This window comes from Dermacentor albipictus, chromosome 1 (genome assembly GCF_038994185.2).
Source record: "Dermacentor albipictus isolate Rhodes 1998 colony chromosome 1, USDA_Dalb.pri_finalv2, whole genome shotgun sequence".
Taxonomy (NCBI): Eukaryota; Metazoa; Arthropoda; class Arachnida; order Ixodida; family Ixodidae; genus Dermacentor; species Dermacentor albipictus.
Genome location: NC_091821.1, coordinates 96,362,714 through 96,506,892, shown reverse-complemented (window position 1 = coordinate 96,506,892; position 144,179 = coordinate 96,362,714). Strand labels below are relative to the sequence as shown.

The 144,179-nt window shown below is 46.9% G+C and overlaps 4 protein-coding genes across 4 annotated transcripts; 2 read left to right on the top strand and 2 right to left on the bottom strand.

Moving 5' to 3' along the window:
* The first annotated feature begins 6,908 nt into the window (after nucleotides 1-6,908).
* On the top strand, nucleotides 6,909-20,736 carry LOC135902632 (TLR4 interactor with leucine rich repeats-like). The gene is made up of 3 exons (XM_065432825.2): nucleotides 6,909-7,606; nucleotides 9,259-9,413; nucleotides 20,554-20,736. Exons 1-3 carry the CDS (start codon nucleotides 6,966-6,968, stop codon nucleotides 20,712-20,714), a joined length of 957 nt encoding a protein of 318 aa, XP_065288897.1. The 5' UTR covers nucleotides 6,909-6,965; the 3' UTR covers nucleotides 20,715-20,736.
* Nucleotides 20,737-25,745: 5,009 nt separating this feature from the next.
* Nucleotides 25,746-31,545, bottom strand: LOC135902633 (uncharacterized). Its single transcript, XM_065432826.2, has 3 exons — nucleotides 31,222-31,545; nucleotides 27,975-28,167; nucleotides 25,746-27,196 (listed from the first exon to the last, which is right to left on the bottom strand). The coding sequence occupies exons 1-3, from the start codon at nucleotides 31,422-31,424 to the stop codon at nucleotides 26,918-26,920; spliced, it is 675 nt and encodes a 224-aa protein (XP_065288898.1). The 5' UTR covers nucleotides 31,425-31,545; the 3' UTR covers nucleotides 25,746-26,917.
* An 18,152-nt stretch (nucleotides 31,546-49,697) lies between these two features.
* LOC135902634 (solute carrier family 22 member 6-B-like) lies at nucleotides 49,698-116,979 on the bottom strand. The gene is made up of 10 exons (XM_065432827.2): nucleotides 116,803-116,979; nucleotides 109,938-110,307; nucleotides 94,566-94,669; nucleotides 87,389-87,540; nucleotides 75,522-75,690; nucleotides 72,731-72,875; nucleotides 63,436-63,533; nucleotides 60,451-60,665; nucleotides 58,516-58,697; nucleotides 49,698-50,769 (listed from the first exon to the last, which is right to left on the bottom strand). The coding sequence occupies exons 2-10, from the start codon at nucleotides 110,274-110,276 to the stop codon at nucleotides 50,350-50,352; spliced, it is 1,824 nt and encodes a 607-aa protein (XP_065288899.1). The 5' UTR covers nucleotides 110,277-110,307; nucleotides 116,803-116,979; the 3' UTR covers nucleotides 49,698-50,349.
* A 20,933-nt stretch (nucleotides 116,980-137,912) lies between these two features.
* LOC135902666 (uncharacterized) lies at nucleotides 137,913-139,522 on the top strand. The gene has a single exon (XM_065432881.1). It carries the CDS (start codon nucleotides 138,218-138,220, stop codon nucleotides 138,851-138,853), a length of 636 nt encoding a protein of 211 aa, XP_065288953.1. The 5' UTR covers nucleotides 137,913-138,217; the 3' UTR covers nucleotides 138,854-139,522.
* Nucleotides 139,523-144,179: the final 4,657 nt, after the last annotated feature.

Below are 144,179 nucleotides of genomic sequence, written 5' to 3'. Positions count from 1 at the left end.
GGTGACGCTCTGTATGCGTTTCTCCTCTGTCAAAATCTTTACGACTATGCTTCGCGCAAAACAGTCTGCGGGCCACCAGGAGCTCTTGAATCAGCGCACCTCATTAGGAATAATCAGCGACGCTATATCACGCTGAACACTTGTTGGTAACAAGGGCGGCTTGTTCAAACAGGCCACGCGCGCTCCTCACGCTCTCTGTAGCTCGCGAGGCGCCGCGCAGGATGATGGACGCGGCCCGAGCGCCGGACGTCTACGTGTGTGTGTTTACGAGACGGTCACGCGGCCCTCTTCGTCGTCGTGAGATGAAGAGTGGTGTGCGCGCGCAAATAGCGCCGTCTCTCGGCATAGTTTATCAAAAGAGCTCTGGCCGGGAATCCAGCGTCACGTACGCGACTGATTTAGGGAGGCCGCACGATTCCGCCACTGGCGTCAATGCTTTGTAGAGGGCACGAGCGCCGCACCTTGACCTCGCGGAGCGCGCTATGGACGCCTCTCCACTACTGAGCTTCTGTGGCCTGAGCGCTCCGCGAAGACTATAGCACTTGTTGGTCACTCGCTGAACAGAGCGGGTTATACCGTATGGCAACTGACGCAAGCGGCTCCGCACTGTTCATTCGGGCACATCGCACAAAACCCTCGTTACGAACAAAAGACCGGCATAACCAGCTCGCAGCTGCCAGGAAATGGCGGGAAAAAAAGAAAAAAAGATACAAATATGCGCAAGCTATGGCATCTTGCATTTAAGTGGCGTGGTTTGTTGAGACGGCCGCGGACATTTTCGAAGAAAGCTCTGTAGGCTTCACCAAAAAGCTTATTTGTAAAGCACCATTATACCTATAAACAATGGTATGCCTCCTTGGTTTCGCGGTTGATTTCATCCTAGCATTTGCAATCTACCACGTTCTCCACATATCTGTGGGACATCTATAATCTGCAGAGAGAGAGAGCAGGTCAGCTCAGCAATACGTTATCTTGTGATAGGTGAAGTTCTCAGTACTGCAGAAAGAATAAATTTTATTTGAAACACAACGTGAATATGGTAACTTAATCCTGCAGAAGCCAGCAAGATGGAGGGAAGCTCACCTTCCTCCACCTTGCGGGCTTCTGCCGACTGACTTGCCGCATTCTGTATCCCTGCAGTGCTTCGAGTTGTTGGTTGATTCGGCCTCGCTCTGCGATTCCTGGTTAGCAGAGATGGTAGAGCGATGGCGTTAGTCGCGTGTTCGATCCTCCGAACCAGGGCAATTTTTATGCGTTGCATATTGCAATCACTCAGTTCAGCCCTTGGGCGCGGCCGGGCAGCCACCATTGAGGGTATGAGCCACTGTTCATTGCTGCGCGTCTCATATGTGGGTCTATTCTCTTTTCTATGTTTGTTATTAACTTGCTTCTATTTTTATGCGTTGCATATTGCAATCACTCAGTTCAGCCCTTGGGCGCGGCCGGGAAGCCACCATTGACCTTTAGCGCAGCCACGTGACGTGACGTCACGACAGCCGGAGGAAAAGCTGGGCCCCAACTCGCGCAATATGCAACGCATTCTTGGCTTAACCAAGCTAAGCCTGGCCATTTTTTCTTCAATGCGAAGCTTTCTTTCTTTGAAATCCCTATGGTCTCATTTCTAGCTTCGTGCCACAGATGGGTGGATGAGAATTTTCCCTTTTCACGAAACACGTGATAAGCTTTTACTTACGGTACGCGCATGTTATGATAAGATGAAAACCGTTTCATTTTTCTGGAATCAAGCTATGGAAGTCGACACCTTTTTTCTATAAAATCATAGGCTACACATAATTTATTAAAAAAGCAAATAAATCGCCATTTGATAGAAAACTTTCTTGTACTAATCGCTGACGTTCATTAAAACATCTCAAATATTAAAGTAATACCGCCTACTTTGTCGCGTCAGTGCTTGTCATTTACATCTGTTCTTGCTGATATCGTTGTTTCGCTTTTTTAAATCTTAGCGGATTTTTTAACAATCCCATGTAGGAGAGAGCACTCCTTGACAGGGCTTAAAGTTTCCATCCGGGCTTTCATAGGGCGGTGACCGATATAGCGCGTGCACACTTACATACGCGCGTATATACAGGGTGTTTCAGCCAACACTTTCAAAATTTTTTAGAGGTTGCCTGTGGCAGATAGCTCAATTCTAGTTTATGAGCCGTGCTACTCGAAGCGGCGGACACTACTTGCACGTATATTTGAAATGCAAAATCGACTAATTAACAATAATTTACTAATTAACGTTTAGCTAATTATTTATGACCCATATTGCAATCTACAAATTGTAGCAGTGGACTTCGCAAGGCGAATCCACCTGGAACGAATTCTCAGGACGACGCCAGTTTCGAGATATAAATTCCCGAGCTTTGCGGATAGATTCATTCGCGTACCAGTTACTTGTGTGCTTCAGTGCATGAAACGACATTTTGTTGACAAATTAGCTGGAACGCCAATGCATTTCTCCGCAAAGTTCGGGAATTTATACCTCGAAACTGGTGTCATCATCAGCAGACACCAGTTTCAAACGTCAGCAGAAGCTGACGGCCGAACGCCAACTGTGCAAGGCCAGCATGTCAGCACGCTGCTAGCGCCGCCCCCGTCAGGTGCCTCCTCCCCTTCCACCTGTGTCGACCTCCTCTCTATCTCTTCTCTCTTCTATTGCAGTACACAAACCGACAGACCAGTTTTCATTCGCATGACCGTTCTAACGCTGACGTATTAAATTTCCTTTCTAGCGCCGATGTCTTGAAAACTCGCTGGTTACATTTGGTAACTGCAATATGGATAAGCAAGTAATTAGTTTACAGTTAATTACAGAATGCCAAGTAACCCAGAAGCTATAAACAGCTGCCTAAATCTACGTTTCGGAAAAATACGCATGTACAATTCACGGTATAACATGGAATCTTACAGATGTGGTTTCGCTTCATTGACACAAATTCTTTGTTCCCGTGTACTCGCTCACGTTTACTGGTTCGAACGCACACCAGTCAGATTCACTCGGAATCATGTGAATCACCCTCGCCATAGTCTCAAGGAGTCGAAGACTAATGGAATTGCAAATTATTCATACTTGCATCGACTCATACTGCACTTCCTTCCAAACCCCGATTGAGGGAGCCTTAATTATACTCAGACTTAGACGCACTCGAACTCACACGAGCTCACTGAGACTGAAACTCACAAGTCTGAGGGATTTTGAGTCAATATACTAATGAGTGAGTTCGCAGATATATGTCATTGACGCCTAATGGCAGTGGAGCTTGTTTGTTGGATTTTACTTTGTGAATAGCTTTAGTGCATGAACGTGTGCTGCATTCGATTTATTTGTTTATTCAATTAAAACACAACACAACAGTATACAACAGTATTCCCACAGTATACCAACAGTATACCCACTTGTCTGTATACCAACAGTATACACACAACAGTATACCCACTCAGAAAAAATTGCACCCTTAAGGGTGTTTGTCTTATGCACTCTTTAAAAGCTTTGCACCTTGTGAGGCTTATCTTGTCCCACAGCAACAATCATCTTCCTTGCCCACCTTTCCTTTCTTTAACACTGCGAGTCCGGTACCTCCAAGTCACGAACGGCATGCCCGTTATCAGCGTGACATAGCATTCTCGACAAAAAAGTAACGAGTGCAGCGTTATCGAAAAAAAAAACGCAAGCAAGGAGGCAGGTGACGATTATGATTTTGGGACAAATATACACTCCAAAGGGTGCAACTGCTTTAAGAGTGTGTTTATAACTCACCCCTTACACCCACAGAAACTGTGATAAAGGAAACCAATATACATCCATTTGAATGGTGATTTCTTTATTTGCACCCTTTTCCTTAATGTGTACATTGCCGAAGTGCGCACTACATTTTGTTTTTACAGCGATATTGTTTATGCTATCCGTACCCTAGTCTTTAAGACATCCGCCGAAGTAATCCCAAAGGAATTTCCGAGACTTATAAAACATTAAAGCGAAGAAAAAAAAAAGACATATCCGCGCCACCTGGATTCGATCTGTGGACCTTCAGACCGCCAGTCGGAAGTGTTAGATCGCGACCACTTCGCCCCTTTTATGTCTTTATTGCCTGCGTTTTCTCAGAATGCAATCATAAATACAATAAGAAGAAGAGATTTAAACATGTCACCCAATCAATGGCCGATTCAGAAGTTCAAAAATTATTTTAAGCATTCAAGTGACTCCAGTTGATCGAGCCATTCGGTTACACGCTTTTGTTGCCTATATACTTCAAGAAATCTTGCAATGAGTTCTCGGGAATACAGACTAATTGGTCTAATGTCAACATCTGCATTGCACACTGCGAAGCGCTTCTTTCAAAGGCTGTGCAGAGCAATCAGCATGATATCATCAACTGGTACATGATCTTCACACTGGCAAACTTCAATGGCAAATACCTTATGCCATATGCATCCAGCGGCAAGCTCGTTTTAGTATTTCTCTGCAATACGCCCCAACGCAACCGAAGGGAATAATATAGCACCTCAACAGTACAGTAGCGCCTCAAGCTGCTCTGATAAGGTTACGCCACACTATTCAGTGCTTCAGTTCATCTATAAATCAGCACCAGTACCAAACAATTTCAGCGAAGATAGCAGTGGGGTGTGAAATGCAGGAAGCAGAAAAAGGACAAAGCAGTGTCTTTCCACTTTACGACCAGGGCGGGCCACCTCCTCAATGAGTGCTGTGTTCTTATCGGAAGTAGATTGCTCCGCATGCAGCTGATATATAAGTAGCTGATCAATGTTTATTCGTATCATTACAGCTTGAATCAGCGCAAGACTTACAGCGCATAATATTGCACCGGCACGATGATACACCAAAACGAACATGCGCCTGAGGAACTGTGATTGGCTGACTCGCTATGACTCGCTGACGACTGGCAGCTTATCTATAAAAGAACACCGAGCTGAAATATCTTAAACAAGCCAGTGGTAAAAAGCGAATGCCAGGGTAGGAAGTAAAAGAATAAGCTATCTCTTTCCGCTTCACCACAGGGGACAGCATGTACTCATGAAGTACCACTTGACATTCATAGCCTACTGTGATTATATGACTTACTCTAACAAATACTTGGCGCAAACCACTCGTTAATAGACTCATCGCTTTTTATTTGCTTGAAATGTTGAAGTGCCCGAGCACCCTTCAATTTTGCGAGGTGTACGTATCGCACAAAACACGCTTTTAGCACCTTACCCCTATATTAATGAAACGGTGCACTAAGGGTTGTCTCCTAACGAATGCACCCATTTTCAAAATGTTCAGAGAAGTAAGGGTGCAAAAAAGGGTGTTTCGACATCCAGCTTACCCTCGGGGATGTAATTTTCCTGAGTGTGTCCTTTCCGATACCAAAAAAAGCAAAATCGGAAAATCGAAATTATGGCATACTAATATATCATTCCAGAAAGTATATAGCTAGTCACAAAAAAATTACAAGCCGACAAAAATACACACAAGAACAAAAAACGCTATTTTTGCACAACAATTTCAACAATGTAAATGCGCGGGATTGCGCAATAAAGAAGGGGGAAAAACAGTGCCGGGATGACATAGCACTTCTATTACAATGCTATTCCTTTTCGCCCTTCATCAGTGGTCCCAGCGGCGCTCCTTTCAACGTCATCAACGAGATCGGTTGGTCGTGATCTGCGGTTGATACGAAAGGAATCGAATCGAGCGAAAGGAATCCTTACAATATACCGGCCCCATAGCTCCTACTAGGTAAGCCAATTTATATGGAAATTCTATCCTAGTGCGCTTATTAAGAAAGCGAAGCAAATCACAAGGTAGAAAAACATGTAAAACGGCAGGCGACAAAGAAGATGTACATCCACTTCCGGATGTGCACACGCTCATATCAAAATGAAATCATTTGTGGCACAGCTTTCGCCGAACAACGATGCTGTGTCGTATGCGTAGTGATACCACATTTATGCTAGATTTCCGACTGACCGCGGGGTTAAATTGTTTTTAACGAAATGCTCATGCATTTGAGCCATTACCATTTATACTATTCTGGCGCAGCGGAGATTTATTATTGATTTTTTACAGCCGACTCTCAGCAGCGCATTCTTCTACGCCTTTGTACCTCAATACACAGTAACATCAACAATAACGTAAAAGCTATGGTAATATGCCCACTAAATAAAAAAACCCGATACAAAATTTTGCTCTAATATTTTCACGTTGTGCTGCGCACAGTGAAGCCGAATCCGTATATTTGCATAAAAGGGCATTTAAGGGGCATATGTCTAGCTAAGTACAGCCTCTGGCGGTCCAAAAAAATAGAAGAACAAAAGCAAAATTGATAGGAATAGTTCTCTCAACCGCTTCATCTATCTGTTATATTATCAGCCATGTGCTTGCTCACCAGTAACGTAAAACTCACTTTAGCAATTGCGTGAAGCTCACGGAAGCGCTGGCGTAATCGGGTATCGCATCCCTTACGACGGAATAAGTCTGCTTTCGCTTTGCAAATATTTTGTTGCAGTATTGCTAGTAGAAGCTGAGAAGTGCAGCTTTGATTCTCTGGAGTTTGACTTAAATTATTATAAGCCCACACACACTACAAAAAATGGACGCGTACCTCTGACGCGATGTTTTCGCGTGTGTGGTGCCTTATGGTAACAGCTATCGCCATGTCATCTCCTGGCCGAGAGCCTGCTTTCCTTCTCGCACAAACGCTGTGAAAGACCTTGAGTGGTGGGCGGACCTTCAAGATCCACTTTCACACTTCAGCTACAATCACGGAACCATAAGGCGATGTGTCCTATCGCGGAGTGTCAGCTTTCTTTCCACGAATGCGACAGCAAATTCACCAAGGACTTTTCCTACGGGTGTCATCTTACGGCCAGTTTATCACAGGCTTTTTCAAGAGTCGCCCAAACGGGTTGTGTTCGGCACTCGTCCCGCTGTTTCTCCCACACGCACAGCAGCCATGCTCGCTTTCGGACGGGTGGCCCTCTGGGCTCTCCTCGTGTGCTTCGTCGCCGCCACACCGACTTGCGTCGAGTCCGGGACATCGCGGGTCACGTACACCTGCTCCGGCTTCACAAGCCACGCCGATTTCAATACAGTCGTCCGTCGCGACTTCTCGCCGGATCGCTATTCGCGGGTTGACTTTCTTCTTCAAAACAGCAACCTCGACTATTTACCGGTGAGAGCACTTGAAGGCACTATGGCCTTGGTAGTGGAGCTCCGTAATGTCCGAGTGCATGGCCCCACTCCGACGTCCGATGGGCACCCCTTCACTGGTGTCACGTCGTGGCTCAAGAAGGTAATCCTTAGCGATGGCAGCACGGCACCCCCATCATGGGCGCTGCTAGCTCCGCTGACCAAGCTTGAGGAGGTCATCCTCTTGAACATGCACTACGTCAACCTCTCCAGCAGTTTCAACGAACTCCCGAAGAGTGTCAAGCGTGTGCGCGTCTTGAACTCGACTATCCTGGGCGTAGACGAAGACTGGCTTGCAGGTCTGGAAAACCTGGAGGAGCTGCACGTCGAGAACAGCAACATCAACCACTTCTCGAGATCTATGCTGCCTAGGCCAGCCCGCAACCTTACATCGTTGACGCTCAGGTATAAAGGCACAATGGTTAGGTTTTGTCACACAAACCTAGACATCAGTCGACACCCAAAAAGCAATAACACTAACTCACGAGCGCTTTCTTTATGTTCGTTACTTTCTTGCAACAGCTCGAATATCTGAGCCACTTGGTATGTAGCTGCTAGTATGCATTGTCAAGTGAAGCGACGCGGAAAAGTAACGCACATTTCGTGCCATTACTTTTGTTTGTCGCTTTAGCTGACAAATATAGTAACTATCCTTTATTCATCCTATCAATACTAATCTTGATATTTCCATATATTGCTTTCAGCAGGGAAAAAAAATTAATTTTCACCTACGAAGGATATATTCGCAGAATCCCGGTGAAGAAAACGAAGAAATTACAATTTTTTTTAGTCCTCGCTTTGAGGGCAATAATTTTTTTTTCAGCAAGCTTGAAGCTCTAAAACCACTTTTTGCCCGTAATTAACATGCACCCAAGCTGCCACCACTGTGAACAAATACAATATTTCAAATCAATGCCAACAAATTTAAACTATGGTGGACTCAGCAGCAAATGATTATAAACCGATTTTGTGTGCCTCTGCGGTCCTGACCAGGTTACATATCAGCGCATCATTCAATGTGCGCGGCATATACTTTTGCGTGGAGTAATCGTAAAATGCATATTATCTATCAATACTAACTGGGGCTCTTTGAGGCCACCAATCGCAGGTTATATAAATACGCAATCACCAACGAGTTGGTGAAAACTCCATAGTGGCCGTGCACGAACAAAGCCTTTAGGTATTATTGTAGGTTCGTTGTTATAATGTATAGGATGTGAGTTTTTCGATTTAGGTTGACTCATTCATGATCTTCAAACCTCAAGTATCGCTGTATGGTGTTTAGCACGTCGGACACGGTAACAATTGACGGTTTCTCACCGACACCGCTTTCCGGCCAATGCAGTCAATTGAGATTCATGTTCGACTCATGACGCTCGGTGTATAAGTTCTCAATTCCGCCGTAGGTGAGCCTCATAGAGATAGAGTTCGGATTGCGCACCAAAAGAAACAAAGAACTGATATTTAAAGAAACAAAGAAGGAGCACCACCGCAAATTATGTGATATCCTTTAGCTCACAGTGTGGTATGCACCAGTTGCTTAGGAAGTATACGTACGCCTGCGAGAACTGGAAACAAATCTGTTGTAGAAAGTTAGCGCTATGTGTTTTTTCTAATGTGCCATTCTGTGTTATAGCAAAACAGAAGATGCCATACCAGCGAGGCCACGTACCCTTATTAGCTTTGGGAAGCTTGTGCGGCTGATTTGAGCCACGGTGCTGCTCCTTTAGCGCAGTTTTTAGCTGCTGCAAAGCAGAAAATGTACTTGACGCTGTGTCTATAATCTTAATTATGGACTCTGCTGTTTGAGAACCGCGGTGGACCAAGCACAAAAGGATGAGACTGCTTGGCTTTCATTTTACCTACTCACTCGTATAATCTAACCACTCCAGAACATCACCCCTTGGTGTTTTTGCAGAGGCTCTGATAGCAAGACTACACGCAATAGTATAATCCTTGTTTCAGTGAACCTTTTCACTAAGCGCATGTTATGCGCAATGCAATGATGCGCGATGCAGTGACCTGACTGCGGCTGCGCCGCTTGCCACGTTGTGCAGGAACGCAAATTTGACATCTTTGCCGGCGGACCTCACCGTGGACGCGCCCCGGCTGACTGAGCTCAACCTTCAGCAAAACGCCATTCACCAGTTCGACGACCGCAGTTTCACTACTCTGCTCGAACGGAGCACCGATGCCGCAGCCTTTTTAGATGGTGAGATGAACACAATTTCAGGTCTCCTCCGTTGATATGCAGTCGGCCAGCGCCGAATGCGTGAACGTACGAAGGTGTTGTTCAATAGAACCAAAGTATTCAGTAAGCATTCGTTAAAATTAATCAATAAAATAGCTTAAAGCGATAAGTGAACATACCGAAACAAGGGCAACAAGTACCTATTACCATGGCCGAACTTTAAACTAGAAGTTTTTTATAAGAATGTATAAAAGAATTAACTACCCTCAGGCCAATACAGTCATTCATGATCATCATTCGATCGGAACATAAGCTCTGTCCAGTACAAGGGAAATACTTGCGGGAAGTATGTCGACGGAAGCATTGATGCGCTAGGCACATCATATGCGTGCTATAGAGAGGGGCACAGCGGGGTAAAGAAAAGTTCATACCTCTAGAGAGACAGAGAGATGCAAATGAGATAAAAGCAGTGAGGTCAACCAGACTTAAAACGTCCTGTTTGCTACCCTGCACTAGGGGAAGGGAAAGGGGAAGTAAAGATGGGAAGAAGAGCGGGGACAAAAGGAAAGGCGTGAAAAAAAAAAGGGACGGGATCACTATAGTCTTTGTAATAGGCCACTGCCACGTAAAAAGGTCCACAAAGCCTTGACCGACTTTCGGTGCGACGACAGTTCATGTCGGCATTCCAAGACTGTCCGTTCTGAAAGTGGCCTGCCGTCAAGGCGTGCCAACACGGCCGCTAGCGACAGCCGGTGCGCGCTGTACCGAGGACAGTGAAACAGTACGTGTTCGATAGCCTCCTCGGTGCCGTAGTGACTGCAAGCCGCGCTCTCATCCATACCGACTCGGAAGGCAAAAGATCTTGTGAAAGCGACACCAAGCCACAGTCGGCAAAGTACTGTTGTCTCGAGTTGAAAGAATCCAGATGAGGGGTTGAAGGGACGGGTCCAGTCGGTGCAGACGTGCGTGCTTCAAGCTTGGTGTGTTCCATAAATATCTTATGGCTTCATTTGCACGCACACTAATTTTAATTGCTGCGTCTGTTCTTGAGAATGGTATGGAGCCTTGCAAACCTTCATCGTGTGCAGACCGTGCTGCTGCATCGGCATGTTCATTGCCCATTATGCCACAGTGGCTTGGAATCCACTATAACGTGATGTGGTGTCCTTGCTCGACGGGCTGGTGAAGCAGCAGTCTGATGTCTAGAACTAGTTCTTCGAGGGGTCCCCGACGTAAGGCACAAACCAAACAATGAAGAACAGCCTTGGAGTCACTGAACACGCTCCATTTCTTGGGCAGTTCATAAGAAATTACACGAAGGGCAGAACGAGAAGCAGCGAGTTCCGCGGCAGTCGATCTAGTCTGGTGAGATAGTCGAATCTTTACGGACGTGGAGGTTTTTGCAGGAGAGATCACCGATCCTGCAGGCGCATTCACCGTGGTTGAAGCGTCAGTATATAGATGGTGATGCACGCTGTATGTCTCGTACAGCAAGAGCATTGAAAGCTGCTTGAGTGCTGGAGACAAGAGTTGTGCTTTTGTTCGTATTCCTGGTACCATTAGTCGAACTTTTGCTTCAGCCAAGCACCATGTGGAAAACGGAACTCTTGCTGGAGCTGTATAACCTGATGGGAGGTATGCACGATAGGACAGGACTGTCTGACAAAAGGAAGCACGTGGTCGATCCTTTGGCAGTGAGGCGAGATTATGGGTGGGGGCTCAAGCAAGGTAGCGGTGCCAGCAGCATGCCGTGGTAACAGTAAACTTACCATGTGCAACTTCGTGCTCCTGCAGGTCACCAAGGAATTCTTTTGAACTGGGCGAATCAATGCACAGTGCACGGTATATTGGTCACATTTAGCTTATTAAGAATTTTCTCAAGGTTAAAAAATAGCTATGCAGTGTGAGCAAGGTTTCCAACCAGCTGCACATGCTATTTCATACCATCGCAAGACATATGAAATGCAAACAGCTCGCAACGTATTCACTTATGTGACCTTCCACAACATCTAGCGGTAACCTGAATACCTTTACGCACGGATGAAAATGCACTATGTATGTATGTATGTGCCTTTCTTCTGTGTACATCTAGCTCGCACATCTTTATTCGTCCTTATGGAATACCAATGTGCCCAAACTGCCACCCATGAGAACGTTACGTGGGGATAGCGTTGTCATTGTGCCTTCTGAGTCACGAACCACTGTTTGCCAACTGCCCTTTTTCTTAATTGCCGTAACCCAAGCTTCTTGAGACACACGCATATAGTACGCGCCGTCTTTGGTTAATCTGTGTATACTACTGCTGAGTCCTTGTAGTGAAACATTGCCTCACTTATTTCCCGCATTGAAGTAAACCATCGTGCGTTTAAAAAAGAGATACATTTTCAGAAAAGATGTATTTTTGTTATGCTATGATTATTGTTTTGCTATCAAGTTCTTTGTAGCTCTAGCGAGGCAAAACTTCCAAACAAGGGCTTCTTCAATTTCTGCTCATTTCTGGTGTTCTTTGTTAGAAGAGTGCAAAGCTCAAGAACGGGAGTGTGAAGGGTAGGAGAAAACTGTGATGTGTACAGCACACTGAAAATATCACGCTACTAAACATGTGCAACTAAAGAAAACTGTCAGCAGTAGCGTGCGCCACCTCATAATGGAAAAAAATTAACGAATCATATTTCGCAGTAGACGGTCAAATGACAGTGATTTCGTCGATTGATTGTCGATTTCGTCGATTGATTTCATCGACTGATCTTGTGGGAACGTTTTCTTTCTCACCTGTCAGTTCAATGGAACTGTGTCCCTGGATACTATCTTTGACCCTTCCATGGTTCTGTGTGTCCAAAAGCCAATGACAGCACTTTAGTGGTACTATAAGAAAGGCCGCAGTTTCGCCCGAAAGGCGGAGAATCGATTGCAATAGCAAATTAGATGACAGCTGGACGAAGTAAGGATAGTACTTTTATCGGCTGTATAAACTTATAAGCATTCGCTTACTAACTAAATAACAGGCATGGGGTCATACACGCACACGTAAACATAAGCGCATCTCAATCAATGACCGCGCACGCTCGCTGTCAAACCGCTACAGCGATAAAGCGCGGCAGCAGCAGCGAGTGAATCGGCCTTCGTGCTGCTTCTCGCTTCAATGCGAACTAAGCGGCGAGAGTAGCGCACACGAAGTTATCAGTACTCGGCGCACCCTGTCCCCATCGCGGATCACTTTCAGTATAAACCACGCGCGGCCGCGCCATAAGTAGCCACTGCCAAGGTGGAACCCCCGCAACCACTCCCCTTCCACCATGCTCGCTACGGAAGACCTCCCCGCTTTCCTACTATGTGTACGCGAGATATAGCCACCGTCGTCGGCTCACCCTCGCAAGCTTTCATTCTCACATAAAGCAAACGGCGCGCTGCGACAATGTTGTCGCCCTTAGACTTTATATTGAACGTCACCGCGACGCCGACAACAACGGCAGAAATGCGGCTGCAGTGTCCACATCATTTCTATCGCAATAATATATTTAAAGTTAACTTCTGCACACACTTCACACTTGTCTTTACTGAATAGTTGACTATCTTCTGTCTTGCTTGTAGGGGTGCTAGGGCAATGAATACACTAGTAGAGCAGAGAAAGAGAGAAACAGAGGAGTGAAAAGGCAGGAATGTTAATCAGACGTGCGTCTGGTTTGCTACCCTGCACTGGGGGAGAATGGGATAAAGGGGCATAAAGAGAGAGATAGAGAGCACAGTTTCGTGCACATTTCAAGGTGCGCACCAAGTCTAAAAAGGGTTGCAGAGGTTGGTCGACTTCAGATACAGAAGTAAAGCCGTCGTTGCTTTCTGCGCCAGCGACATGTTTCCAATCCCTAAGTTTCCAACAACGGCCTCGAGTCCGGCCTGTTCAATGCTGTGCAGAGAAGTTCACGCTCGACGTCGTACCGGGGAAAAGGTATAAAAGACGTTCAATAGTTCGTTAGTCCCCGCAAGAGTTACGTATAGGCATATCACCCATTCCTAGTGGTAAAGTAAGCCTTTGTAAATACTTCCCTGAGTCACAGGGGGCAAAACAATGTCGCCTCAGAACGGGAAACTTGTGATAGCGATTATAGCTCTAGGGATCGGTCAAGTGTATGAAGACGACAACTCGATAGGCAAGGAGAAGACCAATAAATCTGTGTCATAGTTCAAGCCAAGAAATAGTTTAATTGCGTCAATTACAAAAGCGACAAGCAATGAGCGCTGACAGCAGAGCTTATACTGAGCTTTCATATTAAGCAGCTAAAGTAACCCCAGTAAATTGTTTGGGAATGAAAATATTACTTTGAGCACGGAAAACAAACATTTTGAGATAGCAACATACATTTCATTCAAACTAAACAAGGTTAGTCGGAGTTAAGACCTGTCCAAGCAAAAAATGTTCTGCATACGCATTTGCTTCTACATTAAATAGATGCATAATAAGAAATTGGGAATGTGTCGAAGTATCTTAAGATAAAATGGAAAATATCGTATCGGATGCAGTAACTGTGGTAGTATCTTTTATCTGTATCTCAAATACTTGCTGCCCGAGTATCTTGTATCGTATCACGATACAATTGCAAAGTATATTTTCCCAGCCATACCTATATAGAGCCTGTATGGTTATGCGCTAACCATTTTTGCAATCGACTATTACTGAGAAGTTTCATACAACAAAGCGCTTTAAACGTCTGTGGAATACAAATAGACCGAAGTAAACAGAATCGTAACGACTCTTTATATTTTTTCTATAACTTTCACGTAGACAAACGCACAGGTGTATATGAAGGCAACCTTGCTGCCATCTTCATACTTTGCTTATTTGCTTGCATTGCTGTCTGATTTGGTTGGCTGCATGACTTCTGTGGAAGCTAGGTTTGTCATTGACGCATGCAACGCAGGAAGCAAAACTGCCACGCCAGCGTAAGAAAACCCTGATGAATGAGGGGATTGTGAAAGAAGGATTCCAATTTTTTGTAGCCGTCAGAAAACAGTCAGAAAGCTCCGAAGATGACTTCACGAGAAAACAAATCCTATTCATAAGGAGGACCATGCCCCAATAGGAGCGTCAGACGCTATCGGAGCAGACGCTTTGGCGCGTTATTGAAATTTCTACGCCAAGCGAATTCTAGGGGGAGGCAGATAGGTTGGTAATATATGACTGTGAAAGCTTGCAAGCGTATCTGGAAGGCAGACACAAGGAAAAGCACTTGTGCGGTGTCTTCTTTCTGTTGTCTCTGTTAAACTTTCGCAATCATGGTAGATAGAGCTGTATAATCAATTATAACAATATAATCAACGCCCGAAGCGTCCATGATCACACGAGTGCTGCCCTAGAAAACGTAGAAGGACTTTTTTTGGTACTGTTGCCGCCGAGCACGCTTGTTGACCAAAGTGCTTGAAACCTCAGTGGTGGTGTTTGGTAAATCACCTGCGCTTGATGGCACTTATATTACCGCTACAATCAAGCTTGAAGTGTTCCATATGACATCAACGGCTACAGAGCTTGCTGCCCTGCGTGTTGTTGTAAGATACCTCTTGCAAAATCAACTTCGCAAGTGTGTCCTATTTTGCGACTCTAAAACAGCAGTTCAGTAATTTTTTTTTAATGCGAGGATAAATGCCTCAGGGCATACAAGGGTATGGGATGGGGGTGAATAAGGATGATTAAATGAATGAAAATAGATTTGCTGACCTAATGAAGTCCAAGAGGGATCGATAATGCGGTCCCTGCGTCCAAATTCAGTAATTGCAATTTGAACTACATCACAGTACTCATGAGCAGTTGGACCATCAGATGAAAAGGACCTCTATCAAACTCTTGATAAGGGGCATGACATTATATTTAAGTGGCTGCCTGGACGCATCGGAAATGCTGGTAAAGACTTCGCCGCTGAGACAGCCCGGCCCGCCTATGCAGGAGGCCCAATTAATTTATCGGGTTTTACGTGCCAAAACCACTTTCTGATTATGAGGCACGCCGTAGTGGAGGACTCCGGAAATTTCGACCACCTGCGGTTCTTTACCGTGCACCTAAATCTAAGCAAACGGGTGTTTTCGCATTGCGCCAAGGAGGCCCAAAATGCTCCGATTTCTTTATCCAGAACATAACCTGCTCTGCTCGCCGACCAGCTAGGGGGTCGCCATTAAATTACAAAAAACGTCAATAAGGCTTCACACGATGGCTCAAACACCGCTGAGGAGTTTTACCGTGTCCGTAAACGTATGACTGTTTCCGCAATATCGGATAACTGGACAGGTGTACTGTACAGCACCAACAACGCTGGTAGCGGCATTTTCTTGTGACGTATAGCGTATATAAAGCGCATAAAGGTGCAAATTACCTTTCACATTCTATTTATCTGCTGGCGAAAAGCATTCTTCAGCGACATATTCATTAACGTGCAATCCTCTTACGATTTTTCTTCTATGAGAAAGCCTGTACAGCCCAAAAAAGTTTCATGTTGTGTACTCCGAAAATTTGTTTTTTTTTTTTTGCGCTTGCGAGCAACAATCATGTAGACAAAATAGCCGCCTTTTGTATAAGTCTCCCGAAAGCAGCGCCATCCACGCTTCGGTTTACAGCAGCCAAACTTACATGGACGAGATCGTTCAAATCTCAGATGCGTGAAAGCCACTAGACGCAAGGCAACCCCATTCTTGCATTATTCAGACTTTGTAATAAAGCACCACCCAAAATAAAATCATGAGCCATTCCACTCTGTGAAGGTGGATCACCAGCGAAGCTGTGTAGCACACGAAAAAGAGGTGACAAAGAATTTTGAACAAAGTTACGAACACATTTAGTGTCTCGATCAGTGGTCATCGTGACGAAAGGTATACGCACACACATTTATTTTTACACATCCGTGTTCATTCATGGTATACATTTGTTATATGCATTCGTGTTTTTCATTTCGCGATATAGTGAGGCAAAGAATTTGTGACCGAAAGCACTGCACCGAATGGCAGTGGACCAGCGCCGTCAGCGCCTTCGCAAAGGCAGGAGCAAAAAAAAAATTAAGTTAAATTATTGGGTTTTACGTGCCAAAACCATCTGATTATGAGGCACACCGTAGTGAGGGACTTCCGAAATGCGGTCCACCAGGTGCTCTTTAACGTGCATCTGAATCTGTGTACAAGGGCGTTTCCGCATTTCGACCCCATCGAAATGCGGACCCGTGGCTGAGATTCGATCCCGCGACCTCGTGCTTAGCAGCCCGACGCCATGCCATGCACTAAGTAACCACAGCGGGTATTGGGGGAAGGGCAGTATAGGAACGCTAGTATGATGAGTGGCATCGGAGCCAGCCGTCGAAGAAGACGACGAAGAAGGCGCGAGCGATATATTGAGGCAAAGAATTTGATACCGAAATCACCGCACCGACTGGCAGTGCATGGGCTAATACCGTCAGCGCCTTCCCACAGGGAGAGGCACTGTGGGAACGCTGGAATGATGAGCGTCAACGGAGCCAGCTGCGCAAGACGACGACAACGACGAACGCGCGAGCAAGTTGCACGGCCGCGTTCGCGCGGTTGTGCCGAGGGGCGCCAACGAGCCAGCTGCGATAAAAGCCAGTGTAGAAGACGACGATGAACGCGTGAGCAGTGGCACGAGCCGTTGCTGATGATTCTTGCTCACACAAATTTGTTGGTGGACACGCAAAATGCTCGGAACCCTAGACATAAACATCTTCGCTGTAAAATTCCATAACCACACTATAGCGGCACCAGAATTTGCGCGAAAGACGCCGCCCGCATTAGCGTACACAGAACAGTACGGTGGCTGTGAGCAAGTGTCAGGGCACCAACGCAACTAAAAAATTTGGCAGTGGCTTAGCTCGGCTATGCCAGGATATACGTAGCGAAAGCTAAGAGCCAACGAGCCAGCTGTGATAAAAGCCAGTGTAGAAGACGACGATGAACGCGTGAGCAGTGGCACGAGCCGTTGCTGATGATTCTTGCTCACACAAATTTGTTGGCGGACACGCAAAATGCTCGGAACCCTAGACATAAACATCTTCGCTGTAAAATTCCATAACCACACTATAGCGGCATCAGAATTTGCGCGAAAGACGCCGCCCGCATTAGCGTACACAGAACAGTACGGTGGCTGTGAGCAAGTGTCAGGGCACCAACGCAACTAAAAAATTTGGCAGTGGCTTAGCTCGGCTATGCCAGGATATACGTAGCGAAAGCTAAGGCATAGCAGGGTTCGCCTTGTTTAATTTTGATTGCAAGTCCAGGTTAGTCTGGTTGTCTAGCTGTGTTGCGGCATTTAGCCAGTCGTTCGGCACGCTGTTCGTCTGTTTCCTGGGCGATTCGTTTCCTCTTCATCTCGTTCCGATGTCGATTCCAGGCCTCCTCCTGCTTATCAGAATTGTCGCCGTCCATACTGCCGCCTCAACTGTGGTTGCGGCGCACGTGAACTCTCCTTTTCAATCCTCTGACATGTTATCAGGAATGCGACGCAGCTAGCGAAGCGAGCGGAGGCAAGCGCAACGACGAGGAACGCGTGTGACGTCATACGAAACGGCTGCGGGAGAAAGGCGCGACGCTGCGCAGCGGCGGAACCTGTGGCTCGGTGCTACTAGTGGCGCATGCGCAGTAGTGACTAGGGAGCGAGTGAAAGAAAGAGAGAAATATCCGCGGCGAGGCTCGCGTTGTGACGTCATATGCCTCCTTGGAGCACCGCCACGGCGAAATCGCAAGTTCGCGGCCAGTAAGGGCTCAACCCCATGAGCGTGATTTTGTGCGCGACAGCGACGAGCTACGGCTTTGAGCGATGGATCGGGCCGTCGCTTGAAGAGATCGCTGGGAATTGTCGCGCGATCGCTCGGTTCTGCAAATCTAGAATTCGTCGCTCGTCGCCCGGAAGTGCTATGAGCGACTAACCAATAGTGCGAAGCCGGAACTGGATGTACATAACTCAAGTACTTCTGATTGTCGCACGGAACGAGCAAACGATTGAAGTTTTATACGTGCAAGGATAAGAACCTACTGCAAGACTTTCAGAAGTATTTTATGGTGCTTTTTACAGTAAAACACATCAAATTAAGTTAATAAAGCACGCGTCACGATAGTTTCGGCCCCTATATTGCTGTCCTCATACCGGCAACACTGGGGAGACGTCGCTCGAAGTCGTCGCTCGCATGGGGTACGACTTGTAGGCAACGAGCGAACGCGACAGCAATTTCCATCGCGTCGCTTGTCGCTGTCGCGTGCAAGGTCACTTGCATGGGGATCACTTAAAGCTTTCGCTTTAAAATAACAAATCAAAGCAAAACATCGGCGGCGCGCAGACGTGGCGCGCTTGTTTTCTGTCGAGACGGTGCGAGCGCCACCACGTGACTCTGGTCCACCAATAGGGACGCGCACGCCTCATCGCCTGCCCTCGCTTGAGGGCTCTGGCGGAAAGATAAAAAGATGTCGCTGCCTTTAGTTTTATTCAGGTGGCTTGGCAGCAGTATCAGCTTGAGAAGCGGAGTTCAGCCGACGTTTATATGAGTTTATACGTAGTTTCACATAGTGATGTTGCGATAGCAGTATCTTGTACCTTAAGATACACAATACATTTTTTTCGTATTGGAAAAACAGATACTGATACAAGTCTTTCCAGACGCATCTTGATACAGATACGATCTACTCAAAGCGTATCTAAGGTAGTATCTAAGATACATGTATCTTCGATACTAATCAGCACTGTATATAGACAGCCTGTAGAGTTGTTTATTAAGTTATTATACAAGCTGTGTATGGACTACCTGCAGACTTCATAGACCGGGGAAAAAACAAAACAAAAGAACGCCTCCATGTTTTCGAAGGACTGTCTAATAAACTTCTTGTAGGCGATTAATATGGTTTACTTTCAACATGGACGTGGCAGGAGTGCTATCGCGCGCTTCGATATTCAAGTGTCTCGACAAACTGCATTACAAGCAATATGCAGGCATGCACTTTGCTTGAATGCTTTATTAAATTCTGTTGGATCGTAGTCTATGGCCGTCTAGTCTTATGTGTGATTCTATACCGATTTGTATACTTAAGTTACATCACGCCTGTTCTACTGAAGGGACGAGACGATGTCGCGCGGTGTGCGCCGCCAATATGTGTGCCAGAAAACTGACCAAGCGTAGTTTTCATTCAGTGAGAAGTTCAAATACAACAGTGAGCACGAAATTTGAGAGGGTGGGTGCATTTTCTTGGTAAGCTGCCCACAATCTACTTCTCTGTACGGATGGTGCCTTACAAACGGGACATTAGATTTATGGGTAAAATACAGTGAAACACACGAAACACATTTAGGGAAAGGTAGAAGGTGGGACGAAAATTTTTAAACACATCTTCGACCAACTCCTTCCCGTTTCTATTCTGGACATGACACTTTAGAGTATCTTTCTGGTAAGAGGAGATTTTGCAAAAATTTTCTTTAAATTTATTTATGGTTCCAAATTTTCCTTTTGAAACGGAATGACAGCGCCAGGTGATGATTCGTGGGCTACAGCTAAAAATTATAAAGGCTAAAGCTGACAGAAATCTCTCAAATCGTGATGAAACACATTGTTACACGTGCTTACTTTTACATTTTTAGCCTGTGGTCGCTTCCACTGAGTTATCAGATATTCTGCTTATACCTCTCGCCGAATATAATCTCGCTGTATCGCGAAGTGCACTGATGGTTTCGCCCCTAACATGTGTGCAACACAGCCTTCTATAATCGGATCGTGTGCGCGCCACAGATGCAGCTGATTCCGATTTCTTTTCTTTTTAAGCGAATAGCTTTATTTGGCTCTTGTGCTCGTTATGGTGTCGGTGCTTGGCAGTCGGAGAAACGAACAAGGGACTTCGAGACGCACGTGCTATCCACCGGTTATACCGCTTGAGTTGTACTGGTTCCGTTCTCTCTACAGAATTACGCCATGGAACAACAAACGTTACCTAAATACCCTCACTGCAACAAATATACGACCTCAAGCACACCATTCCTTTAACAAAGTGAGTAGCTTTCTGGAAGCGTTCGGCTGTTCGTTTACATTGACAATCATCCTCGATGATTTTTGCACAAAATTTTGAGCACACTGAAGCTATGGGGCTATGGTTTGTTTCCTGTTACATAATCTACTTGCGCGCCTTTCTTCCTCTGCAGGAAACCCCCTGGACTGCGACTGCCACGCACGCTTTCTGAACCAGATTCCGGACAGCTGGACTGCACCGCCGTGCGTTACACCGGAGCGACTCAAGGGACGTCAGGTCAAGAACATCGGTATCTCGCAGCTCATTTGCGCAGCTGCCGGTGGCCGCCGCTAATAAAGAGGAAAGCAGCCATGCAGCCACACAAGCTTTATTTTGTACCTGCAGAGTTAGAATTTCGTGTGCTGTCTTCTAATACACAATTTATGTCAATATGTGCAGCATAGTTCGAGACATGCGTTAAGAGAGAAAAGAAGAAAATTCACCGCCCAAGCACTCCGTACAGATGATTAACCAGCTAAGCTGAAATGTGCGGCCCCGGTGTTTAATAGTGGGTTATCCCGACGATTCATTAAACGACGGCTTGGTAGGCTGCCGGATCCTCGGTACGCAGTTGCTGCTTGCGCTTGGCTGCACGAGCCTGTTCTTGTGCCCGGACTGCAGCATCGGCCATCGGCACGGCGTAGACGAGCTCGTTCGCGGTTCTGCTCGCGACGTCGCTGATCGAAGGCTGCCTGCTCCTGAGGAGTACGTATGACACGTGGCCCTTCTCATTTCGGAGACGGAAAGAAACTGCTGCGCGCGCTGGGCTGTAACGGAGAGCAACGACGTCACTACTGGCGCAGCCAATCCAACACGACCTAGATAGCACAAGGCCTATTCACTCCGATCCATGACATCGTGTTACCTGACCCGACTGCCATAGAATCTAATGGGGGTGCTCCCGAGTAGGCAACAGTGATTTTGGCATCACCGCTTTCAACACGCCAGCCTTGTCAATAGAAATTTCGGGCCAGGTAGCGTGGCGTCATGGACCGGCGTAAACAGGTTTTGTGCATCTAGGTGGTGTTGGCTAATCACATGCCTTTCTCTTTTTTGTTTCGCGCATGCCCATGGGGGAGGATTTTTTGGCATGCAGTCGACCGACATACGGACGGACGGGCGGAGGAATCGGCTAGCCATATACAGCTTCGCTGTAAAAGTAGGCCCATTTCTGCATGGATCCAGTAGCAAAGTCAGAATAACAAAAAGACTCGTGAAACATGTATCGCCCTTATGAAAAAGGAGCGGAGTGTTCGCACTGAGAGCTCAACGCCAGTATCTTGAATTGAGTTCGGCTGGTCACACACTGTGAAAACATTTAACGTCGCTATAAGACAGGGACGGAACACATTCAGCAAGACGAGTACCTGCGTGAACTGCGAATGTCTCTTATTGCATGTGCGATAGTCTATCTCGCCACTGCTACAGGATGTCGCACTCCATGTATTTCGGTCAAGAACACTGTATTCGATTTGCCTTTGACCGAAAGTATGAGTGCTTACCAAATCCTGGCCGTCATCGCCCGACAGCCACCAGCTTAAGAGGAAGCTTTACATGTAAAACGTTGAAATGTTTTTTTCAAAGAACTGCTGAACCAATTTTAATGGAAGGTATTGCATTTCAGAAAGCTAAATTCTAGTGACTATAGAAGCAGAATCTTTATTTAGGACCGAAATGCGTTACAAAAATGGCCAAGAATCGGTACTGTTAAAGAAACTAGAAACGCGAAGTTTACAAATTAGTGACTCGCAACAAAAACTGATACCGCAGTCTTGTGAATTATATCCGTTAGAACAGCCAAAGCGGACAAATGTGATTTCTAAATTTACATATTACGTGAATTTGTTACAACGTTGACAGAGGTTTGGTAAAGATTCTACTGACAAATACATGCTATAATTTAAAACAATCTATAATATTCAAATTTTATACGCGTTAAGCGTATTATTTGGTGCAGTTTACACAATTGTGATGTCGTCTTTCATTTCTGAGTTAGAGAGTTGTACATATCAGTTATTTCTAATTTTGCAGTTTTCAAACATATTTATGAAAACATTGACGGAATAAATTTTAAAAAATCTGCTTGCTACAGTTACTATAGATTAAGAAAATGTTCTTGTAAATGTAGTAAACCTCGTGCAATTCTATGCAGTGGTTGCCGAGAAAAGAACGATTGCTCCGTTCCCATGTATTTAGAGAGAAGCCCCGAGCTAAAATGTCATTTTCCTATCCTGACGAAGACAACAAAGAATACAGCTTCGAGGAGACAGCATCGAAGTACACGACAATGTAGAAAATTCTGCTGTACTGCGAGAAGAATGCACACAGTGGTGCTACAAGGAAGAGCTGCGGGAAGAGTACGACCACGTTAGAGGCCCGTAGACGTGCCTGGAGGCGTCAAACCTTACGCATGAGTGCTATTTAGGTGAGGGGTCCGCACCGCCTTGGAAAAACCTTGTTTAATGAAAGCAATGTGTTCGAGTCGTCGAACATCAGTGGTCTGTTATAAGCCATCTGCAATGAAGCAGGTATAGTACCACATCCTCGAATAAAATGCGGGAGAATTAAGGATTTTTTTTTATTCCTATGCATTTGTGGGGGAAAAACGAACACAGAAAAAACATTCAATTTGCCTTCACGTCAAAACTTTTTTACACCTCGGGTGAAATATTTCCAGTCGTGCCTGTGCTCCAATACGCAGACCGACGCAGAGGAGAAGCTATCTTCATAGACGTCAGTCAAGTCAGCTTTGCTTGCTGGAATGAATTGGAACACACTACTCACAAACGTTCCACCCGGCGGCCTACTTTCTTAGAGCTCTTTCCTCACGTCTGAGGATACCGAGAAAGAGGAAGCGGAGCTCTATAGGCCGCTGCATCATTTGCCGCTGCGAGGGCGTGGAATCGGTGGGCCATCTACTCTGAGACAGCTTCTTACTTCTCCAAACATGCCCGGGGGCGCTTATGATAATCCTAAATTTTGAGCACTTTTACTTGCATAATATTAGACAGAGGTTTGTAAAAAGTTTCTGTATTGTAGCGGCACATACCTGACTAAGTAAAACCAGGTTAGTTAAGGATCACGCGAACGCCTGCACATGCCTGAATGACGCTAATAATAATAATAATAATAATAATAATAATAATAATAATAATAATAATTTTATTTCCAAGTAAACATGCATTGTAATAGCCAGCCCGCTTGCGCATTAATGCTTGTGAGCGTGGCTGGACAGCACAGCGTTGTTGCTTCAGTGCAGATGCATGCACAAATTAAGCCTTTAGACATATTAGAAGCAGATATCGTTCACATCATAAGGAAACATAGGTCATGAAGTACAACATTAGTATGTCGCGAAACAGCTAAGAAAGAAACGAGGCCTTACACAAAGACAGAGCATGCATAAACGTGAGATTATCTTTTTTCCACATTATACATAAAAAACAATAGAAGATACTTTTTATAGACTGGACAGCATAGGAAGCCATGTGGATTCATTCAATTGATTGCACAAATGACCGTATGAATTGCTTAATTTGTCGGACAGAGGTGAGTGGGGTATTGATTTCAAATTTGTTAGAGTTTGAAGGTACATAAAAGTTACGGTTTCTCTTTGCGTAATGAGTGTAGACACGAGGAATAATAAACTTTTCTGTGTTGCGTAAATTGCGTGTTTGTATATTTCTCAATTTGAAAGAACCACAGAAATAATGTTTATGCAAAATTTCAAATAGTAACTGCTTCTCTATGAATAATACGTCGACACGATTCAAGCTAAGTAATACATTTTCACTATGAAATTGTGTTCCGTATGACAGGATACAGGCAATTTTTCTTGGAATATTATTTAACACAATTAATTTGTAAATAGATGCGCGGCCGTACAATGTAAGATCATATCTTATTACTGACTCGCCTAAGCTCTTATAAACTATTTTTCCTATATATGCATCACATAACTATCTCAGGGCATATAGATAAGCACAAACCGTTTTCAACCTATTTGCGACTTCCGCTATATGGATATTCTAAGATAGCGTTTTGTCGAACGTCATGCCTAAATATTTTGCACTATCTACTAACTTCACCGGGATACATGAACAATTCCCAAAGCATGAGTGGTGCAAGTAAATTAGCTTGGAATTTATTACGACTTTATGTGGATTGTGTAAACATATAAGGTTTGTTTTGGCTTTGTTAATGACTGTTGTATTAAGAGAAAACCGAAAGAGCACACATTGTATATCTGTTTGAAGTGCTATAAGATGTCCCAGGCAGTACAAGGGCAGTGTCATCTGCGTATAAGTACAGCTTGAATTTGAGCGGTAAGCTGGCTAGTTCATTATTATAAATGTTGAATAAGAGGGGTCCTAGGACGGACCCTTGAGGTACTCTCCTTATTTAATATCTGATAATGCACTATAATAGTCATCTATTTGACACACTGTTTTCGCTCTTTGAAATTATGAAAGAATGACCGATATGGCCCTCTGAAACCAAAATTATCTATTTTATGTAGTAGAAGTTCATGATTGATTATATCGAATGCCGTCTGAAGATTGATAAAAAGTTTTAGAACAATATGGTTCCGATCAATTTCAGCGCAGATAAAGTGCCTAAAATCTTCTAACAGATGAATTGTGCACTGTCCAGGGTGAAAACCATATTGAGTTTGGCTTAATAAATCATACTTTTGACAGAATGACATCATATTAGAACGAACACATTTTTTTTTTTCAAAAATACAAGCAATAGGCGAAAGGGTAGCAACTTGTCTGTAGTTGTAAGAATTTCCTGGGCCTTTTTTAAAAGGGGGTTTTACTGCGCTGATTTTCAATTTCTTATAGATATGTCCTGTCTTTAGTGTTTCGTTAATTATCTGTAGTATCATCGCTTTTAGTTTACCAAAATGTACAATGATATCCCTTATTCTAATGTCATCGTAGCCAGGTGATTTCGTTATTATTATTTACCTGACTGTATTCCAGAGTTCAGTCTCTGAGATAGAAGCTAAGTAAGCAGAATGAATGTTTGAGTTATTTGTTGGGTTACGTACACGCGGAATCCCGATGGACTGGGCGTAAGTAACTTCATCACCGATTCAATGAAGTACTTATTAAAATCGTCAGCCAGTTTTCTGTTTTCCATATTCGGGAAAGCGTCTTTTATTGCACTGTCAATTGTACGCCTAGGAGGTCTTCCTAAAACCGTGTTGACTATGCTCCGGGTTTTTCCGGAATCGTAGCGGGATGTGGATGTCTGTACCCGTGCCGTATTTGCATTTCGTATGAAAAGGCAACGCATGGAGAAACGGAGAAGCCCAGCTTAGCCCTAAGAAGTGTTTACTCGTTCCTCGATTATATATTATTCGCTCCTCGGTTAAGTACGTCCGTCTTGTAGAATTTTACAGCGCCCATACCAAAGACTTTCTCCGCCCTAGTACTTGGCCATGTCGCATCACATTTGCCGTCCTGTTGGAGAAAAGCAGTGATCTTATAGAAGTTCCTCTCATTTGCACTTTAGGACAGCAAATGCTTGCAATGCAAGCACCAAATCTTGATGCTTGACCATCGTCCATTATACAAGCGCAGGCGGGTTTGAGCCAGAGTCCCCAAGGTCATGCTGCAGAACGTCGCGGTTATTCATGGAAACCACGAAGGAATAAGGCTTTGTGTTACGTGACATGCGGTAACTCGCGTTGGAAAAAACAGGGGGAGGGGAAGTTGGAGGGCATTTGGATTGATTTGAGCCTAGACAGTGCAGGCACTGTAGTATACTTTAGCTAGCAGGCTCCTGCAGTAGCTTTTTGCACCAGTCACTTATTACGAAGCTATTTCTTCCCTGTGTCAGCCCTCGCTTACAGTTTAGGTACGATACCCCATTAAGACTGCAACATATTTAAAGCCTCGAAGAAACAGACAGAATAGTCTTGAGCCGCGATGATATCAAAATGAAGAACATGGCGTCTACATGTCAGGTTCAGATAAGAGTCTGGGCTTCTAGTCTGTTATCAGTCTTATGGTTTTTGTAATTTGATCCTCCAGAGGCATTACTTGACTCAACCAAGTATGCCAAAAATTCGGACAGTTTGCTAACCCTCACGGGACGTTTTCGCCGCCAGTAGACATGTTTTTGAAACTCACCATTGCCCCGAGAAGCTTACCATTGCGACCACTTATATTCTTCTTCACTTTCGTTACTTTCTCGAGCAAACATTGCGCCCCTGGACTTTCTCACTGCTAGGTAAGGCTACCTCAATAAAAAGCAGCCGTGAAGAGGAGCGAAGTGATGCCAAATCTGAACATCAAGTACTCATCCCGTTTATATAATATAACATTTTAGTATGTAGTTACAATTCCCTGAATAAACTCGGAGAAGTCGCGCCGCTGACTCCCCCTCCCCCTTTTTCTCCACTGTGAGCGTTTCAGACGTGTCACCGTGCTCGATCGCTCCCGTGCGTTGCGTGATACTGACTAAATGCCGGCGTGCCCAGTCTGCTACAGCGCGGCGTCATCATCGTCGTACGTCTCGACGAGCTCCTCTTCGTGTGTCTCGGCGTTCTCGGCCGTGGTGCTCGACTCGTCCACGTTCCGGCGGCAGTCGGTCTCCCCCGTGGGCGACGTCATGCTGCGCTCTTCTTCTTTGCGCGTCGTGGTCCGGTTGATGGTGGTCTTGCCCTGGACGGTGCGCTTCTTGGTCATTTTGACGCGCCGAAGCGTGCCCAACTGCAGCGGTGGCACCGACGCGGCACCCGCTCCCGGCACGCTCGTGTTGTCCTGCAGCGTGCCATAGCCACGACGGGCAGACGCAGTCGTAAAAGGATCGTACGACCGTCTTTGTGTGACCGAAACGCTAACATCTGAAAGATGGTCAATGCACCTTCCTTTGATTTTGTACTACGCGTGGCCCACGAGATACACCACAAAGCAGCAGGACAACGTAAGTTCACACCGTACGCGTCCACGTAGCTAGTAGGATACATCATTCAAGACCCTCAAGGAATCCGGCAATGTCTTTCTCTTTAATATTAGTCATTACCGAAGTGTGACAGTGGTTGCTACTAAAGAGTTTTTAGCAGCTTTTAGTTTTTACTCGTAGTGACTGATAAAGTGCTGATCAAATGCAGGGTTATAAAATTCATAAACAAGTGCTTATAAAGTTACCTTAAAAAACGTTACAAAGATCGGTGTATCTTTTAAAACTACAGGACCTGCAGCAAAAATTGCTGGTGCATTCTAGGACTTCTGAGATAAACCATCCTCGAGAACGCTTCTGTTCACTACATCTTATTGAGTATACGTGCATTTGTTTTGCGCACGCGAAAGGTATAAGAAAAATCTCAAACGCAAAACTGGTCGCAGCGCAAGTTTTAATTGACCAGTCTGTCGCCAAACGGGGGTGGGGGATGGGTAAAAGTACTTTTATAGCGCCTTGAAGCAGGAACTCCTGCTGGTTTATTGAGCCTTTTGACTGTCTCTAAATACGATTCTTCGCCGCCCTGTAAAAATAAAACATCGACGCACACCGCACGGCATTAGCTGGCGCCTCACTAACCTGGAACGAAGATTTTTTGCACTGACTCTCGGCAATGCGTTTCCGTTGCTCGCCGTCAATTTTCCGCGTGAAGGAATGCTCGTTGTCGATGGTTTCTTCATCGAGCCGCTTCTCGATGCCAATCTTCACTTCGTTTACGTCGTCCAGGTCCAGGGAGCGATCCCCTGGCGTCCGCCTCAGGGTAGAAGGAAGTCTGTTTGTGGAAAGATGGAGGCATTGTCCTCACGTTATCTCCATTCTCAGAACATGGATGTCACTACCCACTTGGATGTTTGACAGGTAAGTACCCAGGGGGGCGGGGCCGGGGAGCCCCCCCCACCCCCCCCCGATTTAAACGACACATCCAAAAGAACTGTGATTGTTCCGCAAAAGTATATTCCTGTATTATTCTTCCACAGCTAATTCAAAAAACGCTGCTATAGTCCGATACAACTCAAATGTACAGTGAGGTCCCGCACACGCCCTCATAACCACCAGCCACTGTTCCTCCGCAAGGCTGCAAATAATTCGTACTTCAAACTTTTCCTGTTACCCAAACAAGGCGGTAACCACAAAAATAAAATTATTAGGGCGTAATCTTATGCCTTTTGCCTCGCCTTTTATAGTGGAATGGCCAAATCCTAATTCTTTATGGAACTGAAATAACATGCTTGTTTTGCTGCAACTATTTAATGTCAAGTTTCACTTCAGTTGGCAGTGAAGTTTCATGAGTAAAACGGGTTGATCAGTGAAATGAATGGCACCGCAGACTTTGAAGATTTAATTATGGAGTTTTACGTGCCGAAACCATGAGGCATGCCGTAGTAGGGGACTCCGGCAATTCGGGCCACCTGGCGTTCTTTAATGTGCACCTGAATTTAAGTACATGGGTGTTTTTACATTTCGCCCCAATTGAAAATGCGGTCGCCATGACCGGGATTCGATCCCGCGACCTCGTGCTTCGCAGCCCAACATCATAGCCACTAAACAACCATGGCAGGTAGACTTTCGAAGAGTGAAATGCTCAGACTCCATATACTTTGTCCATGTCTATTGCACACGTCATTGCTTCCGTCGATGAAAAGACTCCAAGAACAGCAGACGCTTCGGAGGTATCATGTACAACGCCATTTTGAAAAGACCGCATGACGACGATTTTGTTTGCTTCAGTGATTGACTGGCGAAGTAACACAACCCCGCGTGGGCCATGTGCCTTGGTTGTCAACTGCTGTTTTTTTTTTAAAGTTCTGTGCTACCATAGAAATCTTTCTTTTACACTTTCCCTTTTTTAATTGTTCTTGGCATTGTTCTTCCTACGCTTCTTTCCTGCGCGAGTCCATTTCATGTGGTTCCATTTTTGCCTAGTAAAGGAGAGGTGTATCTCACAGGCGTACCTGCGAGATACACCTTATTTCATTTCTCTTTGGCAGGTTTACGCGTCTTTATGGCGAATAGCGGGCGCTATTAACATTTGTACTGGTAAAGGTACCCCCCCCCCCTGCAAAAAAATTCTGGGCACGCGCCTGATATGCGATGATTCTGTAATCTGGTACGTTCCCATAGAGAATTGAGAGGCGTCTCTGTAAGTGTTGGGAGGCCACAGCAGGTATGGTAGACGAAAACATTTCTCTGTGCACCGCAATGCAGTAGCGAGAAAATATTTTGGAGGAAGAGGGTGGTCCGAGAGAGGGGGAGAGGATACCTATTCCCCTCGCGCACCGCAAATAACAAAGTGTTCCTAGGATATGGCAGTGTTTTGTTATTTACGGTGCAGACCATTCTATGCCAGGTATAGTGTTCACATAAATTTCTAGAGAGGGCGGGGGAGATGTAAGTCCCTGGTGCACCGCAGATAACAAGGTGTTCTTAACACATGGCAGTGTCCGCTGGGAAAGTTTGCTGCTATCGTATTAAATAAGTTAAGAGCCGAAAGAATCACTGCAGTTTAATGTTTGTTGTTTGGCTTTTTGTTTGAATAAAGCTACCGCGCTAACTTGTGATTTTTCTATTCCATGATTAAACGAACAAGGTTATTGCGTTGTAAGCGTTGTAGCGTGCGTATGAATTTTATATACCACATAAAGTTCTCCATGCATTCTTACCGTATATCGTGAACCTATCTTGACGTGATACAGGCATTCGCATCAAATGGAAATTTCAAATCTTCGCGTGCCGTCCTCAGGTAACCTTCAAGCGGCGTCCTCGAAAAGACAGTTTACTTCATTACCAATATTAGTCGCACTAAACGTACATTGAAACACATTCGACCAATGAGGAAGTACAAGACCATAAAGTATTTGAGACCATAAAGTATTTGAAGGAATGATTGCTTATACAGTAAAGCGAAGAACGTTTATCACGAACGCAGGTGCATTATGTCGAGCTTGCACAAGAACCGCACACCTAAGTATTTGAAGAGTTTTTCATGCTTAAGAAGGCACTACACAGGCTACACAGTCTACACATGCTATTACACGTCGCTTAAAGAATCAGAATACATAAGTGTTGTTTTTCTTTTCGATGTCTTTCTTTTTCTTTTTGACATTTGTCATACGAAAGTAACTAGATAATTTTCTTTAATTTCAATCAAGTTGCAAGTTTCCACGAAGACCAGCCAAGTGTAAATATAACATACCCCAACCATTCGTTTAATAAGCGTGCAGTGCGAAATGCTGCAGGATATATGTGAAAGCAGAAAACATCCCTATTTAGACTCATTGCCTGTATTGGAACATGCAAAGTTTAGACAAGCTTCAAGAAAAGTGTTGCGGGCTCCTTAGGTTAGTTTCGTCGTCTTTCTTTCTCCAACAAACTTGGATGACTAACTATTCTTGCTGTCTGTCGCTTTTTTACGCAACACGTTCGTTCAATGAACGTGAGTGTCCCCACAGTTCCACTGCGCACCTTCTCTGCCCATCTGCTTGTGTAGTATGTGCTTCAGTGCTGTTACTGCAGAGTGGCGTTGCCGGTATAGAAGCCAACGTATGTGAGCCAGCCTACTTTTCTTCACGAGAGGAGAATGAAGTATGTAAACAAAAATTACATGGTCAGCAATATACCCCGATTTTTCAGGCTATACTACAATGAGAATTTTCACAGCATTTCTAAAAGTCTTTCACTCATTTGGTACGCGTGGATGGCGCGTTAATATTTACTGCGATGTCACGTGATCTGCGGGTCACATGTGGGGATCACATGAGCGCGCAGTGCACTGCATCCGGACCGGCAATCACCATCCATGAGCGCACTCGCAGCGCGTCGAGCTCACCTCTGCGTGGAGCGCTTGAATTCGGGGAAGGCAGTCTCGTACTGGCCGAGCAGCATGCGGGTGGTGTCGCCTTCCGGTGGTCGCGACCTGCTCACCGTATCGATGAGCGCCCGCAGGTCGGCGTTCTCCTCGACGTACGTCATGTTGGGCTCGGATACTACTTTGGCAGCGTTCTTGGAGTCCTCGTCGCCAGCTTTGGCCATGAGGCCGCTCCGCACTCGTGTGGCCGCGATGCCCACACGGGTGCGTCAGGGGGGACGCCGACACCGCCCTTGCGGCCGCATGTCGGCGCGACTTCGTTTTCGTCGCCTCCCATGAACTTCCATTTGCTCGCGAATTGCTTCTCCTGGCGATGTGGCTGATTGCAGTGTGCAGGCGGAGAAGAAGGCTCAACTTCCATGACGATTCCATGCTCTCGTTTATCCAAACATTTGCTCCAGGCTAAGCTCGCTTCTTTGAAAGCGAGCTCAGAGCTTCACTGCTCCTGGTCCATATTAATCTCAATTGTTCTTAACGTTCTCTTTGTCTCTGCAGTGCAATATATGTTGCTTGTCATCTTCTTTCGTTTCGTGGCTCTAAGCATGTGCCTGCCACCACTCCATGATGATAAATTAATGAAAATGAATGATCTAATTTGAATATGGACTAAACATCCCTGCTGCATGATGGAACTTCATTAAAGCGCATAATGGTTTTCTTTTCGCTGACTAATACTTGCTGATAACTGAAATATAAAACTTGCTTGTAGTCCTAAGTAAGCAACTTAGTACTGCAAGTCAGTTCTATGTATGCTTGATTTATCCATTCGGTATGTACCACTGGGCGTGTGCCCATTCTTGTCGAATCCTGTAGAATAGTTATGTACTGGACTGGAAAACTTTATTATGGTCCTGCAGGACGCACTTAGCGGACCGACAAGGAGTACCTGGCGGCCGCTTCGCGGGCCTGCTGACAGCCCATCGCTGGTCGGCGAATAGTGAGCTTCTGAGGGACTTCTCCCACTTGTCCAAGGTAGAGTCGGAAAGAACGTTTCTACACTCCCAGAGCGTGTGTGCAAGTGTCACCGTGTCTCCGCACGAGGGGCACGTGTCGATAGGGTATGCGTTGGAATAGAAAACGTGTAATTTAGCGGGGTTTGGATACATGTGCGTCTGTAGTAAGCGAAGTGTTGGCGCCTGCGGCCTGTAAGTTTGGGTGTGGTGGCGGAAAGAAGCGGCGCCCCAGGTAGAAGTGTTTTGTAATTTCGCTGTACGTAATGAGCGCGTCCCTATTGTCCTCTAGCTCGACGAGATGGGGTTACCCGGGGACGGTGCGGTCGGTAAGCGCACACGCTGCATCGTGGGCGATCTCGTTGAGGTTGAGGAAGGCAGTCGGCTGCCGGGGGACCATCTCGGTCACCCGGCAGCCGACCTAGATGGGCAAGGAACCAGATGACAGTGTGGTGCTTGAGGGTGCCCAGGTCCGTACTACGGAGGATGCGTAACGCCTGGTCGGAGACGACGCCACGTTCGAAGGCTTTAATGGCCAGTCTGGAGTCGCTGCAGATCACTTTCCGTTTGCCGTCGAGCATGGCCAGGGCTATGGCTACGTGCTCCGCCACCTCGGGGTCACGGGTGAGGACCATAGCGGAATTGAGGGTCCGCTGCGTAGATGAGACCGCGACCGCGGCGAAGGCTCTGTTTTTGCGGTAGGCGGCGGCGTCCACGAACGTGCCGTCGTCCACTTTCAATGCGCTGGAGAAAGGCGGTCGCCCGGGCAAGGTGCCTGCCTCTGTTGCGGTCAAGATGTACGTTTCGCGGAATAGGAGCGATCGTGATGAAGTATCGGATCTCACGGGGAACCGGCGTCAACTTCGGTGGATCCCTGGTAGTCGATCAGAAGAAGCAGAGCTCGCGCAGCATGTGGCTGCCCGCCTTGGTGGTCGTGAGTCGGGTCACCTGCGTTCGCTCCTGAGCCTCGGCGATCTCTTCTAGCGTATTGTGCACGCGAAGCTCTAGGAGTTTCTTCGTGGAAGTAGTGATCGAAAGGCTGAGGGCCCGTTTCACTACTTTTCGGATGAAGGAGTTGAGTTTATTGCGCCCAGCGCGTAGCTAATTGTGCATGCCAGTGACGTAGGTGAAGTGGCGGAGAGCAAACGCGTGTACAAAGCATAGCAGGTTGTGTTCTTTGAAGCCGTGGTGACAGTTAGCCACTTTGCGTACGAGTCGTATAGCGTTCTGCGTCTTGGTCGTGAGCTGCTTCACCATTTGGGTGTTATTGTTCCTAGAAACTTGATGATCAAGGCCAGGGCCCTGATGGAGGGTACCTTGGAGACGTTACGGCCGGCCCTGCTACGGAGGGTGATGTTGCGTTCAGCTGGGGGTTTCCACCCTCTGGGCTTGGCACCCCGACGTTTGGGCAAGTACGGTAACAGTTCCGACTTGGTGGGGGAGCACTTGAGACCAGTGTGTTCGAGGTAGGACTCAGCGGTTTCGACGGCCTCCTGCAGGACGGATTCGATGAAGCCATCCAACTCTGCGGAGCACCAGATGGTTATGTCGTCCACGTAAATGGTGTGGTTTAGCCTGTTGATCTTCGACAGTCGTTCGGAGAGCCCGATCATCACGAGATTGAAAAGCTTCGGCGAGAGGACTGATCCCTGAGGGGTGCCCCGCTGTACGAGCTCGGCTGCTTCCGACACAAGGTCCCCTGCGCGTAGGACGGCCTTGCGGCGGGTAAGGAAGGAGCGGGCAAAGTCATGGAACCAACGCCCAAGCCCAAGGTCTGTGATTGCCTTCAGGATGGACGAGTGTGCGATGTTATCAAATGCCTTTTCCGAATGGAGACAGAGTATGGCACGGATGTCCCGAGTGTTTCCTTAATCAAGAATCTGATGCTTTAGGAGCAACCTGGCGTCTTGGGCAGATAACCCGGGTCGGAAGCTGTTCTTGTGTTACGGGAGGCATTCGTGGTCCTCGAGGTATCGACCGATCCCGTTGAGGACGACGTGCTCGGCCACCTTACCCACGCACGACGTGAGCGAGATGGGGCGGAGGTGATATAGGCTAGGCACCTTGTCCGGTTTGGGAACGAAGATCGCGTGGACAAGTTTCCAGGCGTCGGGTAGCTCGCCTTTCTTCCACACTTCGTTGATGGTGTTGGTGAGGTAAACGATGGAGGGATCATCCAGGTTGCGCCGGAGTTATTTAACTAGAAATTCATTGTACTTCTCGGTGCCTACACCGATCGACAGCATTCTTTCTTGGACGAGCATTATACATCGCCTTCGTCCTCGTTGCATCACTACGTACAGTCGGCGTCACCCTTGGGTAGAATGCTGGACCGGTGGCTGCTGGAGCACCTTACGAGCCAGCCAGCGACATTTAACAGTAGTTGCTGTGCCCAGACGTGCCCATCAGCTACCGTTAGACATCGCTAGCTTCCTCAGGAGCGCCCCGGAGGCCACCGTTGCCGCGCTCTACGCAGGGGTGGCTGGCGCCGACCGTACAAATCCCCCACTGTGCATCCGCCTGATTTGGTGTTTGCCTTTCACCACATTTTGTGAGCGGTGTAGTGCATAAACATAAGAACTGCACGAGATTACAGTTCTGATCTTTGTGGTGGATAAACATGAACATTGAATAGCGTTGTACGCTGCATAGGTGAAAGTAAACACAATCGTACGTATCCCTGTTAGTCGTATAGGATTCAATACCCACCGCTCCACAAAAGGTTCGCTTCTGATAGATTCCAACGTGTGCTTTGGATAGGCATATTTTTTAGATATGTGACGATGCCTACATCTCTGTACATACGCGTCTCGACATCCTTCCCTTGACGAGCATCATACGAAAGGATGAGCCTTCGTCCTCGTGAGATTTGTGAGATCGTGAGACTCGTGAGAGGTTTCTGTCAACAACATGCGCTCGTGTCATCTGCTACTGCTGCTTTATCCTTAACTAAGACAACTTTCGCGTCATTTAGATTCCAACATTGCGTTGGATCTGCGTTTTGTTGATGTTTGTTTGTTGTTAGGACAAACGGCGGTTGATAAACAAACGCCACCCGAATAATTAAACTGTCCACTTGCATGCAAGGTAAAATCTGTTTTCGCTTACGCGTTACCGATAACACTCAATCAATAGGGTGCAACGCGAACGATCAAAATGCATCTTGCTGTCCCAACTTTTCCCGCCAAATTTAAGCGGGACTGTCCCCTTCTAGCAGACTCGTTTTAGCGGCCTGCTATTTTCGTTTCTCTTCGGATTACACCGGGAACTGATGACAGCCCTGTTCGGGCGCCGGTTCAAAGCATCAAAAGTCGCAGTTTCGGCCGAAAGGGCAAGCAATGATAGTGATAGCAAAGCATTAGACAAGTACACTAACTAAGCTTCGAAGTTTTTCTGTCGTTTGAATTGCAGTAGACAATTGCTTACCAATTAAATTCACAAACATTTTGTCAAACGCGCACAGGCAATCAGGAACAGATCTCACTCGATGACCGACAACTCTTGGTGCCACATCGCTGGCATCGTTGGCATGATGAAGAACGCCGGCAGCGGGAATCAACGCTGCTCCTCCCTGCCTCAGAAAAACTTCACTTTGGCCTAGTTGGTGTTTACTGCATATCATATTGACCGCAAATAAAGACGGAGACAGAGGGAGAGAACACATAAACAGCACGGGCGGTAACTTTCAACTGTTTTATTCACGGCAGCCCGTGGGCATATGTAGGCATATAGAACATGCGCAGATCGCAGCAAACAATAACACTCATCAGCCTAGCGTGGCAACCAATTATCAAAAAAAATTATTTCCGATTGAAACAACCTAATGGAGGTGTCACTAACACAGACTTGGTCTTTCTTTTTTTATGTGATAAGCCTCCATCAGGTCGCGTGCAGTCTGGCCATGGCTTCTCCCCAAAATCTTTATTTCCTTAAATAGAGGTGCACAGCGACAGGCATTGCAGCGCGCACGCAAGTACGCCAATTCATCTTTCGTTAACATTTGTTCTTGTTCCCTGGCTCGATCATTCAGGCACCGTCCTGTCTGCCCTATGTAGGACTTGCCACACGCCAGGGGGATTTCGTACTCAACTCCTACATTGCATTTTGCATACGGCTTGGTGTGGTTCTTGCCACAGCCTTGCCTTCCTTTAGAATCACGGGAGGTGCGGGGGCAGCGCCGTGCCAGCTTAAAAGGGGCTGAAAAGACAAGGGGGACTCCAAACCTGCCTGCCACCTTCCTTAGGTTGTGAGTGACCTTGTGAATATATGGCACCACTTCAGGTCTTACGGCCATAGTAGCCGTCCTCACCCTTGCTTTCCTTCTAGATCATTTTACCTTCTGCAGGAGGGTTTCCGCCACTGGCGTTACCACCGAGTCAGGGAACCCTGCCGTCTTAAGACGGGAAATCTGATTGTCAAAGGCAAGCTGCATCTTGTGCACACACGATTTGCGGAGAGCCGATTCTAAGCAGAGTATCGCTACTCGTCGTTTAACAATCTTTGACTGGGAGGAATCATATGACACCAAGCCCTTCTGTGCCCGAGGGAAGTACTGCCAGCACGCGTGGCCTTTGGCAAAGGAAATGCGTAGGTCTAAAAAACGCAGAGAATTGTCGATTGGAAGTTCATGAGTAAAAGAAAGCCCTTTACCAAGTTGTTTAAAAACAGCTAGAATGCTGTCACAAGAAGTTAAACTTCCTTGCCCGTTAAAAACAAATAAAAAGTCATCCATATACCAAAAAACTTTTAAAACGTTTAACCCCCCCCCCCCCCAAACGCCTGATCAAGCGATTTGTCAATGGTAGCTAAAAAAATTTTACACAAAAGCGGCGCAATACACGAGCCGATTCAGATTGCATGTTTCTGCAGATAGAAGTGTTCGTCATAACTGATAAAAGTGCTATTAAGATAGGTTTCTAAAAGAGTTAAAAAATCTTCCACCGAAATACCAACTGCGTTCTGGAAGGGAACAGTGCCGTTTTCTTCAATACACATCCCCACAGCAACAAACAAATCTTTATGAGGAACGGAGTAGAAAAGATCTTCTACATCAACCGAAAAGGCCGGACCTATGTCCTGGTTAGCCCTTAGAAAGTCAACAACCTCGTCAGAGCTTTTTGTAACAAAGGGGTCAGATATAACAAGCGTCTTTGAAGTCTTTAAAGTGAAGCGGCTATCTTGAACCTGCCCCGTTCCACACTCGCTAACTATTATCCTGAATGGGATGCCGGGTTTATGTGTCTTCGCAGTAAAGAAAACACTTAGCGCGGCGCCTGAAGCGCTACTGACGTCCCTAGCTAGTTTATCGAGACTAAGAGACTTGCACATTCTTATAACCTTGCTTTTTACTCTAGTTTCAGAGTTCCTAATAGGTTTAAAATTCTTCTTCAGTGCCTCAGAGGCTTTAGCACCAAACATGCCCTTCGGGAGCACGAGAAATTCCCCTCTTTGTTTGCTTCCGAAAGAACAAACTCGTTGTCTTTACAAAACGTCAAAGTCCTATGAATGGCGGATACTGCTCGATTGGAAGCCGGTTGCGAGACACTCCTGCTAAGACAGGCAACACCTTCCAACAGGCACCTGTCATGGTGATCCTGTTTATGTGTTCTCTCCCTCTGTCCCCGTCTTTATTTGCGGTCAGAATGATTTGCATCCTACCTGCCTCACTCGCTTCTGTGCTGCTTCTCGCTTCAACGCGTCCTCGAAACATTAGATTACGTGCCCTTCATCACTAGCCGCACATGAAGCCAGCTCTCATCTCGGCTCGCCTTCGCACGTTTTCCCTCGTCCCCACAGCATGCGCCGTGTACCACGGCGCGTGTGCGGTACGCTGGGGCGACCAGCGTTTTTAGGGAGTGGGCGGTTCGCTCGCTGGTATCCTTTCCCCAGCGAAGCGCGCGAAGCGCCATCGTGTCGGCATGTCGCAGCGCCAGCGGCATGTCGTCGGAATAGTCTTCAAACGCGGCGATAGATCGCCTCCAGGCGGAGAAGCCTCGGAAGTGTTTCACCACTGAAGAGAACCTCTGTATCGTGCGAGAGGTTTCAGCAACCAGGCCGTTTGGCGACGATTTGAAGTGAATGACAACTATTGAGAACCTGAAGCGAGCGTACCGATCTTTTCAGAGTTACTTCAACCTTGTTCGACATATTGCGCAACAAGGCGCTCCACTCACTCCGCTCGGCCGAGCGAAGGATCGCCGAGCTAATACACTTTCGTGCGGCCCTCCGCTACCGTCTCCGCTTATCCGCTCAGCCATACCTCAACTGTCAACACTAACTAATGATAGATGAGTTGGTATGTATGTATCTTCTCGAGCGCACTTTGCAAGGCCGCCACCAGTGGCGCGTCCGTCGACGCGCACACGCGCACTACGCGTATATACCAGATTTTTTTATAGCCTCGTAGCGAGTGTGTCAACCGCGCTGCTACCTTCAACACCAGGTGCTGCCTTGTGGCGAAGGCTGTGGGGACTGCAGAAGGCGGGAGAAAATGCACTCACTTGTGGTTTGTGTTCGCATGTTCTGTTTTAACGCGATAGCGTTAAGGAGCTCGTGTCGCAGAAAAGCCGGTGTCGTCGGCGTCGGCGTCCGCGGCGTTGACCGTGAGCGATAAATCACGGCAGGCACTTTATAAATAAAAAGCAACTTCCAAGATGGGCTGGGTGGGAATCGAACAAGGGTCTCCGGAGTGTGAGACGGAGACGCTACCACTCAGCCACGAGTTCGATGCTTGAAAGCGGTACAAACGCGCTTCTAGTGAACGCGGTGTTGCCTTAAAAACGGGCCGTAGAAAGTTATACTGCGGTGTATATCGGTAATTATGAGCATGTAACTTACAGAAGTCGCATTTACACGAGTAGCGAAGTACGTTTCCGCTACATTTCTTCTGCGCTTACCGCACACGCAGAGCCATCTTGCGGCAAACACAAAAGACCCCCTCCTCTCAATGTACAGCGCTGCCCCAACAGGTGGCGCGCCATGCGCGCATTGGGCCTTGCTGTGCGCGGACCGGTGCCAGGCGCGTTGCGGCCCCGACTCCCTCTCCCCTGACGACGCTTCGCCGTGCTCCCACGCGGGTTGCAGGATCAAGCGCCGTTCCTTTCTTTAGATTACTATTTGTCTATCTCTCTGCCCGTGCCGATCACGACGTTTGGCTGGCGTAGATCGTTTCCCCCTCCGAGACACCGAGTTCTTTGGTTCGTTCCGTTTGCTCAGGCGCACGTTTCGTTGCCGCGCCGAACGCTGCGTTGCTCGACGCTCTCCGTGTGATAGGTGGGCGCAAAGTCCGATGCGGGGCGCCTCGTAAGTGCTCCCTGCGCACCCCTTGGCGGGTCGATGGGAACGCTGTCGCGTTCCACTCTTGAAGGCGAAGCTTAAGCCTCCTCCAATTTTTTAGAAGTCTTCTTGTCGCATTTGCTGAGCTGTTTGATGTAGGCGTGTTCTTACCGCATCTGCTGAGCGATATGTACCAAGGTAAATATACCTGGTAGCGAAGCTTCCATAGGAGCCCATACGTTCGAAACATGGCGGTCCATCGCCGGTTCATGGGGCTTAGCGCCACCGGTATGTGGTGGGAACCTTTCCGGCGGAAGAAAAAATAACGTGACGCCATGTCCGTTAAAAGCAGAAGTGACGTCACTTTGTTTTAGAAGGCGCGAAATTTGTTTTGTTGTTCTTCCTTTGGAGCTATATATTCAAATGCCCCGCCCTTCGACTTGATGGGCGTTTCGAACTTTCAGCGTGGAAAGCGATGCAGGAAAAGGCCAGCCGTACGGTTGTCGAAATCGCATCCCTGCACAGAACATACTTTCTTTGGAGGCCGACGAAAGCTTTAGGTGTAGAGTGCTGATCCTATTGTTGGATGCCAAGCCCGTCGGCCAGCGCACTCGCACGAAAACAACTACACAATTATCTGGCGGTCGTAACTCACTACTTTTGACTGAAAAGATTAAGAAGCAATGAAGCTACCCGCGTCACCAAATTCAGACAAACTTCGACAAGCAAGAAAGCACAAACTGTGAGGGGGGCGTATTTCAACAGCTGATACGAGTGCGCCTTTCTGCCCATTTCAAGACGTGCATTGCATTGCGAGTGATAGTGGAGTCAACGCCCCCTGTAGCGATGGGCGCTGAAAAGAAGTGCATTTATTAATAATAATGAAATTAAACTTGTATTTTCTTAACTGCTCACGAATATATAAAATTGGCTATGAATTTTATTTTCGTTGAATTAAAATAACTGTGTCTCGTTTGAATTAAAAACGTTTTTCTTTCCCAATGTTTGTTCCCTCCAAAACATAGTCGCGCTTCAATCGCTGCTCCCATAACCCCCCATGCTGATGTCGGTGACAATCTGTACTGAACCGCTTTTCGCCCGAAGCTTCGCGACCTATTTGAATCGACCTTGTATGTACTACGAAGGTTACTCGCTCGAGCGGCACTGTGCCGTCGCTGGCTGCACCAACAACCAGCGAAAAAGACAGTTGCTCTTCGACGTTTACGGAGATACAAGAAGCTTCTTCTTGTGTAAAGTGTATTCGCTGCACAAGTTTCCTACGGCGCCTGAGAAACCAGACCGTAGAATACTGGCTTTGAATAGAAAAGACTCCACGCCGAGCAAGCTTGCTCGGGTGGGATTTCGTTTTGTTGTAGTAAACTACACGATAGTGTACTTCGTGCCTTCCCGCATAGCGGGCCTGCCTTAAAGGGAAGCTGAAGAGTCTGTCGAATTCAATAAGACGCTCATATACGGATGCGGGAACCTTATAAACCATGTAGGTCAAATTTGGGTTTTTTTTTTCAAATAGGAGCGACGTAATCGTCGGTTGAAATTGCGCTGTAGCTCCGCCCCCCGTCGAATGCCGCGCGCTGCTGCTGACGCTGACGATGCGAGCGGAGACCGGAAACCGCGGTGTTGTGAAGTCAACTTTAGTGTTTTGCTCCTTCGCAGCCTGCGCGACCGTGCCTGACCGTGCTTGTTTCTGCGTGCGGGGCGCCGTAATATGCTTCGATCGACCCTGCATTTCTTTGTTGGTGCGTCTGTGTGTATGTAGAGTGGTGGTCAACGTGCGCAGCATCAACTGATGTGGTGGGCCGATCATGCCGTCTTTCTGTGCAGCCTACGGTTGCACGAACACCAGCGGCCGCGACGATGTTGTCTTCCATTGCTTCCCACAAGACAAGAAGCTTTTAAGGAAGTGGGAGGCTGCTGTAAAGCGAAAGAATTTCAAGCCCTCAAGAACAACACTGCTGTGCTCCAACCACTTCCGTGACGACGATTATCACCAGAATTTCCACTAGCAGGCTTTCTAAACGCAGCGCGAAAAGATCGGAGCAACGAAAACAAAGACGGCACGAGTGCGGACTGACTGATGATAACTGGTGTTGGAAGGCCTTATGAATACACGAATTCGCCCAAACCTGGATTTTGATTTACTGCGAGCTCCTTCATGTTAGCACGCTGAACGGAAGGTGCATGTTTATTTCCCGCCCTCGACGCAGGTTTCGTCGCAAAGCGCCGCGAATTTTCTATTCGCACGTGTGTTGTAAAACAGCCTGCACGCAGCTACCATAACGCAGTGCAAATGTAGAGTTTGCATGTGCTGGAAAGCCGGCGCACGCCAAGACGCTACGCTCCCCCCGTCTCTCGCGCACAGCGAGAAACCGACCGTCTCGCGTAGCCGACGGAATTCGCCGCCTTTACGACTTCGGTTACGAGTAGTGTGCGGATGGCGCACAGATGAAGGTCACTACACGTACTGCATGAACCGGGAAGCTTTTCACGCGTTTGAACCGTCTTTGTAGGTTCCCGACAGCTTTGGACAGCGCACAAATGCCGACGATCGCATCCCCGCTTACGTTCCACGAGGAGGCATGCAGGAACACAACACTACAGTTGTTTGACCGGAAACGAGCTCACTAAATCGGCGAAAGATCGGCGAGATCACTAGATCGTTTTGCAAAAAACATACTCATCAAAGAGCATTTCCAACACGAGGAGATCCCAAGACTTCGCTTTCGTTCTCGTCGAAAGCACTGCTCGCACCAGCATCGTTTGCTTCTTCGAGAGGCCGGCTCTTTGCAATCGGCTCGTACATGTAGGGAGCAACGCCGAACTCTTCAGAAAAACGCAGTCTCTCTAAATTTTCTATTACCTCTTAATTTTCCATTACGGAACCAAACTACCTGGCACCGCGCTTCATGTGGAGCGGCAGCGGTCGGTCGCTAAAGTTGACGTCACTGGTCGCCCGACCAATCACAGGCGGAAACGAGACGCGCGAGCTGGGCGTGTCCGCTGCTGCACTTTTCGTCGAAATAAAATATATTTGCGCTTTCTTTCGCTCAACTTCGATACGATATTCGAATTCAGAGGGTTGAAAACCATTATGTACACATGTTCACTCATTTTTTCTGGAAAACCTTTCAGCTTCCCTTTAACAGCATAACAGGGCCGTTCCCTACCTCTCGGCGTCCTTAATTTCGGGCCGTTGGGTTTACTTTCCAGACTAAAAGTGCACTGTGGTCAACCCATGCCGTAAACTGCGTTTCGTGTACGAATGAAAGGTAAGTATAAAGCGTTCGGGTTCGCGTGCCGACTTCATAACTCGCGCAGTGATTGTTCCGTTACGTCAAATAAACAAAACGTACTTGGCAGTTTCTGTGACCTGTTTTTCATGCACGTGAATGAGGCGCATTCGAGGACTCGTGACCGCGAGATAAAGCATATGACAACGTACACAAAAACACGATTGCGCACGCATCAATGCTTCTTTATTTTTTTAATTACGCGCTGTGTGTGGGTGTTTGAAATGCTATAACTGGGATTATCACACTCGGCTACACGAGAAGCATGTTCAGTCGTTCCTAATAGGGCTTGTGCCCCCCCTTCAGTGATGTCGTACATGGATATGTTCTAATTATTGTGTTCTCTGTGGACTGCGAGAAAAAAAATTGGAGGACGCTTAAGCTTCGCCTTCAATAGTGGAACGCGATAGCGTTATCGCACCCCGTTCGCACCACCCCCTCATTCGCTCAGCATGCTCTTGAGTCACACAAAGACGAAAGGTGCGCCTGAGCAAGCGGAACGAACCAAAGAACTCGGTGTCTCGGAGGGAGGAACGATCTACGCGAGCCAAACGTCGTGATCGGCACGGACAGCCGGGCCGCGACGCGCCATGAAGGCGGACGCGATCATGGGGCTGACGCCTCGACGGGATCGTCCTCTATCTCGCTTGGGAGCACCACGCAGATGCATGACTCCTCGCCAGCAGCACGGCACACTTCGCAGGGGACGCTTTCCCTCCCGACGCGCTACGGCGAACCGATCACGTCAGAGGCGTCCCGCATTGGACACTGCACCTCGGGCGGGATCGCGCTGTGAGCGGAAAGAGGAGCCGCTTCATGCGGTAAAGCCCCTTGATAATTTGAAAGTAGCGCCATTCTGTGAACTTTGCCGCCGCACCGCCAACCCTCGCACATCCTCCTCGCCCGCCTCTCCACTCGGCGCTTTTCTGACCGATGATTGGCCGCTGCGGCCGGCCCCAGCCGTCGCCTTGGAAACGCGCGCGAAAGCGTCGCTTTGCTTGTGTTGTTTTTCTTCAGCGCCATGGGCAGGCCGTGTTCCTCTGTCGTGGGTCGAGCATTTCTACTTTATGGGACCTAATATTATATTCATATGACGCTTTCATTTCTTCACAGGCTTGAATGCTTTTCTGTGTTGCCTGAATGTATTCTAGTAATATATGTCGTACATTTGTATATATATTCTAATTCTTTGCGTGATAATCTTGTTTATTTCATTTGCTGTACATGAGTGTTATCGCGCGGCTTTTTGTTGTACCACCTGCCCAAAACTTTGTGAGTATACAAACTAGCTGCTTCGTTTCCTTCAGTTATGTTATGTTGTAAAATTTTAGTTGCATCTGGTGCGCTACTCTGAATAATACTTGTTCCTTTTTCACGCATATCGTCTGAGGCTAACACCATGCAATGTTTCATGTTGCTGGGTTCGAGCTTATGCTACTTGTAACCGGCGGTTTATATGAATATTTATATTTTCCGAAGTGTGTGCTATCCTGGATGTTTTGTGCGTTTTCCGTGTAACGTTTCAAGAGTCACCTGCAATAAAAATTGCATCTGGCCAGATATGTGCTGGTGTGCCACAGCGGCTGTGTATTCTATGCTCCAGACCTGTACTCTGCGTCTGAAATTTGTGTTGGGGTGGCGCGATGTTTTCAGTAAGTAGCCGAAAAAACTGGCAAAACCCTGCCCCCCTCTCAGATCTATGGTAATGGCTGCGGCTGGCAGCTTTTCCAGCTCTTACGAAACAGCTTTATTGGCAAATTGCAAAAGGAATGACATCTGGGAGAGTCATTAATGCCACAGATTGGAAGAATAATGTGCAAAGGAGGACCAAAACTTCGCGCAAATAAGCTTTGAGCATCTTCTTGCCTGCTATGGATCTTTAGAGCGTTGAAGGCCTTCGTGTGACCGCCGCGACTGTGAAAGTCTACCGCGATACCGAGGTCTAGCGGCACGTGAGGAGCGAGTCAGCAGATATGCCTTTTAAGGCTGACTTTCATTCGCCATAGGTGCAATCTTTACAATTTATATTTAGTTATGCTATCAAAATAACGTCAGATTCTTAAGCTCTGTGTTTCTAAAATAGTACGAATTGTTTCCTTGAAACCGACCCAGCCACAGAATGGCTAAATCCTTTCTTATCGTCCTTTACAGCGCTGAATATTGCATCACCACGGGCGTCTGAGGCACTAATTGAATGCATTCGATGGGCTACACTGAATAAGTCACAAAGACAGCATCACCTTCCCATCTCTTAATCTAGCTCGTCCGTTGCCGTCAGCAATCATTCATAAATTTCAAGCCAACCCTTGGCTACGCTCACTTCTACAGAAGTCAATAAAAATATATCTCTCTTGAGAGCACGAAAAACTAGAAAAAAATTGTTCTCTTTCAAGCAGGAATGAAATTTCTATAGCCCAGGTATTAAATGCGCGGCATATGCATTACACCGAGGCCCCAAGCCTTTTAGGACTGAACCCCTCCCCCCATGCCCCCTCCTAAAAAAATTCATAATCACGTTAAAGCAAATTTCGCATCATTTTTGCGGCCACTGCCCTGCTTCTGAAGCTTCACGCACGCAATGACCTCCAACTAAATTACCGCAATCTCTGCCTGGCTCGACTGCAAAAAGATAGTGTCATAAAAAGTACTTCCGCGAAAATGCAGCGCTAGTGTAAATTGGATTTAACGGAGCGTCACTGCGTCGAAAAATATTAAAGAATGTACAAATTTAAATTAAATACTGTGCTAATTAAAGCTCTGGCCTGTTGAAGTGACCAGTATAAAGATATCAAAGCCAATGTGGGCTATATACAGTACGCCGCGATTGTTAATTCATGCCGCAAACGCGCACGTTTAGCGCTCTCATTGTTCAAACGAGAAGGTGATAAATGTGGGTCATGGTAGAGTCAAGCACACTGCATCCCTTTCTAGTGCTTTCGGTTAATAATAGAGCGAGAAAAAAATCCCGAAGTTAGGTGCGATCACGGGTGCCAGCTAATGCATCGGGCCGGCGTGCGCGCGATGGCCTGCGAAGCGTGCCGTGCGCAGCGCGCACAGCCGGCGGGCGAGGAGAACCGAGGAGGAAAGCGCGGGAGTGGAGGAGAGTGTCGCTACTTTCAAATTATCAAGGGGCTTTATCATGCGGGCGAGTGGCGCGCCACCTGTAGGGGCAGCGCCATACATTGTGAGGAGGGGGTCTTGTGTGTTTGCCGCAAGGTGGCTCTGCGGGTGCGGCAAGCGCAGAAGAAAGTAGCGGAAACGTACTTCGCTACGCGTTTAACTGCGACTTCTGTAATTTACATGCTGATAATTACCGATATACATCGCGGTATAACTTTCCACGGCACATTTTCGAGGCAACACCGCATTCACTAGAAGCGCTTTTGTCGCGCTTTGAAGCATCGAACTCGTGGCTGAGTGGTGGCGTCTCCGTCTCACACCCCGGACACCCTGGTTCGATTCCCACCCAGCCTATCTTGTAAGTTGTTTTTTATGAATTGCCTTCCGGGATTTTTCGCTCACGGCCAGCGGCGCCGACACCGGCTTTTCTGCGACACGAGCTCCTTAACGCTGTCGCGTTAGTAAGTATTAAAGCGCCTCCAACTGTTAATACACGCGATGTGAAGCTTTTATCTCGTACTCGCTTCAGTCACCCACTAATGATTATGTTGCCGAGTGTGTCCGTCGTCAGTGTGAAATGCTTCTCATACTCACTTCGTCTGACGTAAGCACTGTTGCGGCTCGAGGTAGCGTTTAAGCTAGGAATTCACCCGGCACACTGATGAGTACGTCCGGTAGTAGGAATGAAGGAAAAAAGTTTATCTCCCATTATTTACACCGAAACGGAAGCCCACTGCGTGTAGGAGCATACTAAACGTCTGGGTTCAGGACACGTCAGGATCTCTGTCGCTGCACCAAAGGTTTCCGCTTTTCAAAACGTCGTCTTCCTTAGGAGACTAGAGAATGCGATGACTGCATCGCGTCCAATCACAATCGTCGAATCGTTCTCAATATCCCTCCCATGTTGACGCACCCTTCCGCCGGATTCGCCTACTATGGATATTGCACCTTCGCGCCGCATATGGCGCAACTGCGTAGTAATCTGGGAAACCGAGGTCAACGCTGTTCTCACAGTAGCCTTTGACGTTGGCCTCTTTCATCAATTCAGCTTGCCAGCTTCCAGTTCAGGTAGAGTGATCGCGGTAATCACCGCTTCGACGGAGGGCGGCTGCTGTTGTCGCCTCGAAGAAAGCCCCTTTGTTTGCGCGTCACAGTCCATGTCGGGCCCCGTCGTCGTCTGGGCGCGCGCCGATGACAGGACGGCCTCGTGGGTAACTTCCAGGGAATGCTCATCGCCATATTGAGACGTAACAACACGTAGGCGCTAGAGTTTCCCTTATACTGAGTGCATCGTGCAAAATAAAGAAGGTAACTTTAATGTACTCGCACTGATCATGGTATCCTAAGAGCACACGGCGATCGAGATGACAAAGCATGGTAAAAATGCAGCACAATGTATGATGGTGGCGTGCGACACAAATATGATACTAGTCTTCAAAAAAAAACGTATGTCTACTATAGATATCGTCTAGTCTCTTTCATACAGTGCCTCAAACGCCAAAAATACGTGTATAATTACGCAGATCACGTACAAAAGCACTTGGCCAACTGCATGAAGTTGCGACTGCAGGGAAGCAGACGACGCTACAGCTCCGTTCAAGCGTAAGGGTGCGTTTCACTATATTTCTGTGCTTTGAAATGTAATCGCATTAAAGAAGACACTTTCCGGCATTCAGAGACAAGACGGCTACAGCACTTTTGGAACCAGCCATCTGCCTGCCGCTTCCCGCGCTGATACTAGTCGCCTCATCATCATAACGAAAACATGGCAGCCGCCTGCAGGCGCTGGAAATTCTGGTCTATAGGTTACTTTTTTTTACGGAAATACGTGGATAGCTCTACTTGATCAACATTGTCGGAAAGAAAGGTCGATCTATATTCGAATAAACACGGTTCTTCACTGTACACTGGCATCGTCATGTGTACTACCCAAGGTAAATATAACTGGTAGCGAAGCTTCCATAGGAGCCCATACGTTCAAAACATGGCGGTCGATCGGCGGTTCATGGGGCTTAGCGCCATCTGTATGTGGTGGGAACACTTCCGACGGAAGAAAAAATAACGTGACGCCATGTCCGTTAAAAGCAGAAGTGACGTCACTTTGTTTTAGAAGGCGCGAAATTTGTTTTGTTGTTCTTCCTTTGGAGCTATATATTCAAATGCCCCGCCCTTCGACTTGATGGGCGTTTCGAACTTTCAGCGTGGAAAGCGATGCAGGAAAAGGCCAGCCGTACGGTTGTCGAAATCGCATCCCTGCACAGAACATACTTTCTTTGGAGGCCGACGAAAGCTTTAGGTGTGGAGTGCTGATCCTATTGTTGGATGCCAAGCCCGTCGGCCAGCGCAGTCGCACGAAAACAACTACACAATTATCTGGCGGTCGTAACTCACTACTTTTGACTGAACAGATTAAGAAGCAATGAAGCTACCCGCGTCACCAAATTCAGACAAACTTCGACAAGCAAGAAAGCACAAACTGTGAGGGGGGCGTATTTCAACAGCTGATACGAGTGCGCCTTTCTGCCCATTTCAAGACGTGCAATGCATTGCGAGTGATAGTGGAGTCAACGCCCCCTGTAGCGATGAGCGCTGAAAAGAAATGCATTTATTAATAATAATATAATTAAACTTGTATTTTCTTAACTCGTCACAAATATATAAAATTTACTAGGAATTTTATTTTCGTTGAATGAATCTAACTGTCTCGTTTGAATTGAAAAACGCGTTTTTCTTTCCCAATGTTTGTTCCCTCCAAACATAGTCGCGCTTCAATCGCTGCTCCCATAACCCCCCATGCTGATGTCGGTGACAATCTGTACTGAACCGCTTTTCGCCCGAAGCTTCGCGACCTATTTGAATCGACCTTGTACTACCTTTAGGCGCAGCTCTTAGGCGGCCGTTCCTGCGGCCAGCGTCGGCGTCCCTCGCAACCGAGCGAACGAGCACTGCGAAGGACGAAAGAGCGAACGCGGAGCGAGCGCGAGGAGGAAAACAGAGAGGAGGGTGCAGCGAAACCATATGGTGGAATGCGGAGGAAGGGGGCATGGCGAATAGCGCACGTCAGACATGGAAACAAAGCGCTGAATTAGTGGAGGTCTGTCTGTGGCGGCTGCTTTGAATCGCGCCCACGCGTCACCCAGGCGCTGCCTCTCGCGATTAGCGAGGTAGTCACGCCACATTTCGCTCCGATTGGAACGTCCCGCACGAGACAGACCGTCCGCGCCAGTCAATGTATCGCGAAACGAAAACAAGTAATTATAGCGCTGTGTTCAAATTTCGCATCGAGGAGCATGGTAATCGCCGGTGAATTTTTCTTCCCCTTCTCTTTCGCCGACGCAGGGCGGCAAGCCAGAGAAAAATGCTCCGACCGACCTCTACCCTACCCCATCGCCAAGTATGTTCCATTTGCCCGCCGTTTATTCATTAGCCCCATTGCTATTGCATTCAGTCTGGCTGCAGTAGAGTTTGGTATTTTCTCTACCACCTTTTTCCAGTCGATGGTGTTTGGGATGAAGTCCTTATGCATTTGTTCAGCTAATATTTTACACTATAGACTAGTACAGGCTATTACAAAATAAGTAAATGGCCACTCGGCCGCTGTGCCCAATAGGTGGCTGGCCTTGCTTTTTTTGCGATAGGGTGCACATATTGTCGGCATACCCGCCCAAGATAAAACAAATAAGCGTTGACGCCAAGCTTTAGAACGCCTATGTGAACGAGTTGGCAATGGTAAAAATATAGCCAACATGCTCAGCACTAGAGTCCAAAATGAACGGCCACAACAGAAAAGGGAACAAATGTTTATTTAGTATTTGCAACGAATGAGCGCCGTTGCGGTGACGTCCCGTTAAAAGAGCGCAGGTGGCAGAATATAGCACAATCATAGTTTATAAAGAACGACGATTTTCGGACATGGGATGGAGTAAAACATTTATAAAAACGCAATGAGAGGTTAATGTACGCTTCTGTCAGAAGCACTCAGTAGACAGGTAAAGACACTTTTTCAAATAAGCCTCTACGGAAGGAAAGGCAGTCATAACAAATCGCGAAGAATAAGCAATAGAGTGACACAGCCTGGCCACAATATGACAGTGACATATCACTTTTCCTCATTCCCGTGTTTAAAGCAGTCGTTGGACATTTCTTTATGAAGGGAGTTGCGGATAGATTTGATTGTGGGTGTTCGAAGCAGAACTGAAGTCAAGTGTTAGCCAAAGGCTATCTTGAAACGACTGTCTAAAGTCTCACGATAGCAAGAATAATCGAAAAGCGGTCTTGAGGGACGAACAGCGCACACACGATGAGGGACCATGACACTAAACACAAAGCACGTACTGAGGTTTAAGATCTGCAAGAGTTAAACCAGATGGCATGAGGAAATAAAAATGACAACTTAGAATTTCTCCAGCGGGAAAATAGTAGAGAAATGGCACCACTCAGAAGCTGTGCTCGCGCCTAAGCGCGCTAACACCTCTAGGAGAAGCAACGGCACCAGCGACCAAGGCAGCTTGCCGCACGCCGATTACTCGCTCGAAGGAGGCTAACTCCATAACGACGGGGCTGTCCGCGGTCTTCGTGGGGGTGTCCCAAATCTTGTTAATGCTGGCTCCAGCTTCGTTGGCACAGGGTTCAGCTTCGTTAGCGCTGAACCCAGCATTATCGTGTATCGCAGTGTGCCCAGCGCCGTTGGTGTCGTCTGCAACCGATCCAGCTGTTTCCAAACTTCCCGAAGCCTCGACGTTAGCCACGAAATCCGGCAGCGGCCGGCCCTTGGTCTCTGGCCAGGGGATCAGCACCACTGCCGCGACCAACATGACGACCGCGTAGAAGACGGCATCCCAGGTTGCGTTGCTAAACTGCAAATGCCACATCAATGTTCACGGGAACGTCAGAGAGTAGTGCTGTTACCGGACCATAAATGTACGATACAATAGCGAAGTGAAGAGCTGAGGTTCTTGCTCATATGCTGCATGTCTAAAGCACCAGGAAGTCAAGGCATTTACCTCCTTAGAAATGATGATGATGATGATGATGATGATGATGATTGCATTTTATTTGCGCTAGAGCATCTAAGGCCAAAGAGCGCCAGGAGATGCGTCTTGATTTAGCAAAATTATCAGTTTAAGACTGATTTAAAATAGAGGCTGTATAGAGGCCTACACGTAAGGTAGTTCTATAAATATTGGTGCATCAGTTCTAAAATAATTACTAAAAAAATATAAGGCTTTAAATGCATTCGCTACAGGCACACATGTTGAATTATTGTGGATAGTCCGAGTCCCTTGCTTTACAATTCTTGCTTACGCAAGAAGTGCGAGAGCTCAGACTTGTGCATACCTGTGAGGCACAATCAGACGGTTAGGATGGAATGAGATGATTTCTGGAAAGTTGTGCAAAATAATTAAGCACTCAAAATTAAGAAGTGAATCCTCTGATAAGAACATCGAGGGATTGGGGGGGGGGGATATGGATATGGTGCGAGTACAGTTACCTAAAATGAGCCACTCGCTCGAAGTTCAGGACATTGAATGAGGACATGGATGGTTACGTTCTCACCGCAGCGTGTGCAGTTCGTTGGGTCAGTTGCAGTCAAGAGGTATTTATGTGTGCTATAGGCGTGTCCAATTCTGAGTCGTGCCATGGTGACTTCAGTGGGAAAGATTGGGTTAACTGCGGTTTAAGCAGGTGCAGCTTATTTTCAGCTTCCTTGCCCCATTCAGCTTACCAATGATTACGGAGCGCCTTTCGTAACGCATGTTTCATGTCTACACCAGGTACCCAGCTTACATCATTTGTATCCCGATGAGCCGCTTGTCCTGCATTTTTGTCCGCCATCAGTGCCTGCGACCCCAGAGTGGCCTGGCACCCAGCATACGACAAGAGCAAGGATTAGTTTACGCGCTACATGAATGTGTCTAAGGAGCTTGTTTATTACAGGGTTTTGGCTTGCTTTGCCACCGGACAGAGCTGTGGCAACGCTTAACGATCAGAATTAATACCGTACGCTCCCGCTGTAAATATGCTGCTATGCTTATGCAAAGTTGTAGAGTTGGAGAAGTTTGGGTCATGGGCTGCACATGATACCGAAGTTGCAGACTTTGAAGCATCAGTGAAAATGCCATAAATCTATACTTGTCTTCAAGGGCCAAGAAATGTTGCTGGATGTGGGCACCCAAACAACTTCTTTTGTTAAGCTCTTTAAAGGGCAAGTCACAGGTGACTGGACATGGCTCCCAAGGTGGGATGAGTTCAGCGTAGTCACTTTCTTGCAGATCAGTAAAAACTATTGCGAGTTTTTCCGCAACAGATTTTACTGCTAACGAGAAAGGTGGAGCGTGTGAAGGCCAGTTTAAATACAACTGAATTGTGGACTGATTCTTTATGAGTGCTTTGCATGGATGTTTAGCGACATGGTTTTTATTGCATACGTGACTCCGAGATATGTACGCTGACAATCCAGCGGCCAATGATCAGATTCTGCATAGAGATTTTGGACAGGGCTCGTACGAAAGGCAAGAAGTACTAGGCGGATACCTAAGTGAAAGACAGGATGGAGTAGCTTAAGTGTTGTCTTTGGAGCTGACTGGTAAACAATATATCCATAGTCTATGCGTAACACAAGGCTTTTAAAAAGAGATAGGCGACAATACCTATCTTTTCCCCACGACTGGTGAGATAAAATCTTTAAAATATTCATAGTTTTAAGACATTTCAGCTTCAACTGTTTTATATGCTGCATGAAGGTTAGCTTAGTATCTAAGATTACACCCAAACATTTTTGTTTTTATATTTACCAGGCTTTTCCCATTCATCGTAATGCAAGGGTCAGAACATACCCCTTTTCGTCTGGAAAAGCGCACACGGGTAGTTTTTTCTGCAGTGAATCTGAACCCGTTTTCGTCTGCCTATTGGAAGAGCCGATTAACACTTAACTGTATCTGGTGCTCACATATAGACAGGTTGCAAGATTTAAAGCTGATTTGGATATCGTCCACATAGAGAGACTAACATATCATGGGAGGTATAACTGAGCAAAGAGTTAATTTTAAGTATAAAAAGTGTGCAACTTAGCACTACTCACTGTGGTACACCGTTTTCTTGAACAAAAGTGCGCGATAGTACACTGCCAATTCTTACGCGGAACATCCTTTCAGATATGCAATTTTGCAAAATGTTCAGCATGCTACCACAAATTCCATAGGACGTCAGGTCTTCCAGGGGTGCGATCGGAGATGCTTGTTCGGCGCGCTCGTTCGGTTACCGGCGCGCGCGATTGGCCTACTCCGCGCCGACGTAGCCAGCCGCGGGGTGCCGCCCCGTTTTTGGTGACGTCAAAATGACGACACGCTCCTGTCAATCATCCGCCCACCGAGCATTTCGTCCGAACGCGACGGGAGTTGAGAAGTTTGGAGCGATCATACGGCTTCGCATGACGCGTCTGGTGGATTAGATTGGATCCAACAGGCGGCCTTTTCGGCTGCGGAATGGCACGTTTGAATCCAATCCATAGTTTAATTCTAGAAAATGGCGCTTCCGTAGGAATCTTCGGTTGTTACGCTGGCGTTTCTAGAGGAAGGAGGAGAGCGGGTGGCGGTGCGAAACGCGTTTGAAGAAATGGCAGAAAGTGAATTCCGGCGTCGTTTTTGTTTCTCGAAACAAATAATTCGTTGGTTGTACAGAGAAATCTACAACATCATCGGTGCCAGCGAGCCACTGGGATGTTGTCGCTGCCTCTTGAAAAGTGCGCCACTCTTCCCGGCGTTTTTTTATGCGAAGCATATTACGAGGGCTCAACCCAGCTCCTCAGGCGCGGCGGTGACCATGAAATCACGTGACACCGTGACGTCACGACAGAGGAGAAGTGGCTTTGGCTCAACTCTTGCAAGACGGGCTGGGTGGGAATCGAACCAGGGTCTCCGGAGTGTGGGACGGAGACGCTACCACTGAGCCACGAGTACAACGCTTCAAAGCGGTACAAAAGCGCCTCTAGTGAATGCGGTGTTGCCTTAGAAACGCGCTGTTTCTAAGGCGTGCGTCTCTTGCTCAGGCGCACATTTCGTTGCCGCGCCGAACGCTGCTTTGCTCGACGCTCACCGCGTCCAATGCGGGGCGCGTAGTCGCTGCCCTGTAGCCCATTGTCTTACACCCCTTGGCGGGTCGACGGGAACGCTGTCGCGTTCCACTCTTGAAGGCGAAGAAGTAATGCATGAGTTGTTTCTTCGTCTAGCCGAACCAAATATAGCCAAGCAACAGCAGTTCACCAGGCTAAACAGTGGTTCAACAACTAAAATAAAGGCTAGTATGCTTCGCATCCTGGGCTTAACCTTACCTAAGCCACAGCCATTTTTTTTCTTTTTCCTTCTCGCTGTGCGCGACACCACCTAGGGACGACGCAAAGAACCTAATAGTTATAAATTGCAGTAGTCACACGTACTACTATTTGAAAACGTGTTTGGGCTTGAGAAGAAAAAATACATTTTTTTAGATAAAGATTTCATTCAATCGGAAGACGAGAAACATTTGGCTTTGTAGTATACTGTTTGCAAGCAGACGACAAACGACGGAGGTAAACTTCCGGGGAGGTGACCGCTTCCTGATTGGCTGCTCTCTCCGCCCCGCTGTCACAAATTTTGCATACTGCAACTTTGTGACGTTGCAGCAACTGAACAGAACGCGTATCGAACAAAATATCTCCGATCGCGCCCCAGAATACCGTATCGCCAGGCAGTATCATATGCCTTCTTAAGATCAAAGAATACAGATAGACAGTATGGGCTGTGTAAAAATGCATCACGTATATATGACTCAAGGAGAACAAGATTATCGGTTGTCGCTTGTAGACCTCGCTCTTCGGAAGCGAGATTGGTGAGGGTGCAATATACCATTATATTCCAAAAAGTAGACAAGGCGACGGTTAATCATTTTTTCAAATAGCTTAAGTAAACAGCTATTTAGTGCAATTGGTCTGTAACTGTTAACTAAGGAAGGGTCTTTGCCGTGTTTGAATATTGGCAGGACTATTGCCTCCTTCCAAGATGAAGGTATATGAGTAGTTGCAAAAATCTTATTGTAAGGACCTAAGATACAGTTTAGGATCGCACCAGGCAGATTGTTGATTATTTCAAATGTTATTGTGTCATAACCTGGAGTCAAGCTCCCACAAGAGCTTAGGGCAAGCTTGAGTTCATGGAATGTTAGTGGTTTGTTGTATCCTTCCGATGACAACTTGTTTGGACGCAGAGGAATATTTTCAGCTATTCTTCTATGGTGTAGGAACTTTTCGGAATAATTTTCTGAGCTTGATACCCTCTCAATGCGCTCACCAAGAGTGTTTGCTTGATCTTCTATTGTAACACCAGAGCTAGTGACGAGAAGAAAAGAATTTGGACGTTGTCCTTTTAGTTCACGTACCTTATTACATACTTCGGTAGCATCCGTGTACGAGTTAACTGAGGATACGTTACGTGTCCAGCTTTCTCTTTGGGATATTCGGCGGATACGGCGGCCATTTGCATTGCACCGCTTAAAATTTATCAGATTTTCTGTTTTGGGGTAGCGTGAAAAGCTGCTCCATGCTTAATTGTGGCGTTTCTTTGCAATTGCAGTTTTTGTTCCACCACTGTTTTGGATTAACTTTATCTGTGCAGGACTCAGGTATGCAGTTTTTAGCAGAACAGAGGATATGCTCAGTGATGTAGCTGGTCAGTTTCTCTACACCTAGGTGGTCCACACATTCCAGACACAGTTTACATACGTTTCTAAATTTCAACCAGTCTGCACTATGAAGTCTCACTTTTTGGGCTAAGCTCGCCCATCGTGCCATGTTTAGGAGTGTGGGGAAGTGATCGCTCCCATAAGGATTATCAATAACTCTCCACTCCAGGTATGGAAGAAGTGATGCTGACCCTATGGCTAAATCTATACATGAATACGTGTTGTGTGTAGAACTATAAAAAGTTGGCTCTGTCTGGTTAAACAGACAGGCTCTATATGAAAGAAGGAACTTTTTCTATTGCCCGTTCTCTCGCATCACATCTTGAGTCACCCCAGAATGTGTTGCGAGCATTAAAATCTCGGATTACTATATAGGGTTCACGAAGCTGGTCAATCAGCTTTTCAAATTCTGCTGTGTCAAACCGTTCATCAACACACACACACACACACAGGAGCTCTTGGTCACTGAGGTTTAGGAAGTCTCCTGATATAGCTCACCTGCTTGTGTTGAGTAAGCGGTGTGGAGAGATTGACACTTAAATGTGACCGATACTGGTGATTTCAACGAGCTTTTCTAGTTGATCTTTCTTGGTCAGTTCAAGGAGGAGGTCTCCGCTAGCCATCTTTGAGACTTTTTAACCAGGTCCAATTGTGTTTGCTAGGCATTTAGAAACTAGGAATGGTGACAGTTTTCTCAGTTGTGTTGGCTTCCCTATGAAGAACATGGTATTTTGGAAATGTACCTTCGCTTGGTTTTAAAAAGAACTGGAAAATTGCTTCGGTGCGACCTTTTTTCGGATGCCGATCTGAGAGTCGGAGAACGCTTCTGCCATTGGATGGTGTCAAAATTCGGCGGTGGTGGTAGCCACCCACCACCGCCGCCGAATTGGTGGCGTCTACAGGTTCCAAGAAACCTGCAGACGCCAGCTATACACCGCCACTATAACCTAATGTATATACCCAAGCTTGAATATATTACACACGGTTAACCCTTGCCGCCCGGAAATAAGAATAAGTGAGTAGAAGACAGGAAAGATTGAAAGTGAGAGAGAAAAAGATAGAGGAGGACGGGAAAAGGCGACTGCCGATTTCCTCCAGGTGGGTAAGTCTGAAGGTGCCGTCTATGTGAAGCCGAGGCCGAAGAGGTGTGTTGCCTCCGTCGGGGGGCCTTAAAGGTCCAAACACCCATCATCGGCTCAACCCCCAGGATCCCCCTTTCCCCAGACATGGCTGAGCCGCGCACGGCTACACGTGGGAGGATCCAACCCTCGTGTGCTCGGGTACGTGGTGTCGCAACACACCAAACGCCTGCTGACGCAGACGCCCCTGCGGGGTCACCCGGGAGAGCCTTAAGCTACTTCTTTACCAGCTGCCTTTCGGACTATACAGAATTTTAGAAAATTGTCTGCAGAATTTATGACAATTATGATCGTTGAACTGGATTGCTCGAAGAGGTGGACATGACTAGTACAATAAGTCCAACTGCAAATTTACTAATTAACAAACATTCAGTAATTAGGTTTGAAACTTAAAGTCACGTATTGGAATTTACTAATTGTAACGGGTAAGTTGGCAAGGCATGCGCACTTGAAACGAATTCTAAAAACGGCACCGGTATCGAGACATGCCGTGTCAAACTTGTGGTAAAAGTGCACTGTTCCACTTATTTTTTTTAACAAAAGCCGTTTTATGCACTGACGCACAAAAGTAACTGCATCCCCAATGTATTTCGTTGCAAATTTTGGGAATAAATATCTCGAAACGGGTGTCAGTCTGAGAATTCGTTCCAAGTGGATACGCCTAGCAAACTCGCCGGCTACAATTCCTCAATTGCAAGAAGTGTAGCAAAGTGATTAATTTAGCACATAATGAAATATTGGTCATTATTCAGTCAACTGCAATTTCTCAAGCAAGTAATGTCCGCCTCTTCGATTAATTCAACTCAAGAACTAGAATTGCACTATCTGCGAAAGGCAATGTTTAAAAAATATGTGTAGTCTAAAAAATCAGCCGGTACAATTCTCCCTAAAGCGTACTGTCTGTTGAAGTTAGGTGTTATTTGCACACGGTTATTGCCCACCGGCATTCACGAAAACCGGACTTTTAAAGAAAAGAACACCATTTCGTCCTATGTGTAAACGTTGGTAAAAATGAGGTGGTCCATGACAGACTTACGCGAAAAGTGAGTATCAGGATATAACTCTCAGCACACACATTTTAATGTAACTTTTTGTTTTAATGAAGACAAAATTTTAAGGTGAGCCCTATGGTTGCAGCACTCTGGTTCACACTTCGCCTTCACCACCTAGCATCTCGGTGAGAAATACAAGCCAGGCTGATGCGCACGCTATTAAAATACGGGAGTTCCGTTCGCTTCGCGAAACCCAAAGACGGAGTTTGCGCTTGTTTCCAGCATGGATAGTGAATGCTCTTCAATAAGGAACAACCTCAAAACACGAGCGAAGAGCGAAAATAGGCAACCGGCTTGCCCTATCCACGACCGCACAGATGCTCGTTCTTGCGAATGTCCTATGCGCGTATTACTCGCGGTCTTTGTCAAGCAGACGTGGCAGCAGTACAGCGTAACAGGCTTCAGATGAACTCGTCAACATCCCAGAAAAATAGGTTGTTGGGTGAGTTAGTAAACGAAGAATACGAAAAGACGAGCTGAAGGCCAAAGAAAGACAACAGAACCTTTTTTTCCTTTTTTTTGGAAGGCACAAACAAACAGTGAGCCATCGTCATGTCGTTTTTCCTGTCTTCCTACTATTTCGTGCTTGTCTTATTGTATACATTATCAAGATCGCCAAATTTCACGCTGCCACTGCAGTGTATAGCAAAATGTTTTCAATCCAAACACATTGAACAACTCCGTGCAATGAACTTACGGGGTGATTGATGTGCGGCTGGATGGCAGCTCCGACTCCGAACACTGTCTGGGCGAACCCGATGGCCAATGCACGGGCACCGGTGGGAAACATCTCGCTTAAGTAGATTATGTTGATGTTGATCACATTTCCGATGCACAGCCGACCCACAAGCATCATCAGCCTTTCGGCCAAGGCGTAAGCTGGACGAGAGACAAGACGGTAAGCGTTGACCGTCATGGTAAAGCAGCAGGCGGGGTACAGTTCATACAACAAATGCACAAATGAAAGATTGACCTAAGAAATCTAAATAGTACATACTCTATTTGTTGGTAACGCAGCCAAACCTGCAGGCCTTGCCACGGCGCCCGGTAATGTGCTCGAAATTGTAGCTCCGGTTATAAACTATTCGACTGCACGTTTGTCGTACGCCTATTTACGCGGGATATAATCTCATGACCTTAACGTAACCAAGCTCTTTCCTGATGTCTTTATTGCGTCATGATATCGACTTTATAGGTCACTTATCGTACCTCATGCAACGTCCAATTCTTTATTACATACGTAGCACGTTTTAATGCACGGTAGAGCATAATTGTTTCATGGTATTACGAGTAACTGAGTGCGTTACAATTCCAATAATAATTCGACTCATGATTTGCCTTATGTGTATGTTTATGTGTTATGTGTATGTTTTCCACCATTCGCTCACTCATACGTGCAGTCTCGAGTTCTAAGTTTTTGTAGCATCCCGTCACCTTCACGGCACCGGCGTCCATCATGAGAGCGTTTCCTCGCCCGTTCCTCCTCGGCGCACGCCGGTGACGTTTGCCAATGCTCTTAACGTTGCCGGCTCCCTATTCTTGAGGAGAAACCGGCAAGGAAACGCGGTCTGATGACGGACGCCGGTGCCGAGACAGTTAAGGGGCGTATGACGGCTGAGTGAATCCGGCCTTACTTGTGAAATGGAGCGCGATTGGCAAGAATGCGCCGTTCGTGTGCTGCAGGTTTGGTTGTGCCGCTGTCGCGGCGCCCGGGCGGCTGGTCATGTGGTACTTTTTCGTATTTCGCGGGCTTTCTTTCGAGCCCGGAATAAACTTGCCCAAAGATTCAGTCAGCTGGATCGCATGTTTTAAAGCGAAGCTTTCATGTCTCACTGATTCGTCCGTGAGCGCCGAACACGCACCGCAGGAAAGCGAACTTGCACATCTGCGTAGACCACTGCAGTTTACATTCGCAGTACCACGCGAGCGTCGACTGACTGGCCGGTCAGTGAATGACGGCGCGAAACGACGAGATCAGCAAGAGTAGCGCATGCTCACGAAGTTCACTGGAAGCGCAAGTTGCGTCGCGATTAACTGAGCTTCTCTGCTTATCGACGACAGCAAGTGCGCGTGAACACAGGCTCGTCTTAGTATCTGGAAAAAAATATCAAAGCCCCTTCCTAAATAAAGATGGTTGAACGCCACGCTACCCAAACGAACTGTATATATCTGCACTGCATTACGCCCGTCACGCAATCCATTTCCGGCCGTCACCATGGGCAGGCCGCGGGTGCAGCGCATGGCAGAAGAGGCTGCCATTCGCGAACGCAAGTGTAGAGTCGCCCGTGAAAGTGAGCGTGTAATCAATGGCTAAATTGTCTAAAATAAAGGCTATGCCACTTAACGAAATGCGTCTTCATCCAATTTCAACGTTCAAAAGATACAATCTTAAACATGCAATCAAACCGTATATGCATATCATCGGGTCGCTCAGCCTTTCTTGGGTTCGTTGCGTGGTCGTAGGCTTTGGACTGACTTTCAGTTTGCGTTGGGGGAAAGCTTCGCGTTCAGCGATCTTTCTTAAAGAAAGGGGCCTTGATTTTTCTTTTTTCAGGATATTGTCTACGACTCACTGACGTTTGCTCTGAATAGCGTATCGAAACACACGTTAAAGCGTGAAGCGAGGGAGCACCTTTTGGCAAGCAGGCATGGAGTAGATAAGCGACCATGGTGATAATTAAAAAGCAGATGGTGGAACCCTTGCGTGGTAGGTACAGCAAAATCAGATGGCTGGCGATTCCGCTCCCTGCCTCGATGACACCGCCCACGAGGAAATTCATGTATGGGTCCACTGGCAGCAGTCCCGTGTCCAGTGCCAGTTGGTACCGCACGAGAGCAGTGCAGAACCTGCGAGAAGCACTGACGTCGCAGTTGCAATGCGGATACGAGGGGGACATGTGTGTAGTGCGGCCACCAATTCCAATTAACTTGCGAAGGTGTGGTTCCGACCCTACTCCTCTGAGTGGGTTCATGTCTTGTGCGCTTACCTGCATTTTCGACACGGAGAGCAAGGGACACGCGGGCAATGACGACGCTTTTGGGCTATTTATGCATACATTAGTTAGGGCAGAACACGATCGCAGTGTAACTTGACAGTACTTTAGCCGTGAAGGGGGGTGGGAGGGGAGAAGGCAACGGAAGAAGATAGTTTCTCGGCTGAATCCCTGAAGGACACTTGTTTGCTTCTGTCCAATTGCGTGGTATTTGCATATTTGACAATCTTGGTGCATGATCGTTGGGACACCTTGTATAGTTCTTTCGACTAAGATAGCTCATGTTCGTTAGTACCCTACCGAAACCCTACGACGCCAAATGAGTGAATCAGCTCTTCAAGGCCCACAACGGCTTGTTGTAGTGCAATCCGGTAAAGTAAGCCCTTGACGGGGACAAACATAACGCAGGGGGGGGGGGGGGGGAGGCTGTCCTTCAGGAATTAATCCAGTCGAGAAACTTCGTCCGTCGCCTTCCCGTTCAGCGCACCATTGAAATTCGCAAGTTACTCAAGAGGCGATTTTGTTACCAGGTATATGAACAAATGAACTAATAAATATTGTTTGTTCACTCAAAGGTGTACCAGTGAACCGCAAAGATGTTTAATCTAGATAGTATGATTCGTTGACCTCTTAATTTATACAAAAATGCGATTCAGTGTTGTAGATCGATGGTATCTTTCATATAAGAATAAAACTGGCAGCAGCGTGCAAGCTGCTCTGCAATGAAACTGCGATGGGACCGTACCTGTCCCTTATGTACGTTAAGCGTGCAAAATGTGGATATCGCACTTGATTTTTTTTTCTTTGTGCTATCAGATAAAAGAACTTGTTGCACAGTAATCTAAATGAATAATTCTGTTCTAACGCTGTTCATCATACAAGATAAACCGTAAACAGAGGAATGTTAAGGAAACGCACGTTCGCCGGACATTTTTTTATGGATCACATCTAAGTTGATTTATTCGTCTGATTGTTCAAGGTTTTTTTTTTTCACCTCACAACTATATGTGGCGCTGAAGAAAAAAAATGGGGAAGGAAAGGCAAGAAGGTCAAACAGACGCCTTGCGATTTCCTACCCTACCCATGAGGAAGGGGGTTGACGAACGGAAAGGAGAAAAAAGAGCAATGAGAGCACGTCTCTCCCGAGCCTTTGAGGCTCTGGACACTTTCCAGGCAGTCGGAGCAGCTAAGCCCCATGAATAAAACTTCGGATAGCGACATTCATCCTCGCCAGGCCTCTCCTTGTCTCCTCACCTTCCCCTCGTCGCTCGCCCTCGCAATGTGCTCTTTCGCTCCGTGGCGCGCGTAGTCACCATTGAACACGCGTGTACCGCATTGGTGTAAATTAGGCTATTAACACCTTTCCGCTCGCACTTTTGTCTTGTACTAGGCGTTTATTGTGTGAACAGGTCTTGGCGCAGTATCTTGTGCCCGGTTTGGCGTACCAGAGGTGCAAGAATTTTCATTTTCTGCAGCAAAAGAACCGCGCGAGTGCACTGAAGCCGGCAAACAAACATGTAGAGTTTTGACGTAAAGAATAATTCACGCCCATGATATTGCAGAAAGAAATTTAGCTTGGTTATCTGTTTGAGTAGGTTCTATGTTAAGCAGCGCTGACAGTCATCAGAACGCCCTGGCCTCGTTCATAAATGTAGAGCGGTCATCACATTTTTTGGGGCCCTAGTTGACGTCATTAGTACTTTCTTCTCGTAGCAATTTTTTGTTAAGCAAGAGACGAAAGACATGATAAATTAACCAGCGCACGTGCTTATGGACTATAGCGTCTATTGTTGGGAGCTATAAGATAAAATTGACAGCGAATCCCGAGTTACAATTTATTGCGCACTAGAAACTACATCTCTTCCTCTTGATCTCAACTAAACTATAAAAAAAATTAAATTATGGGGTTTTACGTGCCAAAACCACTCTCTGATTATGAGGCACGCCGTAGTGGAGGACTCCGGAAATTTCGACCACCTGGGGTTCTTTAACGTGCACCTAAATCTAAGCACACGGGTGTTTTCGCATTTCGCCCCCATCGAAATGCGGCCGCCGTGGCCGGGATTCGATCCCGCGACCTCGTGCTCAGCAGCCCAACACCATAGCCACTGAGCAACCACGGCGGGTCAACTACACTATCAGCTAAACCCGTTTGCTCTCTCATTTGAACTGCCATCTTAACGTTTCACACTTTCCGCTCCACGGCCCGTTGCAGATTCCATATCCCCAAAGTTTCAGCCCCATGGGCTAGTCGTAATACGGGAACGCACCGATTGTATATTCTTCAAGGATATCTAGGATAACTCGCTTAACTTGATTGCGCCTACCATATGCATCTGTCTACCATATCTGTTTTCGCGAACAGGCCCAACGCCAATGGAGTCGCGATATAAGCGTAGGTCATCGGGAGACGCCGATGCCAAACGCAGCCATGCATGCCAGATCTGATGGCGACTTAAAGCAGTAGCGGCACAAAATTTTCGCGTCAGCTGTACTCCTTTAAGAGACTAACAAAGAATTAATGGCTCACCCACACCTACGTCAAAGTAAATAGGAGGTATAGCGGATATGCGTAATGGAATTCCGCACGGGCGAGAAAGAATAGATGAGTTCGGCATACTTACTGAAAGATTACGTTGGTCAGCGTAAATATGATCATCGTTCTTGAATTGCACAGGGCGAGGATTCCAGCGCAGGCTGTCGCTTTCCGATTCCCATGTTGCTGCAAAGCGAATGCACATAAGCCGCTGAATGAGTGCGAAATGATCTAGCGATCCCTTAATCTACACTACTTCGCCTGCTTATGTCATGTTAACACAACCAAAATATTTTAACGTTTTTGAACAAACAATGTACATTTTCCGTGTAAGCTCGAGTTTTCACGAGACGGATGTCATTTGCACACTCCGACTGTCGGCGAGACAGCAATGCAGCCCAGAAGTAAAAAACTTTTTGCTTTCTTTTTGCTTCGTTACTACTGACGATTCTCTGAAGTTCACCTTGCTTTTGAACATGCACTTCACTTCCAAAGATCCTGAATTTCAAGGTTTCGTAGCCAACAAAAGTCAGTTTGAATAATGAGCGATCTTCGTGTCACCAGAACTTTAGAAAAAGCCTCTAGGCTCCAACACCGCTGCATAGCACGCTCACAAATGCAGATGGTAATGGTTGCGCTAGCAGCATTTATTATTAGAAATAATAGCAAAAATTAACAATGGGCGTCAGCTGAAATTCAAAATGGTGCCATTATTAATGCAGTCGCATTACTTTGATACTCGTGGGGCGTATCTTTATAAGCGCTGCTTTCACAGCGATGAAATGTTAAAGTGCTTCTATTCTATGAAGAAGCGAAGAACGAAAACTGAGGACAACCATTTTCAGAGCTGTTAAAAAATATTGTGGGGTTTACGTGCCAAAATCACGATATGATTATGAGACACGCCGTAGTGGGGGACTCCGGGTTAATTTAGACCCCCTAGGGTTCTTTAACGTGCACTCAATGCAGGCACGTACCCAGGGGGGGGGGGGGCCGGGGGGGCCCGGGCCCCCCCCGAAATCAAGTGGCATATCCCCCCCCCCCTTCCCCACCTACGCCACCACTCCTCACACATTCCTAAAGCGCCACCAGATCAATATTGAGACTTGACAGCTGTTCATCGGTCAGCATTATGCTGCCTTTTTCACTCCTTTTAGACGGCGGTAGTTATCGGCACCTCTTGTAATGTGAAGGACAGGTTTCTCATAGATTCGGTACCCGCGCGATTAACTCGCGATGCGTTCAGTTGTCACCATCTATTCAACCATCACGCGCATAGCTGTTGCTTTTGTTAGTTCAACCTTCTTTGTTTAGGCTGATCCTGGGACCAGGAGAGGGATGCGGCTGTTCCTCAGCTGATCTGTACTCTCATGGAACGAGTTGCGGCCGCAGAAAACGCCAATTGCGTTTAACTTTTCCCTTTGCTTCATTATTTTCTTGAGTTACGGCTCGCCGCGACGCTGACAGATGCCCGGAACCATATACACGTGATATGGACTAGATAAGGTGGGAAATAAAATAATGTGAAAGAGCGTCCATCATGAAACCCTGAAATAACCCTTCAACCCATAAGCAAGATGACTGCCGCCCGTTACCTCGTCTATTTTTCCCTAACTGTATAGCACTTTTCGTGCAAAATTGGCAACTGGAAACAAAAATCGCAAGGAGTTGAGAAATTAAGCGATATACTAAGGGAACGAGCCAAGGCAACAACCAAACTGCAAGCAAAAGCGAACAATAAAAAAGTTAAGCGTTGTTTATGAGACTATTTATGGATCAACATCTTTTTATTGAAAAAGGAAGTAGAGAAAACGCCGCCGGAAGTGGAGAACAATCACTTGTTTTGAATGACGCTTCTACAGTTATCGGTCGAACCGCCTCACGTAGCCAATTCTCTGCTGTGCTTATGTGGGTGTTTTTCTAACCTTTCGCGGTGAGCGCAGTACGTGTAGAATCACAGAGTCCTGCGCTCTGCGCGGTTGTATGGGACTGGCGGCCGCACAGCGTTACGCAATTCGCGGAACTGTCAAAACTGATCAACAAGGCGAAAATAACTGATATTCGAAACTATAACATGAGAAACACTGAAGAAGCCGTAAAAAATGAACGCAGCTTGAAATCAGTAAAAAAGAAACCTGGCATTGGACAAACCATGATGTATGTACTAAAAGTTAAAAAGGGGAATATCATCCGCAATCTCGAAGATATAGTAAAAGCAGCGGAAAAATTCTAAGCTGACCTGCATACAGTACCAAGAGGAGTCACGATAGCTCACTTAGAAACAGTAATGAACAGGATACAGAAACTCCCATTTGACAGAAACCACATTTGAAACCCACAGAAACCCAGAAACCCACATTTGACAGCTTCTCCAGAGTATAAACACCTGGCATGTATAAACACCTGGCATTTCCCTGGCATAGCGAATCTTGTTACACAAAGATGCTTGAGGTCTGCCTCAAAATTACGATGCCGCATTCCCTCCCTAAATTTCAATTTATACTGGTCGGGTTTGGTTCTCTCTCCCCTTTGTTCCTTTTGTGAGAAAGAGGAGACGATACAGCACTTTCTTCTATCTTGCCGCCGCTTTGCTGCGTTAAGAAAAAGATTGTTGGAGATACCTTTTCGAAGAATTGGCCTGGACTTGACAGAACCTGCAATTATTTTGTTCGGGGCGTCCACTTTGGGATTCAGCCACAGGGCTTCATGCTTCGCTGTCCAAACATTCCTTACAGAATCTAAACGAATGCCCTGCTAAATTATATTTTTTTTATAACTCCTAAATTAATTATTCCTCATTCAACAGCACCTTCCTGATTTTATTTTAGCCGCTAATTCAACCCTATTCAATGCTATTCGCATAGATATTAGGAAATTTATGCTCTATATTATTTTGGAATAATCCACCCATTTCTTGGCCAATCCCCCATCGTGGGTATGAGCCACACGTGCCACAGGCTACAACAACAACAACAACAACAAAGGAACAAGAGATCAGGATCGCCAGTCGTCCACTAGAGACTGAAGGAGCACGTTTACCTAGGCCAATTAATTACAGGCAACCCTGATCATGAGAAGGAAATTCACAGAAGAATAAAAATAGGTTGGATCGCATACGGCAGATATTGCCAGCTCCTGACTGGAAGCTTACCATTATTATTGAAAAGTAAAGTGTGCAATCAGTGCATTTTGCCAGTGCTGACATATGGGGCAGAGACTTGAGAGCAAGTTAAGGACCGCGCAAGGAGCGATCGAACGGAGATTGCTAGGCATAACTTTAGGAGAAAGAAAGAGCGGTTTGGATCAGAGAGCGAGCGGGTTTAGACGATATTCTAATTGACATCAAGAGGAAAAAATGTAGCTGGGCAGGTCATGTAATGCGCCGGTTAGATAACCGTTGGACCATTAGGGTTACAGAATGGTTACGAAGAGAACGAAAGGCAATCGAGGACGACAAAAGACTAGACGGAGCGATGAAATTAGAAAATTCGCGGGCGCTAGATGGAATCGGTTGGCGCAGGACAGGGGTAATTGCAGGGAGAGGCCTTCGTCCTGCAGTGGACATAAAACAGGCTGATGATGATGATGATGGCGATGATGATGATGATGATGATGATGATGATGATGGAGGTGGTGGGCCCCCCCCGAAAAAAAATCCGGGGTACGTGCCTGACTCAATGCATGGTAAAAAGGCGCTTTTGCATTTCTACCCCCATCGAAATGCGGCCGCCACGGTCGATCGAAGTTTTTTTCTGTATGATTTAACATGTGTACATGTCAGTAAAATGTGCATAACTGTTAGCAGTTCTTGCCACTTCTCGCATGTTGGTGGGTCTTCTTTTCTAAGCAAAAAAAAATTGTCGGGTGTACGCGCCCAATACTTAGTCGGCATCAAGCTACTTCCATAAAGCGTTCGTGGTGATTGCATGAGTTCCACTCGTCTAGTACAGGTTTAGTAAGATGTACCTCTTTTCCACAATATTGCCATTTGTGTTGCCATTTTGCCATTAAGGCCTTACGAATCGCTCGAATACTATGTCCGTATGGAAGTATTGCGTTACATGCCTTTGTACGCTGTCATGAATGCGGATCTATCGGCCGCTTCATTACCCGGTATTCCAACATGGCTAGCGATCCAGCAGAAACCAATAGATCACCCGTATTTGTTTGAAGTTATGTGTAAAATATCACCCAGCAGAGGTTCACACTCAAATTTCAGATGGAGAGCCTTCGGTACATTTAAGGAATCGGTGTATATGACAGCAGTTTTGTCCTTGTCAGTGGCAATTTTTTTAACTACAGTCCATATAGCATAAACTTCAATGAAAACACAGCCATGCTGTGGCAAACGAATACATTTATCCCAATTTTTCGTTACGGCCCCCACACCCACATGTTTTGGTGTTTTAGACCAATCTGTAGAATTCTGTTTTTACATTCGTTCTGAAGAGTGCGGAAATCTTGTATGATGTGTTCTTGAGGGGCGTCTCTTTTCTTTATATGTATCCTTGTCCAATCACACTGCTTTATAAAGTCGCACACCTGGGACAATTGTGGCTCTTCAGCAACCTGGAGGACATCATGAAGAATATCACAATCTCGACAGTATTGCTCCTATCTCAAGATAAGCGGCCTAATCATGTTTGGTATATTTGTATAGTGCAAGTATGAGTTCCCTTGTGTCACGATGTTGTAGCATGTGTTGGGGTGGTGACTGAATTTTGAGTACGTAGGAAAAAGGGAGTACGCCCTGCGCTGCTGTAAGGGAGACTCAATGCAGTCAACGTATAGACTTTGTACAGGTGATGTTCTGTAAGCACCACTTGCCAGTCGCAGTCTGAGATTATATACCGGATGAAGTCGTCAAATGCGAGACTTTCTGGTTGAGCCATAACCTATACAACCGTAGTCTAGACGAATACACACAACAGGCTGGTAATTTATGTAAGAAACACGTTTGATCAGAACCCCAGTGCTTATGAGACGACACGTTGAGGACATTCAACGTCTTAATTGCCGTAATTTATGTTGTTTATGTGGGATAGGAAGTTTAGTTTTGTGTCAAAGGTCACTCCTAAATATTTATAATCTTGTTCGGCTGGCAGTGTAGAGTTCTCCAATTTCAGGACTGGGTAGCAGTGTAGCTTTCGTTTCTGATAGAATACAGTAGCTTTTCTGAGCCGAGAAGCGCAAGCCATTTTCGATAGCATTGCGCAAGGTTATTTATCGCGATTGGAAGCTGCCTCTCAGTTTAACCAACTTGAAGCGCGGCAACCCACTAGCAGTTCGTCGAGGCATACAGAGTGCATAACGGACGACGGTGTAACCTTATTAACAGAGTTTGTACTTATGAAGAGTGTCGTGCTTAGAACACAGCCTTGCGGAACTCCATTTCCTTCTGTAAATATATGTGACGGTACTGTGCCGGGACGCGCCTGAAATGTTCCATCAGAAATGAAATCAGCTAGGCATTTCAGCTTTTTATCGCAGATCCTGAGGTCAGCTAGACCTCTTAAAATTCCACATGTCCACGTGATGTCATAGGCTTTTTATAAATCAAAGAAAACTGCAAGACAATGTTGCCTGTGTAAAAATGCATATCGAATTTCATATTCTAGTCGGAGAAGATGGTGAGTGGTTGAGCAACGCTTTTTATATGCGCGATGGTGAGGGTACATTAGGTTTCTTGACTCAAATAAATGAGAGCCTTATACTAATAATGCTTTCGTATGATTTTCACAAATATCTCGTCAGGGCAATGGCTCTGTAGCTGCTTGCGGATGTTGGAGATTTACCAGCTTTTAAGAAATGAAACTATTGCTTTCTTCCATTCTTTCGGCATTATTCCAGATTCTCGTACCCTATAGAAAAATTCCAGAACCTCTACGGATGTTTGTGATAGGTGAGCCAGCATGGAGTAGTGAGTGCGGTCGTGACCTACTGTTTTAGAGCGGAGCTCTTGGGCACCTGTTCCTGCGGCCAGCGTAGGCGTAACCGAACGAATGAGCACAGCGAAAGATGAAAGCGAACGCGGAGCGCAGCGCTGAATGAAAGACGCGAGGAGAAAAGCGGTGGAGGAGGGTGCAGCGGAACCATGAGGCAGAAAGGGGAGGAGGAAGGTATGGCGAAAGCGTGAGATGGAAAGCGTAGTGCGGAGACGATGGCTACGGGATGGCGCCAAAGTAGCGTGCCTCGTCTGGGAGGTCCGGCGGCGATAGCGGCGGTGGCTGCTGCTGCTGCTGCTGTGAATCGCGCCCACGCGACGGCCACGCGCTAGCTCTCGCGTCCTCCAGATTAGCGAGACAGTCGCGCCACACTTCGCTTTGTTTGCAATGCACGTCATGAGACAGATTGTCCGCGCCAGCCCGTAAATCTCGAAATAAAAAAAAATGTACAGAGCTGCGCTAAAATTTCGGATCAGATAGTATCGCAATCGCCTATTTTTTTTACCTGCACAGAGCAAACGCGGAGCAGTGTAAGCGGGATATATAATTCATTCGAATCGTCAGTAGTAGGCAGCTTTTTCTCAGCATGCTGTCTATTGTTTGAAAATTCTTTTGAACAGTTTACTGAGCTGGATACAATATAAAAGTGTTCGCAAAGTATGTGAGCCTGTTGTGTTTGTGTGCCTGGGCTTTCGCAAGTTCCGCTAAACTTCACCTGTCCCCGAATTCGTTTTGATGTGACTGAACTGTTTATTGATGATATCCATTTCTTCCCCAGCGATTTTTCCGCCTGCCTTCGAATAAATCATGGCTTGGCTTTGGCCTGTTTAAAGCAGAGGAGCTTGGTATAGGTCGGGTTTCTGCGCAAGATTATCCAGGTCCTATCTTGTTGTTTTTTAGCTTTTGTTGACTCACGTGTCCACCAGAGATTAAGATTTTTGCGCAAAAGGCTGGATGCTTGATGTATTACTTTTACAGCCGCTGAAATTAAAACCGTAGTGAACTTTAGAATTACGACAGCGATTAGCTCACTTGAAAAGTCTTCGAGTTTTGCATGTTTTATAGAAAGAGGCAAATCATCAAGATGTACGTGTCATGCAGCGCCGCGGTTTGAAATTTATAATGGGTAGTGATGATGCGGGTTTGATGATCGCAGGCAAATGATCGGTGCCATATGGGGTGTCCAGAACTTCCCATTCATCAGTAAAAACACATGGTGAGCAAAAAGTCCAGGCAATTAAAATTGTGTTAAGTAAGAGAAGTAGGTTGGCGCACCTGAGTTTAAAAGATAAATATTAGATAAAATATTCAATAAGCTACGCTCATTGGTCAGTTATATATCTGCCCCAAAGTGCACAATGGACATTAAAATCTTCCACTAAAAGAAGAGGCTCGGGCAACCATTTATTAAATTTTCCAATTCTGCAAGTGTAACGTGGTTATGAGGCGAAATGTAAATATACCAGATGGTGACAGTTTTATACGACAAAACAGCGACGGCTACGGTCTCAAAAGTAGTGTTCAAGTGGTCACTACGGGTAGGAGTACCGCCTGGTACAAGTGTAGCGACTCCTGACAAATGGCCGGAATGTCCCCGGCCCTTCACACTGCAGTAATACCTTTGAGCAATTGACTATCTTTAGGGCCTAGATTTGTTTCTTGTAGGCAATATGCTACAGGTGAGAAGTTTACTATGTCACCTAAATTGTGAATCAGGCCTCTGCATTTCCAATATATGCTAAAAGACAGTGATGGAATTGAGAATGTTAATTTATATGTAGAAGCTCAGAAGTTGTACGTGACATGTGCTAAAGGAGTTTTACTATTTGCAAGAGCGTAACTGTTCAGGTTACCAGTCCCTCTTGAAACGCAGTTACAAAAAGTTTGGCCTTACTGAGCTCCAGGGAGCGCGGATCTTTTTGCGTCGATGAGGCCGCGGTTTAAGGGTCAACCTCTAGCACCTTCTCCGAGGCGCTGGATCATCGAGAGCGAGGCGCCAAGACGTGCGTCTCGGGCAGTGGAGTTGTGGAGTTCAGTTCAGCTTCGGGCCCTACCACTGTCTGCCGGCCCGTCTTCGATGATGTAGCAGCACTGGCTGCTGCCACAAGAGGGCACATGGAGTTTCTACAGGAACGCCGTGCGTGGACTCTGTAGACCCCTCAAACCGATATGGTACTGCCACCTACCACGCCGCACCGGCACAGCTTAATTGAGGTAAGGGCTCTAACCTCTTCCTCACTTCATGGAATGATTTTTTTTGTTTTAAAGTGATGGCAATGATTTCTTTTTCTCTCTTCCAGCAAGGGAAGCTCCATGAGTAAGCTGGATGGTCTCCCTTGCAATTGACACATTGTGCGGGAGCATTACTTCGCGCATGTTTATTTCATTCTACGAAACTTTTGGTTCATGCCCGAACCTCTGGCACTTCAAGCAAGGCATCGGGTTCGGTATGTAAGGCCTGACGTTGATCTTCAAATATCCTGCGTCAAGTGAACTGGCGACAGCACTGGTACCAAATGTGAGTCACGTGTTTCGTGGAGATGCGTTCGGCATTTCGCCGGAGTGTTATTCTTTGTACCTTAATTACATTTTCCTCTTGGAATCCTTTAAAGAGACCTTCGTCACTAAGGTTCAAGAAATCTTATATTACTCCCCTGCTTGTGTTGGGTAATCGATGTGCAGAGATTGTCATGTTAATGTCACCGATACTGGTGAGTTAAGCGAGCTTTTCAACTTGTTATATCTGTCACGGACGATATCGAGGTCTCCGCTTGTCATCTTTAAGGCTTTGTAACCAGATCCAATCGAGTTTGCAAGGAGTTTAGATACTTGGAAAGGTGATAATTTACTTAAAGCTGTGTTGTCTTCAATGTGAGGGGCATGTTACTTTGGGAACGTGTTTTCGTGTTGTTTAAAAAATAACCGAAAAGTTGCTTCGCTGGCCCTCTTTTCAGTGGGCGTACCAAAGTATACCTGCACACGCCAGCCATGCATCGCCGTTGTAACTTCACATATTCATATACCCAAGACTGGATATATTACACTAGGTTAACACTTGCCGACCAGAAAATCAGAAGTAAATGGAAGGGATTACAAGACAGGAAAGATTGAAAGTGAGAGAAATACGAAGGTTGAAGAGCAGGACAGGAAAAGGTGACTGCCGATTTTCTCCAGGTGGGCCAGTCCGCAGGCGCCCTTTATGTGAAGCAGAGGTCAAATGTGTGTTGCTTCCACCGGGGGACCTTAAAGGTGCGAACTGCATCGGCTAAACCCCCAGGATTCCAGTTTCTGCAGACGCAGCTAAGCCGCGCACGGCTACACGCGAGAGGGTGCAACTCTCACGTTCTCGGGTGCGTGGTGTCGCAACCCACCAAACACCTGCTCACGCAGACGCCCCTGCGGGGTTAAATAAGACGAAGTTAGTAATGTTGGCCATACCTCCTTGTACTGATTCTTCAGCTTAGCGAGGTCTTCGTCTTCAATATGTTTGATGTTATTTATCTTGGCGATCTTCCTGATGGCTTCTTCGGCCTCCTTGTACTTTCCAACTGTCAAGAGCCACTTGGGAGACTCCACTATGTACCTGATAGAAGTTGTGGAGGAGGAGGTGGAGGAGGAGTAGGAGGTACGAACGATGAATATAAACAACGACACGCTGTAACAGTGGCATTCCGGTTGAAGGGAATAAATATTAGGGTTCATTCGCACTACGAACTGTTTAACGGTATACACAGTTAGCGAATGACGCCAACGACGGTAAACACGTTTTTCGCCCATCATAAAGGGCGCGCATGCCATTGACATAGGTGAGCATTTCTTTGCCTCTTCGTCGCATACCATGAGGTCATGAGCTTGTGCTTGCTCTTACGGAGAAAGTGTGGACAATTACAAAAGTTTAAAATAAAATGCAATTGCACACATGTGTATTGTAACAACATTTAATGGAAATTGAAAGCTTCCGTTAACGTATATTCCAACAAGTACGTCGGATCTGTCGTAAGTTTCTTTTTCATGCACCAGATATGTGGAATCAACATTTGCACATTAACTTTCTTTCCGTCAGCGCGAAGCTTCTTGTAGTGAAGAGATGATGATTGACTTGTCGTTGCCACCGCCTTGCACAAAAGCCAGGTCAAGAGTCAATAGCGTGGTTATTTAAAACGTTTTAACATCTGAACTGCTGATAACGTACCAGTGGCCTCTTTTGGGTATGCTTTTAATGCATATTCCTTCCAGAGGCAAATTTATGGCGTTATTTTTTTTTTTGCTTCAGTACATTTACGGCAGACTTAAAACATTGCGTCTTCAGAACAAGAACAAAGTTAGATTTCTAGAGATAACAAAAGTGACCGAAATTACAGACCATACTTCAATAAAGCTGTTAGACACTGAAATTAACATTTCGGTTGTTTTGCAGTAATGTTCGTGGAAAACAGCTCGAACTGCACGCTCTACGAAATATGAGCTCGCATGAAGCACAGCTAAATAGGAGAGACTTGGGTCCAGTGGCACCGCCACGGAACACCCAAAAGTCGATACTTCAGCACTGTTCTCGAACATTTCGCACTTAATGAAAGACTGCTTCTCAAGTTCTGCCATAAAATACAACGCGTGGGCGGCAAGTTTAGAATGTGAGGGCGCGCATGCGCGCGTTCTGCGCCCGTGCGCATGCGACTGCGACCTAAGATTAGCTACTAAATTTTGCACGAACGCCTGAAGAAAATATGTACTAGCCATCCTCATGACACGACCCCACGTCTTTCAGAATTCGTCAAAAAATTTCCGAGATACAAAGTTTGCGAAAAACTACCTATAGGGGATCGGTAATTTACACATTTCCTTTGGGTGGAGACGTTCGCTCATTAGAAGAAACTGAAATATTTCGCATCATATAGAAGGTCATGCGTGCATACGGTGCTGCGATATCTTAAAAAAATGCGATGCGGGTCATTTCTGCTGTGTATTTCATTTTTCTTTCACGATAGACCTGTGAATTCTGACCCTTCATAATACGTACGCTGCATTCTCATCTTACGACATACTGCACATTATGAGTTTAGGTTTCGACTGCACCCAGGTGAGCCCGGCCTTCCTCTAAGTCGCGTGTCTCCAAACGTTTATTTTCCGAGTTATGTAGACTGTGGAAGGACACACGAACTATCACCTGCGGTTGGACACATGCATCGACGCCATGGTTAACATGCAAAGGCGATTGCTCTGCCTAAGCCCTGCGATAAGCAGTGAAAAAGATAAGGATTGACATTAAAGTACGAAGTCCTTACCTTTAAGAGCAGAGCATAGAGGCCTTCCAGCATTAAAAAAGTTGGAACTTCATTATTGTCTTCGTGATTAGTGGAGTGCCTTAAGCTACTCACTATGAACAAGTGCGGATCACAAATAATAAACGATTATGTGCTCGCGTATCTAGCTAGACTTTAAAATCTACACGACATAATTTGTATAAGATCAGCAGTATTGTGGTGAATGCGTAGTAGCTCATAACAGATACTTTAGTTGTTCCTACGACAACCAGGGTAACAACTTGTGCTTAATGTTTGAATGCCTGATGTTGCTGTGCATCCAGTGCTCTAGTTTAACACCTGCCCACCGTATTAAAATTTAGCGAACAGTAGCTTTTATACGTTGTCCTGGCACTATGCACGTTCGATGCGTTACGTTTATTAATTTGCTTTTTAATTACAGAATTATTCCATTAGGTAGTCTTAATTTTTACACACTGCTGGCTGAAGGCCAAGTAGAGCAAAATACTCACGATTACAAGTGTAAGGTTTAGAAAATTGAAAGGAAAGCCATACTTAAAGCAACGAACTAAGGAACACATTCACAAATGACACAGCTCAATCAACCACAAAGTTATATAGGTGAGCAAGCGTATATTGCGCAATCGTAAGTTACTACACAGAACATGCTTCCAAAAATTACGAGGGTCATTTTCTGGCATGGTTCGCGATTATGATCATGAGTGTATCAGGTTTTACACAATAATGAAATACTTTACATGTTTAATGTCAAAAAACCTTGAGTGTAAAGTAAGCTATTGGATTTGAGCCTGTAGGTTTTTAAACCAACAAATGAGCTGCACTTGAAACTTCACCTAACGCTCGAAAACAGCTCGATTCTTGTGAACTAAATTCCCCCTAGCACACCGTGGCTGCGCAGCTGAGCCAAGGGCCTTTGTCAGCGCCCGAGGGGATCATCGGCGGCTCACCTCCAGAGCAGCAGTGGCAGTGCATACATGGTAGCGAAGACAGCCAGCTGGGCCTTCCATCCTGGTACAACGGCAGCCAGGCCAGCCAGCACGGCGATGCCCACTCCCCAAAAGATGCCATATGCCACCATCGATCGTCCTCGGTAGCTTGGACCAATGCTTTCCACATCTGTGACGAAGTGGCACGAAAACAAATACGGTCACATGATCCCGACGCAAGGACGGAATAAGCCAGTCATTTCGTTCTAATGACAACAGAATTCTTGACGTTGCTAGACTAGTTCTTTTTTCGTCTACCAAACCAAAAATATGGGCCGATCCCGAAGATAGTGCAGCCTAAAAGTGTGGGCCCAACTTCGTTCACAGGGTTCTTCAATGAAAAAAAATCATTCTTTAAAATATGTCCGATGCTGGCCAGAATCGAAACCACGTCACACAGGTTCTTCAATCACAGCAGGCCGACGCTTTAGCACGCTGTGCCACGAGTGTTAGATGGGAGGCAGAGATTAATTCTATTCGCACGCACCGGGGCGCCACAAATCTCGGATGCCACGCCCTGGCATCGCCGGTGCGTCGCTAGATGGAGCAGCGAAAGTTCCCGGCCATTCAGTGTACAAGAATTTAATCTCGAAAGAATGCTATTCGTATACTTGGATAGTCATCGCAGATGAGTTCAACCCGAATGTTTTATTGCTCGAAATGTTAAATGGCAACTTGAAGTTCAGCGCCTCAGTAGCTTCTGCGCAGTTAACTGCTGAGAATAAGCTGAAAAAAATTAACCAACTCTTCAAGCGACATATTTGTGAGCCCGCTTAGTGCGGGAAGTGTTCGTTATAGTATTTGTTCCTTATTAATGTACCTAGCTTAAAAATGAAGTCACAAGAAGCCGAAACAATAACTGACATCCGGAAATAACACATACGGCAAATTTGGCCTAAAATTTGTTTGAACTCGAGATTAGCCAGGCTACCACGTTCTCACCACATCAACAAGTGCGAGAAATATGCAGTGGCGCGACGGTCCCCATCTCCTGCCACTCGTACTTCGCTGCTTTTCACGCCCATGTTGCGGCTTGGTTTCAGTTGAGGGCGCCTCGGACAGTTGGACGCAGGCGCCGGACTGTCCATCAGCTCACACAGTGCATGAACGCGCTTTGCCCAAAGTTATCGACCTTGAAATTTGAAAAAGCCCCAACGGTGGGAGTCTGCGTTCGCTGTGCGTTTGATATACTCCACCGCCAGCATTTACGTGTGCAAACTGGTTTGGCTTCTTCGCGCCAATTAGTCAAGCGGTCGTGAACCCGCTCTTCTGCGTTTCAACGCGAAGCTTTCTTTGCCTGGAGCGCACACAAGCGATCGCGTGTATGTACTAAATTCTTGCCCGATCCCTCTCGTGGGGTATGTGCCACTTGTGGAGAGGGAACGACAGTAAAAAAATTGTCGGATGACCCAGCCGGTCCGGTACAGTCCGTAATTTTGACGAACAAAATGGTGCCAGTGAGCGCACTTGTTCTGCGTAAACAAATAATAAAACCCGCGCACACGATGTTGGCTCAGGCATCTCTAAAGCACACCTTCATCGAATGGCGCATGATAATGAACGAGCTTTCTTGATATTTCTCAATTTCTTATATATGTGCTACGCATTCTTGGGCAAACTGGGTATGACGCACGGCGGCGCAAGCGGCATAAAAGCGTTAAATGTATTTAAATGTGCATCGTACTTCTCTGCATACGACTCATCATTCTTCGCTGAAGGAGCATCGAACATCGCCTTCGTCCTCGTGACACCGTTCAGTCGACGTCTCGGTGTGCATCGGTCTGGTGAGTGGTTCATTAAGCAATATACAAATAAATGCGATAGGTACAATTGTCTATTTTCATACCATACAAGGTGTGAGTCAGATAAACATAGCGGGAAATCGCAACTGATTTTTGTTGACACTGTTGACAAAACAAACGACACTGTCCACACCCATACGACAGTCAATAAAACTTGTTCTTATTGTGCTTCACTGGACAAATATCTGAATTTTAACCCCCAAATCAGCAGGATGTGTAGTTGAGACGGATAGTGCGATGTTATGAGGACGAAGAAGATGTATGATGCTTTGCCGCGCACAATTCTTGGCCAATCCCCCAGTGTGGGTATGAGCCATAACATCAGGCCATCATCATCATCATCATCTGAAGGAAGGCTGATGGCAGGTGTGCGCACAGATACGTATGACGAGCTCACACTCGTACAAGCACATGCCATATGGTAAAGTGTTGCGCATTGATCGCAGTGTGGTCAACTATAAGGATACACCGCAAGGCCCGTATGGCGTGACTCAATTATGGATGTGTGTTTGGAGTTTCCACCATACTACGGCTTTATCTCGCGTGAGAGCATTGTGAGACTGTTCTTCGAGAAAGGCGACAGTGTTGTTGTATGTGCGTGTAGGTTAATGATATCGCCTCGGGGTGGAACGTCCCTCTCGCGTACTCCGGTGTACATGTGTTCGTGCGTAGGCGGGTGCCGGCTGATTGTCGCGTAATTGCCGGCTGATTGTCACACCAGTTGTATGTATGGTGGGAGCTGGTGCGCTCCACTCAATGCGACGTGCGGCCCTGCAAAAATTTCGGCATGCCGTCTGAGAGTCCGCCAGAAATGACTCACTCCCAGTGCGGTCTCGCCGCGATGGCTAGCCCAATCGCTAGTTCATCTGCCTCTACAAAAGCTCGCTCCGGAGACTGACAACGCATTTTGTTTCGGACCCCTGATTATGGACTAGGCTGACGAATGCAGTGCTTCTTTCGGTGCTGGCCGCATCTACCTACGAGACATTGCAGTGGTTCTCACTTTCTCGCAACCGTCTGCGTGCTCGGGCTTGTCGCCAACCAACGTAGAAGATCGGTGCATGTTCCTGGGAACCAGTGAGACGTGCATAATTTCTTGAATTCGCGCGGGGATTTCGGTCGGTGTGCTGGTCTTCAGTGCAGGATATCGAAGGCGCTTCAAGAGGCAGCGTGGCACTGCCGCGCGTTGTAGTCTTTGTAGCCTACCAGGTGCGCCTCGACTTTCTTTGCTTGCTGTACACCCATGTCTCCTCGAGGCGAAAGGGGGCCATTGCGGGTGCGAGCCCGGGCTCTTGCTCATACACTTTGCGTATCATACGCGATGTAAGATGCTTTCCGAGGAAAGAAGGGTGATGGCAGTTGCATGCACAAAGAAATACGACACTGGGTTTGCCTTGTCCGTCTGTCCCATCCGTCTAGTCAGTTGCACTGACGATGACCTTTGTCATTCAAGATAAACGATTATATTTTTTTCGTCTTCAGGCCACCTCGTCATCCCCAGCTTCGCTACTGCCACAGCGTGAAGCAAAGCGCAACCACCTCCACTGGGATTTGAGCCCTTGCCAATGAAGCAATGTGTATTTAGGAGTCTAACGCGCTAACCACTGAGCTATGGCGTAACAAAGGTGCTCGGCAATTAATGGAGTGCTTTGCGTTCCACATATAGTGTTACCTATGCATGCAAGTTGGAGGCGAGACCGATTACTGTAACCGTCCATGCTTACATTATGTGCATCACAAATTTTTCTGGACAAGGTGGCGGTGCGTTGACGCGCAATTATTCGTTGTCATGTTCCCGAAAACGAGCGTGGGCGGCACAAAGGCGTACATGACGATGATCAGAGGCAATCATGGCACCTACCCAGAATAGGCGATGCGCTAAGAATGTAATTGATGGAAAACAATGTCAAAAGTATCAACAATTACATGAATGCCGAAAGCCACGTCGCAGCAACAACGCCACGTAGTTTACACAGTAGCTCACAGTATTCGCAGGCGCCAAGTCTTCTATATAGTAGTACTGCAAATGCACAGAGTGAAATCCCTGAAATCCCGTAGGTGGCCCTACGGCCCAGGGCCTAGGCGGGACCTTCAAAACGAGTCATCAAGCCTTAAAAGCATGAAACCCTTAATTAACCCCGCTACTGCCTCCTCACCTGCGGCCTAAATATTGATTTGCACAAAAACTGAATTTAAAAAATGCTGTAAGGTGACCTCAAATTTGAAGGTCATCTGGAATTCCATGGTGCAGCCATGTTGGTCAGGTAGAAGCATGCAAGTTGCCCTTCTGAACAATGGAAACAAATAAATGCGACTGTTTTACACGAAATGAGAAAAAAACGACTTGTCGCGACTATATGAATCAGATACATTTAAATAGCAAAATGTTCAAGAAAAGGTGCGGCGTGCAGACAGGACACAAGAGAAGAGAAGCGGACAACACGAACGCCGACTATCAACTGAAGGGAGCACTGGGCGAAAAAAAGAGACGCAAAGCTCATCTGCGTAAGCTCTGGAATGGTATCACCACGTGTCAATCGGGCACATGTGCCGGTCTACGTGAGAGATAACTGTTAAGGCACGTAATCTCTTCCTTATGCAAAGAAATCGAAGGCTTACTCACGCACGCACTTCCACCATTATAGATATGCCATGCCTCTACCATTAGACGCGTGTCTTCATTCTTGTGCCTGTACAATATCGCGCATTCATCTAACTCTGGCGTGCAGTTACAATCTTGGCAAGGTAGGGAAAGATTAGAAGGCGATCCGCCGGTTAACGACCTTTTATGTTCCATTAGCCTCTGATTGATACACCCTACACCCTACGTAGAACTAACTGGCCACAGCTAAAGGGAACTTTATAAACCACACCCATACGACAGTCAGTAAAACTTGTTCTTATTGTGCTTCACTGGACAAATATCTGTTCTTTTTTTGCCTTTTACCTGCTCCTTTTTCCTCTGCAAGGCAGCGCATTTCTTACCTAGCTTATTGGGAGCAGTGAAAACATTATCATATCTACTTGCAACTTTTTTAAGCCTATGCAATACCGAATGAATGTACGGAATAGCCACTAGTTTTTTTATTACTGCTTGGTGTGTGCATTGTGAACATTGGTGTGTGCATTATATGCATATTAGCCGGCATCATAGATAAAGGTTGTGTCCTGATTTATCTTTTTATCTTTTATTGAGGCCGTCGTCGACACGACGGCCTCAATAGTTGGCCTCTCTGAGGTCTACTGCGTTCAGCACATGAGAGGCCTCAACTTCCAAGTCACCGTCAAGAGCATGGCTTCTACTGCTCTAATCGTCGATGCTGGCTGCCTTGTCATCGGTGGCGAGGGTTGTCCTGTCGTGCCCGTCGGCCCGCAGGTCACCAACGTAACCTGCCTCTTTTTGCCGTCCTTCGTTGCGAACGAAGTCCTCGTCCAGGCACTATCACCGTACGGCAAGGTTGTGTCAACGCTGGTCTCATGAGCGGATGACATGGTGTGCTCACGGGCACCCGCTTCGTTCGTACGCATATGAGTACGACAACCCCGGTCCCCAATTGCCTGCGGGTCTCTGGTCATCGTGTGACGTTTGACTACCGCGGCTTGCAACGCGTGTGTCGTCGGTGCGGCTCTAGCGATCACTACCGTACACAGTGCAGCGCAGCGTTCTGTGGTCATTGTGGTATTCATGGCCACGAAAGCGACGGATCTGACCGTCCTTGTCGGCTTTGCGGGGATGGTCACCCTACGGTGGCGTGACGTGTGCGGCGTTCATACTCGGACGCTGCTGCTGGAGCCTTTCCCCCCTTACCACCGTCGCCAGCTGCGGTTGCGACTGCGCGTGGCGCCGTAACCAAAGAAATTGCCCTGACGCCGTATCAACCAGCGTCGACAAATGAGAAAGGAAGAGGCATGCAGCTCGGGCAATCGCAACGCGCCATATTCGCCGGCCTCCTCTACTGAAAAAAAAAGACCGTGACGTGGTGGATCCCAACACGCCATGTTCGCTGGCCTTCCAAGCAGCGAAGGACACGCATGCTGCGGCCGATAGCGCCTCCACCTAAGCTGCTACCATCAGTCCTGATCGCACCGAGGTTTTAAACACAGATAAAACACCTGACCTGATAAACACCTGCGATTATTACAGTCGACACACCTACGAAAGCTACTGTGGCTTCATCTGTCTCAACTGTCTCTACTGTGTTTCATCTGTCTCATCAGAAAACAGCTTCAGACTCGGAGATGATAGCAGCGTTGGACTCTTACCAAGCCTGGATGGACTCGACATAGAAATGGTGGCCCCACGACACGTAAAGCGTGCCCATGCGTCAGCGTCTGGCTCGGACGACGACCCAGATCGCCGCGCCGAGTTACAGCGGCCCGAAAACCTCGGCCTTCTTCGAGAGGGTCGAAGAAATGACTAGTGTAGTGCATAACCTCTGGAATTCTTCCCGGGGCGCCGACTTGAACAACACGACCAGGTCAGTTTTGGTAATACTTTTAATTAAGTATGGATGTCAACCTGAACACTATTTCATCAACCGCACAAGCGTTCCGAAGTCCTGTAAAACAAGCCCAAAATTATCAGCGTGGCCCGCGCAAAAAAAATTGTGACGGACTGTGTTTGCAAGAAACAAATTTTTTTCATCATTGTACATGTTCTTACATTTAAACGCACTTTTAACCTAGACTTCTTTCTCCTTCGTGACATCATGCTCTAGTCGAGTTGGTACACTCTAAGAACAGTTTACACCCTTTGGCGTGCCCCTTCTGCCACACAACGATAATCGTTATCTGCCTTGATGCGTTTCCTTTCTTTAACGCTGCGAGCCCGGAGCTTTCCAGTAACGAACGGCACGAGCGTTATCAGAAGGGGCACTGCAAAGGGTGTAAACTGTTCTATGCTGGTAACATGCGGGCCGTTCGTTACTGGAAAGTTCTGGGCTCTCAGCGTTAAAGAAAGGAAACGCATCAAGGCAGATGACGATTATTGTGTGGCAGAAGGGGCACACCAAAGGGTGTAAACTGTTCTTATAGTATGATTTTCAACGGAGCTCTCTTGCTAGATAATCATGTCTTATGATGGTACAGGGCGGATATTGGCATTTAATTGGGTACTATCTTCATTAGGTTACGGATGTTGTGCATATATGAAACCGCGCACACCATTATGTCAAATGTTTTTTTCCTGACCTGGACACGTATTTCCTGGACGGTTGTCCCGTGGGGCTTGTTGGGGATTTTAATTGCGTCTTAGATACGCGAGCAGACGTGCAAGGCCCGGGCTGGGGTCGCTTTGACTGGAACGCACGGGAGTAGCGTCGCCTCGTCCAGTACTTTTCGTTGCTGGATACATATGGACTTTCTCACGGTTCTTTATTTGCCTGTACGTGGCGACGCGGCGCGTCATGCAGGTTAGACCGTGCCTATGTTCCAAGCAATTTAGCTCTGTATGTCACCCGATCTGATGTGATAACTATACATTCATCCCCTTTTTATATTTCCGATCACAGACCAGTTATGCTTGAAATTCGATTCCCTGCTTCCTCATCAGTAAAATCTTGGCGTCCAGACATCCGCGTTGTACATGACGCATCCTCATGCTCTTGTTTGTCAAGAGTCTTGCGTGCCTATTTCTAGATCTGACCCAGAGTCATGTGACGCGCTCAGGGTGCAGTGGCGTCTACATTGTTCAGTTGAAGGACGTGCACGCAGACAACGTATGTTAGAAGAACTGGCGCGTACTGCCACGAAGCTCCGTATTGCCCTGCGGGTCAGTCAACTGACTCCGTTGATGCGGTCTGGGCCGCTATTTTGTAGCGATGCCTTATGCCTTATTCTATGCTATTCTTATCCACCACACAGGGCCGTCCGATCCCGTTGATAATGCGGGCAGACTGTCGCTCTGGCCACTGGCCAAGCGCGAAAAGCGTGAAAAAGAATAGAATCGGAAAAGGCATCGCTACAAAATACCGGCCCTGGCAGCGTGAGCTACGGAGGCGTTTCCATTGCCTCATCGCAGCGTCGTCTTTGTCAGCTGCTGCTTGGCGATGCAGACGTAATCCGTGTGCACACCCTGAAGTTCTGAGCTTTACAAGAAACTCGGTTTTTAGACATCCGAATGCATTCGGTTCTGCGGCCCCAAGAACAGTTCCTGTTACGTCGCCTCCCACGCGTGATTATTTGCTCTTTGTAACGCATTTTGAAAATATGGCGCGTACGACTATGCAAATAGATCCTAGCTCTCGAGGATTTCGTACAACGCTTAGTGGGCGGCCTCAGGTTCCACCTGAGGTAGCCGACTGTCTTTGTGCACGACCATCAGCCGATGAAGTGAAGGCAGCATTATCTTCCATGAAGCGTGGCTCGGCCCCAGGGCCGGTCGGGTTACCGTTGAGATTTATCTAACGTTCCGGGAAAATAATGGTGCTACTTTCGCAATGTTGTCAGCCGCTGCTTTAAGAACTTTGAATTCCCGTCTAGTTTTCGCGGTGGTCGTATTGTGCTGATACCTAAGCACGATTCATCATTCATATCAGTTCGTCCAAAGTAATGGAGGCCAATCACCCTCCTCAACGTTGACTGCAAAACCTTCACAGCTGTTGTCACCCGGCGCTTGGGAAGCCTGATGCCTTCCTTAATAGGACACCATCAGGCATGCTCAGTCCCTGGCAGAGAGATGCAGTCTTTTTTTCGGTACGCGTGACATAATGACATACACGCTGACCAGGTCAGCGCGTGGTCTTAGTTTCCCTAGATCAAAAAAAGGCATTCGATCGCCTTGAACATAGCTACATATTTAATGTAGTGACCTCGTTCGGCTTTTCGTCAAATTTTGTTGAACTTATTAGGAATGCCTATTCAAATGTCCGAAGTACATTGTTCTTTGATGGTCGTGAAAGTGCACCATTGCCCGTTACTCGTGGTGTTCGTCAAGGGTGCCCTCTATCCCAGTACTCTTTGTGCTCAGCCTTGAGCCATTTCTGCGCTCAGTAGTGAGAGACCCTTACGTATGCCGTTTCCCACTGCCTGGTAGCGGTGTTGTGAAGGTAACAGCCTTCGCCGATGACATCACATTATATCTCGAGAATGCAGATGGCTTATCAAGCAGCCTTCAAATTTTCACTGAGTAGGGAAATATTTCAGGTGCTGCGCTAAATTTTTCAAAATGTTATTTGTTCATTGGTTCACCAGACACGCCTAAGCCACCTTTACCGTCTTCAAAAGAGCAATTCTCTGCGTATTTTAGGCCTTGATTACACCTATGAAGGCATATCGAACTGTGTGGCTCTCAATTCTTGAAGATGCAAGACGCAATATTCAGGATGTTTAAGGGGATGATTCACCCCTATTAGAAAGAAGGTAATTAGCAGTCGGTATTTTGCAGCCGAGTGTGGTACGTTTGTCACGTTGTACAGCCACCATTACGGCTTACTAGGTCCTTGCAGTCCCTTTGTTCCTTCTGGTCGGGCAGTACAGAACTGGTCTGTCGCGCGGCGCTTGGGCAACCACGCTGTCGCGGTGCATGGCTTCGCATTCCCATCAGTGTCTGTCCGCTGCCGGCTGCTTGCTCTGAGATTTCTGCTCCGCCTGTTACAGCGTGATCGGTTTCCTGCGCGTGAACTCGCCCGCTATTTCCTTAGCAGAAAAATTCGTTACATGTTACCGGGCGTGCACTTAAATCGCGGACCACAAGTTTTAAAGGCACCTACATTTTACTGTACGGCCGCTGCATTTTATAGCCACATAGAACAGGTATGTCCTGATATAGACGTTCTATAAAACCGTGTAGTAGATACTATGTCAGCCTTACTGCTTCTAGTTCCCCCAGCGCCCCTCGCACGTTCCCATGATGAGTCGTGGGATGCGATAACGGCGTCATTTCTGCCTGGCCACCTACGCGACTTCATGTGGCGTATAAGCGGGCAATTGCTTCCAACTGCTACAAGCTAAAGCGGTGGGGCGTTGTCCCATCTTCGCTGTGTCGCAGTTTCCCCCTTCAAGAATCCAATAAACATGTGCTGCTGCAATGCATCGTCGCCAGGATATTTTGGAGGGCCGTGCATACTGGTTTCCGTGGCCTTGGAGTTAACCACTTTATTGCATCTGGTCGCTGCTCACGTGGCCACTTCACGCGACATTTAATTGCTTCGGGGGCCTTTTGTCTATGGCGCAACCGGTGCGAGGCAGTTGCCGCGGAACATCGTCGCCGCGCTCTGTTTCCACTTCTGGAGAGGCTCTACTCTGTGCTACTGTCGTTTCTGTAAGAGCAGTTGTTCTTGCTTGGCGGAGAACAGTTCCTTCAACAGTGGTCATGCCGTTTCCTGTCGGTGGCTGATGAACGCGTATGGCTTAACTTTCAATCAGCCTAGTTCTTGTAGCCGGGCCATCAAAAGTATTCATTTAATGCACATAGAATGGAGGTGCGCGGGATTTTTGTGTGTGTGTGCTCTCGTATACGTGATAATTTTTGTATATACACATCTCATGCACATCACATCAAAGTTGTGTATAGTGTTCTGTCACATCATTGTACATAACCATTGTGTACACTGTATATATGAAACATTTTATACATGTGAAATTTAGTTTGTGTAGTTGTGCCTTTCTGCGGGTCTATGTGATTATATGTTGGTGAGTGAGGACTCTGACACTACTTTGAAAACGTGCCGTGTTTCGTTCTTTATATGTTGTCCTGGAAATGTGCTGTGATTATGACTCAGCGTTCGTATCGTCTCTTGTTGAAAGAAACTTTCTAAACACAGAGAAGGCGTCGCTTTAAAAATTACACATACGGGCAGCTCATTTGCCTGTGTGCAATGTGTCGCCTGCAAAGAACCTGTGCGGCTGAGGACGAAGTGCACTGCGCGAAATTGGTTCGCCAACAGGTAGGTTAGTTGCCGTAATCAGTTATATTTTCCATCACCGAACCAGAAGCGAACCGAAAGAAAACGAAGCACGTTGAACTTGAACCGAATCGGTGTTTTGTTTTCTATTCAACAGCACTGACGAAGAAGTCATTGAAGCATGTTTTACCGTTAATATAAGGAGTGTGGCGCATGGACCTCTGTGTAAGTGCAATTGAAAATTCTGTCAGGACTTGATTCAAATTCATATCCCAGATTCAGGCCCGGTCAATAAATGAGCGTGTGGAAATTGGCACACACGCCACAAGAGATTACCACAGCCCCATCATATATTTTCCTCGTTTTCTGCAATTGAAAACGGCAGGTCATAGTACTATCTTCTGCGCTCAATCGATACTATCCATGCGCTGCAGAGAAGACAAAGTTAACTCAGTTCCTACCATATTTAACATTTTCTGAGAACACCTACCAAGCTTCAAGGCGGTCTCAGTGCGGCTATTCAAAATCGGAGTTTTTTTTTTTTACACAAGGCTGTACCAGACCCGAGCGAAAATTGATGACGCATGGCAGCTCACCTTAACCGAACCAAGTTTGATCGTACTGCTATCGTTTCTACAGGTTGTCTTACCGTTGGTTCCTCCAACGTTTTAATAAATTACGCCACTCTGTTGGTGCTTCCGCGGCATGCTTACGCCGGGGCATCTGTAAAGGGCGAATTTTTATCCTACTGCGGAAAAAAGAATTTTCAGACTTCTCTGATAAGGTCGCTAAACTTGATTCTCTCAGAAGGTTGCGGTGCTACTGCTCAAGAGAGTTAAAAGTGTTGCAAGATGAAATGCATCAAAGGCTGTGGACAATTTCAGATTGGGATTAACTTGTGATTATACGTTTTTAGGTTGCTAGTTCCCGTCTATCGGATATTTTATATTACACATAATTGGGTTGTGATCAAGAAACCAAGGCGCTTAGTTCGTATCTATTTGCATGCATCCACACTGAACGCAAAGGCGCCATACGCATCCCGGTAGTTGGATGTCTCCGTTTACAGAGACCTTTGTTATACACATAGGTAGTAAGTAGAAGCGTTACTTGAGAACTGCACGGCGAACGTTGAGAATTGCCACCAAAGTGCAGGATACTGTCCACACACGTGTGTACTTACAGAGTGTCAGGCTGTTGTTCGCTGCGGCTACAGAGATGGCATTCAAAAAACGCAGCAGGCAGAAGAAGGTGAAAGAGGTGGCCGCAGCCATGGCGTACTCCAGTATCACGTAGCTCAGCAGACCATACAGCAAAACAGGCCGCCGGCCAAATCTGCAAAAAAGGGGGCGTGGTATGTTAGGAGCACGGAGTAGTAACAGCGTAACCTAAGAACATGCCGTTCATCTTAACGTAAGCCGAAATTGATTACCGCATATGATATGCAGGAGGCTCCCGCTGCCACGTGAGGGGGGCTGCGACCGTGTCCCCAAGAGCCATCATAAAAAGTTTCAAATCGCACCATTCAGGACAAAAGGGAATAAGCAACACACACATTGCTCCAAGGTAATTTTCAACAATTCTTGTTTTTCCAGGACTTTTGGGTGCTTACTCCAACTTCACGAAGACCAACAATGGCTGTGCTTCAATTTTATTGTTTCATATGCGTTTATGAAAACGCATTCGCTACTGTGCTTTTGTGACGTACGGTGCACTTTAACTTGCTGTGATTACATGCTACATTGATTGATGGGTTTTAATGGCGCAAGGGCACCTCGACCAAAGAGCGCCAAGTCTAATTACTTGCTATGTTATATATGCGCTTACTGCAACATACAATGTGCCTACTTGAACGTCCTGTGAACAGCGCGTGCACGCAATCTGACTTATTTGCATTTTATGAATATGTGTTTGAGCTGGTTCAAGATTGATATGTACTGTCTCACTAAGCGAGAAGGAACGGCATCACACAGAGGAAAAAAGGCAGGGAGGTTAACAAGACAGACGTCGGGTTTGCTATCCTGTAGGAGGAGAAAAGGATGAGGGATCAGAATAAGGAAGGAGATGGCGAAGAGAGATAGTTCACTCGCACCGTAGTAGGCGTATGGTGCCTACAAGCAACTTTTCTGGTTCGTTGATGTTATAAATGTGATGAGAGCACGGGCAGCTTTTTGGGTTGCTGATTGGTGAGGTAAAGCACCAAAAATGTCTGTAAAGGGTTGACCATCCAGCTGGTTGAGCGCGCTTCGAGGAGGCTGACGTTGGACGTCAAAGTGGGCGCAGTGGCAGAGTAGCTGCTCGATGGTCTCCTCACTGTTAGAGTGATCACATACACTAGAGTCAGCTATTTCAATGAGGAAGGAGTAAGAGTGTGAAAGCTACACCCAATCGTAGCAGGCACAGTGCAGTGCAGTGTGTCACGTAGTAGTGACGCTGAACACAGTAGCGAAAACTCACAAAAACTAAATCTTTAGTGAGTGAACTTGTACCCCTAAAGTAAGCGACATTCAAAGTACAGCGATATCGGCGAGCGCAGTCGGCGATCGTCGAAAATGTGACTTGCGGGTGAGACGCGTCGCCTTTTATACATGACCCGTCGAAGTTTCTAGCATAATCACTGGTGCTCGTGTACCTTCAAGAAAGTACACTATTCTCGTCACACACATGAACTGAGTGAGTTCCGAATTATACATGTGCGTCTGGCGCTGAGCAATAACATCATCTTGTTTCCGGGGACCGAATTTCACCCGCTGACAGGTTGAAGTACACGTGTCAATGCCACTTCGAAAAGCATCATCCCGATGCTACAAACACGAGATTAAAAAGTTGCAGTGTCGCCCGAAAGGCGAAACATCGGTTTGAATAGCAAATTCATAGACAGCCATGCTAAGTGAGGGTCGTAGTTTTATCCGCCGTATAAACTTGTAAACCCTCGCTTTCCAACTTAATTAAAATGAGTGGTGTCAGCGCGCACAAAGATGAACACGTCTCATTCGATGACTGCGGAAACTCGCTGTCAAAACGCTGGAGTACGGAAGCGCGGCAGTAGCAGTGAAATTGGACCTTCGTGCTACGTCTCGCACCAACGCGAACTAAGCCGCGAAAACACATCGCACGGCGGACTCTGTGCCCGTCGCTGATGGCTTTCAAGATACAGTGGCCCGGGCTGGCGCGCGGCAGCCCGGTCCGCCCGGAGTAGAGCGCGCCCCCCTCCCTCCCCCTCACCCTGTAGCCTTGAGTGGGTTAGAAGACGGCGCGCTTCCTCCCCGCTGTCCTCTCCTGCATGTGTGAGATTGAAACGCGATTGCCGGCTCACCCTCGCAAGCTTTCACTCGCACATACCGCATACGGCGCGCGGCGACGATTTTATCGCTTTTGGACTTTATGCGGAACGTCACGGTGACGCCGCCGGCAGAAATTGCTACGTAATTGCTATCGCAATAATAACAAAGAAACAAAGTCCCAGCGTCCGTTAGCGCTGGTAGAAAGGCTTAAGGCTGTTAAGAATGGCGAGCTGCACTGCCAGATTGCCACCCAGTTACGAACGGGGAACAAGACACGCATCCCCCACTCTCCGTCGCTGCACCTAGGATGCGTTCGATGAAGCGGGCTTTGTGCTGAAAACCACCGCCATTCCTCCAGCCCCATCGCCGTTGTGACGAAACGAGTTCGGTGGGCGAACTATGGTGCCGGAGCTCTCCAGCGCGTACCTGATCTGCTACGCGTGAGCAAGCTGCCGCGGGAAAGCCGTTTTTTTTTTGTTGCTTCCCACACGCCCCGACCGGGACGCAAGACAACGAGCTACCCACCATTGGCTCCGAGCTTCCAGGAACGGCGCCCCTCGGACGTCGGCGCCGGACATAGGAATGTGTGTGCTTTGTGTGCGTAAACTGTTCTGCGGGGCGGCGGCAAGTTGATAATGAGTAAACGAACGTTCGCGTCACCTTGTATCGCAGGAGGACCGAGTGTATAAAAACTGCTGTGGTGCGAATGCTGGACACACTTCTTTTGAGCAGTCATGTTAGACTGATACACTTCTCTTGAGCAGTCATGTTAGACTGATACACTTCTCTTGAGCAGTCATGTTAGACTGATTTAAATACTGTAAATAAACCCATATTCCTCGTTCTCGATGAGAAGCAGTTCTTTCCTTATCAACGTCCTCAGCGTGGATAAGTTGGACGACGGCATGGGCCAGCTACCTTCGAATTCATGCCGGACTCCAATCTTGGCAATGGATCTCGAGCGATGGGATTGAGCCCCCAATCCTGACAAGGCGCACAACATTAACTACTTCAGGTCACGAGCAGCGCCGCTGTGATAGCATAAGGCCATCTGTCACGACCTCATAGTCCAGTACGCCAATACGTCTGATCTTGTGGGGTCTGAAATAGCGTCACCAAAATTTCTCCCTAAGTCCTCGTCCGCGTATTGAGTACAAACCCAAACACGGTCACCTGACTGGTATCCCAGGTAGCGTTGTCGAAGGGTATAGTGCCGGCTGTCCGTCCTCTGCTGCTTTTTGATGCGCAAAGTGCCGGAATGTCGGGCTTCTTCGGCGCACTGGAGATAGGCGGCGACACCGAGATTGTCTTCGTCGGTGACGTGCGGTAGCATGGCGTAGAGCGTCGTCGCCGGGTTACATCCTTAAACCAGCCTCAACGGCCTCATGCGTGTTGTTTCTTGCACCACCGTTTTTAAGCGAAGGTTATGGAAAGACGGCATCCAACGTCTTGTTTTCGACTTCGAGGTAGATTGCCAACATGTAGGCGAGGGTCTTCTTGTTCAGCCTCTCCGTAAGACCAATCGTCTGCGGGTGGTAAGCAGTTGTGCTGTGGTTTGATTGGCTGTGTTGCAGAATCGCTTGGGTAAGCTCCGCTGTAAAAGCGATTTCTCGGCCGGTAATGAGCACTTCCGGGGCGCCATGTCATAGCGATGTATAGCCTACTCTACGAATAATTTCGCCACTTTGGTCGCACTACCTTTAAGCAGGGCTTTCGTTTCGGCGTTGCGGGTAAGGTAGTCGCCAGCCACGAGGATCAACTTATTCCCCGATGTTGACGTCGCAAAGGGCCCCAACAAGTCCATTCCAATTTGCTGGAATGGTTGACAAAGAGGCTGGATTGGCTGTAGCAATGCTTCTGGCCTGGTTGGTGGTATCTTGCATCGCTGATACTCTCGGCATGTCTTGACGTAACGGTTGACGTCGTCGGTCACGCGCGGCCAATACTACTGTGTCCTTGCGAGCATACGGGAAAACTCACGCACGGCATACGGGATGCCGTGCTGTCTTATCACTATGCAGGGCGTGCAGGACTTCGGTCCGCAGTGTTGCGGGCAAAACGAAAAGGTATTGTGCGCTGACTGAGGAGAAGTTCTTTACAAGGACGTGGTTCTGTAGCGAAAACGACGACAATCCATGCCTAAACACTCGGTACAAAGTCGGTCTCGCCTTCCAAGTATTCAGCAAGTCTTTAGTTCCGGGTGTGCTCGCTGCTGTTCAGCGAAGTCGTCGGTGCATATGGTCCCCAGGAATGTGCTTTCGTCTTGGTCGTTTTGCTGTGGTGGGTCGATGGGTGAGAGAGGTGGTAGGCATCAGCTTTATTTCGAACTTGTAAGACCACAATGACGCCAAGCGCTTGAAGTCTAAGGCTACACCGTGCTAAGCGCCCTGATGGGTCTTTTAAGTTCACCAGCCAACAAAAAGCGTGATGGTCGCCCATGGTCGAAATTTTGTGGTAGCCCAAATGATGGCAAGGCATTATTTTTCCGTAGTAGAATAAGCGGCTACCGCTTTCGATAGCGAGTGGTTAGCATAAGCTCTCCCTTTCAGGCCCGTCTTTCCTTTGGACTAGCACGGTACCGACGCCTACGCTACTTGCGTCGGTGCGAATGTGCATTGGTGGGGACTGCAAACGTTGTTTAAGCTCTTCGAATGCTTCGGCTTGCGGCGCTTGCCACTTTAACCCATTTCACAAAATCAGAAGTAGAGTTCATGGCTTGACGATGGAAGAAAAATCCTTGATGAAGCGCCTATAGTAGTCACACAGGCCAAGGAATCTGCGCACTACCTTGTCGGTGGGCTGTGGAAAGCTAGTGATGGCAGATGTCTTCTGTGGATCAAGACGGACTCCAGATTGGCTGATGACGTGGTGTAGGAACAGAAGCTCATCGTAGGAGAAACGACACTTTTCCGACGTCAGAGTGAGCCATGATGACTTGATGGCCTCTAGTACGTTCCCAAGCCGCCTAAGGTGATCAAAATTCCCAGCGAAGACAATAACGTCATCCAAGTAGATGAGACAGGTCTGCCACTGCAACCATGCTAACACCATATCTATCACATGCTGGAGCGTTGCAGGTGCCATGAAAAGTCAGAGTCGCATGACCTTGAACACAGAGGCCGCCCAGCGTGATGAAAGCGATAATCTCACGATCCCTCTCGTCGACTTCTTTTGACAGTAGCCAGTATTGAGATCCATTGATGAAAAGTACTTAGCGTCGCAGAGCCGGTCAAATGCGTCTTCTATGAAAAATACACGTGACAATAAACGCGGCAAACACTACACTAACAGAACATACAATAATTAACACGCAATGGATAAATAAATGAAAGATTAAACGCGATTAAAAAAAGAGTCCGGCGGAAAGTTCTGAGAGCGGCCTGGAACACGAGGCTTATCTGGGGCGGGCTTGCCGAGATCCCGATCTGAAGAGCGTCGGGCTGCTGGTACCTTGCTGCCGAAGATCCTGACGGACTTGCACCGTCTGTCGGTCGAACGGCGAAGACTTCGGCCTGGAGGTTTCAGCCTGCCGACCACATCTTTAGCTGTTTCCCGGTGCACGACCCCGCTCCTTAGTCTTCCAAGCTGCTCTGCCGCTCGCCGAGCCGCCTCGTCCCTCCGCCGCGCTCAGGCGACACACGTGACCAAACCAGTCTGGCGAGCTCAAGGAAAATGGGAAGCTCTCTTCCCCATCGCCGTGCAAGCGGCGTTGCTGCTGCTGCGGCAATGGCGGCCATCTTGAGAGGGGCGCGGGCATGCACTCTGACAGCGATCATCGTGCGCTTATTGAGGTGTTTGATGCTGACAAACTTCAAGACAGAAGTACACTTTCGATTTTCCTCCATGCAGTCAAGCGATTCCTCTTGCGACGCCAACTTCACGGACGAGCAGTAGATGTTGGTCGCCCTCAACGATGACTTCTACGTCTGCGGGTGTTTCGGCGTCGACGGAAATACCGGTGCGAGGCGGAATGCTGACTTGATCTTCGAGCACACTCAAGGCATGGTGACTCAGAGCCCTCCGGCGCTGTCGCTTGGTCTTCGGATAGCGTTATCGACTTCGACTTCAGGTCGATGATTGCAGCGCATTGGTTCAGAAAGCGCATGCCGAGAATGACGTCTGAATAGCACTGTTGCAGCACTTGTAGATACAGGAGCAGACTATGCCGTCGTCAGTGGAGCACAGTCGGCGATCGTCGAAAATCTTATCTGCGGGTCAAGCGCGTCGGCTTTTACACATGACTCGCCGAAGGTTCTAGCGTAATCGCTAGTGCTCGTATACCTTCAAGAAAGTACAGCACTATTCGCGTCGCGCACACAATCTGGTCGCACAAGGTTCAGCGAGAAAATGCACAGCAGATAAAAACAAGAACATTCGAGTAAGCTCCAAACCATACAGGCACGTCTTGCGTTGAGTGATAACTTGAACCTGTTAGCGGGTGGAATTCTGTCCCCGGAAAAAGGATAAACAAGTACACGTGTCAAGTGTCACACCTGGATTGGTTTGATGGCAATCAGTTACAGGGATGGATCAAGCATGCAGAAACGATGGTTGTAATACACAGGTGTCTTCAAAACAGCAAGCGTGATGTTCTGATCAATATTTTTGGAAGTTTTCTCGCTGCGTCCGTGCTTGATCGTGGTATATGATCACTGTCTAGGAGTTATCGTGAGCTGATCTTATTAGCATGGTGGTGGCCCAAAATGCCACAGTCAACAGGTAGCCACTGCACAATAACTTCGCGACCTTTTCCAACAACGCGATCGCAGGCTTCTGTTATGTTTGGAATCATCTGTTGATAGTTTCCATGAAACAGTGCCGCCTGCAGGCTTGGAAGGACTGCTGTAGAATCACAGAACCCTGGCCATTTACAGCGTGATTCTCGTTCAATATATTCAACAGCGGAGTGGAGCTCGGCATCAAATGATGCCAAATCTACACTCGCAACAAAATCTCGTGCAGTTCTCGGTATCGCGCCACCGCTTAAACGCTTAGGTGAAACTTGACAAGCACGCACCCAAACAGGTTCTTACGAACGTTGTCAAGTTTGCAGAAGAAAAAAAAATTCAAACTCACATGTCCGAGAGTGGACCCATGATGACGAAACCAACTGTCATGCCGACCATGTAGATGCTCTGGGGCAATGCATTCTTCCAGGCAGAACCGCACACAAGGTTCCACTGCAGGAGAAAACGACAATCACAGGGCTTCAAAGAGTAACAAGTTTCGGAAAGAAAGCGTGCAAGCGAGACGAAGTATATGAAACATGAAATTGGTCCCCTCGGTTAATCCCCTTCCCCGTCGTTTATTACATAACGAGGGTCTCGAATCCGGCAACACTCATGCCTTCAGGTAGCATGTGTGGGTTTATGACCAATCGCCTTCATCCAAAAAGATCACGTTCTCGTGACGCCTGCGGCAGAAAGGACGTTCCACGTCCGCCGCCAAGGTCTGAGTGGTGGCGCTGGCTAACACTCCCAGGGTTCTGCTAGGAAACAAATACCCAAGAAAGTGGATGGGGAAACGGCGCCGCGGTAGCTGAATTGGTAGAGCATCGCACTCGATATGCGAAGGTTGTGGGTTCGGTCCGCACCTGCGGCACGTTGTTTTGTGATCCACTTTCAGTTCCATTAATTTATTGTTTCTTTATTTCATTTATTAAGCACAAGTAATTTCCCCTATGTTGTCCTTGGTGTCAGTGTTTGTTGGCTTCTTATGATATGACTAACAAAAGATCGGGCCCCTCGGTTAATCCCCTTCTCGTTTAAATGTGTGTAGGCCGCCTAACTATATATATTATAGGTTTTAGTTACGCCTTCTTTGAAACTCGCAACGTATTGCTGCTTGATTTGTTCTTTTATGATATTGAAGATAATGGTAATAAAAATTCCGATACCCAGTTTACAAATTGGTGAAATAATGAAAGGATGGTGCGAGGTGAAATCGAGCCTTGCAGTGATTATACACATCGTTACCCGACGCAGGACTCGTCTGCAAAATATAAATACCGCAGGAAAAACAACTTCCACACAGTTGCCGATACGGCCACGAATAAAACAGTCTTCTGGTCCCCATTAAACAGTTTACGAAAAAAAAAAGGTGAAAGGGATGTAGCTGGTCCTGCAAAGTTTTGCGACACCTCATGAAAATGCAAAAGACATGCACGCGCATGCGCGCACTCTAGATCGCATTTGTCACAACGCAAAAAGAGCAATCCACAATCTGCAAAGCTAATAAAACTATAGAATATAAAGAAATACTCAAGGAAAAGACTACGGTTTGAATTATTCCGCAGTTCATTTCGTATATTCTCACACGAAGAACCGCACTAGCAATAAGAGCAAGTTTAGCAAACAGCAAAGTGGTTGGCCTGGCGTCTAGCCTTCCATTTTGCAACAGGGAAAAGGAATGGGAGAAAACCAGGTTACGACGTAAATAATACCTTGTCAGATCCATCACAGACGGGAGTCTAGACCCGCGCTGCGTAGAAATGTAAGTAACGCACCTTAGAGTCTGGCCAATGTTACGTGACTGGTAAAGTTTAACCACGGCTTGGTGAACTTCCCTGCTCATTGAGTAGATTGGTAGTTTTAAAAAACTTCAGGAGGAGGCGAAACACATCTGAAAATGTTATGTCCCTGAAGGAACATCAATCCTCCATGGCAGCGCACGGAGGTAGCGCACGGAACTGTATGTTGCGTTGAACTGTTGATTCCTGTGCATATTTATTCCCGCACGATATTAGGCTCGGGCGGAGCACATTGCCTGCCTCTGAAAAACAAGATCCGCCCGTAGCTTGCATCATTCTCCTCATCCTCCCCTGGGCAATGTCTCAGTGGGACATGTTTTTAGTGAGCGGTTCATTGTCAACAAACAAATCAGCCAAAGTCTACAGTTCGCGCGCCTATTGGGGCTAAAGATGTGGTGTTTGCTCCCGAAAATTAAGTGGTGCACTGTTGCGGTTTGTCTCCATGGTGTGTAGCACACCTGGAAGAGCCTACACCTCCGTGTCCATCTCGTTATTTAAAGGTCACCTAATCATTGTCTGAACAATATACACTGGCTTCGGTGACTCATGTAGCGGCTAAAAAAAAGCATTGTAGGGTCAGGCCTGTGAAGGCAGCCATGGTAGCTGCCCGGTTGGAACCATGCAGGAAACATGCAGTACATGTGTTGTCACATTTCGTATACTCCCAAGAACGAGAGAGTTTGCGCTGAATCTAGAGAAGGGCAAAATATCGTCATTTGAGGCTTCTCGCAGCTTTATCTCCAAGGTCGTGTCTATGCCGTCCGTAGTGTTCAGGTACGCTCTGGTACTAAATGTGATACGCTTTCACGTCCGCAGGAGCACTTTCACTTCCTGCAACGTCAAGAGCCAGGAAGTAAGTTATTCTTTATCACGCGTTCAAGCACTTGCAGGGCTCGCTTTCAGTCAAAATATTGCGAAATAATCCAGATATCTACCGAATGGTCTCAGGTGGCTACGAGTTTTTTAGCTATTAATGCGAACCAGTGGTTGCGTTTTGTAAAAATAAACAATTGCTTTTCCATTATGTGAGCCCTTAGTCACTGAATCTCATGAACTCGCGCCACCGCTATCGCATGGATCAGCCACTCGACAGGACGAAAGTTACGAAATAAATAAAATCGGATGAAAAGAACCCTTGCCAATTACGGCCGCAGGCGATACTTCTGACAGACGCCAGTAGTTCGAAAACACACGGCTACAGCTAATGCGAACGAAGTTACGAAGACATGCGAGTAAATGTGTATATTGATGCATTTGGAGGCGATCCCACCGCTAGCAACCAGTTGTAGGAGTCATTCCGGCCTATACAGCAACTCGGACGCTGCGGCCCGTGGCAAGAAGTTCGAGAGAGATGAATCAAGTAATGCTCTGGAATGCTCTCCTGCTGCTCCCGGTCTACGTCTTAAGCCCTTCAGTTTCGATAAGACACGTCACGTTCGGCCAATGGGAGAGCCCGCTCAGGTGGTAGGCGCCCGTGCGATGGACTCCCATCCGGCGAGGAAAGTCGCTGCTCGGTTGTTTGTCCGAGGGCTTTCTTCTCCCTGCGGTCTTGCCTTGCTGACTTGCAATGCGCCGTCACCGTAGAGGGAAGGGGGCGACGCCGCCAGTTTGTCACGGCGCATTACAGCCGTCTTTCTTCGGGACCCACTTTACCCGCAACAGTGCCAGGACCACTTATCTCCACTAGGGTTCTGGATGGCGCTTTGAGCGTGCCTTCGCACGGCTACCGGAAGTTCTAGGTCATGTCCCGGAAGTCTGGCAAATGGCCGCCGTGTTTACATGGTAGTAGCTGCCGTTGCGCCGTTTCGCCGGTATTTGTTCTGTTTTTTTTCGAGAAAATGCCTGCTTGCTGCGCTATAAACTGCACAAGCAGGCCGGAGAAGACATCTGGGAAGACATTTCACGCGTAAGTATTACGCATTCATGTTGACTTTATGCGACACACGGCGAAAACGCGACCGCTTGTCATGTATAGAGGTTGTGTTTCTCGTCTTATGCAGGTTTCCACGTTCAAACCCTCAGCTGTATCAGCGGTGGGTCGTGAACCTAAAGAGGGACAAATGGACACCATCTCCTGGCAGCAGACTCTGTAGTGACCACTTCGAGGAGGGTTGCTTTGATCGAACGGGCGCAAGGATACGTCTTCTACGTGACGCAGTTCCCACGCTGTTTTCTTTCCCAAAACATCTGCAGAAGGTAGGACGATTCTGAGTTGATGTTCCCTAAAACATATCAAACTAGAATAAAGCTGTGCCGTTGTATTCGCTCGCCCGGGGTATAGTCAGAACACTTGCCTAGAACGCTGGAACTCCTCGATGCCGCACAGAAATGACATCCTTGTTCAGGTACTTGGTTTCCCAAGACAATGCTTGCGCTATAGTGAGTGCACAAACGCACAAAGTGCCTGGTCAGTTTCATTTTCCCAGACTAAGAGCAGCTGGGCACACCTCTCCAAAGCTCTGCACAAGCATGGGGATGAGTACACCTGAGGTTTTCCCTAAAAATAGATTTTCTTTCTTATAGCAGAGGCTTGTGCGCGACCGCCTTGGCAGTCTTATCTCGAATGGCCCGAACTAAATTGAGAGCACTGGGTGGCCACTTTAAACTAAACCGGCATTACACTGTGAAGAAAGAAATTTAGTGAGATGTTTACAGTGCTGATGATCCAGATTGCTAGTGTATCCTATTCATTTCGCCAAGTTTCTTTTTTTTTACATACTCTGAGCTGTACCGTAGGTAGGCAAATAATGGTGTTACCATGCTCACACTATGTCCTACATTTGTGTTGTTGTGGCCAGCATTACTTTTTTTTTACTGTTATGCAGTCTTGGTAAGAACTGAGCACCATTCACATGGCTGTTTCAGAAAACGGCTGGGAGGAAACCACCAAAAGAAAGAACCCCAGCTGAGGACACGACACCAGAGAATGAGCCGACAACTAGCACTCGTACATCAACTGAGGACAACTCAGCTAATGTAAGTCTTTGTCACCTCACCATAATCAAATTCATATGCTTTAGCCTCCCTAAGGCATTACTATTGTGGCATTTCTATGAAACGAGAATTATCTTAGTGTATTTTCACATTTTCAAAGAAAAGGAATTCTACGCAAAAGCCACAGTGCTATTCTAGTTGAAGTATTTTGAAAATTTGTTTGATAGGTTGAAATATACTAGCTCTACTTGGCTGTGATGTCTGTGTCGCTAGATGTCTGCTTTCAGCTCTCATAATTTTCTGCACATTGTACCTGTAAAAGCTTTAACTCCCTGTGGTTTATTTACAGCTCTCTGATCACAACTACGCCGTGTTCGAGTCTCCCAAGACATTAAAGAGGAAAATGGATCTCTGTGTGGACTCAGTAGTTGGTGTCAAGAAAAAGCTGAAGCTGAGTCTTGAACGAGAGTGCCGACTGAGAAAAAAGGTGTGCACATTCACTGAGATAATTAGTGATCTCAAAGAGAAGAACCTTGTTTCAGAAGATGCCTCTGCAATGCTTGAAAGATGTTTTTCAGGCGCGCCTCTAGAGATCATGCAACGCCTTTTGAAACATGCACCAGCAGAAGGAGATAAGTCTGTCAAGTACAGCCGAGAAAAATACCCCCCTATGTTGCGCATGTTTGCACTTACACTGCAATTTTACTCAACAAAAGCCTACAACTATGTGAGAGAAACTTTTGATTGTGCGCTGCCGCATCCATCAACAATTACGAAGTGGTATAGTTCTATAAATGGTGAAGCTGGTTTCACTGGTGAAGCTCTAAATGCTATCAAATCAAAAGCCAATGAGGCCAAGAACAAGAACAAAGAACTTCTATGCAATCTTGTGGTCGACGAAATGGCCATCAGGAAGCATCTTGAATGGGACGGAAAGAAGTTCAGAGGCTACGTTGATATTGGAAATGAGGTAGATGATGACAGCAATGCAGTTGCATCTGAAGCACTAGTTTTCATGCTTGTATCTCTGGATTCTCACTGGAAGATACCCTGCGGTTATTTCCTGATCAATGGTCTCTCAGGAAAGGAACGTGCAAATATAGTGAAGTTATGTCTTACCAAGTTGCACGACACAGGAGTGCATGTCACATCTATCACTTGTGATGGCCTCCGATGCAATTTCACTATGTTTAAAGATTTGGGTGCCAAACTTGAGGACGAATCGGCACTGTGCACATCATTCCCCCACCCTGTGACCAGTGGAAAGGTGTACTGTCTTCTGGATGCATGCCACATGGTTAAGTTGGTCAGAAACGCTCTGGCTTCACTTCAGTGCCTGAAAGACGCCTCGGGAGGATCGGTGCAATGGCACTATATCCGCCAGCTGCACGACGTGCAAGAGAAAGAAGGCCTCCATGCTGCTACAAAACTTCGTGCTGCTCACATTGAGTGGCATAGGCAGAAAATGAAGGTGAACCTCGCTGTTCAAACTTTGAGCTCCAGTGTTGCTGACGCCCTAGATTTCTGTCGGGAAGATTTAAAACTCCCGCAATTCAAACACTCCGAAGCAACAGTGAAGTTTATTCGCTTGTTTGACAGACTTTTTGACTACCTAAATTCACGCAACCCTATTGCAAAGAATTTCAAGGCCCCACTCCGACCTGCCAACAAGGGAACATGGATGAGTTTTTTTGAAGAAGCAAACAGCTACATAAAGGGGCTCACTGATGTAAAAGGCACGCCTGTCTTCAAGACACCAAGAAAAACTCCATTTCTTGGCTTCCTTATTACAATTGAGAGTGTAAAATGCCTGGCATCCACTCTCCTCTTGAGTGAAGCTCCTCTGTTGCGCTACCTGCTGACTTACAAGCTTTCCCAGGATCACATTGAACTCTTCTTTGCTGCTGTGCGAGCAAGAGGGGGATGGAACAATAATCCCACAGTGGCACAATTTGTATATGCATACAAGCGACTCGTCACCCGCAACCAAATCAAAGGCGGTGCAGGCAATTGCACATCTCTTGATGAGACACGCGTCCTGTACGTGTCCAGCCACATTTGTGCTGATGAGCTAGACATGGCGACAGCAAAATTGAATGGCACCGAAGACCTCATGCAACACGCTGACTTTCCAAGTGAAAGTGAACTTGATGCGGAAGTTGGAAAGCTCCCTGTATTGTCTCCCTACTTAGGAAATGTTGTACGATACATTGCTGGATTTGTGTGCCGTATGGTAGAGCGCAAGATCCCATGCACCCTATGCCACTCAGCTACTATTGCAGAGGCATGTTCTTCAGCGCTTTTGAACAGGAAGAACCGCGGAGGCCTTGCCAAGCCATCATCATCCACCTCGTATATCTGCGAGATGACCGAGAAGGTCATTCGTCTCCAGGAAAAAGTTAATGGCGGTAGCCTTTCAAAGAGACAAAATGTGGATAGCGCATTGACAGCCAAGGTCATGGTTGAGCTCTCGGCAACTCGGCTCGGCCAGCTGTATCCAGAACTGCACGAGCACATGTTTGAGTCAGCTGCTGACTCAAATCATTTTGTGCGTCTGGTTAAATGTGTCATTGGATGCTACATCAAGATTAGAATGCATCACGCTGCAAAGCAAGCAACAGCAAAGATCAACGGCCCAAACATCCGCAAGCGCTTGACGAATTTGGTACTTTTCAACCACCAATAAGGTAATGTAATATGTGATGTGAGAAAACTGCCAATTTTCGAGTGAAATAAACCATGTTTTATTTGTGTACTTATTTTGTTCCTAGTCAAGGCCTCAAACACATGTAAGTTAAGTGCATTGATGTTTTCTTCTAGTTGTTTTTCAAGACCTGAATGATGACTGGTAAAGAGATGACCATATGTAGATAGTTGTTGGTCCCTAGAAAACCATAACATACGTTCATAGGCTGCAGCCATTACCCATCAGGTTTTGGAGCTCGTTACAGGTTACCATTTCCAAGGTGGATCCAACAGCACAGCATATTGTAGCTAAGGGCTGCAGAAAGTGTTTGACCACCTGCTCTGCAACGCATATTAAAATCTTGATACGGCACTGTGGCAGGTTGGTTTAAGTTATGAAACCTCCAAAAGAGCTAACAGTGCACATAGAGGTTGGGAAGTTGAACAACACACAAATGATTTGAGGGAGGAGCCTCAGTCTGCTATCCAACATTTCAACAGACTTCTCTGGAAGACCCCTCCACCCTTCAAAGAAAGGTAAATACTGCATGTGTGCTGTGTACTCTGAAAACAGCAAAAATGCCCGGCTGTGCTAGCTCAAGCGTAGGTCTCTTGTCCCTTTTTGAAATGCCATTTAGTACTAAGTTACTGCCTAGAAACAAGCATCAGAGCGAGTTTGAGGTTATTTTTATCTTAAACGCGCTGCAAAAGCGATGAATTTTCGTTTACAATCGGCCAACTAGTTCCGACTTTAAGTAAATTCTGTTGAACTGGTTGCCTTGATCAGCCGCTTAGCGACAGGACTACCCATATTTCGTTCCATACTGTTTCAGCAGCGCGAACACGGTTAGGAAAAAAGAAGGTGGACAGGACAGAGCGCTGACATACGATTTCATACGATAGAATAACACGATCTGGCGGGCTAGTTGGTGGGAATCCATACGATTTCAGCAGCGCGAACACGGTTAGGAAAAAAGACAGAAGGCGGACAGGACAGAGCGCTGAACTATCAACACGATTTCAGCAGCGCGAGCACGGTTAGGAAAAAGGACAGAAGGCGGACAGGACGGTCCAACCACTGGGTCCAACAAGCCCGCCAGATCGTGTTATATTTCGTTCGAGCTGCTGCTGCTATTTCTAGGGAGCACTGCTACGATATACAAGCAGAAAACGTTATATTTTACGCCTTTAAACATTCACTACGTGTTCTTCCAATAGCCAATTTGAACTGTGCAGTTCTAATTGCAACAAAGCGCAAGCAAAAACGCCAACTCCGCCGTTGAAAACCGCAGCAGACGCCGACTTCCGGGACAAGCACGCACACTTTCGGTCACTTCCGGTTGCCGTGTGAGCGCGCGGCCCCGAAAGCGGCGATGCGCCATCCAGAACCCCCTAGTGGAGATCAGTGGCCAGGACGGAAAAGTCCCTTCCCTTCACTTTCGGGAAGAGCCAAGCAGTGAATAGCTCCACCGGCTGCACACGAAGTGGGGTCCGCCGACTTGTTTGCACGTGCCGTGCCTCATGAATGTGGCATCCGTGTTTCTGCGCTCCTTAATTAGCTGTGGTGCGATTCGATGTGGTCTGGGAAACTCGAAGTAGGCTCAGGAAACGGTCGCGTATCTAACAATATGCTATAGCATGGTTGTATTCTAACGATGCATGCCCCAGAGTGAGTTAAGACATGGTAGTGAAGCACCGATTTTTTTTGTGTGTGTGAATTCCAGTAACATTGTTACATAGGCTTTCGACAACCACGCAGGCCATTTCACGTTAGCTTTCACTGACTCCACAACGCTTCGAAAGTTTAGAGCAGGTTACGTAAAGAAATGTGCAGTACATGGGAAATCCTACCTATGATTACTCTGCGATGACTGCTCCAAGTGATACAAACAGGGCTGTACAGTATCGTGATAAAAGAGTATCGCGATCGTATCTTAGATATACTTTTGACTATGTATTTCTGTACCGAGATACATTTGAAAAATGTATTTGTACCTCAGTAGTGAAATGCATTTACGATGTAGCGATTATATCGCGATACTGAGCAAGACATGGTTACCTCGTTACTTATTTGGCGGAAATAGGCTTAAGGGTTCGCAGCATGTGCCATCGCTTTTTCCTTTGTCATGGTTAGAAAACGCACAGCGACACGGCATAGAAGACCACGAGTGAGACGCAGATTGGCGCTTCGTGTGCACATAACGAGCGCAGAGGAATTTTCAACAGGCTGCCGAGGCGAGAAACCAAAGTATCAAGAAAAAATCAAAGCCCCTTTGGTAAAAAAAGATGGTCGAATGCGAAGCTTTCCCCCAATGCAAACAGAATCAAAGTCCAAACCAACGACCACGCAACGAACCCAAGAAATGCTGAGCGACCCGATGCTATGCATATGTGATTTAATTGCTTGCTTAGGATTGTATTTTTTGAACGTTGAATTTGAATGAAGACATTTCCTTAAGTTGCACAGCCTTTATTTTAGATAATGTAGCCATTGGTTACACGCACACATTCACTTTCACGTACGACTGTACACTTGCGTAAGCGTACGGCAGCCTCTCCTGCGGTGGCCTGCACCCGCGGCCTACCCATGGTGACGGCCGGGAGTGCATTGATGATGATGATGTGTAGTGTTTTATGGCGCAAGGGCCAGGTTTGGCCAAAGAGCGCCATGACAAGTGGTAGTGTTAACGATGTAATATGGAAGATGTGACTTGGCTTTAAAGTGGCCTAAAAATAGTCGCTGTAAAGTGCGTAAAATCTGCGTGCTATAAAATTATGGCGATGACTAATGACGGATACTATGTACATTAAAATCCATCGTAAAAGAATGATGCAAAATAGAAAATATATAAGATTCTAAAATTCACTAGAGCACCACTGCCTCGTTAGAGCCCTTGAGACAAGGGCCTAGAGGCATGTGCTACATAAAAATTTATCACAGCGGCATTCTCTGGAAAGAGGAGACGCTACGAGTGTGTGGGGCTAATAACATGTAATACAACATCTTTCAGGAAGCCCAGGACTGCGCTGGAGTCAAACAGCGGTTCTGGGCCTACTAACATTGCTGGATGAAGGGGGATGTGCTGGCGGTATGCTAAGGGAAAATGTTTCTTTCTTTCGGATTCGGCTTTCCGACACTCCAGAAGGACGTGGAGGACGGTCAGCCTCTCCCCGCATCTACCACAGGTTGGAGGCTCGTTTCCGGTGAGTAAAAAGTTATGTGTGCCAAATGTGTGTCCTATTCTCAGACGACAGAATAGGACATCTGTCCGGCGTGATTTTATTACGGAAGGCCAGAATCCTAACTGTGGCTTTATCACGTGGAGCTTGTTATTTGTTTGCGCGTCCCATAGCCGTTGCCACTGGTTCCGTAGTTTCCTCCGTAAGAAGGGCTTCAGGTCTGTGACAGGAACTGCAGCGGTGGGATTAGCAGAATGCGATGCAACTGACGTGGCCATCTGGTCCGCTAGAACGTTACCTTCGATGCCCCTGTGACCTGGCACCCAGCATATGATGACATGCTGATTACCTATATACGCTTTACACAGAGCAGAATAAAGTTCGTTAATTACCGGATTTCTGTGGTTAGAGAATGCCATCAAGGCCTTCACAACACTAAGGGAATCCGTATATATGATTGCTTTCTGGAGTTTTGATTTCCTGACATGCTTCGCAGCCGACAGTAGTGCGTAGGCCTCAGCTGTGAAGATACTCGTTTCCGGATGCAGTACGTCGGATTCCGAGAAGGATGAACCGACGGCTGCATAGGACACCCCATCGTGTGACTTCGATGCGTCAGTGTAGAACTCCGCGCAGGAGTGTTTGTGCTGGAGTTCCCGGAAATGCATTTGGATTTCAATGTCTGAAGTGTGTTTTGTTACTTGCATGAAAGATATATCGCATTGTATGAGCTGCCACTCCCAAGGAGGTAGCAGCTTGGCTGGATGCATTAGGGGAAGCTCGAGGAGCGGAACGTGCATTTCTTCACTAAGCTCCCTCACACGCAGCGAGAAAGGCTAGCTGTCTTACGGAAGGACGATTTCGAAACAGTGTAGCATATGTCATATCATTGATGGTGTTAAAACATGGATGTTCAGGATTAGAGTGCACTTTCAAAAAATATGTTTGGCTGATGTATGTTCTCTGGATATGAAGTGACCACTCATTCGATTCTGCATATAAACTTTGTACGGGACTCGTTCTGAAAGCTCCTGTGGCTAAACGGATACCCAGATGGTGAACAGGGTCTAGCATCTTTAGCGCGCTTGGGGCGGCAGAGTTATATACCACAGCACCATAATCTAATCGTGACCGGATGATGCTTTTATAGAGATTCATTAGGCACTTTCTGTCACTACCCCATGTAGTCTGGGATAGAAGTTTGATTATGTTCATTGTTTTCAGACATATTTCTTTAATATATTTAATGTGGGGGACGAAAGTGAGTCTGTAGTCAAGTATGATACCTAGGAATTTGTGCTCTTTGCTGATAGGTATTCGTTGTCCACACAGTTCTAAGGAAGGATCCGGAACCAGGCCTCTCTTGCATTGCGTGACGTGCTTATTGCAATACAGATATATAGTTCGTCTGGGTAGCGTGGCGTTCAACCATCTTCTTTTAAGAAAGGTGCTGATTTTTTTTTTCCAGATCCTAAGACGAGCCCGTCTTCAAGCGCACTTGCTGTCTCTGATATGCGGCTCGTTCAAGAAATAGCGGTAATCTTCCAACTTTGAGAGCTTACTCGTGCGAGCTGCCGAAGCACACGCACGACACAAAAAGGACACGTGCGACGAGTCATCATCATTGTCGGTGATGAATCAAGGTCTTCATGAGTTCGAAGACGGAGACGCTTCGGCTTCTGAGCCGTCAGAACAGACCCACGTGAGAGCTGAAGTGTTTCGGTACCTATATGACCCGAGAAGAGATATCGCCATGATACAGGACTTTCCGGCCATGAAGGTGGCATTTTTTTCGTAATAACACGAACTTGTGCTCGTCTGCAGTGGTAGAGAGACTTTTCTCGTTCGCGTGTTTTGTGTTGAGGCCCAACCAACGCTGCCTAGAAGGCGACCCATTTGAGAGACTGATGTTGCTTAGTGCAATTAACGCTGCAAGAGTGAATGCGCTGCACGACTCACAATACGCTGTACTTGATGTCTTTGCGCAGCATCAACAACCTCGAAATAAGAAGTATTCCAGTATCGGTATTCTTGTATCTGTATTGCTGTCTGTTCCGGATACTTTTTTTAATCTTTCTGCAAGTATCTGCGAAATATTCCGTTACGTTTAAGACAAATGTATCGCAGTATCTATTTTAGGCTTCCAACACGTGTATTTTTATAGCTGTATTCCGGAATACTTTTCGTAGTATCTCTACCCAGCCCTTGATATATATACAATATTGCTTCCCTGCTTATTGTGGACATGCTTTCCTCCCTCTCCACCTGTAATGAATGCCCTCTTTCATGCAACCTTATACTGCGGAGACACCAACAGTGCGAAACTTGTGCAACTGTGCTTGAGTAGCAATATCTTGGCATGGGGCAAGCAGAAAAAGAACGCGAAGATGGAGGTTAGTGAATGAGTGGAGTGAAAAACAAGTGCAATAATCGCCTTGCACAGAAATCGTAATAATCTACAGTCAATAGAGTAGTCGAGTGAATTGTTAAATTGCAAGTTTCATCGTGGACTTGGTAACAAAACGTTCTTGATCAGTATGACCATGACTTTCGTACTTCGAACATTGAAAGAACGATAGAAGGGCAAACGTATTTAAATCATTTTTTTAGTAAATGGCTTTCAGGAAGAACGCTAAATGACGCGTGTTTGAAGCAAAGCTTGATGGCAATAACAAGCAGCATTAACAGGCCAGCGCGGACAGCAACCGTCAATTGCTGCATGCAGGCTGCGTGCTTAGGATTGCGCGAGAGTCTCTAGCAGTGTCAAAGAGTTTCTAGTTCTTCCGGTGGCAGTGGAGTTCTTAATGTTTTCTAGAAATACCGGGAGGGAGAGGGTGTATGTCCTATGTACCTTTTAAGCATATTGAACAGTCGGTGCCTCTTCAACATTGCTGTTCGCAGTATGAAATAATGACATCGAAGAGTCGCTGAGCACACCCTTCCTTTTATGGGTCTGGTGACCGTACACCCGGAGTAGAGATTTAGTTAGACAAACAAAAAGTATAAGCTTTCGTTCAATAAAAAAATACATGACTGATGGTGGGTTTTGAGGATATTTCCACTGCAGCAGCACTCCGAAGCTCTACAGATTACCTAACTTTCTTCACTGTACACTGGCGCTTTCTTCAATGACGGCTTGGAGTGAGGAAAGGCCGAAGAAGCAATCTAATTCTGTTCTCATGCGTCGAGAAAGGCCATTTAAGACGCAAATGGATTCACAATGTAAACACTAACTTTCAGTTTTGTGCCTATATAAGATTGAAGGATGCAGTACCATAGCATGTACGACATGCCGAGACTTGCCATGACCAGCGCACGGGCGATCTTAATGCTAGCGTCGGTATCCCCATCTTAAGGAAGGTGAATGCCAACGATTAGGACCTGACTATTTTCAGTCTATGTATTGTCTTGTCTGGTGCACTCCAAGGGCCTTGTCTAGTGTTACGTCTCAACACCACAAAGGCGTTAATTATATGTTTGCCACGAGGCAAACCCCCACCCATCCATAAGCGCCTATCCAGACGTCAACGCAGCGTGGACATCGACTGTTCACGGATCCACAAAAGGCCACTGCACCCACCACTACCTGACAGCCTGAACTAATGATGAGGGGGGCCAACATCAAATGCTACCGCACAACGACAACCTCGGATTCGCAGGTTGCTATCCTGCCGCACATTCCATACCATCGGGCTTCGGAGGTGGCGTTACTGTGGAGCGTTGCGATAGCATGGGCGTGGTATCGCAACGGATTCGACGATTGTGATTTGCTTCTAGACGGGCTTCAGATTCCCTAGTCGTCTCGCTTAGGGAAGACGAGGGTACTAAAAGCGGAGACTTTTCGTGCAGTAGGAGAGAGGGTCCTGATGTGAATTCGGACGTTTAACTTGCTCCTGCATGGATTGGGCTTCCGTAACTGGAGCCGTGTAACTAAGGCAATGAACCCTTTCCCCTTCATTCCTACTACTGGACGTACTCGTTGATGGGCTTGGCGGATATTTTGCCCTAACGCCAGCCTAAGCCGCAACACAGGAAGCATGAAGACCTCCTCGCCTAAGGTAGAGAAGTAGTGTGGACAAAGGAACGTTTCGGTCAGCGCTAAGCTCTACGGTATCAACTTCGGGCCACAACTATCGTTTCCCAGACACCAGATATGTGTCCTAGGATCAGTTAATATAACCGCCTCACAAACGTTATCGTGTCATATCAGATGGTCCCCCAAGCTCAATGAAAACTAGTTATTAAGTGCGACGGCATTCATCATGAAAGTTTCTTAGGACCGTTTTCAAGGAAAAGAGGCTCTTGCTTGCCAGAAGGCACAGTCGCCTTAGAAATATCGCCATACGTGAAGGCGTCGCTTGAGTAGTGGAAGTCCCCTAGGGCCGTAGTTGACCTCGTTCATTTGCTAGCGAAGACCGGAATGATCGCCCATTTCGTATGTCCAATGCTCTTTCAGTCGCCATGAGCACTTTGGTGGAACGCCGGCCGTTTCTATTAGAAATTGGTTTTCATTCAGCCTCAGGGTTCTTCGGCACTAATGAAGTGAAAGCTACAGAAAACACGGAAGAGAACATCGATCATCTCGCCTTCAATATTTTAAGTTATGCATAAGAAACTAGGCTGCATGCCACCAGGAGCAAAATGTAAAGAAGTTGAGCTTCAAGTTTTTAGGTAACGCGCAAAGGCACAGTTAGCATATGAGAGGCGTAGCGTAGCTCACCAGTACATATATACGTTCGAAAGATCTAGCTGAAGCAACATGTATCAACTTGTAAACGCTGGACATAGCCGAGCTGCCAACGTCACGTGAACATTATAGTCGTAACAGATTCATATGTTAAAGATGGTGCACATATACACAATAGTTCCTGCATCCCGAGTTGCCAAAGAGTGCCTGCGACAAGGAGCGATGCTTTAAAACATAAACGTACACCTAACTATGGCTTAGCTGCCGTTCGAGCTTATGGGTTTCACGGTACCTTTGTTTTCTGTTACTACTGCATGTCGCGACTACCATTCTGCCGGCACCACAAGACATCTTGCTGTTGCTGTCAACCTAGTAATAATGTAAGAGTTGCCGGCCCGCATTGTGGCGTAAAATAGTATCAGTAAGAGCTCACCATTTCAGTGCCCGAGGGCCAAAACTCGGAGTGGTCGTATTCCCATGAATTGCACGAAACCACTGAAAGGTTGTCAAACCCGCCGTTGTCTGAAATGGCGTAGCGCACACACGAGTAGTCTTCTACCCCAGAGCCTCCATGTGGGATGGCTTCAGCCTTCCACTGCTGTGCGTCCCAGTGTGCGTAAGCAGGCGGTCGCGCGCACCAGTGCTCCACCTCAGGGAAGATGAACGAGGCGCATAGGTTGTTGATGGCCAGCATCATGCCCCGGTACATGGATAGCACCAGCATCACGTTCTGGTAGATGCCCGTCTCACCAATGAGGTCGGTCACCTCCATGACCTCTGACTGGGTTGAAAGGCTCAAGTCACTGCATAAATCGAACGCATCACCGTATGAATTGACTGTGCGTGAGAAAGTACAACAGCTGCATTGAATGATCTGCAGTTAAATCGATTGATATCCGAATTAGAACCTGCCGTGAACATTCCAAACTTTGCATCCAAGCTTCTTTGCGTAGCACGTTTCATAGAAATGGCGAGTCTAATTACGTAAAAGGTCCCTTAGAAATTCCTGTTGACAAACATTAGGTGGTGCAATTTGTCGGCAACGTCATAACATTTCTAGAGACACGAAAATTGATAGAATTTGAACTGTTACATTAAAATTAGTGTAGTTCAGAGGCTGAAAATGAATGCGATGAACTTAGCGTCTCCACTGTACAGCGGTTTCCTCTATAAACCACATATGCTTCTAAATTTGTGGTGCTTATTTTTTCACAAAAAACTACGAATGCTTATCGACGTTTATTCGACTTCATTAAGGAATTAGGTGCGATGCACCGCTAAGATTATCCGAAGATGGCCATCTCAGGCGAAGAAAAAAATGTCTCAGGTGCCCAGCAGCAACAGCCTCCCAACTTCGGGCCTTCATAGCGCACTCCTGACGCTATGTACCACGCTATATACAGTCACGTGCAATATCACTTGCAACACTGGTGCCCGTGGTCGAAGGGGCTCCAAGACTGTACGGCTGCGCAGACACAGAGCAAGTTCCAGACCTAAACACAGCTTCAATTAGCGGTGTTTATTAAACCGCCATTGCGCATGTCCGAGGCACTCCGCAGCCCTGGAGCCCCTCCGACCACGAACAAGAGTGTTGCAAGTCATTTTACACGCGACTGTACATGCACAGATCAGCGTATCCTCTGTATCAGGAACCGCACCCCCTGCTGTTAACTGCGCAACCGGTGCCGCATTGGGCCCGTTTCAGGAGAAATTGATCATTTGAACATCATGCCTGCCAGCTATAGCAACAAATAAAATAAATTCTCGGGATTTACGTGCCAAAGGCACCATCTGATTGCGAGGCACGCTGTAGACTGAAGGACTCGGGATTAATTTTGACCACCTGGGCTTCAACTTGTACTTGTACACGAGCTGTTTTGCATTTCACCCTCATCAATATGTGGCGGCCGCGGCAGGGAGTGGACCCGGGACCTCTAGCTAAGCAGAGCAACGTAAGCCAGTGGGCTACCGCAGCTGACGTTGCTTATTTTTAACAGCTAGGTCGCATCACATAGAATACTGCCAGTTAGTGTGGGGCACGACGACCCTATTCAATATCTGTAACCTGCACATGGCAATTCGTGTCATGAATTTCCCCCACAAACGTCACGCTAGAAGAACTCCTTTGACAGCATTTCTTGCTGAAAAAAAAAAGGAAAGGCGTTACTCCTCTCACTCAAGATTGGGAACTTCCGCGAACTAGAACCAGCTACGGAAAACCGATGTTGCGCTACCTATTACCGCACAAATTATACTTTATTAGCCTGTGTGTTTTTACAGTGAAGCTGTTAAGGGCAAGTTCCCCAGGATAGTGCCCGTGCATAGACAAAATCCTTAAGATAGTGCAATGCGGAGCCGACCTGCGGCGGGGGTTAAGCAGGCGTGAAGCACTCCCCACACGTGTGCCGATCCCGAAGGTAGTCCAATACTTGGCCGACCCGCTGCGGAGGTGCAGTTCGCCATTACACACCTATACACAGCTTCGCTGATCATTCTTCACTGAGTGGAAGGGCACCGAGTTTTCTACTAAAACTTCACGAATAAAAAGCTGACCAAAAAATATTGTAATATCTGTATGTCTGCAACTAGACCCTCGCGAATTTTCGAATTTTGCTGACTGTACTACAATTTGTCTCAACTGAAATTTCAATTTTTCGTGTTTGCATTCGTGCCTTTCTTTACTTTTGTTAGTATGCTACTTTGTATAAACATGTGTTTCAGTAATATAAAAAAATTGGTATGCTTATATTTTTCTTTGTTTCGTTAAGGTAAGCAGTCTGTTTTACGCTGATGTGCCCGTTCCTCTGTGCCAAGTTAATGGACCGCAGGCCCCGTCAAGTCGATTTGTGGCATTTAGTCCACAGCCCTCAACATCTGTTTTTCGGATTGCGATGTTGAATAAGGTAATGTGTCGTCGAGCGGAATACGGGCGGAAAGAAACGATGTGGACAGGACAAACGCTCTGTCCTGTCCACATCGCGTCGTTTCACTCTAATATTCCTCTCAACGACACAACATGATACCCCATCTGGCCTAACAGTTAACGATTCTGAAATGAAGTGAATTGGATTTGATTTATATGTATTTCGCAATGAGCTATGACACCGGCGTACCAAGGACATTCCGGCAGATGTTTTGAGCAATAATCTTGCTTTTTCCTATAGGGGGGGGGGGGGGGGGAATTTAACAGCACTTGAGGGGCAATACCGCTACACCCGTGGCTACACACCAGGGAAAGTTTTGTTTAATACCAAAATCACGAAATGTTACAAGGAACTGCAAAAAAGAAACTTTTGGAGCATGAAATACGGGAAAACACGAAATATCGTCCCCGTTGATGCATCTATCCTCCGATCGAACAGTTGCTACACCTTCGTACGACTACTACATTTCTAACCTATATCCGAGAGTTTCATGCTTCAATACTTGCGGTAGCTGCACTGTCCACAGTCTAGAGACCGCAGGAGCTGCGGCCAAACTGCATCGCTGCACTCTCGAGCAGTGGTGAGTGCGTTCGAACCCCACGTATGTCGAAGCCGCGCATGTCCTTTTTCTATCTGTCAGCCTGCTCGTTCGCTGGTCTTAGAGCGCTCACGAGATCGATGTCGAGAGCAACCTTGAAGCAACATCTCATGTGAAGCGGTGGAAGAAAGAGGGAGCGATACGGGCCCGGCAGACTGCGAGGGCGCGAAGGCTGGTGCCTTGGTGCGGACTCCCGGCACGCCGACTGTTCGTGATCGGTTGATCCGAGTTTCAGGAGGCACGGCCCAGTGAAATAAATTGTAAAGGGAGCTGCAGCAGGGAACGGAAGCTTGCGAAGGTCTGCATGAGGCCCCACATGTGCTTTTGCAGTCATCGAATGAACTCCGTTTTAATGCGATTAGCATTCTTTGCCTGCTTCAGCCGGTTTTGAACCTATCTATCTAGCCGCTTACTCAAACACAGACGTCAAACTTTTCTACCAGCTTGGGCCACTAGGTACGTGCTCGTGGTCGCAATACCGTCATGGTCGTTGTATCGTTGTCGTTCCAGCTTTTGTCATTTTACTCTCGTGATGCCATCATAGCACGTCATCGACGTCAAACATTCGTCATGCATTCGCTGTCACACCACCATCTTGATACCCCCGGCGTCGCTCAGTCGTCGTCACTCCAGCTTCGTCATCGTCCCTCCAACCAAATTCTCAGAATCACCACCACAGGTGCTAAATAAACGTGACTTCAGGAACAGTGCATCGCTACCTTGCTCAAATGCTAATCGCATTACCATTGACAGTCACTGTGAGAAGAGTTCCGCTGTAATTTTGGGGGCAATGTGACACCACGCGTGTTTAGTTTTATACTGGCTATCTACGCTGGCTATAAAAATGTGAGCCTTACCTCGTGTAATGTAATAACTTGCTGTCGCTCCCAATGCTTCACCCTTCGAGACTAACTGCGAAATTTTCTTTCTAAGTAAATAATTAGCTGTTAATTTTTTCTTAGTCCTCCCAAGCAGCTTCGTTGGGTGTCGTTGCCGCATGTTTCCGGAATATATTTGGAATGGCTGCCCAAAGTCAATAGATTGCCCATAAATCCTTTTCTTAGCGGAAATTTGCTAGTTTGCTTATAGGCGAAGTCACTTTGACGAAGAGTTGCAAGAAACGGAAACTGATGTTTTGAATTACGACTAGAAGATGGACGCTTCTGCGAAGCACGCGCGTCTGGAACGCAGACGCACCACCATTATAGAGAGCAAGCACAGCGATGCAGCTTGGCCTCCACTTCCGTGTTCTCTAGAATGTTACCCTCGGCAGTACGTTTCGTCAACGTCATAAGTGAAAAAAAAGAATGCAACTTTGGGGTTTTACGGCGCCAAAACCACGAACTGAGTATGAGACAGCGGTAGTGGCGTACTCGATCAAATTCAACTACCTGTGGTTCTTTAACGTGTACCTTGTTTTGAGGCGGCAACAACAGCAACAACGTGTGCCTAAATCTATATACAGCCCGCATCACAGCTGTATCGAGCAAACACACCAGTGCCCATTAGTACGCTTCCGATTCCCTTTCAGTCGCCTACAGGAGCAAGTTCGAACGGCAGTTTCTTCTGAGCATGCACTGCAAGACGGACAGGTTTTGGCCACTTGCGGTTATAACTATGTCCCTCACGCTGTTCCCATTGGCTGGTGACTCCGGCCGATGAGAGCACGCACGAGCGCGTGATATTTTGTCGTGGTACGAGCGGTCGCGTGGTCTTGCCATCACACGTGGTGATAAAGAACAGTTCCTGCAGCTTGGCGTAAGGTGCCTCTATAACCTGGCGCCTATCCCGGCTCCCCCTGTCGTCGGGCATAATCATCAGGAAAGGGGGGGGGGGAGGGGGGGCTGCGCAAGGCAATCCTGACAGTGAGTGGTGAAGCCCTGTCTAAGGTCGATCCAAATAGGTTTTTGTTCAGTAATACGGGACAGATTCATTCAACAAAAATAAAATTCCTTATCAATTTTATATATACGTGACGAGTAAAGAGAAGACAACTTTTTATCATTGTCAACAAATCGCCCATCGTAAGAGCTTCGCGCCGCTATCGCTTGCAAAGCAATGTAGCTCTTGAAGTGTGCATGAAGGCGCGCTCATAAAGTTCTCATGTTAGAATACGCCCCCTTCACACGTTGTGCTGTTTTGCTTGTCGACGTTTGTCTGAATTTGGTGACGCGGGTAACTCCATCGTTTCTCAACCTGTTTAGTCAAAAGGAGTGAGTTACGACCACCAGATAATTGCTTACTTTAGTTCTTTTCGTACGACTGCGTAGGCCAACGGACTTGGCGTCCGACGATAGAACCAGCACTACACCTAAACCTTTCGTCGGCCTCTAAAGAAAGTATATTCTGTTCAGGGGTGCGATTTTGACACCCGTACGGCTTACCTTTTCTTGCATCGTTTTCCGCGCTGAAAGCTCGAAACGCCCATCAAGTCGAATGGCGGGGCATATGAATATACAGCTCTACTGACAGGCCACCAAAACAAATTTCGCGCCTTTGAGAACAAAACAATTTCACTTCTATTTTTATCGAATATGGCACCACATTTCTCTTTCCACTGGAAGTGTTCCCACCTCACACAGACGGCGTTAAGCCCCATGAACCGCTGGGCTTTATGAAGCGCCAATGAAACGTCATGTTTTGAACGTATAGGCTTCTATGGGAGCTCTGCTGCCAGGTATATTTACCTTGCCCTGTCCGCCTGTTAGCGCATTCTCAGAAGCAACTATGTCGTTCCAGCTTTACCCGGTAGGTGGCGCTAAGGGTCTTGGCAGCATAATGCGGCAGCGCATCGCTTCCGCGCTCTATTAAGCAGCCGTGACGGGGACTGCACACGAGCGCGTTTGCATTTCACGCAGAACGAAACGCGGCCACCGCAGCTGGGATCGAACCCGCGACCTCGAGAGCGCAACGCCATAGCCACTGGGCTGCCGCGGCGGGTGAGCCAAACGTTGAGCACTTGAGCAAACTCGAGCAGTACGAGGAAAGCGTAAAACAGCCAAGCGTCAGCAGTTCGTAACCATGTCTCAACGAAAAAAAATTGCAAGTGTCCTTGCGCAAGTAGCCATTTCAGTATGGAAGGAATCCTATTTTGAGGAAGCTTGTAAATGGCTTTGCACACTCGCAAATGGCATGTATAACAGTGAAGGAACTTCATGTAAATATGAACTGATCCCACAAAGTAAGCATTTATTGACGCGCACTTAGGTGCCTTCACACGAGGGGTAAAGTAAATGGGACAGACGCTCGAAGAAAATTATGCGCAAAAATATTGGAACAGCGATGCTGTAGCCGGTAGCAAGTTCAGAGAAAATGAAACATGGGCCTTTTAAAAAATGGTGCGTGTACGTTCGAGCACTGACAAATGGACTTTTCCTGTGACTGGCACGCAGTTGTCGACCTCTTTCTTATGCTCTTCAACGCATACTGAACGAACACCAACACACAATTATGAAACATCGTTCCAGCGCACAATTGAACATGGACGAAAAGAGAAAGACAACACGAACGCCAGTGTTGTCTCCGGCGTTCGTGTTGTCTTTCCCTTTTCGTCCATGTTCAATTGTGCGCTGGAACGATGTTTCATAATGCTAATCACAACAAACTAGCCCAGCTGTCCATACTTAACCTACACACAAGTAAGGCTATACCACTAAGTATGCGTTTCCCATGCCTCTTCCTGTCATCTCCTTTAAAAAAAAAACACAAAGTGTAAGCACACGTTACATCTAAAGTAACAACACGCGCATCAGAACATGTAATAAAATAGGACATACCGTGTTCCTTCGGGAGTAGAATTTCTCGGTTCAAACTGGGCCCGTCGCACAGCGTGGAAGTGTGGCGAAGGAGCGGCTCAACTTCGTCCCTCCGTCGGTAACTGGAAGAAATCGTCTGCGCGCAGCGCCTTCTGCTTCCTTTGTGTCAGCATGACTTACCACACAACCCATTCACTAAGCCAAGCGTAGATTTGATAACGTCGCACTAAGCAGGCAGGACAACTGACTTTACGCACAGCGTGACGTGTTCTTTTCGCATCCATCGAATGCAGTATCTTGGAATCTTCGACTTGCACCATGGGAGGCACGAAAAAAAAATCGGAACTCCTTTCTTAAAGAAAGATGGTTGAACGCGAAGCTTTCCCCCAATGCAAACTGAATCAAAGTCTAATTCCAAATCCAAATAAAGTAATAATAAATTATAGGGTTTTACGCGCCAAATCCACGATCTGATTATGAGACATGCCGTAGTGGGGGACTCCAGAAATTTGGACCGCCGGAAGTTCCTTCACGTGCATCTAAACCTAAGTACATGGGTGTTTTCGCATTTAGCCCCCATCGAAACGAGGCCGCCGTGACTGGGACTCGATCCCGCGATCTCGTGCTTAAGTGCAAAGCCAACGGCCATGCAACGAACCCAAGAAATGCTAAGCGACCCGGTGCTATCGTGATTTGATTGCTTGTGTAGGATTGCATTTTTGAGCGTTGAATGAAGACATATTTCGTTAAGTTGCATAGCCTTTATTTCAGATCATGTAGCCGTTGATTACACGCACTCACCCCCACTTTCACGGACGACCCGCCGTGGTTGCTCAGTGACTATGGTGTTGGGCTGCTAAGCACGGGGTCGCGGGATCGTACCCGGCCACGGCGGCCGCATTTCCATGGGGGCTAAACGCGAAGACATCCGTGTACTTAGATTTAGGTGCATGTTAAAGATTCCCAGGAGGTCGAAATTTCTGGAGTCCTCCACTACGGCGTGCCTCATAATGAGAAAATGGTCTTGGCACGTAAAACCCCATAATTCAATTTTAACTTTCACGGACGACTCTATACTTGCACAGTATTGCCTTGTGATCGCTGTGGTAAACGGTCAGAGGCGTGACGCGCGTAATGCCATGCAGATATATACGGTTCGTCTGGGTAGCGTGGCGTTCAACCGTGTTTAAGAAAGGGGCTTTGTTTTTTTTCTCCAGATCCTAAGACGAGCCCATGTACACAGGGCCGCGCTGTCTTCGATAAGCGGGGAAGCTCAGTTAATCGCGACAGGGGTGGTGTCATGCCTAGCAGACGCAACTTGCGCTTCCAGTGAACTTTGTGCGCTACTCTAGCTGAACTCGTCGCTTCGTGCAGTTATCAGGCACTCACCGGCCGGCCAGTCGACGCTGGCGCGATACTGCGAATGTAAGCTGTAGTGTTCTACGCAGATGTGTAAGTTGGCTTTCCTGCAGTGCGTTTTCGGCGCTCAAGGACGAATCAGTGAGACATAGCAAGCTCCGCTTCAATTGGCAGTTTAGTCTGGCGTCCGTAACCACCCACGTATGCAGCGCGAGAGGTTGTGCGCGCGTAGCGAAGCGCGCGCGCACGATACGGCAGTAGTGGGCCGGACGCGAAAGTTTAGAAGGGGATTGATGACTTGCATGAGTATAGAACCAGTAGTGTGCTACTGAGCGCCGCGATATGCCACCTTCTGAAACTGTGTAGCCAACATCAGCCACCACGAAGTCAAACCACAAGCCGGAGTAATATATGGTAATATCTTCGGCAAAAGCGATATAGAGAAACGACCTCTAGCGGACACGCGAGAGCGTCCCGCAAAGCCCGCTGAGCCGGCAGCGAACGCTACGCAGCTTTCGAAAAGCTGCGGGCGCACGCAAGATACCGTCCGTGCTCCTGCATACTGCGCATGCTCACTGACGCATCCATAGGTTTGATGCGTACGCAGAGCTCCTGCGGACGCCGAACCGGCTGAACTAAAACTGTCTAATAACTAAGATTAAGAATAATAGGAAACAAAAAGAAATGTTATGCTTTGAAAGATGTGAAACGTCGCTTTATTGAAAGTCGTAAATAAAAGAAGCAAGCTGGTCGATTTACGAGACAAATATGAGCCTCCGTAATGCGCAGGCGCACTAAAGCGCGGGGAACTGCTTTTTTGTCATCGATTTAAAAGGCGGAGTGCACGCTATATTATGCCACTGACATAACCACGAGTCTCCAGCGACTTTTTGACTTCCTTAGCTCAATTATTGCCAACTGCTGTAATGAGACCGAGTACTCGATGCTTTTAGAGAATACCTTGCGATCCTGAAATGTACTGCCCAGTAGTGCTAGAAAGCTTTGTGAAACCTCCATTGCCACCTGAAAACTCTCGGACAACACTAAAAACCTCCACCGCAATCCTGCAGCTAGCATGCAACAGACGTGTGTAAAGTTATTGCAACTTGGCTCCAGTCACTTTAGATGTGTGCTGTGCGCAGGGTCATCCATTGGCAAGCAAACATTTAAGACACTCCCAGTCTGCAAGCTGTTCGGGAATCACCTTTATGAGTTCGCGTGGCCGATTGTTTGCTTTTTTTCGTTCCTTTGTTTTATTTTTGCAGAGTTGTTTCACAGTACCGTAATTTTGCATGCAGTGCAAAGCATAGCGAAGGAAGATTTCGCAGCAGTGCATGTGGGCCAACGTTGAAGGCACCACGTCTTGATTAAAACTGTGTATGGTGCAAGGGAAAAGCCGGCTCGGAAACCGTGGGCGATTCTCAGAGATCATTGCATGTAGTATACGAGTACTTTCGTTTGCGCAGTGCAGCGGCGAAGTTCTCGCGTGCATAATTACATGCACTATGATAAATGTCATGCACAAAAGATGCAGCTGTGGCGTATAGTTTGACTTCTCGGCTTGAAATCACGTGATCACTTGTTTGATCCCAGGTGTAGCTGCTCGGATGTCTTTAAGATACGTCGTGCGGTGCCTGAACGTAATGAACGAAATTATGTTCGCAGGTAAAAATATAACATTCAGTAACGTCCAGTTATAAAGCGAATGAAGGATTCGAGGTGAAATTTACATCGTGTGCTTCAAGCGTTATTAGACAGTTTTAGTTACACGTACGTAGAGGCTCCACGTCCGCAAACGTGAAAAGCTTACGTACCTTACGTGCACGCCATCTGAAACGCTTTTAGCTACACGTACGCGACGCACGCCAATAGGGACCCCGTAGCCACATCTATCGGGAAATGTGAACACGGCGGTAGCCAATTCGATTCTGTCGCTGTGTTTCAATGCAAGCCGTCTGCGCGCGCGCGGCCCGCTATCGCTTGTTCGTGATCTCGCGGAACTCCCGCGCGAAGCTGTCTACGTGCGCAAGAAACGCACGCAAAGAATTGAATCTCACGTAATACGTCCGTGAGACGCGCGCGCGCCCGCTACGTTTGACGCATGCGCACTGCTGACACGTAGAAGCTCTACGTACGCAAAGCCTCTACGTACGTGTAAAATTAGACAGAGCAAACGTGTGGAAGTGCGCACTTCGTCGGCACGGTGACCTTATGGGTAACGACAGCTGTAAATGGGTACATCAACCTCACGTTATTATTTTGCGGTTTCTGCTATGTCTACGGCTTTGATTTTGGGATGTCGTATAAATTGGGGAGCCACGAAGGCTACGATGTGTGGCATGTCCAAGTCGAAAGAGGGCGACAAAAATTTCGGAAGATTAAACACACTTCTTCGAATCTGCGTTAGGCAAATTTACAGATTTTTCATTTGAACTCTATGGAAAGGAACACGTGATGCGTGCAATTGTATTTAAAGGGAATGCCTTAGATGGCTCATGGGTTGAAAAATTGACCGGCCGGCGTTATGGCACCAAGAAATCAGCGCATGTGCCAGTGTTTCTTTATCAATAACAAAAAAAGAGCTCGATTATCGCCGTTCGCGTAGAACGGATACCCTTCTAAATAACCAGTGTTGCTACAAAAGTTTCTGCGTGTAGTTTTCCCAGTTTTGTTCTCAGCCGAGCACTGTACGCGTGTTTTCTAATGAATGAGGAGTATAAGTACGCCTGCGACAACTGAAACTAAATCTGAGGTGTAATCGGAGATCGTTGTTCGAAACGCGCGTTTTGTCGGCGTTCGGTTTCACCTCAAGCGATTGGCCTAGGCCAATCGCGTGAGGCGACATTGAACGCAGACAAAACGCTTTTCTAACGATCTCTGAGTGCGCTCCTGTTGTTGAAAGTTAGCGCTTCGCGTTTGTCTAATTTGCCTTTCCGCGTCCCTCTCATTCTGCCTGCGCTATACACGAAAGTAGAAGGCATCATGAATACAAGCTCATGCAGCTACCCTCGTCGATTAAGATGTTGAAATAAAAATTATTAATTCAGTGAACCTGCATATGTGTTTAATAGGGTTCATAGACTTGCCACGGCCGTTCTAACGTGCCATTTATTTATTTATTTATTTATTTATTTATTTATTTATTTATTTATTTATTTATTATACCCTCAAGGAACGGTTATACATTGTAGAGGGGAGGGGCAAGGTAAACATCGAGGCAAATCACACAATAGTTCATTATAGAAAAAAATAAGTACAAAGAAGCAAAAACTTTCGAAGAAAGCGCCAAAGCTAAATACATGAAAGTCAATAATTAATAAAAAGAACAAGGAAAAATAAGGAAGGAAGGCAACAACATGGCAAAAACATCGTATACAAAATAATAAGAATAGTAAATAGAAATTTGCAAGCGTGGCAAAAATACATGGTATAACAAAAAAGAAGAAAGGAAACAAAGAAAAGAACATACCATATAAAAATGCAAGCCATAACTTAAAATTATGGCATAAGAGCAGTTATTATACAGAACAAGCAAACGAAACATTAATTTATAACATGAAACCTTGAAGTGTGGTTTTAAACTTATTGGTGTCAGTTATGTAAGTAATGCGGGTAAGTTATTCCAATCTTTGCTCGTTTGGGGAAGAAATGAAAATAAAAACCGACGGTGTTGCAGTGCGGAATGTTTACTTTTTGGCGGTGGTCAATGCGGGATGAAATGTATGGCGGCGGTTGAACAAAGATAGAACGTAAATATGCGTTGTGGTAGTAGATTTTATGGAAAAGGCATATGCGAGGTAGTTTTCTACGGTTTGATAACAGCGGGAGGTGTAGGAGAGCTTTCCTTAACCACGCAGAACCAGTAGTGATGTCTAGGCGAACGAAAAAGAGAACAAGAGAAAAGTAATCTGAAGTAACAACGCGTTCGAATGAGAATGTCAAAGTAAAATGGTGAATGTCTCGTGAGTGCGCAGGCTTTCGCCTTCATCCTCTTCAGCGTATGCTAAAGTGACTGTCAACTTTTATTTCCAACTTGTGTAATTGTTTGCACCCTTCTGCTTAAATGCAAATACAAGTTCACGTGGCCTTATGGTGTGCGACGTGGACGCACTGATGACTTGCAGGCTAATGCAACGTTTTGCGAGTGGTGAAGGAACCACTGCGAGCAGACGTGCATGTACAAAGAAGTATTAAGCATAACGATGCGTGCTTAGTGTTTTATAACACCTCTGACGAACACGTGATCAATAAATCATCCACACCACGTGAGCACAAACCACATTAAAACCCTTGCGAAGGCATATCGTACACCACAATAAGGATATGCCCACCGAGTCACCCCCTATGATTAGTCTCCGGGATCCGCCCAGTTTCGATTACACCATTCGTGTTCCAGCATCCTTACATTGAAATCCCTAAAGCACCAAATTCCAAGTTCGAAACCAAGCTCCGACCAACCTCTCGTACCATATTGGGTGCCCCCTTGCGCGAAGTCTACTAGGGCACGGGATGTCACACATATTGCAATCCTCCCGGAACTCGACAAGCTCACTGAACTTCACCGCGAAGCACAATTCACCTGCCTGAAACTCCACACAGAGACACATCCTTCTTACTGAGTTGGTTTTGCGCATACCTCCAACACCTGCACTCGCACCAACTTGGCCTCCGTTGGCGATGCTCGACCAGCTCACCACGGTACATGAGCCATGGACATTCAACTGGGCCGACGCCATGCCTGAGTCCAATAACTACACGAAAACACAGGAAAATTAATCCTACACATGGACGCGCCCCCGTCTCAATACTTCGAGGCCTACCGGATAGTCTATTAATGCGATCAGCATTCTCTGCCCACTTCAGCCACTTTGAGTCTCTTACGCTGGCCCAGTTACCCAAGTTGACTACTAGCTTGGGCCACAAGGTATGTGCTCGTGGTCGTGATGCCTTCATGGTCGTTCCATCGTCGTCATTCCAGCTTCGCCACCCGATTCTCCTCATTACGCCGACGTCACGCGATCGTCGTCATCCCGTCGTCGTCAGACCGCTTCGTCGTTCCATCGACGTCGTTCCTTCTTCGTTATTCCAATCGTAATCATGCCTTCGTCATTCAATACGTATTATGCCGGAGTTTCCATGCCATAACGCTGCTCGTACGGCACATCATGAAGAGCAGAGCGTTCCAATTCCGCTTTCGAGGACAGACGCCGCTAGGCAGCTTCGACACCTGGCGCGCAGTCTCACACTGACCGAGTGGAACTCGCCAAACTTACGACTTACACGACTGCATCGACTAAACCCCTCCCTGCAACTCCGGCCTCCACTCGGACTTCCTCGACGTGAAGCTACGCTTCTCTGTCGCCTTTGGTTAGGAGTTGCCTTCACAAAGGCATACTCTACATTAATTGGAGTGACTGACAGTGGAGCATGCGAGGGCTGTGGCATGGAAGAAAACATCGACCACCTGCTGTGCCACTGTCCACGATACACCCCTGAGAGACAAGAACTTGACAAAGCTTTTCAAAAACTGGACAATCGGCCGCTTTCTGTGCAGGTGCTGCTGGAACACCGCCCCCATCGCCCGTCGGCCCATAAAGCGGTGAAGGCACTTTTGTGCTTCTTAAGGAGGACGGGCTTGTGCGACCATTTGTGACTATCAATGCAATTTCTGTAAGGCCACACACGTAATCGAACTCACTGCAATTTCCTTCCCTCCTCTCTCTCCCTGTTATCTTTGTTTTCCCCTTTCCCATTCCCCCGGTGTAGGGTAGCCAACCGGACGTGATTCTGGTTAACCTCCCTGCCTTCTTCTTATCTCTTTCCCTCCTCCCATGCCATCGTCGCCAATGCGTCATCGCCATCGTTGTCATACCGTTGTCGTGATGCCGTCATGGTCGTTACATCATCTTCACTCCAGCTTTGTCATCTGATTGTCGTTACGACGTTATCGTCATACCATCGCCATCATTTCAGAATTGGCATCCCATTGTCGTTATGCATGCAGTCGTCGTCATACTGTCATGGCCATGGCCGACCCTGGCGAGCGAGTGTCATAGCAATGTGGGCAATAGCGGAGACAGTGTGTGTCGCATATAGCTGAAGCAATGCAGATCTTAGAATGACCAATACAAATTCTAAATAAAGATATCTGCTGCAATTGGTGTGTCGCTATATTGCTTGAATGCTAATCGCATTAACGTCTATAGTCATCGTGAAATAGGATCTGCCGAAATCTTTATGTAGCACCGCTGTTTTGGTGCCTATATTAATATGAGCACGCAACGTGCTGATATTATCACGGCTGTTGAGAAATCACGGCTGTTGTGGAGGCCGCTACGTACATGCCCAATTCGCGTGCTCGTAATTTACTGATACGCATGGATAGTCAAGCAGCCTGTCAAGCCCTAGCGGCTGGTGATATCGCGCACACGCTTTACAAAACACTGGCTAACCACTTTGACTCCCACCCTTCCATACGGGTGCTGATTCAGTGGGTACCTGGTCACTCGATCGGGAGATCAGAGAGTATGAAGTGGCGCTAAAGATGGAGGTCCAGCAATCTAAGTTTCAGAGGCGCAGTAAGGCTAGCGGCAGCACGAAGCGTTCGCTCCCCGCTGCCGGCGCTCTTCATCGCGCCAGCGTTGCAGGCGGAGGTTTACTGCAATTTATACAGCCAAATAAAGGTATGGAGCTTACTTCGTGTGAGTGTTTTGCCTTTCGGCCGAAACTGCAACTTTTTTTTTTTTGGCATTGAGTTCACGATAAATAGTAAGCTGCCGAGGAGACAAGTGAGACATGTGCTAAGTGCAGGTAGAATATGCCTTAGTACAGGTTCGGTACATAACTTCCATACTAGAGGTGCAAAAGTGGATAAGTAGTTTTGCGAATCTCAGGTAGTACTTACATTAGGTAGCTCCACAAGTGTATAAACGACGAACGCTATGATACGAGGACGAGTCACCTTGCCCCTACTTTTTATTAGCAAAAATAAGGTACATACAAGCAATTACAGATATACCGTACGTACTGTTCTAGGCACCTTACACTATTTTTCCACATAGTCCCCACATCGGTTCAGACATTTGTCCCATCGCAGCACTAAATTTGAGATGCCCCTGTGGTGGAATTCGTCTGGCTGACTGTGGAACCACCGCCGGACTGGTTATCTTGGCTTTATCGTTGCATCGCTGTCCTGCCAGGAACTTCTTCAGCAGACTGAAAACGCGAAAATCACTAGAAGCGAGGTCTGGACTGTATGATGGGTGGTCCAGAATCTCCCAATGAAATGATCGGAGCTTGTCGGCGGTTCTGATTGCCACATGTGGCCTCGCATTGTCGTGAAGAATAACCGTGATGTCCACATCGAGAATCCCTCGGCATTTTCGCCTGATGGCGCCCAGCATAAGTGACAGTGTGGAGCAATAAGTGCCAGCATTTATGGTTGCACCTTGTGGCATGAAATCCAACAGGAACGGTCCTCGACGATCCCAGAAGACCGTTAACATCACTTTCCGAACAGATGGCACTGAACGGAATTTTTTTTTGTCCCAGGCGAAGATATTTCCACACCAGGCTCTGCTGCTTCAATTCCGGCGTTAAATGCATTATCCGCGTTTAATCGCCAGTAACAATGCGGTCCAGGAAACTTTCACCCTCATCGGCATATCGCTGCAGACGATTCAGTGAAGCAATCACTCCCTTGCATTTCATCATGTCATCCAACTGCTTAGGGACCCACCGATATGAAACCTTCCGGTACCCTAAGTACCCGTGAAATATGTCGTAAATACTCCCATACGAAATGTCGAGCTCCCGAGAAATGTCCTTGAGGTGCACACGCCGATCCGCTTTCACCATTGCATCCACGCGCGAAACGTCAGTCAGCGACGTACGCAGCCTCCCCGAACGCTCATGTGTCATGCAAGCCTTCACGGCCTTTTGCGAACTCACAGCACCACCACCTCACACGTCTCAATGCGAGGCACCTTTCCCCATACGTGGGCTGCATTTCCCGGTGTATTTCGATGGGTGTTCGTCCCTTGCTCCATAGAAAACGAATCACACTTCGTTGCTCGTACGCCGTGAACGTGTGAAGCACCACCGCCATCTTCAACAACTGACAGCAGCGTCATGCCGCGGAGCTACCTGCAGATAAGGTCGGGCCGGTCCAAAAAAGGGCCATCGCTGGGAATGGATATGTTGACTTCAGATTTCCAGCCGTAATCTGGCAAAAAAAGAAAAAGGGCACAGACTTTCTGATTCGCCTTCGTATACAGATTATCAGACACTCAAATATTTTTTCTTTCTTTTTTGTTCCTTTTTCTCTCGCTCTTTGTCGTATTTACAACCCCAATATCTCCCACCCCAGTACAGGGTAGCAAACCAAAAATTCGCCTCTGGTTAACCTCCCTGCCTTCATTCTCTTTCTCTCTAAAAGAGCTCACAAAGGTAAAACAAGCGCATCCCACAATAACGTTTCAGTGGCCACAGGGACATTTCAATATTCCATGCAACATATTCCAGCACAACAAGCACATCGGCTAGATTAGATGTATTCTCTCCCACTATCAGGAAGTGGTCTGCGCCGTATCCTATAGCCCACTTTATATAAACTGACATGGTTGAGAAAGATTCCAAGAGTTCTGGTTTATTTTATATCTACCAGCTTACTGAATTTATAATATTGCGCTTAGTTTAAATAGAAACATAGAAACTGTTATCTGTTGATTCCATTTTGGTATACCACCGATAAGAAGCATATTTTTTGCACAGAATTAGGCACGCTGAAAGCCCACAGTATCACTGGGGCCATGAGGACGGAAAAATATGTCATCTCTTTTTAGAATGCCGTCATCATGAGACACCAATACACTGACAGAAACCACCACTAATGGCATTAGATCGCAGACCATTCAGTTTAAATAAATTATTGGGACAGTGGCCAACATGACCCATGCGAAAGTGTGAGTGCAAAAGTTACCCATGTAAGCATTGAAGAGAAAAAAAAAGTGTTCTAGGAGAGTAGAATAGTTAGGCACTATTAGAAGGTGTACGATCTTTTTCTAAAAAAAGTCTTGTTTATTCGAGTGTTTCATTTCTACAGTGTCATTCTGCGCTTTGCATGTTAAGGAGTAGCGCCGTGTTCGCACTGCTGTTTTCAGAGGACCTTCGCAATGTTGTGATGTTTAGACAATTATGCATAAAAGTACATTTTATACCACATTCATACCGCCTTATTGATGAAAATACATCGAATGCGACTATATATGTCGGCAGACTTCTCAGTTTATCATTTCGTATATTTGTAGATGCTGACCATCCGGTATTATAGCTAAGTTATTTATAAGGCGCAGCCGTCGCGATGAGACAGTGACCACCATTTCTACCATCATTATTATTATTATTATCTAAATAAAAACACGTAGAAAAGCCGAAATAAATCAAACAACACAATTTGACGCAGTATAAAAACAAGAACTCAAATACGATGCTCTGCATACCGTGTAGAAACAGGACCTCGGCTTTCCCGGTGCTTGTGTGAAGCATCTTATTTTCACAGCTGAGCTTCGGTTGCCTTTACTCGTGTGATTCCGCTATCTGTCGCTTCCTGGTATCGCTGGCATCAAGTCGCGAGCGGAGTTGCTCACCCGGGGGTCAAAATTTCAGCAATGACACGATGCCTCGATTACCCTAATTTAACCTGAACCGCCCACATTATTTACAAGTGGTGCACCCCTTTTTCGGCGGGGAACTTTTGGAACCCTAGATGCCTTCGTTGTTTCCGCAGAAAACCTTGGCAGAGCGGATGTTGTCGGAACCAGCCAGGCGGGGTTCTCGCAAAGACCCCGCGCGCCCAGCCAGCGCGCGGCGTTCCACCGCGGCGGCGAAGCGTGCCAGGCGACCGGTGGCGCGAAGTAATTTTAGAGGCACGCCGCCGCTCAGCGGGAGCTCATATTCGTTATGGCGCCATCAACGGCAGCCGAGCGTTCGCGATCAAGCAACGGATTTCTGAGCCCGATTGCGTGCCCACGTCCAGGTGCATACGTCGCAGCAATGCACACCAGCACGCGTGCCAATTCTGAAAAATAGAAACTCGAATTAAGACTTGCTAAGCGTGGCACTCATTCTCAGCGTCCTTCAATTTTTATTTATTTTTTCTGTCTCTTGGCTTCCCTTGCAATAGTGGCAACCGCTTCAATGAAATTTGCTGTAAAGCTTTCCCAGTTTCCCGGGAAAACCGATCCCTTGGGAAGCAGAATTAGCGCTCGGTTTCTATTACGAGCACTTTCCTCGCGCATGCAGTATTTCTGGCAGCGTAAGATGGACCGCTGGCTGAGGGAAGCTTTCGTCTGAAAATTTTCGTCCTATGTGTCATTTCGCCGGATGTGTTGTGTGGCTTGCTAAGCAAGCAAGGATGCTCTCTAGTATAATTTTATGCTGAGTCCGCAATCTGAGCATTGGTTTGTGTGACTAAGGCGCGTGTTGTATCCTGCAAATCTATCTCGGAAAACTAGGAGATCTATTCGGTATACTAAAAGGCACTGTAGTGGGTACAATGCATGTATGAGAAAAATGCCGTTAAGTGTACGTTGCGTAGTTGTGCTCATAGTCTTGCCGGAAGCAGATCAAATAAGCTTTGCTAATTCCTAAATAACTTCAACGTGGTTATTGCACCCCGAGCAAGCTTATGCGCTGAATCCTACAATAACGAAGCTTCGTGTCCATCGACTACATAGATACCACGGACAACTCGCGGACAACTTTTCTTGGCTATGAAGCGAAAGCTACGGGGGTGGAGCTTCTACACACGGCTGTATTCGTACGCAATGTAGTCCGGGCGCGCTTGGCACCGGTTTCGGTTTGGCCAACCTTGCACAACCTCTTTATTTTAGTGAAGGCAGATACAATTAACTCGGTGTAAATCAATGTTTATTCACATTCCATATGTACCACGTCCTGAACAGCGAGCATCGCAGCCTGTGTTGGATCTCTGAAGCAGGCGTATGGCGTCGGTTAGGAGTTAGACGCGCAACCGACGATGGCGTCGATATAGAGCCGGCGCAGCAGTCAGCTTGCCCGCTCACTCGTTTGTCCATGCTAAAGGTTGCGATTTCCAGATCATGTTCGCTTGCTTTCCGCGCAGACGCTGCAAACACTTTTTTTGTGGGCTTCAACGCTCTTTTGTTGCTAAAGTTGGTCAACAGCCTCTCAGGGGAGTTGATTGGTGGGGCAGCAAGCGGACAAACAATCACCAGAAGACACGGGCGCCATTTTGCGCTTGATGAATGTTCAAAACGTGCGACGGTTTCGGATGTGCCAAAACTCGAAAGAGCTAATTAAAATACAATAAAATACCAATAGCGGACTGGTGAATGCTACGTATCGTTTGAAATTAGGTGCTGTGAAAACAAAAAAAAAGAATATTGTTTTCTGTTTTCCACGTTAGAAAGCGTAAACAAAACTGCTGTCCATATACTTCCAGAAGCGGTGAAAGAGGCGCGCTTAGCTTCCGTAGCGTTCGCTTCATAGCCAAGAAAAGTTGTCCGCGAGTATAAATCATCTCTTTTGCACAGAGGCCGGCTCCTGCAATGGCTGGTTACCGTCTGCCACGGTTATACTCTATTGTTAGGCTCATTTTTTGTTTCATAGCTCACAAGCTTGTTTTATAGTCGCAGGTTTTTTCGCTCTCTGGCTGCTAAGAAGCGACAATCAGCTTCTTGCCCAGTTCTGAAGTCATGCTATTTGGTGATCTCAATTTACATTTGGGCTTCGAGTAACTTTATGGTTTATAAAGAACCAAATATCCGGCAGAAGTTTAACCTCCTGTAGTATTCTGAACTTCTCTTTGCCAATGCCTAGTGCAACTGCGTAAACTGCACTTCCCCTATGTCTGGCATGTGTTTGAGGACCACATTATAATTAGTAAGTGTTCCCGATGCCTCCCTCTCGGCAAATATGTCAAGCACTGCGATTTGTTCTTCCCGCTGGCTGTTCCTCTCCACGGTCTAAACGATTTCTTTTGTAACATAACTTCATCTGGTTATTGTGACTTTTATCATGCACATAACCTGCAATATTTTTTAATCTCTCACCCCTGTTTGCAACAAAGTTTCCATGCCCATTTGCTTCGTCTTAATCTCGTATTGCGAAGGTTGCGTGTCAATGGTAATCCTTATCTGTACTCAGCCTTCATCCGTGCTTTGTCTTCATTATCGCCGTCGTTGCTAGGAGAGAATGTGGAATGACTGGGAAAAAAGTAATCAACTATAGAAAGGCACCGTTTTTATGTAGGCACTCCTTTCGTCCGACAGCAAGCAGTCGGTTTACTTCTTTCACACTTCGGTGTCGGTATACTGCATTTCAGGCAGACAGTTTCCGACCAGTTGCGTCCGTGTATAGACAATTACTTTACTTATTCCCTAGCGTTGTCGGATTTCGTACATATTGTTCCAGTTTGTTCGCATCTAAGCCTGTAGGCAAATGGTTTGTTTTGAGTAATGGCTCATACAGAATGAAATGTTGGGAGAAAGTTCACGGCATGTTCTTTCGTTCGGCCTCTCTCCTTTTTTTTCTTTCTTTGTAAAGCGTTTTTCCTTTTGCTTGCATTTTGTGTATATGGTGAAATCACTTCCCTGGTATCTCATAAAATGTGCTAATTAATATTTGACGCGGCGGCAGGCGATCATTTACACCCGTTTTGTGGTACCTATGATATCGTGCGCTTTCAGTATCATGGCTTCACACCACCGGCAAATATCACTTTGGAAGAATGAAACATCACGTACATTTTCCTGCATTCAATAAATATTGAAGAGGCCTCGATTGGCTGCGCCAGTAGTGACGTCGTTGTTTTCCGTCGCAGCCGAGCGGGTGCGCAGCAGTATCTCTCCGGCTAGGGTACTCGAATGGTCTCTCCCTCGCCGCCGCTCCGTACAGAGAGGATTATAACTGCGTCGTCTGCTACTGTGTCCGCCATTACATATCTCACTCCCTACAGAGCGAACTGCTGGCGCGCGCGTATAGCAGGAGTTTTGGCAACCAAAGGGACTTCGCGCAACAGAGACTACTAGTCAGAATAGGCATGTCTATGCTCATAGACTGTTTGCAGGCTCAAACTACATTAATTTAGCTGTTGCACACTGTCTCTTGTCACCGCAACTTCTCCTCAATGGACTCCTCGGTGACCGTGCAGCCTGTCAGCCACTCAGTGTAGATTTTGTCATTGTGCGCTTGGGTCCCATCTTACACGGCTTATACCTGCTTTCTTCCGCCACCGATGGTGCGTGTGGAGCGTCAAGGTTTGTCAGATCGCTCTTTTTTTCTTCTCAATAGTTGCGAAAAAAACAATGCAAAATTCATTTATGTGAACGCAGCTTCACACTCCCCGTAAGCTTAAAGAGAAAAAAAAAAAATCTTACAGATCTGTAGGAGGGTAGAAAGTGAAACAGAGTAGTAACCATGTTGCTACTGTCATAGACCTACATTTTTGAACTTCCTTTAAATATGAAAGCGCCCGATCGAAACAACAGTGAAGTGTCACTGATGCATTTCGCCTCATTGTCTTGTATCACTCCGACAATCATAATTTTCGCTGTGAATAACCTCCTTGCAAAAATCAGAACCTTAGTCAGCTCAAAGATCACAACGCTTACTTTATTTGCTCATGGGGTATTTTACCATGAGTAAGGGCAATCTCTATGGGCACAAAATATAATAAAACACGTGAAATGTTCTGAAAGAAAAAAACTTAAAATGCACACAGTAACAAACTAGTTCAGTTATTTTCCGTCACTGGAGGCCCTCTGTAGATGTTTTGCTTCTATGTTCGTTAACGCCAATCGCAACAACATGACGCAAATGTATGTGAAGCCTCAGACTTGCATAACTCGAGATCAGGAACTTCTCTACAGACCCGTTACGCTCGTGGCAGGTCTTGACGCAAGAGCGCACCATGTGTCTGAAATACTCAATCACAGCCTTCAAAAAGGACCTCAAGTGAAGAAACCTCTCAGTCCACGTAACTTATGCCCCAGAAATGGTCTTCGCTTGATTTAAGCGTCAGCAAAACATCCTCACTTCGATATGTAAGTATGCCACCTTCACGTCTGTATTCTTTAAGAGGAGTCAGATGCGTGTGCTCGCTCTCACCTGCTCGAGCCTAATAAGGCAGCGTCGCATTGCTCACATCCTGCAACAGCTGGCAGCATCCCTTTTAAAAGAAGACCACCAATCTAGAATATGATGTTGCATTCTTTTGTTTCAAGTTCTTCGACGATTAAAATTTGAGAGTCATCGATGACATCGGCCTCCACTTCTCCGCGTTCTTGTTTTCCTTTTGGCGGCATGTCGGCGAGGTCCCGCCTAATCTTCCCGATCCGCTGCAGCTTTCTCTTGGTCTCTGTCGGCAAACGGTAAAGTTTCCTTCCATTTCTGTAATTGTTCATGCAAATTAGCACGCAGCAATGAGTAATTTCACTGAATGAGAGAGGGACCAAGCAGCCGCAACTCCTTCCTCGCACCTGTCGCCTTGTGAAGTGAGATCCCCAATAGCGGCGGCCGCCGCAAAAAACCGGTAGAGGCGGCGAGTACCCTTTCAAAGAATATCCCCTCCCTGCACGGAGCGGCGGCGAGGGAGAGACCATTCAGGCATCCTATCTCCGGCTCCGAAATGGGTAGGCCTCGAGTCATGCGTACTCCGTAGGAGCAGGCAGCTTTCGATCAACAACGCCGCGAACAGAACCGAGAACGAGCTCGTCTACGCCATGGTGAAGCTGCAGCCTGGGCACAACAACAAGCTCGTGCAGCCGAGCGCAAGCAGTAATTGCGTACCGAGGATCCGGCAGCCTACCAAGCCGTTTGTTTAATGAACCGTCGGAATTAACTGATTGATAAACATCGGGGCCGCACGTTTCAGCTTCGATTGCTAACCATCTGCACAGAGTGCTTGAGCGGTGTTTTCTTTTTCTTCCTTCATCGCCTTCTTCTGTTTATCATTTATCCTCTGCAAACGGGTGTGCGTGGTGTCTCTTTTAGGAAACAATTCCTAGCCCTCCTTTGTTCTAACGCGATAATGTTAAGGGTCCCGTGTCGCAGAAAATGCGGTATCGGCGGAGTTTTCCGTGAGCGAAAAATGCCGCTTATATTTAGGTGTATGTATATGCCTCGCCTTGCTATATGGCATGCGGTATATGCGGGTTATATTGCCGCAACATTCTATGCCTGAAGTTGCTCATATCTTGTATTACATTCCTGACAAAGTTTTTGAGCTAGCGCATAATACATTGAAAAGACAAGGAGCTGTCATGCTATCATGATAGCAGTTTAACACTGGTTGTCGACATCGATTTTCGTTCGATTTTTGTTCGCTTAGATAACTCTTTCTATTCTGTTTTTTTTTCGTATCTCCATCGTATACTCTAAATCTGCCTTAGCTCGTTCCCTGTTGTTACGGCTCTCTTGAACCACCGTAGACCGCTAACCACGCAGCATGCTCTACAATGACCTCACGAACTGTGTTGACGCATTCCCACCGCAGAAGCTACCTGACTTGCTAGGACAAGTCGGCGACCGGCGCCGTGATCCCGCGTTCTGGCTCAGGGGTCGACCGTTAGCACTGCGCGGCTACCTTCGATGTGCGTGGGCGCCAAGAACTTGGGGAGGCAAGCAAGAACGAAAAATAAAGATGGTAGGGGAAAAAAGGGGGGGGGTGCAGTCAAAAACAACCTGGAGGGTTGAGACCTGTTTAGTCTAAACAAAAGAGCTCTGCAGCCCGTGTGGCCGGCTGCCAACGACAGAGGCTGGTGCCACCGCTCCGCTGACACCAACGACCTAACTACAAGCAAAAAAGTCGAAAGGAACAAAAAAAAGTGACTTAAAGGAAAAGGAGGAGGACCCCACAAGGATGACGCCTTTCCCTTCCTTCAATAAGCCACCTGAAAAATATAAATATGGCGACTTCAGACGACAGCTGCGTGACACGCGTGGCGCAGCTCGCGCCGTGGTCGGATGGCATGCGTCGCGAAGCGGCTGCCTCTGCCACGTATTCAAGAACGAGGTCGCCGCACGCAGGCCCGAGTCACTTCGCACATTCCTGGCAGTTAAACGCCACAAGCTCCGGCTCATTTCCTCGTAACCTTTTGGCAAAGGTGCACCTCCTGTATAGTCAGTGCGGTGTGAGCAGTTGTGTTCCTCTGCTGTGGTTACTTTTTTTTTACTTTTGTTCCTTCCGTGTCAGCCCATAAATGCGGGCAGATCTCTCGCGGAAGAAAACCACGACGAGTGTCTCCTACAGGCCCTTGTGTCAGCGACTAGTCGCTGGCTACAGCAACATAACATCATCTTTACCTGAACTGACGCGGTCGCTAGAAAGTATTTACTCGCGACATTGCCACTTCAATAGTGTTGTTGTTGTTGTTGTTGTTGTTGTTGTTGTTGTTGTTGTTGTTGTTGTTGTTGTTGTTGTTGTTGTTGTTGTTGTTGTTGTTGTTGTTGTTGTTGTTGTTGTTGTTGAAGGAAACAGCAAGTTTCCTTTGGGCCCACGATCCTTTTAATAATGGCATGGCAGATGGGAGCCTTTTGCAACCAACACAGACTATACACAAACTCGTTAACACGGTGCAGAACGCTTTACATGCACGCGGACTAGAGTAAAAGTAACCGAAGACGTCTGTCCGTTTATATAGTGATGTGCCTAGCACTCATGCAGCACGACTCGCCAGTATGCGTTGTCGTTGCCGCTGCATCGGTGCGTATAGTCCGACTTTTCAGCACAGCTGGTAAGTTGCTTGCGACGGCCACGTCCTACGCCGTCACTACCACATCGCACCTGGTCGCAACGTGGAAACATATGAGACAACAGGCCGGCCGAGCTCCAGGACACTGCTGTAATTGGCTAGCGGCTCGCTAGCCGCTCCTGGAACGTCTCGGTTCCCAGCATGAAGCACTGCACCAGGCTGCTCTGACAGCAGGCCGCTGGTGCGTAGAAGAGCACAGCCATGAGCGAGATCTCAGCACAGGTCCGCACGCTAGCAGGACATCCGGTCGCCAGTACCCAAGTCTCGACCGCTGGTCAGTGTGCTGCCGTTCGAGCCTCCCGCTCGCTCTCTCGCGCTCACACTCTCCGTACGCCGCTTCCTTGTTCGTGGCACGCGGTCTCCTTCCGTAATAACCATAATTAATTCTCCTCTTGTTGCTGCCACACAATCAGCATCACTCCAAGCTGGCTGGCCAAACACTTTGTCTTCTCATGGTCACACGCCACAATCCATATCATCACAATGTTGTTGTTGTTGTTTGGTCAAATAAATTAGCGAGTAGCGGCTGCCCTATAGTAACGTGTAAGAAAGGTTGTCGTCACTTCGGTGGTGATAATCCTCTGCCAGAATTTTGCTTTATAAATTTCAACGTTTGCAAGGGTTTTGTGTGAAAGGTGCAGGTATTCCCACGAACTACCCTATAAGAGTTTTTAGACCAGTTTGTAATTGCAGTGACATTTTCATAATTACTGAGCTCTCAAGTATACAGGGAATTAAGGTTCTATACGGCATCCCGATGATGGCACCCTTCCAGGACAGACTGACTTAATGTTGCCTCATAATCATATCGTGGTTTTGCCACGTAAAACGCCAGAATTTAATTTAATTTTAAGGCTGCCTACTCGCTCACAACATTCGCTCACCGTGATCGCAACTCGCTCACCGTGATCATACATATATGCCATGTGTGTCACAAGCGTGGCATAGTCGAGTTTATTTAGACAAAGAGCACTGACATTTTGACGTTGTAAATGAGTGGATCGAGGCTTTAGGCGAAATTAGGGCTTTGCACTCTTTAGGCATAACATGTCGCCCATATCTGAAGCAGTGACGCGATAACTGGCGCAATGGTAAGCGCAGCAGGACTTGTACTATATCGTGCGGTCTCAATTGGAGCAAACATTCCCAGATGTACGGGAAAACGTCATTTCAAGAAGAAGAAAAAATTATTCAGTGGGAAGTCATCTGATTCTTCATCATTCCTCCTGATTGGAAATATATACGGCAATATAGGGGGAAATTTAATAGCCAGCCGAGTCTAGACCCTGTCGTCTTCATTTTCGCCGAGTGGGGCTGCCAGGTGATAGATAAGTGGAGAGACACGAATTTTTACTTCTCCTGTTACCCAACCTGCTTTTTGCTTCTTACTGCTAGCTTAGTTTAAATTATTTCACCTTGGTGCTGGTTTATACCGATAAGCTTTCACAGCGTAGTGTCAACCAATAGCAGCACCTCGCGGCGCCACCACGCTCTCAAGGCGCTGTATTATCTCATCCACTGCAGTATCCGTGGAGCGCTTGAGAGCTAATTACGTCCGACTTGAAATCTGTGTGTCATGGAGTTCTGATCGTCGCGGTTTCCTGTTGATTTCTTTCCTTCAAAATTTTTTATAAACTCATCGAAAAACACTTTGGGATTCCTGAAACAGTCACTAGCGCACATAAAAACAACTAGGGAAGTGAGCCCAAAGCGGCTATCGCTGTAAAACACAGTATCGTGGCAGTAGTGCCATCACCGCATTGCTCGCGATGAAAGCGCCAGAAAATTGACTTATGCCGAATGCCATCTTGACCCACAAAGTAGTGACAGTGAGCGAATCCCTGTGGTAGGTAGTCAAACAATTAATTGCAGCATAACGTGCTTACATATAGTCATCCTTCTAAAGGACCCAGACCCGTTATAGAAAGTGTGCATGATATTCAACGACTGCGCGGATTATTTAAACGCATTAGGGTTAAATCCGAACCCCGGCAAAACTCGCGGATAGTAGAAATAAACGCGCAAGCACTTGAAACGAAACTTTGCCACCGCTATTAGGATTCGATTGTATGTATTTGCGGCAGTGAAAACTTCGAAGCGAGACGTGCTAACAACTGTTCTGTTGCGCAACATTCGCGCTTGTCTTCTGCAAGACGTTGCACCCTACACATGCACCGTGAGAGTATTTGTGCGTTCACTTCGGAGAACCCAACAGATAGACTACAAACGCTATGTTATTGTAGTCTATACATATATATATATATATATATATATATATATATATATATATATATATATATATAGCACTGGTCAGTCGGTGGTTACTAAAGCTAACCCCTAAATGAATAGCTTCTAACAAACTGACAATCGGAATTTCAAAAATAAATAAAGAAGTAACTCTTGACACATATTGCTTGCTTTAAATCGCAAAAATAACGGGTTAATCCCTCACCCTCTTATTTCTCGGCTTATCCGTCACTGATAGATAACGATAAATTTTAATTTTATTTAATGTTGTACTTCATTCAGAAGTATTTAATGGACTATATCACAAATTTCTCTTTACAACGGTCAGCTTAAATGTGTGCCGGTGAAGTGCGCACTTTCCTAGCCCTCTAAGTTAACTGCTATTATAACCAAACATGCACAACACACTCTAAAAATCACTAACCGTAAGAATGCAGCTGGCTTAAGCACATACAAATTGGGCCTCGAAAGCAGATCTCCGCATAAGCAGACTGTTGCGAACTCCCTAGCTAACTTCTCCGTTATGACGGCGACATGACGCATAACGACTTGTGGTGTTTCGTAGAAGACGGATAGCGGGCCACAGGTGATGCGCGCCAGCAATGCCTGCAGCAGCCTGGCCGCTTGACGCGCGACCTGCGGCCCCTGCGGTGGCGCGCCGACTGGGCCACCAGGGAAAGGTTTATAAATAACGGGCCACGCGACGCGTCAAGCTCATTCCACCGAGCGAGTGGTTCGCGTCCGCAGGCCGCGCAGGAATCCAGCGGCGAAGTCTTGCGCTATAATTTCTTTAGTCGTGGAGGCCCGCATGAAAAGTTCGTTCTGACGCGCGCTCGACTGATGTGTCTGGCGTCATCGTTATACGTGAACACTTCAAAAGCCCTGTTAGGCATCGAGTGTAATATCATCTCGTTACTATCAAAACTTTCGGTGTACGCTACTTTGGAATAGCTGGCTGTTCAGGCAGTTCAGGTGCGCGCGTGCATAGTTGTGGTTGTGTGCTTGATAGTGTGCATGCCAGACTAACGACGATTCCGATGGAGCCCGCCGCCAAATCCCAACTAGTGGTGCCTATCAACTTCGACAGTGAATGGTCCACGCCGAGCGGGCTCGAGGTGCGCGTCGATACAGTGCACACGCGCTTTCAGAGCTACCAAGTCGCCGATGGAGATGACTGCGCGGACTTGGACGCCGAGTGGCTGGACTTCGCCCGCGACCACCCGGACTGCGCGGACGACATGGGCGTTTTTTTGGAACCAAACTTTGAGGCTTTTCGGAAAGTTGATGGTGATCCGTCAGGTAACTACGAGAACAAGCAACTGGACTTAGCGGGTTACAGGCCCGAATCTGTGACTGTGAGGGTGCGCGAAGGCGTTGTTTCGGTGACGGCTAGTGATAGTGAGACGACGTCCGTCGTCGAAAACAAGGCCAGCAAGTGCTGGAAGAAGCTGGAGCGCAAGTTCACGCTTCCTGATGGCGTCTCTCCGGATGCAATCTGCACGAAGTTCACGGTAGATGGCCGCCTGATTATATCGGTGTTACCGTCATGCTTTCCACAAAAAGAAATTGCCGCTGAGGAGGATGACAGTTCATCGTCGGCGAACACGTGGAATGCTTCAGATTTAACAGACGTCGAGACAGATGGCTCGAAAAGTTCAATTGTGGACAGGTAAATTGTTCTTATCGTTAGTTGTACCGGCGTGTTACTGCACCCTGCCTGGCTGCCCGGTGTTTTTGGTGGATGATCAGCTAAAGACATCTATCGGCAGTGAATAAGGTGGTGTTGACAGTTTAGCCAACGAGCAGACCTGTGGTGCGTGGGACGCATCCGAACTTCTCAAGAAGAATGACGTGAAGGGTTGTTTGTCGAAAATATATAGACTGGACCCGTGCTGTACAAATCTCGTGCGCCTGCAGACGATCGGGCATATAACTAAGTTAACAGCATTGTGCAATCTGAGTGTACGTCAACCATATATAAATACATATATATGCTGTGCTCCAAACGAACAATTATCTGCTGTAGCAATTTTTCTGCTTCCGTGCATGTACACTTTGTATTAGAGGAAAAGTATGGATGGGCATGATAACTTTCTTCTTGATAATCTGGCCTGTAAATGGTGTCATTGTTGTGTTCTAGGATGCGACGCTGTGCCAAATAAGTGCTTCTATGGACAGTAGGCATGTGCATGATTCGGTGAATACCAGTACGTTGCACTCGTTATGATGGTTACATGTCAGTGACATGTAATTTTGACATGTGATGTGACATGTATCTATATTAAACCTAATTTTGGTTCAGTACGCCTAACAGACATAAATGAATATTTTCTCTCCTGAAACTACGCCTCCTTTGCTTAAAGCATATTATGTTGTGCTTTAACGGCTACTTCATCTATCAACTAACGCATTGTCGCTAGGACTCACGCCGACATATAGAGATATTTATTTATGCACCGCGGTAGTCCAGTGGCTGTGGTGTCTTACTGCTGAGGGGTTCGACCACGGCCGCGGCGGCCGGCTTTCGATGGCAGCGAAACGTAGAGACACTCGTCTACTTTTATTTAGATGCACGTTAAAGAACCCCAGGGGCTAGAAATTGAGCCAGAGTCCCCAAATGGCGTAGCTCATAATTATATCGTATTTTTGGCACATAAAACCAAAAATTTCGTTTTTATAGGTATTTTTTCGTATGGCGGTTGCATGAACGATATATCAAGCTGGTAGTTGTGCACTTAATGTCACAATGCCCTCTAATTCTTTTTGCAGCTAATAGGCACGTAGCCAGCACTTAAGGGCGAATATAATTCACGTGACCTTGACCCACTAGGCAGCCTCCAGGATGCAACAAAGGAAAACAGGGGAATCCCAAGCAGCAGTCGTCAAGGCACGCAGCGCGGAGGCTTAACTCGTGTGTTTCTGAAAATAGTTGAAAGCTTCCACCTCAATCGCGCTAATGGCGTACTGTAGAGAAACTCCTCTGAAGTTGTTTGAATAAGAACGCTTTGTGGTGGAAAGGGTAAAGCTGGCGCAAAGGGCTCGGCGCAGCGGTTGCATCGCAAAAACATAGCCATAATATCGCTTCCTTTCATTCTTCACCTGACTCCTGCGTTGCCGACCATATGATGTTATTCGTTGCTAAACTGCTTGCATGCCGTTCCGTACTGATGCCGGTTTGCCTGGTTTCTTACAAACAGTGTTGCTGCGCGCTCCTTCTTCGATCTTACGGTTCGCAACGACCGAACGCGGTTCACAATGTCAGTCCTGATGGTGCCCACGCTTGGGAATGTAGTCGCGTATGTCTGAAGATGGGCCCTTTCCAATCAGGCAGCGTGCACTGGCGTGTAAATATGCGAAGCTTCTTGGCGAAATGTGCGAAGTTCTTACAGCATGCATCCTTAAAAGCAGGATTGATAAATACTGGGCTTCTAATCGAGCCACTTCATCCGCACCAATACCTGTCATTACCTGTAATACCACATGACCCGGCAACCGCTAAAGAATGACGTGGTGTCCCTTCGCAGCTAAGCGGTTTCAAAGCGAAGCTTTCTTTGCCTCTTCCTTCGACTTTCCCACTGCTGCTACTGCTGCTGTCGCGCATACACCGCATGGGGGGGTGGTTCAGAGCGTGTATATAGGTGACACCGTTTTTTCATGGGCGCTACCATATTGCTACGCAGTGGCGCCATCTATGGGCACTCGGCATGATGGCTTGGGCGAGCGCTCCGTTTTGCATGGCAGGTATACGTTCGGCAATAGTTTCTGGGGTTTGTTTTTGCGCTCGCGCGGTCTATTCAGCATGACGTGCGTCTGGGCTATTAAACGGTAGTGTTAGTCGTACTGACGTGGTTAAGTCGGTATGGCCGGACTTTTTGCTGGCATTGAGGCGGACGCAGCATGCAGCGCGATGTGTGCGGGCATATACTTTAGCCTACAATCAGCCTCGGATACCAATTGTGTATTTCTGAATGTTCCATTCACTAATGTGACCTTATTGCAGTATTAACCTCTATGGTTCTAAGCTGTGGTTTAGGAGAAATTAAACCTACGCGACAATCGTAACAGTGTGGGTACCGTTCTGCTAGGAGCTGTGCTGTTATACTTTGACAAGCGTTCAAACTGTTCGCTGCAGGTTACATTGCGTGACTACTTGGTTCGATGGATGAGATTTCCACCCATGAATAAAATAGTTCTGGCTAGTAGTAGCAGCATACCTTACAGTCTGAATTAAGCTTGTCCAGCAAAGCGACCGTTTACGAACTGCGCGAGCGTTCTAAGCAGTGGTAGGTGCTGGATTACAGATATATTTGTTCTATATAGCGCATGGTCCAAGCATACGGCATCAGCGGTTATATATCTATAAGCGTTGCGCGGAGTGACTATGCGAGGCCGTATTGCGGCGTTATCCCGTTTTATCTTGCTTTTTCGAGAAAGAGAATGATAACCGAATTTTGTTGTTGTTGTTGTTGTTGTTGTTGTTCATTCCGTTCTCTACGACGCACTCACACATATTACAAACTTTTCGTCCTCAAAAATAGTCATCGCATTTCCTTTATGCGATCCCTCTCATATATTATGGCAGTATAAGGCCAAAAAGGCAATGCCGAAGCACACAGCTTATATATGTATCACGCTGGTTCACCAACAGCAGTGATCGCTGTGTTGAGCAGCGCCATCGGCCTCATGCAGGAAGGCTAGCGTAAACATATAGTAATTTCAAGCCTGCTAGACTTCAAATGCCTGAGAACGATGCCGGTGTATCACAAATATTTGATAGCGCCTGCCGCTTAGATGTTTCTTGGTTGCCTTAGGTTGGCCGTGCACGAGTATGCGCTCTTATGTTTTATGTTGTACACCCTCCGCCAAGCGATCAGACAGTGAGCTGATTTACCATATACAGAGAAACCAGCATTCTTTGTTGAACTAAAACCGATATAAACAAAAAAGTTCACAACACATACGCAAACCGCGACTGATAATGTGCGTACACGGCGGCTGATTATGCGCGCCACATTTTTGCGCCCCCAAGGCATATTTCTGACTACTGTACCCAGTTGAAAAACACAACAGGAAATTTTGACAGTCTGTCGTATTTTGGGACGCTGTTTCTGTAGTTCTGTTGCCTGTAGTTCTGTTGCCTGTAGTTCTGTTGCCTGTAGTTCTGTTGTCTGTAGTTCTGTTGTCTGTAGTGTGACGTCCTGTATGAGAAAGCCCTGTAGTTCATGATCAATATTTAATTAAAAATTGACAGAGACCTCCTGAAGGCTATGTAAATTTGTTAGTACAAAAAAAGAAAAATATAAAAGTGAAAAAAAAATTAAAAAAAAACGTCCGCGGCAAGGATTCGAACTTGCACGATTCCGAGCCCGAAATCTTACCACTGCACCACCGCTGACATGTCCTTCGAGAGTAAATTTTTGGCCATGTGAACAGTACGATGTGCTGATGCGCTGATGTTTACATTTGCGTTTTAAGGGTCAAGATGCGCTATCACTCCACCGCGTCAAGTGCCGCATCTCTAGAAGACCAAGAGTGTTCTTACCATCGACAGGTACATCGTGGAGTGCTAGAACATCGATTTTGATGTACGATATCCATATTAAATGAGAAATTCAGAAATAGGCAACGGTGTCTGTTAGGGTTGTTTCTGCTAATTTCGACAGTTGTCGCTCTTTCTTTACACTTTCGAGCGCGCATATAATTCGTGTGTTCAATGCAAAATAGCTACATAAACATTCGTGGATGAGTGTTCTTTCTGACAGCATACTGGCTTCTCACGGCAGCGCTGTACCAGATTAATGTGAGCCGAGCGAGACAGGCTTTCACGCAACTTTGTGGAACAACCCAAAACTTCTTTTCCGCTTCGCATAAGCTTGGGAAATATTCCTGGGAAATTAACTAATGTGTCAGTGTAACAGCACATGTAAGTCCACAGGCCTGTGTGCCACATTTTACCAAATAAAACAAAACGGATGCGCAGCCATTCCGGCAGATGGTACGATTTCGATCAGCGGCCGATTTTAAGGAGACCGGCAGGGCGTTGCTGGTGCCGCGTCGTCACGGGACAATTATAAGTATTGGCCACGTCGACTTTAATACCGGTGTTGGTGCTATCAGCATTGCCGGCTTCAGAGAAGCGCGATTGAATACCGCGCAAGAGAAAAGTACAGTGTACATCACCGATCTGAAATTGACATACAATTTTAAAGGGCCGCGACGTAAGGCGCTTCTGTTGCGACTCCAGAACTCTCGGCCCTCGCGACCGAATGTTTCTGTTGCGACGTCAGAATTGGTGTCGTAACGTCGGGGTCGCTGTCACGATATAAAGCTGTTCTTCCGACTTCAGAACTCTTGTTGTCGCGACAGAACGTTTCTGTTGCGACTTCATAACTCTTGGCCTTCGCGACAGAATGCTTCTGTTGCGACATCAGAATCTCTGTCGTAACGTCAGAGATGTCTCTCAATTAAGAAACGTCAGGAACTTCTGTCGCACAACAGAATTTCTGTAGTTGCGGCAGGAATTCCTGTTGTCTTTTTCAACTGGGATTTTTTAAACTGAGTTATGTCTTCACAGTAGGTTATGTGTCAAAACGAAATTCCGTGCTACATATATGTAGTACACACTACAGAAGCTTGTCGCATAATTTCAGTGCACTTCTGTTGTCATCATTGGGTAGATGTTGCGGTGATAAGTTTCTGTCGTACAACAACAGTTCTCTGTAGTACAACAGAAGTTTGTCGCATTACTTCAGGAACACTTCTGTTATGACAATTGGGGGCCTGTTGCAACGATAAGTTTCTGTCGTACACCAACAGTTCTCTGTAGTACAACAGAAGTTTGTCGCATTACTTCAGGAACACTTCTGTTGTGACAAGTGGGGGCCTGTTGCCACGATAGGTTTCTGTAGTATTTCAACAGCTCTCTGTAGCACTACAGAATTTTCTTGAGTTACTTCAGGAACATTTCTGTTGAGACAACAGGGTGCCTGTTGTGCTGAC

Excerpts from the sequence above, each read along its gene's own strand:
- LOC135902666 (XM_065432881.1), top strand. The coding sequence starts at position 138,218 with ATGGAGCCCGCCGCCAAATCCCAACTAGTGGTGCCTATCAACTTCGAC.
- LOC135902634 (XM_065432827.2), bottom strand. The coding sequence starts at position 110,276 with ATGGAGGTGACCGACCTCATTGGTGAGACGGGCATCTACCAGAACGTG. Across the intron at positions 75,691-87,388 it reads GAACAACAGCCTGACACTCT|ATGTGGAAAGCATTGGTCCA; the intron begins GTAAGTACACAC and ends ACTTCGTCACAG. Across the intron at positions 63,534-72,730 it reads TGAAGAATCAGTACAAGGAG|CAACATGGGAATCGGAAAGC; the intron begins GTATGGCCAACA and ends TTCGCTTTGCAG.
- LOC135902633 (XM_065432826.2), bottom strand. The coding sequence starts at position 31,424 with ATGGCCAAAGCTGGCGACGAGGACTCCAAGAACGCTGCCAAAGTAGTA. Across the intron at positions 28,168-31,221 it reads TTCAAGCGCTCCACGCAGAG|ACTTCCTTCTACCCTGAGGC; the intron begins GTGAGCTCGACG and ends TTCCACAAACAG. Across the intron at positions 27,197-27,974 it reads GCAAAAAATCTTCGTTCCAG|GACAACACGAGCGTGCCGGG; the intron begins GTTAGTGAGGCG and ends GGCACGCTGCAG.
- LOC135902632 (XM_065432825.2), top strand. The coding sequence starts at position 6,966 with ATGCTCGCTTTCGGACGGGTGGCCCTCTGGGCTCTCCTCGTGTGCTTC. Across the intron at positions 7,607-9,258 it reads CTTACATCGTTGACGCTCAG|GAACGCAAATTTGACATCTT; the intron begins GTATAAAGGCAC and ends CACGTTGTGCAG. Across the intron at positions 9,414-20,553 it reads TGCCGCAGCCTTTTTAGATG|GAAACCCCCTGGACTGCGAC; the intron begins GTGAGATGAACA and ends CTTCCTCTGCAG.